The sequence below is a fragment of the Anopheles moucheti genome, chromosome 2, assembly GCF_943734755.1.
Source record: "Anopheles moucheti chromosome 2, idAnoMoucSN_F20_07, whole genome shotgun sequence".
NCBI lineage: Eukaryota > Metazoa > Arthropoda > Insecta > Diptera > Culicidae > Anopheles > Anopheles moucheti.
The window spans coordinates 95,285,042-95,387,732 of NC_069140.1; the positions used below are offsets into that span (position 1 = coordinate 95,285,042).

General features: G+C 42.9%; 11 protein-coding genes across 14 annotated transcripts; 4 read left to right on the plus strand and 7 right to left on the minus strand.

Moving 5' to 3' along the window:
• Nucleotides 1-1,212: 1,212 nt before the first annotated feature.
• LOC128299630 (calcium-transporting ATPase type 2C member 1) lies at nt 1,213-8,579 on the minus strand. Its single transcript, XM_053035644.1, has 8 exons — nt 8,320-8,579; nt 8,090-8,246; nt 7,756-8,023; nt 7,447-7,684; nt 6,080-6,895; nt 2,199-2,514; nt 1,675-2,125; nt 1,213-1,601 (listed from the first exon to the last, which is right to left on the minus strand). The coding sequence occupies exons 1-8, from the start codon at nt 8,528-8,530 to the stop codon at nt 1,356-1,358; spliced, it is 2,703 nt and encodes a 900-aa protein (XP_052891604.1). The 5' UTR covers nt 8,531-8,579; the 3' UTR covers nt 1,213-1,355.
• On the plus strand, nt 2,802-3,527 carry LOC128299632 (titin-like). Its single transcript, XM_053035646.1, has 2 exons — nt 2,802-2,810; nt 2,892-3,527. The coding sequence occupies exons 1-2, from the start codon at nt 2,802-2,804 to the stop codon at nt 3,525-3,527; spliced, it is 645 nt and encodes a 214-aa protein (XP_052891606.1).
• On the plus strand, nt 5,291-5,946 carry LOC128299633 (mantle protein-like). Its single transcript, XM_053035648.1, has 2 exons — nt 5,291-5,299; nt 5,380-5,946. Exons 1-2 carry the CDS (start codon nt 5,291-5,293, stop codon nt 5,944-5,946), a joined length of 576 nt encoding a protein of 191 aa, XP_052891608.1.
• A 19,445-nt stretch (nt 8,580-28,024) lies between the features above and the next one.
• On the minus strand, nt 28,025-29,393 carry LOC128299631 (carbohydrate sulfotransferase 11-like). Its single transcript, XM_053035645.1, has 2 exons — nt 28,746-29,393; nt 28,025-28,513 (listed from the first exon to the last, which is right to left on the minus strand). The coding sequence occupies exons 1-2, from the start codon at nt 29,391-29,393 to the stop codon at nt 28,079-28,081; spliced, it is 1,083 nt and encodes a 360-aa protein (XP_052891605.1). The 3' UTR covers nt 28,025-28,078.
• Nucleotides 29,394-53,700: 24,307 nt separating this feature from the next.
• LOC128309486 (uncharacterized) lies at nt 53,701-57,860 on the minus strand. 2 transcript variants are annotated; one of them, XM_053045889.1, is made up of 4 exons: nt 57,794-57,860; nt 55,386-57,358; nt 55,075-55,292; nt 53,701-55,007 (listed from the first exon to the last, which is right to left on the minus strand). In XM_053045889.1, exons 2-4 carry the CDS (start codon nt 57,303-57,305, stop codon nt 54,815-54,817), a joined length of 2,331 nt encoding a protein of 776 aa, XP_052901849.1. In that variant the 5' UTR covers nt 57,306-57,358; nt 57,794-57,860; the 3' UTR covers nt 53,701-54,814. The 2 variants fall into 2 exon arrangements, with proteins under 2 accessions (XP_052901849.1, XP_052901848.1); XM_053045888.1 differs by lacking the exon at nt 57,794-57,860 and adding an exon at nt 57,427-57,595.
• Nucleotides 57,861-58,059: 199 nt separating this feature from the next.
• On the plus strand, nt 58,060-60,894 carry LOC128310689 (FGFR1 oncogene partner 2 homolog). 2 transcript variants are annotated; one of them, XM_053047388.1, is made up of 2 exons: nt 58,060-58,601; nt 58,678-60,894. In XM_053047388.1, exon 2 carries the CDS (start codon nt 58,754-58,756, stop codon nt 59,714-59,716), a length of 963 nt encoding a protein of 320 aa, XP_052903348.1. In that variant the 5' UTR covers nt 58,060-58,601; nt 58,678-58,753; the 3' UTR covers nt 59,717-60,894. The 2 variants fall into 2 exon arrangements, with proteins under 2 accessions (XP_052903348.1, XP_052903349.1); XM_053047389.1 differs by having other exon boundaries at nt 58,060-58,556.
• Nucleotides 60,895-60,975: 81 nt separating this feature from the next.
• LOC128310688 (ubiquitin carboxyl-terminal hydrolase nonstop) lies at nt 60,976-63,511 on the minus strand. 2 transcript variants are annotated; one of them, XM_053047387.1, is made up of 5 exons: nt 62,355-63,511; nt 61,833-62,141; nt 61,695-61,768; nt 61,356-61,523; nt 60,976-61,297 (listed from the first exon to the last, which is right to left on the minus strand). In XM_053047387.1, the coding sequence occupies exons 1-5, from the start codon at nt 63,231-63,233 to the stop codon at nt 61,255-61,257; spliced, it is 1,473 nt and encodes a 490-aa protein (XP_052903347.1). In that variant the 5' UTR covers nt 63,234-63,511; the 3' UTR covers nt 60,976-61,254. The 2 variants fall into 2 exon arrangements, with proteins under 2 accessions (XP_052903347.1, XP_052903346.1); XM_053047386.1 differs by having other exon boundaries at nt 61,356-61,768; nt 61,833-63,511.
• Nucleotides 63,512-63,903: 392 nt separating this feature from the next.
• Nucleotides 63,904-65,479, minus strand: LOC128297589 (uncharacterized). Its single transcript, XM_053033261.1, has one exon. The coding sequence runs from the start codon at nt 65,434-65,436 to the stop codon at nt 64,282-64,284; it is 1,155 nt and encodes a 384-aa protein (XP_052889221.1). The 5' UTR covers nt 65,437-65,479; the 3' UTR covers nt 63,904-64,281.
• A 254-nt stretch (nt 65,480-65,733) lies between these two features.
• Nucleotides 65,734-67,569, minus strand: LOC128296852 (serine/threonine-protein kinase RIO1). Its single transcript, XM_053032357.1, has one exon. The coding sequence runs from the start codon at nt 67,488-67,490 to the stop codon at nt 65,790-65,792; it is 1,701 nt and encodes a 566-aa protein (XP_052888317.1). The 5' UTR covers nt 67,491-67,569; the 3' UTR covers nt 65,734-65,789.
• Nucleotides 67,570-67,719: 150 nt separating this feature from the next.
• On the plus strand, nt 67,720-69,129 carry LOC128296838 (DNA-directed RNA polymerase III subunit RPC8). Its single transcript, XM_053032339.1, has 2 exons — nt 67,720-67,934; nt 68,030-69,129. The coding sequence occupies exons 1-2, from the start codon at nt 67,824-67,826 to the stop codon at nt 68,648-68,650; spliced, it is 732 nt and encodes a 243-aa protein (XP_052888299.1). The 5' UTR covers nt 67,720-67,823; the 3' UTR covers nt 68,651-69,129.
• LOC128296837 (F-box/LRR-repeat protein 16) lies at nt 69,116-100,994 on the minus strand. Its single transcript, XM_053032337.1, has 5 exons — nt 100,065-100,994; nt 78,116-78,289; nt 77,922-78,039; nt 76,819-77,014; nt 69,116-72,040 (listed from the first exon to the last, which is right to left on the minus strand). The coding sequence occupies exons 1-5, from the start codon at nt 100,992-100,994 to the stop codon at nt 71,743-71,745; spliced, it is 1,716 nt and encodes a 571-aa protein (XP_052888297.1). The 3' UTR covers nt 69,116-71,742.
• Nucleotides 100,995-102,691: the final 1,697 nt, after the last annotated feature.

Sequence of the window (102,691 nt, forward strand, 5' to 3'; positions counted from 1 at the left end):
TGTTTTTTCTTTAAATACTTAGCTACTACGCAGTACCGTACCTAGGCCTTCTCTTAGTAATACTTAACTGAATAGTCGAATGATAATAAGCCTTGTGTACTTTGCTGTCTTTCTCTTCATGTTTTTTTATCTCCCTATTACCCTAAGAAGCCGTTCTGTTACAGAATAATAAAAAAACATTAATCTAAGATGAAGAGAAATCCCAAATTGCCACCCGGAGACCGGCAAACTGGCCACGGGTTGGTTTGGATGAAAAAGGAACGGGGTACAACGCTTTGAAGTTAGGCTAGTAACAGAAAGGCACAAAACAGTACTATAACATACGGCGAGATTGTGTTTGAGTTTGAGCATAAATATTTTTAGGTTCTTTACGTTTTGTTTTCTCTTACTTTCCTCCATAGTACATACAGCTAACTAATTCACTCAACAATAGATTTACGCGGGAATAAAACATAAAACATGATAAATCTTCTAAAAAAAAACAGCAGTGCATTATAATTCGTCCCTTTTAAGTGTCTTTAAATTGTTCTTGTTACACAGGAATTGTAGAGGAAAAGCGGTCCCTTACTGCAGTAATAGCTAATAGTTACACGGAAATCAATGTACTTTCTCGTAGCTTCACTTTTGCGATGCGTCTAGCTGTCTGTTATTCTCTCTCCGGGTATCCAAATGCAAGCCATATGTGTAATAGTGTACCAAGTTCCACTTTGTTCCCGTAGTGATTTATAGTTTTGCTGCATGAGTCGAAATAGTGTCCGAAATAGAGTGGAATTAGAGTACCGTGTTCGATCACGGTGCGTCAAATGCTTCCGGTTCAGCTTTTGTTGAGCACTATTAACAAAACCCCTTTTCCGTCGTTAATCGTTGAGACTCTTCGCCCTCTCTTTTCAATTTCATTAGATAATTCTGCTTAAAGGTCCAGAGTGCTTATCAGTATGGCATATGAGTAGTGGTAAAATGGGGGGGTTTATCTTGTTGTTACAACAGTAGTTTGTTCCGAAAAAAGGATTCGAAATAAAATGTCACAAACACTCCGTGTTGTTCTCTTTGTAGCCTTACGAAATTTGTTGTCGATCGTCGTCATTCGTCGTCGTTCCGTGTTTACTGTTGCTGTCGTCGTTTTGGTTACTATCTTCGGTGGTAGATGTTGTTGTTGTTGTTATTGTTGAAGTTGGTAGTAGCAGCCGCAATCGCAACCGAAATTTGTCGCCATTTCTTCGCTGACGTCCATCGGATGGTACTCCGCTTCCTCTCGCTTTTTTTTTGCTCGGTCGGGTTACAGTTTTTACTTTACCGGTTGGTTCTTTCACCGTTTAGTCCTTGTGCAATCTTCCAGCATCTTTGGGAGCCGTTTGTCATACGAAATCGAGTTCGGTTCGCTTGCGGTACATTCGTCGTTCCATGGTGCGTTCGAACCATTTCTTCAGCTCGGACACGATGAACACACTCGAGGTGAGCGAAACGAGAAAGAGCAGATCCATTGCCGAGAGGGCTTCCGTCTGGAAGACCATCTGGAGCGGCGGGAAGTAGATCACCAGCAGCTGACCGAGCAGCGAAAACCCAACCGCCAACAGGAACATCCGATTCGTAAAGAGCCCGATCTAAAATCGAAGAGCAGACATTTTAATATTTTTTCTTATCGATTAATCATCGATGAGCATCTGCGCAACCCACCTGAAACACACTCTTTGTCTGCGATCGGCAGCTAAGCGCGTTCCACATGTCGAACAGCACAAAGCAGGTAAAGGTCATGGTCGTGTCACGGCTCGTAACGCCCGTCCCGTCGGCCATCTCGCGCTGAAACACCCACAGCGTACCGAGAATGATAATGCCGGCCGACAGCAACACATTGATGATGAGCGATTTCGAAATCATCGGCTGCTTCACGTTGCGTGGCTTCTGCTTCAGCACGTCCTGATCCACCGGTTCCACGCCGAGCGACTGTGCCGGTGGCCCATCCATGATGATGTTGATCCACAGAATTTGCATCGCATTTAGCGGATTCGAGATGCCCATTAGCGTGGACAGCGCAATCAGTGAAAGGGCCGCAATCGAGGTACTCAGCTGAAAGCGGACAAAGTTGCGAATATTCCAGAAGATACCTTTGCCTTCCTCAATAGCAGCACTGTAAACAGGAAAGAAAGCCCGTTTTAATGGGATTATCGGTGGCATTTTTTCGCCGGTGGTTTAACACTTACATGATCGTGTGGAAATCGTCATCGACCAGGATCATGTCGGCAGCTTCCTTACAGACATCGGTACCGTTTTTGCCCATGGCAATACCAATGTCGGCGCGCTTGAGCGCCACACCATCGTTAACTCCATCACCCGTCATGCCCACAATGTGGCCATTCTGCTGGAGTGCTTTCACGATCGCCAGCTTGTGTTTGGGAGTCACTCGATAAAATACGCTGACTGTGTTGATGATCTTTTCCAGCTGCATCTCATTCATCTGGTCGATATCATGTCCAGACATTGCCTGCATGTGCACGATGTCTAATCCAATTTTAGAAGCTACGAGTAAAAGGAAACGATTTTATTAAAATATTTGTTGTTAGAAGGAAGACGTAAAAGAGAATCAATGGTTGTAGACAAATTTGGAAAAACACGAGAGACTGCGACGGACTGAGGGAAAACCCGCAGGGTGCACCCAGTTATTCCAGTTAATGAAAGGTCAGAAGGAAGGAGAGAAAGTTGGGTGCACATTCCACGAGGTCTCGAACCCATATTTCTATAAAAGCGAACGTTTGCTGAACGGTAGCACAACAATCGTATATCACCCATCGAACCGAACACACACGATGAAGCTTGTAAGCACAACACTCCTTCCACAGTCACAAAGTTGGAACAAGTCAAAGCTAATTCTGTAACTCCCACCCTTCCTCTTTCAGTTATTTGCACTCTGCGCGCTGGCAGCGCTACTCCAAGTGTCGATTGCCACCCACGACCTCAACGTACCGGTGCTGGTACCGGTGCCACATATCAAGAAGGTACCGATCGGCATCCCGAAGATTGAACGCACCAAGGGCGAGATCATCAAGCATGTACCGGAAGCGGTCATCAAGCGCGTCCCCGTCGAGAAGCACGTGGAGGTGGAAAAGGAGGTCGAGATCGTGAAGCACGTGCCCGTCACGAAGGAGATCGTCGTCGAGCGTCCGGTAGAGGTAATCCGCGAGGTTCCAATCGAGAAGGTGGTCATCGAAAAGGTGGAGGTACCGTACGAGGTGATCAAGCACGTGGAGAAGATCAAGCACATCCCGGTCGAGAAGCACATCGAGGTGATCAAGGAGGTGGAGGAGATCCGTGAGGTACCGTACAAGCGGTACGTGTTCAACAAGAAACCATTCCCGGTGCCGTACAACGAACCAGAAGAGGTGCAGGTACCGTACACCGTCCCAGCACCGGTAGCACCGGTTGTGGCTGTGGTAGAAGCGGAGGAACCCTCGCTGAAGGACAAGTTTCACAATTTGGCCGGTAACTATTTGCCCGATCCGGTAGGATTTTTCAAGAAGATTGTAAAACATTAAGAGCGATGGTTAATGGAGTGAAGTCTAAGAGTTGTGGTGCGGCAAGAAGCTTGAATAAAGATATTTATTGAACTCGATTAAAACAGTTGTATTATTTTTCTGCATAAAACTAACACAACATTTTAATTTTCTGCATTTTATATGATAAATTAAATTATAATAATTAAATTTATTTAATTATTATAAATTGCTATTGAATTATAATACGATTTTAATGTGAATATCTGTTGGGTAATGAATATCACTTTGAATCCTTGAGTGAATTGTATCTCTGGAGTGGTATGAGATAGCAGGAAAATTTTGTTGCTCAAATTGAATAATAAATATTTTAGTTCGAAATTGATGTTTTATTGTTCCAGTTTTGGGACACTTTGACACTTTTCTTACGATGTCTGCCACTAAATTTCGAAAGAAAAAAATCATTCCAGTAACGAACTTGTGCTAGCAAAAGATAACAATTCAAGTTTTTTTTGCATTATACGAATCATTTTAAACAGTTTGTATTACTTGGGTAGCATTAGGGTGTCCTCCTTCGTATCATTGGTAATGATGATTTAATGTAGAATTTGGAAGCGCAATATACGCTACTGAAGACAATTTCTTGAAATAATCTGTACTTTTGACATATTTGTGACAACTACAAATGAAACAATAGTAATATATATTCACATTTATATTGTGTGGCAAAAATGTTCTGTACTTAAGCGGTTCTCTAATTAAATGTAACCGAAATAAATGCAATATTTCTTACAACAGTGCTTTGTTTCATTTATGATAATTAAAATTGAATCTATTTCAAAATGTTTGCTTGATCCCCCTTTCTTTTAACTAAAGAAAGACAAAAACAAATTTTTAAAAGTACGTTAAGCGCCCAAAAGGCTGATCCTCTTGATCTTACTTGATCGTTCATTGAGAAATGTACTCGAAGATATGCAAAGAGAAAATAGAAAGAAATCGTCTGTAGACACATCGAACAATCAAGAATAAGGGAAACGATAAAGGAGAATTCCGCAAAAAATTGACAAAACTCTATCAGTCGAGGAACTGACTCTATCATAGCAAGGAGAATAGATACTACATAGGTTTTTGGTGGTGAGAACTCTGATAAAAGATCTTAACACTCGCGAGGTGTAGGTGTGATACATGTGGATCACTACTGAGCTGGAAAAGTTGCGAAACAAAATTTTAACGGATGTCCAAAATGAACAAAATCTTGAATAATATTTCCTAGAAGTGGTTTATAATTTTACTTATCCAGTTGCCTGTCTCCAATGTGAAGTTAAGGACGTAGAGAGGAGTATAATATTTTGACCTTTACATTTATGTTAAACTACTATCTCAATTGGGAGTAACGCTTTATCACGCGATATATATTAGCAACATGACTAAAACAGTAAACACTACAAGTGATTACAACAGGAATCTTTAATAATCAAATATGTTATTGTGAAAAAATCAGAATAAAAATAATCATTATGAACAAGAGACACAGAATGAATGACAAAACGAATTGAGCAATTCGGAAAGTTTGCATACCTTTGGTTAAGTAAGGTTGCTGGATTACATTCCTTTGCACATACCGATCACATAACACCCAGAGAGCGACCCTTGGGAACTGTACCCTTTGCCCTTCCCAAACGCTGGCAAAAGGACAGGTATAAAAGCGATTGTTCGAAGGTACTCTAACGTATTAACAGTTTAACTTCCGACGAAGGCACATCCCATAAGTAAGCAGCTAGCTAGAGAGATTCATAGCACACATCATGAAACTGGTATGTTAGCATCAGCACACTGTGCCTTGCAATAGAAGGCTTGCAGACATTTAAATAACTCGCTTGAATTACCTTTACAGGTTCTATTCCTCGCCACGGTGGCGGTTCTGAACGCGTCACTGTCCCAGGCAAAGTTGATCAAAGTGGAAGTACCAGTGGCGGTACCTATCCCGGTCCCGGAGATTCAGCACATCGAAAAGCGCGTGTCAACCATTAAAGAGGTGAAAGTGCCGTACATCCAGGAGGTACCGGAAGAGCATGTCGTTACCCACGTGAAGGAGGTGCCAGTCGTCAAAGAGGTACCGGTGGTGAACGAAATTACCGTGTACCGTGATGTGGAGGTCGTTAAAGAGGTACCGGTTGAGAAGATCGTGCACCGACGCGTTGAAGTGCCCGTCGAGGTAGTGCGCGAGGTGGAACTTATACGGGAGGTGCCAGTGATCAAGGAGATTCCACATGTCAAAGTCGTAAAGGTGATCAAGGAAGTTCCGGTCGAGGAGGTAATTGTAAAGGATCTTCCTGTGGCGGAACCATACCCCGTGAAGGTACCGATCCATGTGCCCGTACCGGTTCAAGCGCATGAGCTACACCTAACAAAGTTCAACAAGTTCTCCCATTTGCACGGTCTTAAAACACTGCTGGGTTAAGCCCAACAGGTGTCAGTCAAATCCACGAGAGGTTCGTCTCTTACTCCCCAAAATCCTTCGTTCCCTTCATGTACTCTGTTCATGTCAATAAAAAGAAAACCTAACTTATTCAACCTATAAAACAAATACTTACCGATTGCCATGGCCGTTTCCTGCGAGTCTCCCGTAACCATCTTCACCAGCACTCCACTCGAGCGCAGCATTTCGATCGATTCACGTACGAGCGGTCTCGGTGGATCAGTTATTCCCACCAGTCCTAGGTATACCAGATCCTGAAGCGATGTGCCCCGTGCAATGGCCAGTACCCGCAGTCCTTTTCGACCGATTTCGTACGCTTCCTGTAAGAATTCTGCCTCGTTCTGTTTGTTCAAAGCGATCGGCTGGCCACCGTACCAGAACTTTGTACACTGGGGCAACACCATCTCGATCGCACCCTTCACAAAGAAGATCTCCTCCTTCGTGTTAGCGTACTTTGGCACCGCCTTCACGGCCATCATTTTCTGTTCCGAGCTGAACGGGTACTCTTGAATGCGCAGGAAATTGTCCGCCGCCGAATACTGACCATTCTTCATAGCCGCCGCCAGCAGGGCACCTTCGGTCGGCTGTCCGAGCAGTGTGTCATTTTGGATGATCGCATTATTGCAAACGACGCCCGCTTCTAGCAGCTGGTTGATACTGGTTTTCGCATTATCCATACTGTTGCAATCACGGATGTGAATTTCACCATTGTCATTGTACCCAGCGCCGGTCACGTCGGCCATATAACCGTCGGACGTAATAATGACGGTGACCGTCATTTCGTTCTTCGTGATCGTACCGGTTTTGTCCGAGCAAATGACGGTAACGCAGCCGAGTGTTTCGACCGTTGGCAGTTTCTTGACGATGCAATGACGTTTGGCCATGCGCATGACTCCGAGTGCTAGCGTAACAGTCACCACAATTGGGAGACCTGAAATGAAGAGCGTAATTGAATAATCTATTGCATACATTTAGGCGATTTGGAAACTTCTTTTATTTGAATTGTTGAGCTGGCTTGTGCTCAGGCGATAAAAAAATGTCGAGCGAAAAAATCACTTGATGGCAAAAGAAAATTCGTAAGAAAATTTGTTTCTTCCATAAACACCCACGAAAGAAAACGGAACTTCAAGCCGTAATCTGGCAACTTGCCAAAATTATTCGATAATATTAAGCACACAAATAGTGTATGAGTCATCGACTTCACTTCGAGCGTAACATTGAAACTATTTCCCTTTTCCGGTTTGATTTATTGTAATGCCGGAAGCGGACTTGAGTAAAAGAAACACGACCATAACTAATGCGCTGCTCTACTACCCTTGACGCTAGTTGGCGAACGTCAGCAGTAATTCGTTTGCACCATTTATCACTTGCCAAAATAGCAGCGATATTGGTGTGGGATGTTAAGCGAACATTGTGATGCTTGTCGCGTGAGTGTACCACGATGCTGCAAGCAATCTCGTGCGCTCCACTTTCGGGACTTACCTTCCGGGATGGCGGCCACGGCTAAGCTGACGCTGATGGTGAACATTTCCACCAACGGTTTGGCCTGTATCCAGCCGAGCAGCATAATGGCGCCGATGATGCAAAAGGAGTAGAAGCTTAGCTGGGCACCGAGAATGTCCATCGATTTTTGCATTGGCGTTTTGGGCGCTTCCTCGGCTTGCATCATTTTAAAGACTTCGCCGAACTCGCTGTTTTCGGCGGTGCTAACTACGATACCCTGTGTGGAATGGAAACAGAAATGCTATTGATATCATCGGCGATATACTTTCCTTGATAAGCGCGACGTACCTTTCCATTACCGCACCTAACTAGCGTGCCCATGAAGGCAATGTTCTTCATGCTGGCATGATTCTTGGTGTTGTTGGCGTTCAGCACCACCTCGACGCTTTTGCGCGCCGGTTCCGTTTCGCCGGTGAAGCTCGACTCATCGATCGACAGATCGAACGCTTCGAAGATTCGAATATCGGCCGGTACGCGATCGCCTACGTTGAGATAGACGATATCACCTGGTACGAGATTTCTAGCCAGAAACGTTTCTAGTCGTCCTTCTCGTAAGCTAAGTAATTAAAGGGAAATGACATTGAGATTTTGCGCGCATTAACATGTGTTGCTGAATACTCACCAGTGACATTCGGGAGGGACCAGCTTTTTGAGCTCCTCCAGACTCTTCTCCGAGCGATACTCTTGGATGAACGCAACCGTTACGACGATAATGATCGCAATGGTGATACTGATTGCATCATCAAACTGTCTCATACAGGCACTCACGAGGGCGGAACCTGCAAAACAAATGGGACAACGAAAAATCATAAATAAACTCATTGTTTCCGTTCTGTGATGATTTCAGCTTACCCAGCAGAAGAAGGATCAGTGGATTTTTAAACTGCTGTACATACTTCATCCAGGGTGGCTCATCGTCCAGTGCGTTCAGTTCATTGTACCCGACGATCTTGGAGCGACTGTTCGCCTCCGACCATCGTAGCCCGGTTCGGACATCGACCCGTAGCCGGGCAGCAACCTCCTGTGCCGAGTAGGCCGATGATTCGGCCGTCGACAGGAGCATTTCCTTATCCGCGTCCGTGTCGTTTGTGTTATCTCCACCGCCTCCACCACCACCACCACCACCGCCTCCGGTGTCTATAGCACCGCTCTGTGAAGCAGAAAATGCAATGGCATAGAATTAGTAAATGGTGCGTTATGAGATTGATACTGCATTAGTAAAGGAATATTAAACATAAAAACCGTGCTGGACGGGAGAAGGCAAATTGGGGGAAAATAATGGAACGACCACAACAAACTGAGCGATTTCAACCATTCGTGGGTTAACAGGGATCTCTCACAGTGGAACAGCACTGTTAGGTGGAATGTTAAGAGCTTTAGTCAATCAATCCAGATCAAACAGCGGAGGACACACACGCAAATAGCAACAATCTACCAAATAATTTCTTTTTATTGGTTAGTATTGATTCGTTCAATTGCTTCATAATTTATCGAGGATAATATTTATTTATAATACACTAATTTCGGTCTTTTTGGGACTTCTTAGGATAAGTCGAAAACACAAAAGCAGCTGAAATTTTGTTTGTTTTAGCCATTGTTATCTGTTGCAGTTTGTGGTACAATAACACAAATCCTACCGGCATTTTGTAGCGTCGATCACTGCTTAACGAAACAGTTGCTGCTGTCACAAAGATACGCAAATATGTAAATATTTTAGCTGTGTAAATTTGAAATCGAAATCTACTGCTAAGCTGTTGATTTTAGGCTGCGGATTGCATACTTTAAGGCAACGATTTATTTTCGTAAGTTGCCCTCTTTTAACAGTTCAATGTAAATCTGTAATGTTTTAAATAATGTTTAGACATATTTCTTAAACTAAGACACACTCATCCTCAGCTAACTTGCCACGATGAATAAAAGCTTTGCAAGAATTCTTTTGATCAAAAGCAATTAAAAGTTCGTACTGGAACATTCAAGTCAGGGGAAGTGATTGGAAGGTAGCAAAAAAAGACCTGTGTTTCTATAAATAACACAGCTGTAGACTTCTTCATACGTTGTCAAGTTTGATAAGATTGTTGCCGTACACTTAGGCGAATTATGAACTCAACTTTCTAGCCATATGAGTTTCCACTCAACTCACCCTACGAACTTGCATGGGACGAAAAAAACTTTCTGCACAAAACTTTCACCACTATCTGCAGCGTACAATGTTACACATGGGAGGAAGATCATGAACCGACGACTTGTTTTGTCTCCCCATGGGTACCACACGTACACGTTTCTACTTGCTTCCACAGTTCTGTCACGGTAGTGATAAATTTTGCATATTTTCGTACCGGGCAGGAGCGGGCAAAACAATCTTTCGACGGTTTCAGCAGACGCTACCACCGTGTAAGCGCGTGCTGCGGAAAGAACTGTAGCTGCAGGGAAGGAAGTTAATAAAATACATTCCACAGTAAAAGGTGTGCGACAAATTTTGCCTCTTTTTCCCGTTCCTTATTCGATGTTGCTGAATGGTTTTCCTCAACTCATCTCCGCGGTGAAGGATATATATTACACTTAGCTGCACTGCAATTTGCTGTAAAATATGCATCCTAACGAACGCACTCACGGCGAAGCGAAGATGATGGATGAGTCAAATGCATGCGTTATGTTAGCACGATATGACGGGTTGTTATGCATCCATTATGAAAATTAGATACGTTTTTGTCAACGGGATGAAGTAAAATATAATAACTTCCTTCAAACAGTACCGTAGCCAAGTTTTGTCATATATTGGAAATTTAATTTAATATTTATTGCCCAAAAACAAATAGTTTCCTTTCGTATGTGGGGCCAAGCTTTATATGGCCGCTTGTGTGGCCGCTACACGAATGTTTGCTTTGTCTTTAATGAATGCCCGATACATTCGCTTCACCGTACCGGGTGTGCGTGAAGATACAAATGACGGCAACGATGAGCAGAAGCTGCTGTAACACAGTACGTCATTCGCACACGGCAGGAGCTTAAGGATTCAAAGAAAACATAAATTGGCCCACGTCGTTAAGGTGGTTGGTACACTCGGAGCTCGGGCTGCGTGCCCCGACTGTTGCTAATGAGAGGTACCATTCCTACGCAAGGAGTTTAATTCCTTTCGCAGTTGAGCAGGTTAAACATGGCGGTGGAGATAGAAATTATATAAATGTGTCCAATTACTACTGCCGTAAAGCAGCAGGATGTACCTTGCTTGATGGATTAAATGCTAAGCGCGTTGGAAGGGAACCCTTCCTTAATTAGAGAGCAGAAGACTTGCAACAAATGTGGGAGCATTGTTTTGTTCTTGAATTAAGTTTACTTTAAAAGTTTACTTTAAATAATTAGAAACAATAATTGATTTTCTTTCTTAACATATATCTGAACAACATGAAAAAAAGTTTCATTTTTGTTCCGTAAAGCGGTCAGCATGGTTTCGGTTCTTGATAGTTCAATCGAGTACCTCGTTCGAATAAGACGAATTAATTTGCATGCTTTCACACTTCACAAACGTTCTTTTGCCGCAATCGGTAATCGAATAATGGCGTTATGAAATCGTTTCCATCCATCACCCGTCGTCGCGTGTCGAACGCACGGGCCCAACTGTGACCCCCTTCCACAGGAGCCGTTCCACAAAGTAATGTTCAATTTGCATACCTGTTCCCAGGGGTACGGTAAGATTTCCCAAGTGGAAGCTTGAGCACCTAGATTGAAATAAAAACCCGAACGTTGAGGTGAGCCCTCTTGCCGCACGCTTTGTTTTAGTTTTGCACTTCGCTTTACATCTTTCGCCATGGACCACAGCGTAATGCGGATTGCGGATTTGTAAGCACACTAGCGCCACTGGTAGATGGATGCCCATTTTCCAATCACGATCGAACTACCAGGCGCCTCCATTGTCACAGCTTCAGTGGCAATTGCATCAACAGGCTTCCCTTTTGTGGCATATTTCACACTGGAAAAAAAATTATCAATTCTTCTTTCTGGCCATTCTTTAAGCGGACGCAAAAAAGCCACGATCTACCGTCAGGTTTCGTTGCCGCGGAATATTTGTGTGGGTTGTTTTTATTTTCTTTAATTTTTCAAACCGATAATCTTGTTTTTCCGCGGAAAATAAAAGCACACAACACTAACCACACTAGCCATGGGATCGGGCCTCGCAGGCTGAGGCCCACACTCACTCGGGGCTAGTGGTGGCTGAGGTAATGAAATTTTTATAATTTAATCCTCGCCATCATGCTTTTCATATCGTCGGGACTGCTCGCTTTTGGGGCGAGCACAACGGCGCGCGCGACCGTGCAGTTGTGTTGTGTACGTTTCCATAGATTTCCACAGTGCCCGCATAACGCTCACAACCTGTTCTCATGGCATCGGAAGCGATAACGATGCTTTTTCCACTACCGAGCAGAGGGAAGCTAATGAATTGCTAGAGCGGCCACACACAGAGTGGCGCCAGGACACAAAAGAATCCTTTGCATTATATGGGTGACGGAGAGGGAGAAGAGCCGGGAGGGATTAGAGATACGTACGGACCGGAGCAAAATTGAAGTTGAAAGAGTACTGAACTTTACCCACCAGTTTAATGCCGGTGCGAAGGAGACAAATAGCATCCGAAAGAGGTACACTCTTAGTTAGTGTGTAAGTGTACTAGCAAGGTTAGTAATAAAAGTAACCGGACCGACCTGAAAGCGGACTGGCGGCAATCGTGCCAATCGTGCCAGTGGCTTAGGAAGGAATGGAAATAGATTTCCTGGCAAGGAGAGCTATATTTTTGCGATGATGGAGAATAATTTTACCCGAAACCTAAAGCATAACTTTGCACAGGAAGTCGACCAAAGCGACCCGCTCGGCGACGTTACGCCACGGTGAGAAGTTCTTCATTTTCACCAAGTGCCCTCAGCTTTTCCAGCTGAACGAACACAACAGCATCCTTATTTTAAGAGGGTGAAACTTTTGAAACCAGTACCAGAAGGCGGTTGGCGAGCAAATGAATTAAAGCTGCTCCACTGCAGTGCTTTCTGGTGACGTGACCAGGATTCCATGATGAACTTTCCCCGTGGACGGTAATGGACGTGAGGGCGCATCCCCGAGTACGTCATGACCCGAAGGTGTTGGTGTGAAAATTTTGGCCTGATTGTTGTTGTGCTGCAGTTTCTTTCCATGCCATTCCATTCTTGTTAGTTCGTTTGCATAATTGATAAACTCAACTGTGTCCGCCCCGTGTGAGGTGAACAGTTTTCGGGCTGGACAAGTTTCTGCAAAACATCCCCGGAAGGCGGTACCGGGGTGGGCTATGAGATAAATTTTTCCCACCGGGTCGGCGCCGAGAAGTGGTCCGGTTCATATTTGCCCAGCAATTAGAAGAAAGGGAATTCATTGGGGCGAATCGCGATGGAACCGTGTGCTCCGTTGTAGCGGTGGGTAGAATTTTACTATTCACGTAAACATAAAAAATGTGAGAACGATGTGTTAAAGTTATTCTATAAATAAAACTTGTGCAGTGCTTCTTCAACAGGTGCAGATGCACTAAAATCCTCTGTAGAGACGACGCGCAATTTATGGCATCCATGGTTGCGCCTGACAACAAAAGAAGAGCGCATAAAAATCGTATAAACTTCAGGCGCACACTCACTCAGCAAATTTGAAAACAGCACACAAAACTAGCGGAATGATAAATGACAAATTACCAGTTACCAGTCGCATCCGGTCGCAGACGGGCACAGCTGAAGGGATCTGGTACGAAGAACTTCGCCGATCATGCCAATTGGACTAAGGATTCGTGACATTGCGGATTTGTTGGCGGGGGAGGTGGTTGTAAAATTAGCTTTAAATCCGATTTAATCGCACGGAAAATTAAATCCCTTCTCAATTGGATAAACTGTGCCAAGCTTGTTAGAGTATTCATTCATATTAATCTACAGAACAAATATGAATCCGCACAGAGTCTCTTGAATCCCCGTCGATTCGAGAATCTTTGATGATTCAACGAAGATAGGGATTCATGAATCTCCTGGATAAAAATTCTGACTAGCTCATTCAGATGCATGAATGTGAGCCAGATTTACTCAATACTAATTCAAGCCACTTTTATAGTTATTTTATTTTGTTTGGATTAATAATTCCATTGACTGTAGGTCGTAATAATAGTTGGTAATATTTTTAAATGCTTCAATCACAATAACATGTAATAAACAATAAGAATTATTCATTATTTTAACATTTTTAATCTGTCAAAATAAAGCATACAGCTCATAGTGGCGCCATCTGTTGGTAAACGGTCAGTTGGTATACTAACTAATTTAAAAATACGTTAAGCAATTATATTAACTTTAAGGTATTTATTACAATCAAGTATAAAAAAGCAGAGCGAAGAAACTGTTGATAACATTCTGCGCACGTTGTTGCTCCTGGAATCGGGCGTCATACATAAATCCGTTCGCACGTTTGCGGTCAAGGACTTATACTACCAGTCACACTATGGAACCGGGGTCGCAATGGGATTTGCAGATCGGAGCAAACGATACGTTCCTGCCCGGTGCACAGGGTGCAAAACTTCAACGACCGTCCAACCGAAACGGGTCCCTCTTTCCGCCACCCCCTTTAATTACGGCACAGGGCGACTCACGCAAACATCTTTCGCAAACACACGGTTTTTCTTGCTCTCCCCCAAAACCCGTTTTCCAGCGGGTTGTTTGCGTTCGCTTCCGAGTGTTTCCCTCATTTTTGGTTCACCCTACCACATCGACACTATTGCCACCGTTATCGTACGAGGAAGCTCGCAGAGGAGCGGTTTCGCTAGCTTAAGTGGTCACGGGAAAACAATTCTCACCCGTTAACGGTGTCGGTCCCGGATGGTTGGCGGACAATCTCTCGCACCGAAAAAGGACAAAGTTTTATCTTGCCGGCCGGTCGACAAAATAGGTGTGACCGCAGTTGTTTTCCCGTTCATTTTCAACCTCCTTTTTTTCACTGGCGTGTGGTTGTGTTGCGTTGCGTGGGACCTGTCTGGTGGGTTGGCGCTACTTTTCCGACTCATTTGTGTACCGGATGGATCCGCGGTATGCTTCGGTGTTCCGGTCGGTTTCGAGGACTGCTTTTCGCATCCTCTATTTGATTGTGGTCCTATGCAAACTTCACCATCGTGTTGAGAACATTTTTGCGAGTGGCACAACAACAGTGTTGCCTCCAACAGGAATGGAGAGACAAGATTAGATGATTTGAATGTAAATTCGGCCAGGCTTAAAATATGAACTGTCCGGGATGAAGCCGCTCTAGCATAAAATCAACATAAATTAATAACCTAAATTGAACTTTTTTTTAATAATCCTATCTTATTACTAAACAACGCAGTATAAATTATTTTCCTTTTTAAAGAGCCCTACTTTAGTAAGGACAAACTTTAAATGAAGTAACGACAGTTGTAAAGATAAAATTAAGTGAATCTTCCCTGAAACACGTCCGCTAGCAGACAGAATCGAAAACGCAAAAGTCACGCAATTATCATAAATTACCGACGCAGTAATACCGAGCAACAAGCAGCCTTGAAATTAATTTGTGTGATACATTATGTGTGCGCGTTTTGTTGCGAGCAGAGTAAGAAAATTAAATCCAGATCCGATGTAGTATAGAAAGGCTCAACTAGATGACAAAAAAAGGGAAGATGGACACAATTATGCTTTCCCGAGAAGGAGAGTAGAGTAGGCCCAAGCTATTTCCACACCACAACTCCCTTTATGCTGTTTAAACACGAAGAGATATTGGATTTTCGGTTGCATTTCCGATGTTGCAAAGCGAAAAAAGAGTGAAAAATAAGGAAAGCAAGCTTTTTGAATACCCGCCGACAACATTTTTCGGAAACTGGACATAGTGATGCTAAGCAGCTATGGAAAGGATTTGCAGATGAACAAACAATTGGTGAAGGTGATAAAGAAAACCAACACATTAAAGTCTGCAACCGTGCAACATCTTGTTTCAACCGTGTGTTGAAGAGAGTTACTTCCACTGACAACAACAAAAAAACAAGTACACAAAAAAAAAATACAACATGGATACATCCTTGTTAAAGGCGGAATTGCTTTCACCAAGGGTGGAAGAATTGTTTTAGCAACTTTTTGTTTTGCTTTTTTGGTTGTTAAGTTTACTTTCTTGTGTGTTTGGGTCTCGCTCTGTCTCACTTTCTCTCTCAAGTTTTCTCCCTTTCTCACACACCGAAACAGTGACATGAAAAAGCGCAAATCCAATTTATGTTTTCGATTCCGGGCTGCTTTGCTGTGCAGCTTTCCTGCAGCGGTTGGAAGTTTTTCTTTGCGACGTTTCCTGCGGGATGGATAGCTTTTCACGAGCAAATAAACATTGTTAATGCTACTGGCTTTTTTACTTGCTCGAAGATTTTTCCATCCTTGTTTGCTTCGTTTTCTCTTTTTTTTTTGCAACAATCAGTTCCACAGTAAGTTTTGCTACTTTTTTTTTTGCTGTTGGTTTGGTTTGTGTGAAAAATGATTTGAATGATATCGTACCACGGGATCCGTTTAATCATTCTGTCTGAGCACCAATAAACATTTCTGCCCCTTCCCCCTTTTGCCGCAACGTCACGTCCTGTTGCATATCTTCAGGCGCTTGTTTTCTGCCATTAGGGATGGCTTCTTTTGTTGTGGCCCGTCCATAATGGTACGGATGATGATTTTCTCCTATTACGCTTTGTCGGATACCAGAAACAATAGAGTTGCTGATGATGAGGTTAAATGTATTTAGAAAATATAAAATAAAATAGGACAAAACAACTTTCAGTGGAAAGTTTAACAAAGAAGTGGGTGTTTGTTGGGTGGGTAACAATTGAATCCTATTTTATACTTAGTTTTGATGATGTTGTTGTTTAAAGTGTAATTAAAATAATAAGATCAGATACTTCGGGGGCGCTAAAAGAGGGCAAAAATACATTCAAAACTGCCAAGACAAATTATTTATACACAAATTAAGCTTTAGCACCATTTATTTCCACACGTTTTGCGTTTCCATCCATCATTCAACGCTCACACTACATCTGCAAATGAAAAGCTGTCCTTGCGCAAATGCACCTTTCTCTCCCTTAACTCTTCTGATGCTGTGAACCAGCGCGGAAAGAAAATTTCCCCTAGCAGCTGATCCCAAGCTGATGGATGTCTTGCGCTTGTTTTTACATCGTTTGCAGACGGAAGACGTTTTTTTACGTGCTTCTACCATCACCACCCTGCATTGTTGGTGATGGTATTGTTTCATGGCAGTAAGGACTGTTTGCCAGCTCGTTAACCGCTGCTTGTGCTAATGGCGTCAAGGCACCGCGGGCAGAAAGCCACTAGCTTCAAGAAACGCGAGATAAAGGATTAAATTTGCCCGAAGTGAACAGAAACAACAACAGCACAAAAAAATACCCAAAAGCACAGAAAACTAAGCTTTAAATGGTACGTATAATGGATAAGGCGTAAAAAAATGAAAATGTAATAAAAACCAGTCTGAAGGGAACGAGCGGGAAAATGTAGCAAAAAAAAAATGGCAATATAGATTAAGCGAATGTTACCGACTTCCAGTTCCAGCAAACTTGATCTCACCCTGTAGCGACGAAGCGACAGTAATGAAAGTGTAGTAATTGCAGTTGTGGTTACTAAATTAAATGAAACTCTGCAAGGGTTCCTACAGGGGCAAGAAAATTGGTTGATGATTGCAAATGCACTTTTGTGAGTTCATTCCAGTTTAAGCAGCATGAATGCAAAATTCAAACGCGCAAATTGTAATGTCGTGAACTCTTCGACCCAGTTTAAACGGGTACGATTCCGAACTAAACCGAGCACTCTTAGTAATGGTTGATGGTAGTTAAAATATTTTTAATAAAGTAATACTAATCCTGGCAGTTATAATCATTATGATAAGAAAGTATCTTGCTTTAATGCTTTAAACACTTACTTTGGGTTTAATTTTGCATTCAACTCAATTTTGTGTAGTTGTCGAAATGGTTGTTTTAATTATCTATACAATATATTATTGTTTACATCATCATATTTGCTCACTTCGGTAACTCACTAGCATAGGCTTATCTTAAAGCATAGGCCCTCTATCGGATTGTTTGGCCATATTTGTCGGAAGTGTGTGAAATAAATGTTGAATATTTTCTTTGTCCAATTTAATCACGAAAACATTAGCACACATCTTGCACAACATAACAGAAAGTTTGCTGTATTTACTATAACATTTTTGTACTAAGATCGATAGGAAAAGATTGTCTTGCATCAGCGCCCTCTTTCGGATTTACTTAACAATTGCAAAGTGTTGCTTACATCAGGCTACAATTTAGTAATGTTGTATAACATGTTTTAAATCTCTTCTTCTCTAACTTTTTAAACTCGTTTAAGTAATCGTTAATACATAGCTAAAAAGCTTATAGCTGTATGTCTTCTGCACCATATCATGTGTCATAAACAACTTTAGGTTGAATGTTTAATTTACTCTACATGCACAAATTCTGCCCAGCTTTTCAGCATTACATTTTCATTGCTATCATAATTTCACACACGATTTACAACGCAAACGAAGCACGGTAAGTCGATAAAGGCACTCCACACTCGCGCAAAATTACGGCGCTTCGCGGCACCGTGGTGTGCTCCAAAGAGAATCCAACACAAGCGACACAGCGACAAAGAGCGGAAGGAAAACAGAGCGTGGCGACTTTCACTCGGATGGGTCGGTGGGGAAAAAAACTCCCGTGATGCTTTTTCCGCTAGATAATCTTGCCGAAATATGAGTGTACGACTTCCGCCGGCGCATTAGTTTGTAGTACCTAGGTCAGGAGCTGGAATTGTACTAAAGCTCCCGTAGGTGGGGATTGCCATAAGTATAGCGCACACAAAAAAAAAAAAGCCGGAATGCGAATGTCCCGAGGGTTTATTTTGCAATCCTACACATATCATGTGAACTATTCGCGAACAGTCGTCCACATTCGAGTCGCAAATGGAAATGGTACACGTATCTGAGAGTGGCATTTGAAACTTGTGTTGCAGAGTGAGTGTGCCTGGTAGTGTAGAATAGAAGCGTGAGGATGTTAGTGAAAAGATAATATCACAGGAAACCCGTACCGAATCGGAAGGATCCTCCACCGCTGGCCAGCCATCCGATGGCGGCCCCAAAAACGGTAGGCAAAAGATATTTTAATTAAAGTTCCGGTGGGTGAAAAATTTGCTTCCCTTTCTTCTCCCCTTTACCGCCCACCGTCTAAACGGCCAGAATGGTGCAGGTTTGCTTTTTGGGAAGGTTGAACATTTTCACATCGTCGCGGTTGAATTGTCCTTGCGAACCATTTTCACCATCGTTCCGAGACGGAACCGTAGTGCTGGAAGAAAATTTCGAACATTTCAAATTGTTGGCAAAATATCTCAATCAACTTTAGGTACTCCAGAGAGAGAGAGAGAGAGAGAGAGAGAGAGAGAGAGAGTACTCCAGTAGGGGTTTCTAAGTCTAAACCTCAATGTTAGGTTTGCAGCCGGGAAGCAGAGCGCCTGACCTGACAAGCTTTCGGGGTACCCCACAAAAACCTCTGTATTGAGTGTTTTACTACCGAGTTCTTTGGCGGTCTGGGACCAAAAACCCGATATAATCTGCAGCCTCGAGATTTATTGGCTGAATGATGATCTTTTGAAGTTGATGAAGAAATTTACCCATCGGGCAATCTTCAACGTCCGGTGACTCTTCAGTACACCGGCTCGAAGTAACATGATAGTTACGGAAAATGTACATAAAGCAAAGTTCTATAACGAAGGCCACACACATCCCGTGCCTGCCCCCGGGTAAGTCTATCGGCTTTGTAGAAGCTGGAGGTGCATTCTCTCAGCACCAGCAATCCACAACCAGAAGGCACTGGTAAAAGGGAATTTATCCATCGGTTAGCAACTCACTCCTTTCGTTCGTGGCATAACCAGGAGCAGGAGATTGATATCTTTCAACCATACGCTCTGCCGACGTCGTCAGTATCTTTAATGTTTTCCTTTTATCCCGTGTACGCTGCAGGGCTTTTAAAGGTGCGTCGTTAGCAGGTAATAGTGGATCGGAGTGACGCTGTCTTTACGGTGCCTTTCCAAATTCTGATGGATTACTGTGAGCGTATTTCCTCCTTCCTTCCACGCCTTTTCTTTTTCATGTTAGCAGCGGGACCACCAGAAAGATGGTTCACGACCCTAACCTCAAACATGAATTCTACCCCACACGAACTGCCGCCGGTTTTAGTGTACACGCGCTGGTTGGATTTTCGCAGATACCATCGTCAGCATAATTCGACGGCACCTTAACGAACTAAGCTGCCGGAAGGATCCTTTTTCATTCCATTGCTTCGTTTCGTACCAGCAATGGAGCAGCTTCCGAACGGTGTGTGGTAGTCAAACACCTGTTGGATTTTCGGTAGGACACATATTTCATTACCTCCAGCCAGAACAGATGTCAACGCACGGCGCAAAGCGCCTCCTTCCCGACGATGAGTTTGGGGATTCGCTCCCCAACTTTTACACTGACAGGACGATCCATTCTCCTTCCAGGGCACGTTCGGATTTCAAGCTGGAAATGAAGTTAACCCACGAACCCGAATGTTTTCACCATCAGCCACAAAAAATACACAACTCCCAGCGCAAAATCACACACTAGAAGAATAGAACTAGATAGAAGTAGAATTAGATGTAATTTTCTTTTCCTTACGTTAACTGTTCGGGTTTGAGCAGTGCCATTAGCATTACATCCCCATCCGGCAATTCCTCCCCGTAGGCGTCAATTTGTCATCACATTTTGGGTGAAACAGTGCAAAGGTACAGGGCGCAAAGGTACTCGATGTGCTAGACCTTTCCTAGCATGATTCGGGCTTTCCTAGAGAAGGGCATCCAATCGTGACGAGATAGGCCGAAACAGAAAGCACTCACAACTGACAAGGGCAACTGGAGAACCGGTTGCTAATTTGAATATTTTATTAGATTCACATAAACAGGAAGAAGTGCGAGATTTTTCACACTGTGTGTACATATGTGGAGAAAATTATATCAGCATAGAAGGAAAAGAAAAGAACCAAACACGGTTGGAAATAAATTTCTTCCAATCGAAGCAAGCGTTGAGACAAACATTTCTCTTGAATTCGCTTTCGGTAATATTACGCCTCAGGGTTCTTCTGTCAAAGTCGTACCTTTGGAAAATATTGCAATGTATTAATCATCGATGGATTTTTTTTTTCGATGAAAACCCAATATCGAAAACGGAAGATGATTGACGACATCTTTCATCGAACGGAGCAATTAATAGAAGACCTTCCATGAAGTGGCGATGAAGTGAAGCACCACATGCTGGGGGTCTCATAACAGATATAATCCCAGTATGATGAAAATCGTCCTTTTCACTAGAACTTTGAAGGCAACGAAAATATAAATGGAACTTGGAAAAAGTAACGTTTTCTTGCGTTACTTTGAAAATCTTGCTTGAAAATGTTATTGGTGTGTGGTAGTGCAGTTTATCGAGGCTCAAGCTTTCTCAAGCAGCTTTTGGTAAAATATCAGCTAAGATATTACAAGAATAAGATAAATCTGACATAAATTGTATAAACATTGGACTGGTTGTTTCCTTTTAGACTTGACAGGTTGACAAGTCATGGAAACGTCACTGTCCTGCAATGACACTCAAGATCGTCCACAAGAGTGGCTGATATCAGCTTGTTCAGTACCAATCATGCTGCCCTGGCCTATTTGAGTGAGCTGGGCAAGCGTTCAATGAACTGTGCGTTGAATCTAGCACAACACAAATGACATCTTCAGTGCCTGATAAAGCCTGATTAAGGAGTCAGGAGTCATATTTTTAATATGTTCCTACCCGGTACTGGTAGAGTTTATCTCTTCGCGATTGATACAGAAGGAATAAATCGATGTGTTTGTAGGCAGAAGTGCATAATCTTTATGCTCCATTTCCACCGAACATATCAACAAACAAACAAATAATAGAAAAATAAAAACATTGTGCAGCTACCGTTTTTGCAGAAACGATGCATTTCGTCGCAATCATCGCGCTTATCGTGTTGGTAGACAAACAAAGCCACATACAAGCGGAATTGACCCCCCACGGTCAGCTTCTAACTGACGGATCCCACAACAACAGCAATTGCAGTCGAACTTCGTGCCAATTTAATGCGCTAAAAAAAACATAATCAGTGACTAAATATGTTTCCGGGAGCGGTAAGATTTTAAGCCCAGGGCGACTTAACGACTTAACAGGGCGTTATCAAATTGCAATTGCCCAAACAGAACGGTTGTAAATCGTTTGTTTTGTGCCGTAAAACGTGCTAGTGTGACCGCATGGAGTGAAACGTTTATATAAGTTTCTTATTACTGCCAGGCAGGCAATTTCGAGCAGGTGCTGTGATTGTAACACGATATCATAACGAGCGTTTATAGAAACGGGGAAGTGTAATAATCGATAACTCTCGCTCGGTAGATGATTTTTCTTTTTTTGAGGATTACTTTGTTTGAATATCTATTCCAATATTGCAATTGGACCTAATGCCTGTTGGAACTTTTTATGGGCACAACTGTATAGCTGATTACAAAACAAAACTCAACGCACTGAGTGGAAAACAATTGCATAAGAACAAACATCCCATTCCCTGTGCTATTTGATCCCTTTGAAGTACTGGTGAGAACGGTTTGGCCCAAGATGGCATTAATACTTCGCTTTACACCTCATTAGGTAGCAAGCAAATGTTTGAACGTGTGCGCTAGAAATGAAGCACGCGTTGTACAGAGCCGCAACAACTTATCATCACCATTTTCTGGCTGCCAAAGATGATGATGATGATGATGATGAAGCAAAATGTGCACAGAAGGGTAGTCACATTGTTAATCCACGAGTAAGTACGGTGTAATCAATACCGTGCTTGTTTCTTAGATTACCAGCTGTAGCAGCGAAAGCTGGGTAGCGTTTTGAATGCATCATTACCTCCATAAAACCGTAATGGAGGACAGGGGAGGAAAAATAAATTAAATTAACTTACCAAACAAAGCCTTCCTAAGTGAATTTATAATAAAATGGAAAATTTATGTATCAATGTGGAATGGAAAATACTTGGAAATTTAATCCCCACACAATACAAACCCCTCCTTGCGATCTCCCCCTCGCGGTACTGTTTGAATGATCAATTCGATTAGAATCTCAACAAGGTAGACATTTTCGATCCACATCCTTGAAGGACATCGACTTGTTTTTAAATGTAAAGTGAATAATTAAAAAGGATGAAAGACGTCTGACATAATCGAGCGAACAGAAGGCTCTTTGCACTGTAGCGAAGCGTGGGAAATCGATTTTCGTTGTGAAGAAGTTCCACCTGAATAAGGCAACGGTATCCAATTGGTTGAACAACAATGATTGAACATGAATGTTTAATAAGTTGTACAAAGTAGTAAATGATTTTGTTTTTTTTCCTTTTTTAGTAAATGGAAATAATTGTTTTGGAGGTTTTTCTGACAGTTCTATTGGGAATTACTGGAAAATGGCAATTAAAGGAGCTGCCGTTGATCTATGCAAGCACTGACTTTCCTACTACTTGGTAAAATAAGTCTAGTAAGCCGGAAATGGTAAGCATGACCTGGAACGTTGCCATTGGTTGACGCCAAGAAGAGAAAGAGATAATTGAAGCTAGAAAGGTATTAATTGATTTGTTTTAATTAATACATAATTAACTATAATTAAAACCAAAAAAATTGTAACACATTACAGATTAACTTCCTACGCGTGGGCCATTTCGAGTCGATGTAATAGCCATGAATATAGTCTTTATTAATGTCATGTACATCAGTTTCGTTATTAGCAATCACGGCTGCTCATTAATCATTCATAACATTAAGTTACCAATCGGTATGCGCGCCCCAAGCGAAGTAGCTTCGCTATGCTTTTACGCTACCGCGGCAGCGACAACAGCTGTAACAAATTAGCACCATTTTTATTAGCATCGACCAGTTCATATTCTCAATCCAAGCTCAATCTATTTGCAGACCCAAAGCAACAGATTGTTGTGACACACAAAGCTATTACTCAGTGGTAAAGCTGACAACATTCGGTCCTTATTTTCTCACGCTGGTTTTGTTTCAAACGAGTTCAACACAAACCGTATGACACATTGATATCAACGAAACAGACCTGTCTAGCAACTGCCAGCAGTGAAGGTAGACAAAAAAGACACCCAACTGTTTCGACTTCCGTTCCGCAAGTTGTTCTGTATCCACTTGACTCTGAGCGGCGTGAAAGTTCGCGAATGAAATTGATAAGGAATAAAATACCACACACTTCTGTAAGGTATGTTCTATTTTTATTCATTTAAAAAAAGCACATTTTTATCAACGACGGGAAAATGCACACACAATACAAAGCGAAAGCTACACCTCCCCTTGTCGAACGATGAAATGGCGGTGAAGTGTGTACTTGAGATATGAACTGGTTCTTTGTTGCGGTAGAACGTATACTATCTTCTGTTAGACCGCACCTCACTTCACCAACATCGTGGCACCAACATTCGAATTGGTTCGGATGGCATTGCCAACGCTATGATTAGCCAGGCAAGTCGATATGGCAATCGTAATAATAGACCAAAGGGATCTAATTTCGGAACAGCATTTTTTGTGGTTTGTTATTGTTCTAGTTTGAACTCAAAATCGGCGGAATTTCTAGTAAAAGATGTGTTTCAATTTTTTGTACATTTTATAGTTAACCAAATTCAAACATTTGTTAAATGAACCACAACATGACATTTAGCCACAACATTCTATTACATTTATGGGTGCTAGATACTAGCGCCTGGTTGTATGCAATCTTTTTAACTTGTTTGTAGAAAGTGAAGATTTACATACTTTTAGGCGTTATTACACAATGCTGCAAAGTGTCTTAGAATGAAATGTATGTCAAATTTAAAATTGCAACAAATGAGAAATTGCTCACTGTGTATTTATCAAACTAAAATCTATTCACAGAATTACAAATTAGAACACCGTTCGATGGCGGTAGAAATTGATCTTACCACTCATCAAAGAGTTGATTCCAGTTTATTTTCTCATGCATTTCCGGTCAGTAGTTTTAATTTCACACCTGGTGCATCAGATGCACATCACGAAAAGAAAAGCCCATTGTGATATTCAAAAATAACTTCTAAACCTATGAAATTATTTCTTGAAGTATTTAAGGCTTTAAAACATACAACTACACAAACAAATGATCCAATTAGATCCGAATTAGTACAGACAAGCGCTTCACGGAAAGTCAACCGTTATGTGAAAAGCAATTTTCACACATGTCCAAAAACGCATGTCCAATTCATCATTTTCAAATGTTCTTCTGACACACGTTGATTGCATTTCATTTGTATCGACTTGTTTTTTTTTCCGGCAATGAAGAAAAACTGGCCAAGGCCAAGGTTTGTCAACTGTATTCATGGTTTGATTGTTTTTTTTTCATGTAACCAAAATTCAATAAATGAAACGAACTATTGACGAAATGAACGCCCGGCGTGATGTGCAGATCGTTTGAAGCCTCTTCAGTAACGGATGACCATCAACCGGGATCTGGATCTGAAATAGTGCAATAAAGGACAAACAGCAAAAAAGCTGAACAGGAACATGGACAAGTATGCCACATTTTTTTGCCCGATTCCCTGGTCAACGCTTGTCATTTCACCGTTGGCTTTGGATTCGGTTTATTCGGTTTGGTTTTATTTACTTTTGCACTCAACGATCACCTTCCCGTAAATTTGTTCCCTCTTCCGGAGCATGATGTGAAACTGTTTTCAATATTCGGCAAATAGAAAAAAAGGATCGATATAACGGCCAGGGAATGTTTCCGATTTCCTGCCCGTTCGCTTGCAAAACGGAAGCAAAGCAAGATGACGAAAAAGAGAGGGTTGTCATATGCGAACGTTGTAGTTTGAATTGAATTCCAACTATTTTTTTCTTCTTGAGGCTTGCGTAACAGAGCTGAAGCCAGTGCCGAATCGATACAGTGTCGAAATGGTTTATTGAAAACTTTCAAGGGAATTGTATACTGTTCGTAACGATACAACTTTTAGAATTAATTTTTCCCCGTTAAAAGAGGGCACAATTTTCCTGAATGTTGAACTTTTTAGATGAATTTATATTATTTCCAAAATAAAAGCAACACATAAAAGTAATATTGAGTATTTTACATTTTCCTACTAGAACCTGTCAGGGACCTTTCATATTCGCATATATGCATCAAGCAATATAATGTTCGTAATAGTCTTGCAAGTCCAGTGCGCAAGCACGTAATACACTACCTCTTCCACCGAAGCATGATGGATGAAGAATTTTCCCTTCGCAACTCATGCGCAAGAAGTTTGCCAAAATGGCTCTCCACATGTTTGCAACCAACATGACATGATAAAATCACATCGCAACGTTTGTACGTTGCGAACCGCAGACTCGCATTGTTCTCACTCGGGGACAGTTGTTTATTTTCTCGAGTGCAAACCGAACGAACGGAAACGGTTTCAATGCACGTGCAGTTTGTTGCACCATCCACCAGAGCCGTCGCACAGCATCCTGATAGGTATGAAAGTCATCAACGGCATCAACAACTGTTTTTGCGAAAGATGTGGTACGCGGGTCAGTAAATTACAGCCAGCCCAACCACCATAACAATGTTGCACACACGGGGGAATGTTTAACAAGCCACGACAATGGGGGTGCAAGTTTCCATCGTGCAGTGAATTTCCTTGTGAAAATTCCATCCATGCTCCAAACCAACTTCGCTGAATTTATCGTGGTTTAGACGAAACGTTATTGCATGGCGGTGAGCAAAGCTTTGCTTTGAAGATATGAATTAATCAAACTGGTAGCTTCACACTTTAAAAATAATAACAGAATACAACGATATTCATATCAAATCATCCAAAAGCAAATGAAGTTATTCAGCTTTATCGATAACCGCAAACTATATCATGGACTTGTTAGCGGTTTATCGTATCGTGAAGCTTTAAACTATCCCGGACCGGTTCATCATTAATCGTGTGTACATTTGCATAATCTGTGGATGGGAATTTGAGCCGCAGCTTCAAATGGTCGCAGACAGTCGTGTGCTGAATCGGTTTGTTTGGATGAGATTCATTAGGAAAGCACAAACAGATAATGAAACGGAGATTTAGAAGATTTGGCTGGTGGTGGAACGTTTCGAATGCCGCACCGAAAGCACTATAATTGATCACCGTCCAGTTACGCTATTTAAAATATTTGAAGGTAATCAAATAAAATGCTTTGTTTTGAACGAGTTCCATGGCGTGAAAAAGATTGTTATTTCAATTCAAGTCTTGTTCCATCGTTTTCCATTGTAAAAGAAGCAACAATATACGTATTATATATAAGTGGAATTTGTTCGTCACAAACAATTCTATTCGTTCCTCAACATATTCAAATGCATGTGAAAATGACAAGAGTTAAACGGAATGGCACACCGCGGTAGGCGACTAATCCGTCTTGCAAAATCTCTTCCATATTTGAATGAACTACCTACCGACTGCCACCGCTTATTCCTCGCTCGCACGGTACGAGCATAAATCCGATGGAACCGAGGCTTGGACAATTTTTCCGCACCAATTTGCATATCAAGGGATTTTGTGCAAATGCTCCCAGGGGCTGTGCCTGAAGTCTATTTCCTGCAAGGTAAGCGTTCTGCCAAGGACGCGGAAGTGTGTTCTGCCGACTGATCGTCATGCATGGAAACGATTCTAAGCCGTGTGGAACAATAGAAGCGAACTGTGAATGAGAGTGTTGGTGCGCACAAAAAGCGAAGCTAAACATCACCGTAATCGCTTACTTCAAGTGGGATGACAGTGAAAGGCATTTGTTTCCTTGCTTACTGTGTTTTGTTGTATTCAGTCTCAGCTCTGCTGTGTTTTAGGTTGAGAAACTCATATGCCGATTTATTACTGGGTGAGTATGCAACTTAAAAGTAGTAAATTAATAGCGAGTTCATTGAATTTAAATCCCATATTTATGTCATTTTACCTTCATTTGAAGGTCTTAATATTCAATTTAAAATCACCTTTGCAAAACTTTCAAAAAGAACTATAACCATTGCAGTTGTTAATTAAATAATCAACGATAAACGAACTGAAATTAATTCGAAATTAGTATCGAGAATTCATGTATTAAACCAGATCATTTCATCACCTAAAACTTGTTAGAAAAAGCTTTCTTGACTGGGTACTTTGCAGGACTATTTTGAGATTATTTTTTACAAATTTATTGAGCATATGATTATTCCCTCCATTTGTCCTTTAACTCTAACCGGTTTTAAGTTGCGCTCATTACACCTAAAATTATGCAAATAGAATGCATTGAGATTTTTAAGACACTGTCCGATTAAGATAGATGATTTAAAATTATATTGCATATCTTCAGGCGGTGCGCAGTGACCGATAAGCTACGGTAAAACACTAGTATCCTTTATTGCAAGCGACCCCGTTTGTGGATCACACATCACAACTTCTAACGAGATAAAGTTAACGGGCAAGCTACACTCTAACATCACAGTTAAAGTCCAACACGCGTGATGCTCGTTAATCTGTCTCGTACAGCGCAAAGTAGTGGCTCGCGTCGTAGTGAAACAACCGAAAATCCACCTCGTAGCGACGGTACAACCGTTCGAACTGTTCCTTCGTCAGCTCGGCCAACCGATCCAGCGTGGAGGCGTTTCGGTGTAAAGTGTCACCCGATGCCCGATGGTGATTAACATTCAACCGATGTCCCGCGAACCCATCAGAATCGCTCCGTGCATTATCATAATTATCCGCACCGGTGGTTACGTTCGCCAGCTGCATTAGGTGCGCCACGTCCCGATCGTACGTTTCCAGCTTGATGATCACGGTCGGCTGAAGGAAGCAGGGATCGCACAGATTGTAATAAGTGTTCCAGTGTGGATCCAGCACGTTGGTGCGACGTAGCACAAATTCGGTGAAATCGCTGAAGCTCGGTATCGGCAGCGAGGTACCATTCTGGCCACGTAATCGGTTCAAGCCACACATAGAATGAAAGACTTTGTCAGTACACTTTGTTGGAACAAACCTCTTCGGCGGTGTGGAGCCCACGGCTAGAAGAGTTGGGAAGTTGTAAAGCAATGGACATAGTCAGCATATTCGTGCCGGTCACCGCGAACGATAATGAGTCCATCGCATTCAACGAACCCTGAACAACTTTGCGTGAATTCAACAAAAAAATCAATCGTACCTTTGTACCTCCTACGGGTACGTCCACTCCGTACACCTCGCGAAAGATAAACCGCCTGAGGGTGCGATAGTTATCGCTCTGTGGTCGAACGATCAGATCTTCATACGCACTGACGAACCGATCCATTGGGTCACGCACCAACAGAAAACGGATCACTGGTGACGCCGAGTTCTGCTTCATCTGTTCCACGTCGGCACGTGTCGGTGTTGGGTAGTACATGCGCGCGAGTGCCTTCATGTCACGGGCGGCTCGTGCGATCTTTTCCCGTGGAACTCCTGCCCATCGGTTGAACTGGTACATCCAACTGCTGGACGCAACTTTGCTTATCGCACACCACAACATCTGGTACCGCGGTTGATAAAAGTAGTTGTAGTACAGATACTCGGGTTTAGACGTTCGTGCCCTTGAGGCTGAGAAATTCCCTAGCGTTTGAACTATTCCACACTGTTCCAGCAGATGGTTTGATCGATCTTCCATGATGTGCTCCATCGACTGTTCGTACGGTAGTGGCCAGGGTAGTATTAACACCAGAAATACACAAGTCACCAGAATGCCCAAAGCACTCCATCGCAAAACAGTGCCAACAGAGGCGCTGTTGTTGGGAACTGTAATACTGCTTGCACGACGCCGACCACTCGTTGTTCCCATCGGGCTTCACAGCGGTAGACTTCTTTAACTCCGCGACAGTTTCGATGCGGTCAGTAAGAGAGATGCGTCTTCATCACCTTCCGGAACACCACTGAGGACCGGTTCGGGTACGAGTTGTAACAGCCGAAAATGTAGCTGTCTCCACCGCCAAACAGCTGTGGATACAATGAAGATCCCTCATAACCTGTCGACCATGCGAACGAAAGAGCTTTCCTTCCCCGAAACGCACCCCCAACCACTCGAGCCACCACAGTTGAAAAAAGGGAGTTTAACACACAAAAAATCTATAAACAAACGCCTCTAGGCCATTACGATGCGTGTGTGTGAGCTAGCGAACGATCGTGTATAGGTGGGCAGTCGCGTGAGCTACGCAAAAGCTTTCGTTAACGTTATTCAAATCGCGCTAACGAACGCAAACGACCAGAAGACGATGAACGGAGGAGACAATCATAATAAAAAAATGGTTTCCCTTGTGCGGGAAAACTTTGTATGCGGTGCGATACCGATCGCGGGCGATAGGTTTACTTAGCTGGTTTTACTTTGGCTTGCTAGTTTTTTTGTATTGTTCAAACTGCAGAATGAGGAAAAAAATAGCAATATAAATTGATGAACTACACATGACAGCCACGCAAAGAAGATCGGGTGAAAAAACGTTACTACTAATCAAAAAGGCACGCTTTTTTATTGTAGTTGAAATCGTATGGAATAGTTAGATTTGTATCGTTTTTTTTACTATTGAATCGCTTAAAAACACATTTGCGAACAACCGAACATGGAATTGTAATGCATTCGTGTCAAATTTAATGCCATTACAAGGCAACTCCAATTAGCACTCAAATGTAAGCAATGATGTGCTGTGACTAATATTTACGGATGGCAATCATTGAAAGTCGTTACTATGTACACCGCAGTATGCCTTGAGATTGTACCGAAGACAACAAAGTTAGGCTGTGGGATGATAACCGTTTCATCGTTGGAATTTGAGTGCGAGATCGTCTGATCCAACTGATCGTCTTTGTGTATATTTACTGCTTGGGACGGTATTGTTGTTAAGTTTAATACCTATTGAACAAAGAGTCGATGTAGCGATGTCAATTGATGGAATAATAAAAGGAACGAACGATCACACAAATTTGTTGTAATTTCCCGGCAGATGGCGCTACGAAATGTCAAATATGAATTTTAAAATAAGGAATTAATACCATCTACCATTCCCCGGAGATAACTAAGCTAAACGTTATGAATTTTGGTTCATAAACCGGTAGCTGCAATAGAAAATTCACTTCCCTACATGGAAAGGACAACCTAAATGGCTTGTTGCAAGCCATCCAATTGCTGGTAAATTATTGGCCACAACAATTTAACGCGCAATACATTAAGAGAAACTCCCGCCTGCTAATGTGATTTTCGATTGCTGCTCTTTAGCAGCCGTCTCGGTTAGGGTTGTTAAATTGCTTTGGCAAAATTTTAGCCGCACCAACCAGCGAGAAGATGTAGAAAACAGTCTATAGCGTCCCCCCATCACCAACCGACACTGCGGGAAAAATGAAAACCATGTCACTCGACGATGCTTCCACGAATTTCACCCATTCTGAGGCCTACCCGAAGGTGGCCACGGTACGAGGATGGCTGTTTTCCCACGCTTGCTAACAGCACACCAGCACTGAAGGACCAAGTTTCTGGTTGCCAAGAAATGCCGTGGAAAGCATCGAATACCACAGCCACCGACACACACACTCACACCCAAGCTGCAAGGAAATAGTACCGCAAGACTTCGTTATTGTTTGCGTTTAAGAGCCCGGGTAGTTGCGTAGTGGTTCTGGTTGGATTCATCTTCGCCGAGCACTTGTAACTTCCTGTATTGTTGTGCCAAAGGCTCTGGTCGGGCACCAGGACGAACGGTCCCATTATAAAACGTCTATTGGTCGTGCGACGGCGATTGGGTTTGTGCATTTGCAGGTACCACCGTGGTACACGATGCCGTTCACTGATGCCATTTTCTGCCACCCCATGTGGGGCGAACGTAAATTCGATCGGAAAGGTTCTATTGTTTGTGCTCGCAAGCCTGCAGCTGTGTTTGCCCTCGGGGAATAGTTAGCGAATCTCCAGTGCATTAAGGAGGCTTCGAGCGATGCCACCGCTTACTGCCGGTGTGCAATAAATCTTTCACATGAGATTTTCTGGCCAATTTTCAGGCACGACATGTTGTGAAGAAGGTAGATAAGTTAAGACAGTTGTACGGTAAGTATAACACCAAGCATTCCGAGCACTTTGAATCAACTACTCCGAGCATGGGAAGGCTGTTGTACGCCTTTTGCAGTGTGGCATAGCTTAATGCAACTTGACGCACTCTTGTTGGTTTGAATAACAACGAACGTTAAAGAACGTGTTAGAGAGACAGCCGCAGTTGCAAAGAAACCCAGGGAAGAGCAAGAGTTCTCGGCGAGTTGAGGCTTAAATAACAAAGAAAAAAACAAACACACACAGCATTGGAGCTGTTGGATTGCTTACCAATAGAAAAGCTTCACTTGCTCTACGAGTATCGCTGGAACTTTACGAACATATAATTGATTTTAAAGCAATCCATTATTGATTTGTGTAAAGGATGGCAGTAACGTTCAGTGTTATCCCTTACCCATCCATATGTGTCTGCAAAAGCTTAGCAAAATTTGATAGAAAATTGCAGATGCTGTGGGAAAACGCTTGTGTAACACAACACCTGCATTGTGGAGTCATGTTTCCTGTACAGCACTGCAGCATTTCCAGTGGTTTAATTATGAAACCCAGCCGCTGTTGGAACTTCAATGCTTACACGTACTGCTTAAATTATGCTCCCACCGTCAAGCGATAGCAGCCGACTTCCCTTTCAGAATGGCTCTTTAATGGTAGCGGATCGTACGCTTCGCCATAAACGCTTTGTAGTGTAATGCGCTACTATGCAGTCCGGGGTACCGTCCCACCAGACCGAACACGTGCCATTTTCGGGCTGCCTCTAATGCTAACATTAGCAGCGCAAAACCTCTCTCCATTTATTTGCAAAAGCACCGCAGGGCTCTTATCTTCCTCAACTCAGGCACAACTTTTAAAGCATGTGACGTGTTTCGGGGGGGAGAGATATGTCAAACGGATGATCTCCAGTGTGAAAAGCTGTCGCACTGGTACCGGCAGCTGTCTCGGAAAGCCTACTTTGTATATGGGGGAGCTAAATGAAAATTCAATTTTCACAAGAGCACGCCGGCATGAACATGTGGCCAACGCCCGGTGGAAGAGTGGCGGGCGTTATTTGCTGTTTGACATCCACTGGGCAAAGTTTGTGTGACATTTTGGCATTACTGTGAGCAAGAGGCAGAACATCCGGAGAGATTGTGGCCAAATTCTGCCGAAGATGCACTTTTGTCGCCTTTTCTGGCAACTAATGAGAAAGACTGTTTGTAGCGATAATTTTGCATTATGAATTGGTGCTATTTAAATATGCATTAGCAAAGTCGTAAAGTACATTTGCATTTTTTAATTAGTTACTTCTATTGTTATCCGACAGATGGCACTGCAATAATGATGCTCCAAAGTGATAAATGTCATTCTGGTCTAAATTTACTTAAACATTCAACTTTAAACACTGATAACGCTACTAATGCTTTTAGTGATTGCCCATTTAATGCCAAAGGATACTTCAGCTTAAATGCCACACAGAAGCGAGCAATCAGAAAAGGGTAAAACGTTCAATTATCTCAATTATCACTTGATGGGAGGGAATGCTTACAAACGCTCTTACATCCACTAAATTGGCTACTAAATAAGTAGGAATGGAAAAAGAACTTAACAGACGATCCGTTCTTCCGCAATCTCTTCCTGGTTGATCATCAAGTTTCCAACCGTTCTGGTTAGTCACCGGACGTGAGTGATGTGTTACTGCACAATCGCTAGCACAATTTATCATTTCCAAACCAACCATGAACACGACAACGACATCGACGGGGCCAATTCCGATTACGATTGCACATAAATCACGTTCCATGACATGCATCAGAAAAATGGTACGAAGGAGAGAGGTACCGTTGAACAAAATTGGAGAAAAAGGACAAAGTAAATAAAATCAGAACACTCGCAAAGCAGAGAACATTTATTTCCATTCCTTTAAGGCTTTAACTTGGAAGATTTTGAAGATCAAAGAAAAAATGTTACAACTACTACGTCCATCGCTCTATGATCTGCTTAAATAGAATAAATAAATAGGAATTTAAAATCTCATCCGACTTTCCCGATAAACACCCCAAGGCAATCGATTTGTTATGATTATTTCTTAAACGTTGTTCGATGGTCTAAAAACCCTCTGTAACCTAAATTTTCCACTCATACCATGCCATCAAACCCATTCCCGCAGTCTCTCATCCATCGAAGAAGCAACACGTTCCATTACGTTGAAGGGCATTCAGGTAGAATTGGAAGCCCGGAAAAGCGCACATAATACACGCCAGGATACGATGGTGTTGAAATGTCCGAACAGGTCCGAATGGACGGAGCGGATGAGGAAATTGATGTTCTCATCCCTGCTACATTCGAATTCTCCAAATCCCGTTTGAAAATTAGATTGGAAGAGAAGCAAAGGAAAAACGCTCCTCGAGCGAACCCATTTACTAGATCCTAATGTTTCATCAATTCGTTCCATTTTTTTTGTTCAAACCCTAAAGAAAGCTCACTTGCCGCACAAAGCATACACCACTAGAAAGTTAACTCAAGAAGGCAAGAAAATAAAACCTTTACAACCTCACTTTAAGGAAAGTTTTATAAAAAAAAATAATAAAAGATTCGACGGCACGTTGTAAATCAAACGATTGTAAGAATTTCCTACACGGACAACGCTTCATTCACATCTTTTCGACTGCCTTTACTTACTTCGCCTGCGTTCTGCAGGCTAAAAGGCCAAAAGGGACAAACAGCAATTCTCTGCAGGGCGATAAATTTTACTCCCGTTGGTTTTCCATTAATTGGACGATTTATCGCCGTTCACCTGAGGATTCACACGCCGGCCTTGGATCGGTAAGGGCAGGAGGCGCAAAAGTTACCTACCGCACAAGATTTCCATGTCAAACCGTTGGTTGGTTTGCTTTGTGCAAAAAGGTTTGAACAATGGATTGGTTCTAGGGAAGAAGCCAACGGAAGGAGATGTCAATGAGTTGACGTAATTTGAAAACGAATAGACAGCTAATTGAAATTTAGTTGATCAATAACCCTAACGACATGCCGCATTGAACGATTGAATAGAAGAATTGGAATGGCACCGAACATTCTTTAAGAAGAAAAGCAATGTTCTGTCATTAAGATGTGCATGTACTGAAGAGAATAATGTTAAATATACACCTTATCTACTTTATCGATGATAGCGAATAACAAAAGTTTCACAAATGAGAAAACTTTTTTAAGCACCTAATACAAGCAAGCTCGTTAAATACACGGAAAATGAGAGCTTCAAGGCAGCACCAAAAATTGAAACGCTCGATTCCAAACGGGAAAGCGCACACTCAACCTGAGCCGGGTTCGTTCGCGAAAAGGCAAATGTGGAAACGTGGAAGTGAACGGACACGCTTATCGCTTATTCCGGCCGGAAAATCACCCCGACGCCGCACACTTCCACAAAACTTTTCACCTTCGTGCGCTGGAAAATCTACTTTGTTATACGCAAATAATACGCTTATCATGGGTAAATTATCGTGCCGTTGCGAATGGGCTATTATAACGTTACGAGAGCAAACCCCGTCCCAAAGCGACAATCGCGCTTGGTTGATGGTGTATGCTAATGCTTGGATGATAAATCCCGCTTTATTCGGGTAGCTTTTTTCTAGTCTCTGATCGATTGGGGATTATTTTTTCTTTGCTGTTGCTTTAAAAATCAATGTTTGTACATTGAATATGGGTCACAATTGTGTGAATAGTTCTTAGTACATTTTTGCGCCAGAGGTGCGATTGAACGGCATGAAGCAATCATTTGGAGGGACGTAATGTTCGCGTCTGATTTATCTTACACCAGGAACACATAATCCTATGATAATCCAATGATAATTAAATGGTGTAATTATGCTGTAATTTGCATACATTAAGCACCACAAACATCTGAAAATCCTTAAGTTTCGGTTTCTTCGCTTTGCAACAGATGGCACCAGTGGGCTTTTTGGGGCTCAAACACGATGTTGAGTAGCAGGAATTAATTTTCGTGACACGTAATTTCGTATCGTAATTTGAGATGCACAAGGAACAAAAATGGTTACATAACAATATTTAGCTTTGTAAAATTTGTGAAAAAAGAAGATAGTACTAAATATTGAAGATTGAGTGCTGAAGGCGTCTTGAACTGACCCATTAGTAAAACAAAAGAATATTCAAACGAAACGAAACCCAATAAATCAATCAACGCAACGTCTCATCAATATTGATTAGGACTTGAACGTAGATGAACGTTTGCCTCATTTCCAGAGCAGACTTTAAGCAGTTTTTTTGTTCAATCATTGCTCCAAACAAACAATCCACGACTTTGTGCTCATGAAACTCTGCTGAAATCGATATCGGGGAACGACAATTATCGGTTGCCATATTGCCAAACAAAACTAGCAACAATCTTCCGCGAAATGGCAATTAGAACCACCACCGAAGAGCGCGGAAGCCGAAAGAAGCCTTCAAGTTAGTCAGGACGCTTCAATTAAAAGATATAAACGTTCACTCCACTTATCGCCCGATTGGAAACGTCGATACGGCGGGCCATAAATAAGAGTTCGGTTTTGCGTCAGAGATTGGTCGGTTAAGCTGGGGCGGACGAGAAACCCATGGGAAAAATCACTGTGATGGGAGGCAGCGATGCGAGGCGAGAGCCGGGAAAAATCGATGCTGGACCAAAGGCAAACGTCAAAATAATGACCGGTTTGAGAAATATGACAGACAAATTTAATTAAAAACTGTGCGGTTTACCATCAAAGGAAAATGCTGCTTCGAATTCGTCTTCACGTTGTGATTTCTTATTACTCCACCCGGAATGGGGAATGGGGGGATGGAGGACAACACAAAATGAACGTCATTGATGCGTTGAATGTTGCCTTTTTGAGCTGCTTTCTGTTTTGGCTTTATAACTTCCATTGAAGTCATTATCCTGGTAGAGAATGGACGAAAGCTTTTTCGAAAATGATTGCTACAGAATCAAAGTTACTGCAAAACAGTAACATCAAATATCTTTTCAGTGTAAGACAACCGAATGAAGGAAGTTTTTAGAAGTTCAAATTATCAATACAACCATTTTCCTTTTCTAACCTAACATCTTCGCAAGAAGTTCTGTTCTACCTACGAAAGCGACGACATTCTACTTTCTTCACCGATCAATAGGACGACGTGATTCAGTTAATCAAAACATAATGATATCTCTATCCACAAAACCTTTCGCAAGGAGACAATGAAACATGCCCCAAAATGGCCAACATTGTTCCGGCACTCATCCAAAAACCTATTACCGGCGTGTTATCAATGTCTTTCTCAAGCGCGTTCTTGCGTCAACCAAAATGAAGTGTTCAACCGTACAGGCTAGCCTCAATCAATTACCACTTGAGTCTATCGTCTATCGGTTTCTGGCCCGTTTAGTCACTGTGCACGATACGACCGAGGTGAAAAGGAACGACTGTGACTAATCCGCCATCCTGCGAGAACTTGGTACGGCGTGCGTGAACCACGGGCAAATGAGATTGTGATGAAGTACTAAACGAGCGTCGTACGAGCCCGGTACAATCCAAATGACACATGTAGAACCTTTCCACCGATCGTACGTACTTGTCGCACAGAATCAAGGATAGGACAGATACTGTCAAGGGAGGACAAGGAAAAGAGCGGAATGATCCTTTTAGGCGAGTTTTGTGACAGTATGCGTCAATTAATGAATTGATTTGTTATATGTCTTGTTAAAGTCTTATTGTGATATATTAAAACACAAAATTTCTTATTTTTTATTAAAATTTTACACGAAATTGTTGTGTTTAATATACTTTTTCAATTGTTAAGAAATGTTTCAAAACTATTTATCATTAAGTGTTGCCAAAAAAGGTGCAGCACTGTCTCCCACTGGGCAGATTAAACGAAAAACTCAACACCTCCAGAACAGACGTACCAGAAAATCTTTCCCCTGCACCATTTCTGCCATTGTGAGAATCAACAGGACTCTAAAGAGTTACTGCCTTTTTCCTCCGCAGTAACCGAAGACCTTGTGCATGTGTGTGGACGGGACCATTTTACTTCCTCCGTGTGTCGCTGTAATTGAACGCATTTCGTGATCAACGGGAGTGTTTTGCATCCGATAATGTGCCGCATCGCATACCCACACGCAAAAGGGAGCGAGAGAATGGAAAAACTCCCCCGTTTGTGTGTATATGGGGAGGGAAAAAACGATGGAAAAGACCACCGGCAATGGTTAGAAAAGCCGGCTTAACGATAAGTGAAACGATTGTGTTTCTGCTTGTTGCACAAATGGCAAACAACTGATAATTTCTGATCCTATTAGTTACCATCGTATCAAGCAAAGGGTTGCAAAAATAGATTTTCTAGATGGGGTTGTGGTAGCATTAGGTACAAATTCCTATTCAATTATTTCGATACATTGCTTTATGCTTAAATACATTTTATAAATGCAAATGATAAACGTTTCTCTAAGACTAAATGATGCAGTTAAAAAAATAATGATAAGTACAGTTGTATAATCTCAAATAATGTAAAGAAATATAATAATGTTCATATATACGCAAGTGGAAGAAAGTATAGCCACGAGCGTCCTTTCCAATTTTCCAACAATCAGTTCAATCGTGTTTAGCATAATGTGATAAGCAGTATTATAAATATTGTGTTGCTTGAAAAATTTCAAATACCTTAAAAAGTAAACTTAATTATTAAATAATTTTCATAACATGTTGATAATAGAGAACTATACAAACTTATATCTAAATAATGAATCGTTTAGGTCAAATAAAGTGCGGCTTTTATATTTATTTCCACCAGTGTAGTATTCATGAAACTACTAATTAATATACTTATGATAATAATAATAAATAATGCACACCATTTGAGTCGTCACATTTGCACATGTTTGCAGCAATTTAATTTAGCAAATTCTACTACAATTTATTGTTCCACAATTAATCTCAGTGCAATGCAAAAGTGTAATTAAAATGAAAGTTTAATTTCAACGCTGCTTGGCACGTTGTGTCGTCTAAGTACATCAACACAAAAACCGCACGCAAATTCCGAACGACACAGAACGAGCACGCCCGAAAGCACACGCTCACACACAAATTATATGGAAAATCGATTAGAAAATCTCGCACAAACATTAGCCCCCGTTCCCAGGAGCGCATTCGCTTCCCCCGAGGGATGGGTCCAAATGAAAATGAAATGAAAACAAAACCCTTCCGCAGGTATCAACACTTTGTTGATGTTACACCCCTCCAGTGTATTAACGGTGGAATAACAAAAAAAAACCTCCCGCAATGGATTATTAGCCACCGGAAACACTCGCACATTGACATTGCATTACATCGCGACGCTACACGGGATTGTAGCGAAGCGCTGGGAAAGCAATCTGCTAAATAGAATTTACATCCAATCGCCACTGTGTGGAAATGGCCCATCCGTTCCGATGGTAACGTTTACACGGGCCCACAAAAAAAGGGCCATTACATCGCGAAAACTCATCTCCTCTTGAAACAAACAATGTCAACAGACATTATACACATCCGGCCGAAGGTGAAGCAAAGTCGCTCGGGATTGCGGCAGCTTGTCGTTTAACGCTTCACTCATTTCCCTTTGCCAAACCGGCGAACCTTTCCCAACTTTCCTCGCCAGGATTTACCAAAAGCACGTGTTTTGCCTTTTTTTGGGTGGGACCATATCCGGGTACTTTTTGCACGCTTCAAACAAGCCCCCCCGTGCTGCCTTTTCAAAACCGATTTTCCGATTTTGATAACATTCTATTTCCACCAAAGCTATTTCCCCGCCCGCAAACAATGCTCATTTTGTGAGGGAAGAAGAGAAAAAAAACCCACACCGGACGTGTGCCATATCCTGCTGAAGGTCTTTTAGGGTCTCAACTCAAGGTTAGCGGAATTCTTTTGGAGCAATCTCAGAAACAAAACGAAGAAAAAAACTACAAGGCATAATAAATATTGTGAACAGTTTGTTTTTTTCTTTCGACGACAATATCGTACGCTTGCCCCGCTTGCTGTCAAATACCAGAAAAGATAATAGGGGTATAACGGGGGAGGCTAGTGCGACAATTTCGACCCGGACGACATACATTTGTGACATTTTTTGGGGATTTTTGGGCAATCACCCTGCCAACATGCAATGCTAATATTTGACAATGAGCAGAACGAACTTGATTCGATACGGTACACTCGAATTACGGTGGAAAATGTATGCCAGTGCACGTTCCTATGATTTCCTTTTGTGTGCGTTAGTTGTTTGTGAATGTAAAATTGCTACTTTCGGTAACGTTGGCATGAGTTTTATTGCAATCCCACAAAAAGGTTCACATCTTCATACCCAGCCCCCACCCTGACACAGCAGGACACGATTGCCGTTTCCTGTTGAAGATGAAAAGTAGTGGAAGAATTCGTACCCAAACCATAACTAAATCTATTTTTATCTCTATTTTGTTCATGTAACAAACACCCCTGCACATAAGTTTGCAAAAGAAGATTGAAAAGGAAGGAATTTCCCGACAGATGGCGCTTGCGAAAGTTGGTTGACAGGTCCAGTACGATGGTGGAGACGGATGGTGCTTTGTAGTGACAGGTTGGTACACTTCACTACTAAACCGTGTCCACACACGGACACGGTTTGCGTGCCATTGCTCTTTCCCATTCAAGGGATGCTTCCCATTGGGTTTGAGGCTTCCGATGAAATGGAATAAGTACGCTGTCATGCCATGTCAACGGTATGTGCAGTGTCATTCGATTTGACGTGCAGGTATAATAGCCCAAAGTAATGGCCGAAACTGGGAGCCAAACAAACCAAACAAACGACCAAACGAAAAATTTCGAAACTTCGATACACCGCACAGGTGAAAGCAGAATAAGTTTGTGGATATTGTTTATACTAAGTAAAACAGATGCAAAGAAATGGTAGGTTATGTATAATTATTCTACAAATAGTGAAATACTTTAATTTAATTGCAACAAACTTCATAAACTGCACACGAAAACTATTTCACTAACAATGATTGTCATTTTAATGCTTCTCGAATATAAAAACATATTATGTGCAAACAAAACAGCTGGAAGCTTCCCACACAACTGGTCGATTAAAATCCAACAAAAGAGGTTCATAGATCTCAAAAACTAGAATCCTTTCATTTCAATCTGCGTACAGTGCGGGGAAATCAGAGTGCTTCGTACATTTCTGCCATAAACAAAGGACAAACAGTGCGGAATCCGATGTTGGTTGAAACAGAATAAAAAGGGCGAGCACCATCGAACTCACGTTGCTACCTTCAGCTTGCTGCTGAAATATTTTATCTCAAACCCTGCTACCACACAAAGATGGAAAATTTGGCCTGCGGACAAAAGGGTGGCTGCTGGCCGATAGAGAGAGAGAGAAATTAAAATGTCGTAATAAAATTTTTTTACTACCGTTTCCGCCCGCCAGAACCTGTGGCAAATAACACCGGAAGCTTAAATGGAAAATGCAGGCAGGGAAAATAGAGGAAAAGAAAATACCGACAAACCTTTGAGATGAACCATCCGATCGGAAAATGGGTTCTTCATACCGTTGCCGTTCGTTTTGTTTTCCGGTTTGTTTGTGTTTTTTTGTTATTTTCCATTTTTAATCCCCAAATTTCAACGAAACCCCAAAAACCGCTAATAGAATTTTTAACATACAATACATGATAGGTAGTCGGATTCCAAAAAGTTCGAACGAAATTCAGCATGTCCTTATTGGAGATTTTCCAATTTTTCTGCATTTCGTTTTTCAACGAATAAATATTTATGCAAAGAGCGTTTAATTTTCACTCTTTTAAAGTGGCCTGTTGGAGTGGTTGGTGTTGGTTCGGCGACGAACCTGCGCCTGTTATCAAAAGGCTTAACACGGTTCCGCTCTGGTTTCAATGTTCGTTTCAAGAGGCAAATTTTCAACTACCCTGCGATGGGTGGCGGTGGGATAATGAACTTTTGATAGGTTTGTTGCTTGAAGCACAGCAGGAGTTGTGCTGCTGTGTGAAATCTAAAAATAATAGTCGAAAAACTGCTGCGCTGAAGTCAGTAGCAAAAAAACATGGTTAACACAAAGGAAAAATTATCAAACCGGTAATGGTAATGCGAGAAACAGATGAAACCTATCGCACAGCGAATTATGCAACACACATGATGACGTGGCACCGATGTACTGGTGAAGATAAAAGGATGTAGCTTGTCAGCAAGGCGATACAATACTGTATCCCCCTGTACTACTACCACCGAGGAAAAAAAGCTCAAGGATTAACGCTCGCTTTTTCGCTGAATCTTGCCCAACCCGGTGAAAGAAGAGTTTACAGCAGTAAACCGAACAACCGGAAATCTGAATCGGAAATACCTCCACAACCAAAACTACCGGAGGTTCATTAAGCATACTCTCAAACCCAAACAACCGTACGACTAGTTGACTACAATGTGAGGTTCGGGCTGCGAGGAAGACTTTTCTCCATTTGTCCTTACCGCGCCTTTAGGTTTTTAGTCAGCCGCATCCCTCTTTTTATTACACTAATGGGTATGTACTCGCTTGCTTGTGTGCGAATGTCTTACCAGCGAGACAGTTTATTCACCCGAGGAGCTTATAACCACAACAACCCACCCCCAAAGGGTTTCCCAACCAACTCCTTCCCTCAATGCTTTTGTAGCAAAAACATCAAAGTCAGGGGTTTTTCCTGCAGCCCCGAAATTCACAACCCCGTCGTCTGGTCTAGGTTTAGTATTTCGGAATCGGGGTAAAAACTTTTTCGTTTCAAAGATTCCTCACCGGAGGTCGAAGGGTAGAGGGTGGGAGCGAGAGACCATCACCTTGCCGCAGCACACAAAATATCCGTTTTTTTTTGTTAAATATTTTTGAAGGATATCAAATTCCGCTCAGACGAAGGCAGGAAATTTTATTAGCATTTCAATTCTCTTTGTATTTTGGGCTATTTGTTTATTCAATGAAAATTGTATCCGGTTGATCAAGAAGGGTTGTCGTTTCTACTGCTAACCAATTGCTTATATTTGCTTGAAAGGCAACAATTTACAATAAATAAACCATAAGCTGCAGAAGCGCTAGAAGAAGAATATTTTTTGCATATTTATTGTAAAACTCTCAACTTAAACAATATCTATTTCAGAGCAAAACCTTCAGGATGTACCGTATCACAATGTTATTATCTTTAGTAAAGTCTTAACAAGAAAGACAGTTTCTCTTTAACGTTAGCCCACACTAAGCCCCGTCAAAATAGCAACCTACTCCTCCTCCCTTCCACCTCCACCGTCTCTTCACCAGTCTCTAATGGTCTGTGAAAAATGGCCACATTCCACGAACGGAACGAAAGTTTCTCCTTAGCAGCCGTATCCTTTTACGCTCAGTCGACTTCCGCCAGAACCGACATTTTGCAGCGAACGAGACACACGCGAACGGATGGATGAGTTTTACACTTAAAACATCGATGAATAAAAAGGTATAAAAAGAACACATCCGGTTAATCCGTTCGGGGTCCGGAACCGGAAGAGTGAATTCACCCAAGTGCGACTAAATCAGACGTATGGTGCGAACCCTGTAGTACCTGTATCGATCCATACTGATGGAGATCGGGTCGAGGTCTTTGCGAGTTTACTTGAAATATTGTCTTCTAATGCTTTTAAAAACAAATTGACGAAAATGTTCAATAATTTTACTATTTCTTGACAAATTTAATGGAATTGAGTAATAGCAAAGAAAGTAAAATGATACAAGGAAAAATTTAAAAACATAAAGAAACGAAAGTGTAAATAAGTGTACAGCATAAATTTAACACAGTTCTATCGATTGGAAGGGAAAACTAAAGTAAAAGCATCAAACTGGATGTAAATTGTGCAGACAGTATGATAATGTGCATGCAAATTCAAAAACATTACATATTCGCAAACCCCTACGAGGTGAGGTGAGACGGATGCAAATCAAGAACCGAAGAAATATCCTTTAACCTGCCCTTCGCCACGTAGTATAAAAGCATGGGCTTTCAATATGCAAAAGAAAGAAATTACTACAAAAAAGCCCCATTCACTTGCTTTATCTAAAACTATCTGTCTCCTGTATGTAACATGGTCGGCAGCGATTACTTTTACCGATAGTTGGAAAAAATTGCCCCATCTTCCACACACTATCGTGCGAGGGAAAAAGTAAAGTAAACCATTTTTTTTAACTATTAAACCTTTTTTCTGCCGCTTAAATGCGCTATAGAAAAGTGTAAAACATCGATGAATCTCTTCTATCGGCCAGACATGGTTACTCTGTTACATTTACCGTTGCCATGGGAATAAAAAATCGTTCGTTGCTCAAACACCGGTACACACAGTGTAAAGGGAATCGTACCACCGCTGCAAGGACGATTAATGGAAGTGCATCGATTTTTATCGTGTATCTGTTGTTTAATACACACTCTCTCCCAACCCGACTGTGCCTCCATATTGAAGCCGAACGAACGCGTGGCGTGTCTGTGAGTGGAAACCTTCGATGCTCCGTCATGTTTAAGTAATGAACAGCTACAAAACAATGTATGACGAATTCGATCGATACTAACGACTAACGATGTAGAGACGAAAGAAACAAAATAGCAGGTTGCATTCGTTGTACGCGTGTTGGCGTAGCTTTATGAAGGAAATCGGTGGTGGAAGGAATCAAATTCATAGAAAGATTTCGAAAAGCAATCAAATGCTCCACTGGATTGTAACGTGAAGGAAGCAGAAACGTTGGAACTGTTCAAGACTACAGGACGAGATTTTACAGGAGCTTAAAATAGATTGAAATGGTTGATGGATTTGATGCAAGAAGAATGTTACATCCACTTGTTGCATTTTTAATATTAAATATGTATTCTAAACTATCTCTTAAGAAGAGACAAGTCCAGAGTTTGCTTTCAGTAGTCTTTATAATTTTACAGGGTTTGCCAACTACGAGTTATCACATGGAGATCACATGGAGATCGGCATCGGATTTCGATCTGTTGCACAACAACTTACATCCACTCTCATCTAGACCGACATCCCGCAGGAGATTTAATTAAACGATAAAACAATTCTTGATAATATGATAACTACTTATAAGATGTTTTTAACAGATATTAACAGACATTTCAATTAGGCCACAAATTGGGAGTAAAATTGAGAACCGTTATTGTTGTAAATTTTTTTCTGTACATGTATGTAAATATTTCTCTAACAAAACGTCATAATATTTTAATACGTTAGCATAAAGTTAGCATCTCAGTTAACAAACAAAATTTTTGAAACAAGCGATCATTTACGGCCCAAGCACACAGACGATAAGTAGCCCTTTTACGATTCGAGGAAGGAAATGCCTCCCAACCAAAGTAAATTGAATGTAAATAATGAAATCCTTGCGCATAAGCAATACAATCCGACTGTTCTACACGAAACTTGAAAACAATACTTATACATCTTATTTTTTTTGTACCATTATACAAATGTTCTAAATCTTATCATAAACTTGTCATTGCTAATCGATTTCCTTCCGTTTTTTTACCATCTTCCAAAACTGTACGCTGACGACCTAATAAACTATCAAATTATCGAAACAATTTGCAAATCTGTTCAAAGCGCATATCAGCTATCAAGCGAAGCAGCAGACAAAAAACCTCCACCATCGAATACAAATGAATGCGGTGCACGCCATTTCGCATTGACTGTGACTTTTTTTTGCATGTGCCTAACTGCTTCGAGATAGCAAAAGTCATTCGAACCCGCACCAAACAACCCTGCTGCCACCGAGAGCTCTAATTCACTTTAATTGAATCCAGTCACGCACCTTGCCTAACCAAAAAGACGAAAATGATTTGGTGAAATTTGAAATCAAACGTAGCTTCGGCCACACGGGCAACACCACGGGCAGCGAAGCATAACGAATCGTTGATTTAACGAAATGCAAGGGTAGCAAAGATAAGCGTCTGAAAATGAAGCGTGTCTCGGAAATGATTGTCACGGGGCAGTGCCAATGAACCTGACGGTCTTCGGGGGTTGACAGTCGGTTGACAAAAATTTCTCGTCAAACTTTCTAGAAATTGTTAAAGAGCTTGTACCATGTTTACTGCAATGATGGACGGCGAAAAGAAAGAGATGTACATAATTTTACATAATTATAATACATTTCCAGTCGACTTCACCAAAAAGGAATATTCTAAACACACTCAATAACCATGAAAGCTTCTACAGCGGTAAACACAGCAGTAATTTACCTTCATTACTAAACGCAACAGGCCAACGGCATGACAACCAATACCGGCAAGTAAATTGTGTTGAAATCTCTTGCCGATCTTTCCACTGATAATAATAGCGCTTCAAACCCGACCGACCCATGACAGCATTAGACGTCGCCTGCAGTAATACTGATAATGATCGCAAAGTGAACGTTGCCTGCGGGTGATCTTAAACGATCTTACGACACAACAACACCACGTAAGTAGGGTTGAGGCGTAGAATTCGTTGGTGAAAGAATACAACAACTGGCCAAATGCCTTTAACCCATGGTAATGTCAACGTTCGATAATTCACCTAGTGTAATTACATGCATCTAACATTAAATTGAAATAACTCAAAGGGACTTCGAGAAACTTATGAATCAACCCATGGCTTTCGCATCACGTAAGCAAAACGAATACTGCTTATATCTGATCGAAAATAATGCTTCAAGCGTGGAATGGGTGCTATCCCATGCATGATTAAATACTGCTGAAAACGACCGGAAATTAAAATTCTCACACTAACCGTCAACTGCTAGCAAATGAAGCGGCTTCAGACAGAGCGGTACATCCCTTCTGACGAATCGTTAAAAAAAATATCATCTATTGTATCCAGCAAACAGCAAGGGTAGCACACTTTTCAAAGTTCCAAAAACATGTTGTTCTCTGACTTAAGAAGTGCTTTGGAATGTGCACCTTACCGTAAACATAATCCAACGGTCATGAGACACTCTGTTCTAGATTTGCCGAGGTTGAAAAGTGAAGCAGTGCCATAGCGCTCCAAGTCTGGACTTAAAACTTCGAGCGCGATTTTCTTGCAATCGTGTTTTCAAAGTTGGTGGACATCGTCGACTTGGAAACGGTTTTTGCGATTTGAACGCTGTTTAAGTGTTTGAATACTTCACATTTTTTGTACACGATCTTAAACACATTTTTCGCGTTTAAAACTCGCCGAACAGCTCTGGTTGCCATCAGAATTACCCTATAAGTGTTCGGAAAATAACCTTTTTCGCAGGCCTCCAGAATGTACCACCCCCTTAAGACACACTGTTTAATGTGTTATTCCATTTATAAGTACAGTTTCTTTTTTATACATCATTGCACAGATGAAGTAGTTAAGAAAAAATAACGTTAGCAACGTAAGATCTTTCCTTCGCTTGTGCGCCAGCAAGGAAAACTCACCCAGACAACAAAGACCTTTGTGTGTACATCTTACACGAAACGATGGCGCACATTGTCGATGGCGTCAATGATATAATGGTGGGCATGGTTTTTTTTGCATTATCGTTTAGTTCCACAACATTTATTAATGGTACATTTTCATCTTATCTAATATATTATTAGTTATTTACCCTCCATTGCCAAAAATATTATTTTTTCGTAATCTCTCTCGACACGAGAAAGACAGAACAAACAGGATGCAATTAATGGAGTGGCATGTATGTGGTATATAGTGGTGTGTATATGTGTACAAACAGATCAAACATCAAACATGCACGTGACATGGAAAGCAAGCGAAAAGGTAGAATGCAACTGCGTAACTACCGGTTTGACCCCGCAAGTCATACACGGGGAATAACTGATAACAAAGCCCGATTTAAAATTGCAACAACACACAAAAATCCAAATTGCCATTCGCTTGACGTATATTCTAGATAACGGTTTCAAATTTTTGATAACAATTTTTACTAGCATTGCTACAAAAGCCACACAAAAGTGGCAAATTAATTAAAAACTCATAAAAGGGACGTTTTAAAACATCTTCTCTCGTTCAAATACCGCACCATATTATTCCCACAACTTTAAGCTGTGTATATATATAGTCGGTGAGCAGAGGTGCATCACGAGAGTCAGCAAGAAAGAATTGGGAAACCTTTTTTTTTTGCTGCACCGTAACAGACACATACGTAGCCGTCAAAAACATAAGTTACCAGACACTATCTCCATCGACAGCTTGTTAAAAGTTAGTTCACTTTCACAAAGCGCTTTTGTGACACAAAGCACCGAAGAGAAGAACTCCGTACCAACTGATTCTGAACGACGTTAAAAAAGTATGGAAAATGTCAGCACCATACGACCAGGGGAAAGGTTAACGTACAGATTTCCCCAGGAGCAGCAATAAGTTTTTCATTGAAAATCCCTCAATGCGGAAAGTACATTACATTTTTTTCCATTCGAGAAACAAAAATATGTCTTTTGAAATATGTAATAATTGTTTCAATTAACACATCTTTTAACAACGGCAATAAATGAAACAAAATTTTAGCATTGAAGGAAACTTGTTGAATAAAACCACAGTGCATGTTGTGATTGTTATAGTACGCTGCCAAAAGTTCCCCAATCTTCGATGAGAATTATTATTATCAACTATAAGTATTAATTATTATTTATTTCAGTTCATTATGCAAAATTAAATCATGTTGTTGAAACTATTTCAAATAAAACTATTCATGTTGTATCTAGTTTAGCATATTATTAGCAGCTTTTAAAATACATTAATGTTACTTAAATATTTCAAATAATAAAATTAACAGTTTGCTAGTATCATAACACTTTTTCATGAACTTTGAAAACCACCGGCAACCGCAAACGTGCGTGTAAACGCCATGGCAAAGCCAACGAGAGTGGACGAGAGTGTGTGTCACGAACATACAACCATCATGAGGGAGTAGAACTGAACGTCCAGGGGTAGGATCTAGATACTCGGAAGTAATTAAAAGTTGACCCAAAAAGCACTAGTGGACAGGTCGCTGTAGGGGAACAAATGGAAAATCAAACAACCGCGACACGTACACGGTGGAACAACATCAAAACGACAGAGCAGATAACGAACGGATAACGAATAGATATTGCGGGAATTGTGCAACGGTCAACGGTAACTATTGGTGATATACGGTAGCAAGGATACTTTACTTTTTCTTTCACCTTTTCAGGCATGTTGTTGGTTGGGCAGTACACGGCCCGCTTCTCTCGCTAGTCGCTCAACAGATTAAGTCAAACTTGTGTAATATTTTTCGTTCACTTTGTAAGCGTAAGGAGACTAATTTCACACTGATTCCACGCGTCGGAGGACTGTGCCTTGCAAACAATTTCACTCACTAAACATTCACGTGATCGTAATTATACGCGCACTCACACACGCAAACACAGCGACCCACAGAGCACATGAAAGGGATGATAACCCACAATCGGATGTGCCGAAGGATACTTGTTCCCCACCAAAAACAAAATAAAAAAGGGAAACTCCGCTAAATCCTTGACACTGTTGCACCAACTGCAATGTTGCATCCACCAACGGTAGCGGAAATTATGTCACTTTTTCCGGATTCGACGTTTCACCTTCACGTGAAAGGAAGAAGGTTCCTTCTCACGGCAAAACCGCAACTAAAACGCAAGAAAACACACGCACTACGCACTGACCGAATTCAGAGTGGCTTTTTGTCACGAGGGGTGTTTCTCCTTCTCCCCTGTTTCCCTCCCCTAGCTTTGCCTCCGGGAAGGAAAGCGTAGGGAAAAGCTGGGGCCGGAAAAAAAACAAAGTGACAAATTTTCCACTGACCACCGACCTTCACAGTACGGTGAAGCGAAAGCTAGTGCGCTTAGCACGATACACATTTTCCCATTGAACCCACCAATTTCGCTCTTTTGGGTAAGGGTGGTTGAAAAAGCTCGCTCTCACCAGAAGTGTTTTCCGGTTTGTACGCACTCAATCTATCTCGCTCTCGTCGTGAACCATGGTAACGGTGAGAAGGTCCTTCGATGGGGCTGAGTTGAACGCATCCTTTTCTACTGTGGCCAGCAACAGCTTGCGAATTTTCCCGCATTGATTCGTTGTCCTTTTCTGGCACACGCCATACTGTCCACTGAATTCGCACACTGTGCAACAATGAAACCACATAGCAATAGAGAGAAAAATCTACTCAACCTTCCAAACAGAGAGAGAGAGAGAGAATGGGAGCGAGAATAAATGGGGAAAATTGCTCGGTAAGCTTTGCTTCGGTTGGAAAAGAGCAATCACCACTGCAAGCTTTCACCCTTCAAATAGGGGAAGGAAAAATGACACACAGCAGAAAGGATTATGCGCAAAACAGAAAGGGAACACTCTCGTAGGTTACGTGGGAAAATGGGTAATGGATGGAGCATGTTTTGACAAACACACACACACACATCGAACAATGTAACGCCAGTACACAACACAGCGAAACGCCTGATCGGAAAGGATGACGTGTGCTTTTGTTGGGTGAGTACATACAGTGCGTGAGGGTATCTCTACACTTCACTACAGCGTATCGCCGTACGATAAGAGGGCCAATAAATAACAATACAAATACATACACACACTAACGGAAAGGGTCAAGTGATAGTTTAGATATCACACAGCAATGTTTTTCTTTGGCATTGAATTGATTGTGTGTAATTGGGTAGCAATGGAAGCAGTACAATTTTACACAATTTAAGGTGAACAAAATAATGTTTCGTGTACTAAAACATAAAATGTTTGTTGTAAGTTTCTATTCATTAAACTTATTTTTTCTGTTTCTGTTATTAACTTTCTGTTTAAATTTCCAACGTAGTTCCATGATAAATACTAACAATTAGGAATTGGATCATACCAACCTCTAAGACTCCGGGATTGAATCAAGGATCGCCATAGAAATACGATCGCGGTACATTTGATCCCATATTATTGGAATGGATCAGTTTTAGATCTTGGATCAGATCAGATCATTCAATTCACTTCCAAATTCTCATCACTTCTAAAAATCACTTTAGGAGAGATTTTCAGATGCTTCAGATGAGAACAATGACTAATACTGTTGTATTAAATGCTTAAATATTGTTGACTAATGTTCTCAACTTAGAAGAAGCTTTCTCTAATCGTCGGGGACACACAATTCTGTGAGAATTCATGAATCTTTGGAGAGTCAGAGCGATTCAAAGTCATTCATTTTGATCAAATATTCATTCAGATTCAGATTCAAATCAAATTAATTAGAGATTAATTACATTTACGCACATCATAGTAGAACGAACGAAGAATTTGAAACGAAAGAAAACTACGGTGACAAGACACTCTCAAAACAAAACAAAAAACCACAACTACCGGCCGGAAAACACGCCGAAGATCACAAAGAAAAACAGGAAATAATAGTGACTCCAAGACGCACCAAGGTCACGAAAAAGGGTCCAAAAAAGAATGAACGAATAAACGCATGTGAAGCCCCAGCAAGACACGTTAATGTCAAATTTTGTGGTTTTAGCTTGCGTGAAGAGCAAGCCAACGTATATACGCAATGCAAATGGGGAAAATATTTGTGTGTTTTTCAGTGACGCTTGATGTTTTGCTTGGTGTGTTTTATGTTAAGGTGTAGATAATAGAACATAATGTAAGAATTGACTACTATGTATGTTGGACGCTCACCGGTAGATCAAAAACTTTCCCGAAACTGGTCAATAGCGGGGCAAAGAGTCGACGAAGGTACCCCACGTCGCCGTTGTCGCTGGAACGCCGGTAACCGTGGCCCGAGCCGAACTCGCTGTCAACACCATCACGAACATCTTCATCGGTTTGGGACAACGATTCATACCCCGGCACGGATCTCCGTTCCATCCCAAGCATTCGCCCAAGGGAGTTACCAACAACACTGGACATAAGATGCTCCGCCATAATTTGTATCGACACAACAAGCACGCGCACACAAACACACACGAGCACGCACCGAAAGGAAGGGCCGAAATATGATCGAAAGTACACAAACTCCCAAGGTTTCACAGTGGATGACACATGGAGAAACAGGAAAATGATCGACGCCACGATTCCCGTTAGCCCATTGAAACTTGTACCAAACTGAGGCAAATCCGGAACAAAGCTGCGCCTACTGCCGTCACGATCGCGGTGAATTGCTGCACGTAACTGTGGCAATTACGCGCACCAGGCTAACCGTTTCGCTTAGAATCTTGGACCCAGGCCGTGCCCAAGCTCTCCTGCCAGCAAAACGCGCGTTTTGCTCGCTCGCGCTCTCTCTCTTGGCAGGGCGCTAATTAAATACGATCTTCACGTGCGTTCCGCGAGGATCATCGCACGCGGAAAGGGATCCATAAGGGAGCGCGTAGCGAGAGAATGGGCAATACGCGACCGTGAGCGATGTGATAGGGAAAAACGCCAAGAAGATCGCACGTTGATGATGCTTCTTGCAATCAATTCGGCGAACGCGCGATGCGTCCGCGGCTACGGCGAATGCGACTGTGAAGAAAATTTTATAAACAACCCATCACGTATGCTGTGGCTTTGCATGCTGTCATCGTGTGCGTGTGGCGTGGTGGAATAATTGGTAAACCAGCAGCATTGTCATTCCTACATCGTCTGGAATATCGCACCGGGAATAGATATGGGAGAGACACGAAGATGACGCAGAAAGTGGACAAAACGGGATAAGGGAGCCGATCGGGGTGGAAAAGGTTGTTGAGCTTTGCAATCAACCGCTGACCTAGAGAAAGATAATGGAATCCCATCGCCTCGAAACGATAATCGATTACAGGATGTCTATGCGGCATCCTAAGCCCTCTTGCTGTCTGCTGCATGATTTGTCATCAGTTTCAGGTTAAGCTCACAACGTTGTTCGTACGTCAGCGCAAGATATGATAACGCGCTGCGGGATATGTAATACGTATATGCAAAATAATCGCTTTCGAATACTCACCAGTGCTGGAACTGGTGCCTCCTTGGGAGATGCTACAGGACTATTCCCCGTTCCTCACAGCTTCTGCCAGAGATGCGTTTTTCCTTTGTTGCCGGATTGGATGCAAAACGTGGACAACACGAATTACACGCATTTATCACTGTGCACAGGTTGGAAACACTTCACTCACTCTCGGTATCACAAATCACTCACCGTGCCCATTCGTACACTAAAAAGCAATCCTAAACACGAGCATTCTTTTTCAGATCCTTTGCGAAAATTGCGAAACAAGCTGTGACTCCTGTTCTGCCACGGTACACAAAAACACACTACGCCAGAAGAACAGGCACGTCCTCTTCCCACACCGCCCGGCAAGCAGCGGGTTGTGCGTGGATGTATGTAACGAAAAACACCCTTTTCCGTGTTCGTATGCTGCCTGCGTGGTATGTATCACTCCGTACGTTTTCCGGTGGTACTTTTTCACTAAACGTTCGCTCGCCAGGATGTGTGTTTTTTCTGCTTTCACCCCAGTAGGGCAGCTAGTTCCCCGTGCGTATGTATTGTTTCATGCGTTTTCCAAACAACACGGCAAAATATTGTTGTGGAACAACAGCATTGGGCAGTACAGGGTGGATGCGCAACTGTCAAAGTGCCCTTTCTTCCACATTTCGCCTGCAATAGGTTTCGCCCCTGATCGGGGCGACTTTTGGTTCAACAATTTTTGTCACCGCAACGGGAAACCGTTGTAAATGAAACACTTTTTATGATTTAAAAACATATCCACGACGAACGAAGCTGGAACTATATAGGAGGCATATAATTTCGGTATTCACATACGCCTCTGACACTTGGACTTTTCATAAAACTGACAAAACCCTCGAAAGCCGCGTTCGCGACGAAGATTCTTTAGAAGAATTTTTGGCCCCGTAGGTGTGAAAGCTGTACGGCCAACTCACTCTCGTACAGCCGATTAGACTCGTGTGTCATTAGCATAGCATCGAACAATTCATTCCATAAAGTCCTTTTAAATTGTCCACATGGACAGAGTAAACGTTTTAGGTCCAATTTGAGACGCAAATGATGCGTTCTCGAGCGTGGTCGGGATATTCGATTGATAAACGAGGGCGCTAGGTAAGTTTTAAATATTGTTATAGCCTTTATTCGTCAAGTTGTTTTCCATCCAACCGCTATTTGCATTGGGTATTTGGAAAATCCCGATATATATCTCACCATGTATGTTATACGGCTTCTTTTACATTTCTCGTTGCATATGCACGCTGTACGTTTTGATTTCATCCGTAGCGTTCTGAACCCTCTATCAAATCCAGCTTTTGATTACGCCTGCACAGAAACTACACCTATAAAACAATCGCAAAAACCTCCTGTACCGATCCTCCATTTACCATCACAAATCGCGCTGCATGACGAAGCATTCCTGCTGGCGGAGAAGTTTCCCTCGAACACCTGTATTGCTTTGTCGTAGAACCTCAACCGCTCTACTGTACCTTTCTTGCCACACACGCTCGCTTGATCGGTTTTGTGCTGCTTGACGAGGAGTATTTAACGCGAGATATGAACCATGCCCACCTGTTATCGTTTCATCCGGCCTTCGGTACAAAAAAGCATTTAAAGCAATCTAGATCCATAGTTCCACCCGATTTTGGCTTTGGTTTCTAACTAAAGCTTGTTTTTCGTATTACTATTTACGCTATTGGATGGTCCTTCTTCGATCCTAGTAGGGATCGTTAGTGTTTTCGAACAGTCACTCGCAACCTATCACTAGAGTGTGCCACATAGTAGCGTTTAAATGCAGCCACCTTCAGCACACGGGGCATACAAATACGCACGTGTGATACGCTCCCTAAAAAACCTGTTCGTGTCCTTTCCTGCCAAAGCGGTTTGCATAAGCGTACGTGGTAGATGATGCTAGCTAACGAAATGTTTTACAACGTGTAATATTCACACCAATGTGCACACCACTGCTACGTATGTTGGAAGCTATATTCAGTGAGAGTGTGTGGGTACCGTGTTCGATTGCTGTACTGTACGATGAATTTGATTCTTCAAACAAACGCCACAAGGTTGGTGCGTATATGTGCGAAAAACGGATCTATTAAGCCTTTCCGTACGGTATGTGGGTGTATGTATATATATATTCTTTTCTTAAATACATGCAAGATGCACTGTATCTGCCCGGTTTACTTCTGCCGCCTAACTTCCCCTTCGCCAGAGAGCGCTCGGTATATCCTTTCCTTCCCATCCTGTTTTATCTACAACGCGGGACCAAACGGCACATCGGCATCATCGTCGTCGTCGCCCTCATTACTGCTTATGTCGCTGTCGTGCAAATAATCCTCTAGGGGAGGTGAATCGGCCTCGGGCTTAACGTCGTCCTGTGTGTTTCTGTACGCTTCTATCTGATTCGCCATCGTTCGTAGATTTTCCACACCGCTTAGCAATTGCCTGTGAAACAGTTTTACGTTAATTTTTGAGCTGTATCGTGGACGACGACCTACGTGTGCGTACTTACCTCAGATTGCTTTCCGCTGTGGATGCTGCCTGTCGCAGGGCGACCGTTTGTGCACGCAAGAATGCGGAAGACTGTTCCCGCCTTGGCCGGTTACCACGGTCTCCGTCGTCCTGCCGCACTCTAGCACTGGCGCCCGCACCTGTGCTACCTCCAATTGCGCCTCCGCAGGCTTCCACCTTAAGCGTTTCGTTTTCCCTTTGCAGTGCCTCCATTTCGACCTAAAATAGGAAAGGAAATTTTACACACGTATTAAGCACGTTTTGCCGAGGACAAGCTTCAAGCTAGCGGTCAAACCACAGTCCAGAACTCACAGTCATGCTGCTTAACTTCTGGCGCAATTGTTTCATCTCGGCCTCTGCTGTGGCGGCACGCGTTTTCGCCTGCAAGAAACTGCTCGCGTTCGATTGCGTCGTTCCATTGCCACCGTCACGCGGCATGGAACCCCCGGGTCTTGCGAGCGTAACCATCGTTTCAAGATCACGTTCCAACTCGCGAATGCGGCGCGATTGCTCACTAACTGTTCGCCGGCTAGCTTCCAGTTCTCGCCTTAACCGCTCATTCTCCATCAACTCCGCACCGAGACGATTCTGGTACTGAATTTCCCGTTGTCGTTGCTGCATCCGTTGACGTCGGTCCGATGCAGCAGCGGCAGCTGCTGCCGTTTCCGATGCGTGCGGTGTGTCGTGCGTAACGTCGGCTAACCGTCCAGACGAATGGATTGGACCATCGGACAGGAAGTCCGGTAGACGATGAATTTTATCCGCCGTTGTCCCGCTAGAAACCGATCCCAGTCCTGATATCCCGGAAAAGTAGAAGATTCGGGGTCTTCCCCCTTGACCTCCAGGACCACCAGATTCACCAACGCCTCCCGCGTTACCTTCGGTTAGGTCCGGTGGTAATTCCGAGGACGAAGCAGTCGGAGATCGGGGTGGAAGATCAAACTCAAGCTCCGGTCCGGCTGGGTTCGCTCCACCACGTGATGGAAAATCGAGCCGAACGCCTAATGAATGTCGGTGTCCAGCACCTGCTGCATTCTGATCGCGGTTGGCCCGACTGCTGCTGGTAGTACTGCTCGCGGTCAAATCGAACGGTATATCATTACATGAAGAGAGTGGTGCACCTCCGCCACCGCCGCTCCCGGCCGAAACGTTAGCCGAAACTCCGGTCAGATCTAGCACATCTTCAAAATCGGCCGATCCCGATGAACCGCTTCCCGTACCCTTTGGCAGTGTGTTGTACCACTGTTCCATCACGAGGTGATCCTGCACAAAGTCGGGTAGAGCTGCGGAAAATTCGGCCGCACCTACTAGTCCTCTGCTGGATTGTTCGTTATGCGGTTCCAGGTCGTTCCGCCGATCCGCTCCAACCGCGGACGAACCAGGGCTGTCGAGATCATAATTCGAATAGGATCGTTGCACATACCCACGTAGCAATTCCACCTGCTCGCCTAGCTGCTCTATTCCGTTGGCATCTTCACGCATACCACTGTTCCCGCCACTACCACCTGCAGGGTAATCAGAGTTAAAGGAACCATTGCTACGACTCTGATAAATCGGACCGAACCGATCATCCGCAAAATCGGACAAACTGGATTGGGAATCGAACGAGGGAAAACGGGGCGATCGTTTCATCTTCGACTCACTGCTAAGCGTGTTGACCGACTGGAATTGTGGAATTTTTGGCCGGGCACCCGTCGTTGAGCTTACCACATTCAGTGAGCTCGTTGTGGCCGATTTCGATGGTGAGCCAGTGCTGGTGGTAGCGGTGGTTACCGTCGCTAAATTACTCCCCATATGGGTACCGTTCGGACCAGACACAATTCCGCTCGCTTTAACATCGAATGTTCCATTCGTGCCGTTACTGCAACCAGTACCAGTACCATCCGCAAGCGAACTGCTTCCGTGTCCATTTATGCTCGATGCACTACGGCTGTGATTTATGCTGCTGGAAGGGATTGTCCCCGTACCGCCCGAGCTGGCCCCATTCGCCGCATGGTTGCCGTCCCATTTGAGAAAATGTTTGAAGGAAAAAGGGTTTTCTTCTCTTCGTGGCACTTCTGCGCTGCTGGTTGCTGGTGGTAGTGATGGCGAAGTGGACTGTGCTTCAACCGTATTCGGACCGTTTTCACCTTCCGTTGTGGTGGATGAGGACGCCGGGGTCGATTTCACAGACGAAGATGGAGTTGCACCGGTGAGATCATCCGTGTTAATATTGTTGTTATCCTTTGCCATTGCCAGAGGGTAGTGTTACCTGCGGGCGAACTCTGGTGGCCCACTTGTTGCCACTGAAAACAGGAGAAGAACAGTTGATTAAATCGCTGTTGATTTGCCGTACTTCGTACGGAAAAAGTACCCCTTTTAAGAACACCGTTTGAGTGTGCGTTTTTGCGTGGTGCGTGGCGTAGTTAAATGACGAACTGGGCAAATGAGTAACAGTTCGATTCCTATGCAGATATTCCAATCCGAAGCACTATCACTTTCACAAACTTCGATTTTGATTTGGCTCAGAACCGAAGTTTTTAAGCAGGAACTTCAACTTTGGCGACCACAAGAAATGGGTCCATCCGCAAAGGTTCTGCCTATTCCTATGGTATTATTTTCGACACGACATAAGGACGTCGTCCAAAGGGAATAACAATGAAAAGTTTCTCTCGTTGTTGCAAAGTATTACAGGATTGGTTTTAGTCTAATCCGTGCCAGTTGTACGAACAGAAACCGACCTTCCAGCGATGCTGTTCTTTTAACACCTTTGCTGTATTGTTTCACAAAGAAATAAATGAATATTTCTTTGCGTCCGAGAGCCTTTTGCAGCAAGAAGTTGCGTTTTTTCTTTGCCCTTTTGGCAGCCCTTTTTTTGTTAAACAATCTGTCAAATGACAACACCGTGTTGACAGTAACAATGGCACGGTTACTATATACGCAGGTGTCTATCTGTACACCTTGTGCTCAGCATGCGAGGAAGTTGTCAGAAAGCAAAGTGAAAAAAGTTAATTTCTACATCGCCGTCGTCGTCGTCGTCGTCGTCGCAGGCACTTGACTGTGCTAATGGGCGAAAGGGAAAAAGTGAGGCCTGCATAAATTGTTTCACCATCGCCAACATAATGCGAATGGCACAATAACTTTCGTGTGTGCGTCGAAGGAAACGGTATCAAATTTGGGTGCGTTAACTATTCCCCTGCGTGAAAGCAGACTGCACAGTGGTGAAAAGTTATCCGAGAACAGTTCTGCTCCGTTCTATTGTTTTGTGTCTATCCACCAGTTCCTTTTTTCCATTCGGGGTGTGTAATTTCCGTGTGTGTTCAGCTGTGAAACAAACCTGCGCTCGACGTAACTTTACAACGCGTTACGCGGTGGGTTACACTTGTGCCACTCACATCATCCCTTCCAGTTCAGTTTGTTTTGTGGGCCAAAGTATGTGATTGTTTTGTTCCTAGCGGGTTTAGATACGGTTCAGTGGCGAAGGGTTGGAGAACCTACATACACGTATGTACAATTCGTGCAGCGTAGCTCTGATTTAGTCCGCATTCGGTAACTATTTAGGGAATGCGGAAGCTTATTTTTAACAAGGTATTAAACTCTCCGCCCTGCAATTGCCTCATTTCAGATTACTTCCATTGGTTGGTGCTTGGAAAAGAAAGCTGGCCGCCGTTCAGAGGAAAGGAGCATAAAAACCCTTCAGAATGTCTGTAACATTTGAGCAGATTATACTCGACGCTAAGCGCATTGCCAATCGGCTCAAAGACCGAGAGGCCCTAGGAGATGCACTGCTGCTGGAATCGGAATCAGTAAACAAGCACATCGAATCGATGCGTCAGTTCCAGGATGATATCGACATACTGAACAAATTGGCACGTGATCGCTCCAACAACCAGCTGATAACGATCATCCACCAGGAGAATCCACAGATCCGCGAGATACAGCAAGAGAACCGTCTGTTGAAGGCAGCGCTGGAAGACCATCAGCACGCACTAGAGCACATCATGTCCAAATACCGAGAGCACACGCAAGCGAAAATTCTCAACACGAAGGTCAACTTTGTGGAAGCATTCACACGCCACCACCGGTCGGCCGACATCGAGCGACGCGACGAGCTGATCCGGCAGCAGACGGCCAAGATACAGGAAATGGCCGCTGTTATGCAGCGCGTCTCGCAGATGGATGAGGAAAAGGTCAACCAAGAGCAGGAGGTGTTGAGTAAGTTGATGACCGAAAATAAGGGACTGCGGGAGCTGTTGGAAATATCGCGCAAGTACGGTTCTGGCGGCCAGAAGATGCTGGTCGACGATAAATCAACCCAAACCGATAGCTATCTTTTGGATGGTTTGATTGAAGCGGCCGTTACGGCAAGGGCAAACGTATCGAAGCAAACACCAGCACCGGTATCATCGTCACCACCATCACCACCACAGTCTGCAACCGTACCTACGTCCGGGCCCGCAACCGTACAGTCTGGAGCGCCATCCCCGAATGCAAGCTCAACGAAACCGACCGTCGATGATCCTGCACGTTCACCAAACAGCAAGAGCTCCGTTGCAAGTCCATCAACAGTCAGTAATGGGGTGGCAACGACTTCCCCGAGCGCACCATCTGCGGCGGCAGCCCCAGCTAGCACTACTACCGTGGCAACCTCTTCAACTTCGTGACGTGATTCGGGTGAATGTCAGGTATCGGTTTTGTTCTGCTGCCAATCGGCCCTACTGTAGGATGCGTCGATGATCGAGTTGCGTTTCATGCGATTAACGGTACGACTCACAAAGAAATAGACACACGGCGAGAATTATTAAAACAATCTTTCGAACAAAAAGGGCTAGCATTGGGTGACCATATCTCGAAACTGGGGGAAGGTTTACAGAACACACCATTTGCACATCCATTGCACGATCATTCGATCACCCATATGCGATTTTGTTTGTTGTTGTTTGCCTATGTTTGTGTCGTATTTATATGTACGCATTGATTCGCTCCACTGTCTGACGCACGCAATGGAATGCGCAAACAAAACAAAAATAATATACTGCACTCTTTCACTATCGGCAAATTCCTTTTTAGTCATCATTTTAGAGAGGAAATGTAGGAAAAAATTTAAAAAAAATCATCGAGTTGTGGAAAAAACTGTCGAACATAATGCATTTTTCGTACGACAAGCAGTTTTCATAAGCATTACGTATGCAATTTAGACTGTTACACTGAGGGCTCAACAAAAAAACATTACCGACATTGAGTTCTGGGTCTTGTGGGGTAAGAGTAGAAATGCAGAGTGCAATAGTCGCTTTGTAATTTGTTTTTCTTTTGCATAAATGTTTGTTTTTGTTTATTATTAGCACCTTAAGCACCATTGAAAGAGGAGCTTGACTCGCAAATGAATGTTCGAACCTGTTGAACGGAGAACATCGTCGCTCCACACAATGTGCAACCAAGAGATCGAGGCTTTTCCTTAATCGCGTGTTTAGTTTAGTAAATTGTCGTTGAATGTTGACAAGAGAGAAAAAAACAAACCCCCTAAAGGAGAAAAGAATGCAAAGTGTACGTATCATTTTCGTGTATTTTGTATTTTTTGTCCTTTAAGAAGCGCTCATCGACAGTTCCATTTAGTTTCCTGCTTCGTCCTCACAAATCTGAGTGCAGTGTCACTCTATTCTCGTCAATCGCCAAATAAATACGGAAAATTAAAACGCACACTCTCGCCTACGGAAATGAGGCCGGCGACAAAAGAGTTTAAAAGAAATCACTTGAATAAATACTACTAAACATTAACACATACAACGCTTGCTGTTCCCTTTTCCTGTTCGTCGTCCATGCGTATCGTACCATGCGCGGGGTTTATTTGTCTATTCTATTAAACGATAAAATAAAAGTAACGAGGAAAGAAATTGCTAACCCTTGTTTTGATCGATTTCATCCAGATTTTCTCCTGTCGTTCCAGGGTATCCCTCACTCTCGCGACAATGAGGCTAAAAGGCTTAGTGCTTACGATTAAGTAACGTTCGAATAAAACAATCCAAAACGTTGTCCCTACGGTACGATCCTTTCGCGCATTTATCTACTATGTATTACGGGTGCCTTTTAACCAGTCTTAATGTGTTCCGTCAGTCACTACGGTAATGTTATCCACCCGTTTTGCTCTTGCATTCGAATTATCCCGTCGGATCGTTGTTTCTCGCTTCCCGCATACCGTGATCGTTCACTCGTACTCCAGCACTTTCTTGTGGTAGAAAAGAAGATATCTAAAAGCAAGCGAAACACGTTAGATGACGAACCTGCAATCGCGCTTCGGCTATTTACCCTTCGCTGTCCAAGACCTGCTTGAGTGTGGCAGTGGTTATAATGTGGTCATCGCACTTGACCCAAATGTCTTTCTGGTGTCGCACGTACGCCGTGTAGTGACCCGCATCGAGCGTGCCGACGTGATTGATGACAGCGTACAGCGAATATCGAAAGTCGGCCGTATCGCTATCCTCGTGCTGGTACGGCTGGTTCCGGATGTCGTCGTTATGTAAGCACGAAGACGTCGTTACGACGCCGGTTGTGCCAGTCATGGAGGAGCCGGAAGAACCATTAGCTCCACTGCCCGCAAAATTCGGTGAGGACGGTGATAGATGTGATTGCTGCTGCTGATCAGACTTTTTCTGCGACATAAACGGTGTCATGTCCAGCTCCGCAGGGAATGAGATGAAGGTGGAAATTTTCTTATCGATCTAGAACGCAGAATGAGAGGGAATGAAATGTTTGGTGCATGGAATTAAATAAACTTGTGCATACCAGACTAGAGTGTTCGAAGCGCTTCAGGTGGAAACTTGCCACTATTGGTAGCGTGCGCATGGACAGTTGCTTGGTCGATTCCTGATAGCTGTTGCATGTGTTACACTTGATCTTTGCACTCGAACCAAGATGTTCCGCCCGGGTGAACCGCTCCAGACAGTCGATCAGGGACTGCCCGTTCGAGGATTCGCCTAGATCGAGCGATATGTCCCAGAATGGGTCGATTGTGGTGGAAACGCCTTTGCATGCCTGGCACACTACATCGCTCTGCAAGCCACCGGTAAAAATCTGATCAATAATACAATTACACTGAGTCGGATTGGGATCGGAAGGTTGGGTTTGGCCGCTGTTTGTCGTGTTGGTGGCAATGGTTGTGCCCGCTGTTGCAGCAGGAGAAGCAGCCGTCGACATCGCTAGCGAATTCGGACCGGACTGCGACAACAGCTGCAGTGGTTCCTGCTGGGAAGCCTGCTGTGCCAGATAGTTCGTACCAATGTGTGCATTTTGGGACGGTTGGTGAGCGTTTGCCTGTGATGATTTCGATTTATCGTTTGCCGCCGCAGCCGCTGCAGCAGCAGCCGCAGCGGCCGCATTGGCAGCCAGTTCCGTCATCGATATTTTGCAGTGCCGGTGCAACACGTCCAGCGTAGCGATAAAGAACTCGTGTGCGTCTTGCTGCTCGTACCCGGCCAAATGCCGTGCGTGATTCCATATCAGATGCAGTAACCGGTGCAACGATAGCGGACCACGGGCCCCGGAGTAAAATTCCTGAAACAATCGGGATACTTCGCACACCAAACATTTGGCGGCCGTTTTCGCCGTGCACTCGTGTAGCTCGGCGAGGAAATAATCGCGCAACAGCGGCGTATGGATCAGTGCCTGCACGATACAGTTCATGAAACAGGTCGAACCTAGATTTAGCAAACCGCGTAATCCGATGCTTGTGAGAGCCGTCACGTGCCTTCGCTTGGGATTCTTCAGCAGCAGCTCGATTTCCAGCCTCGATGGGCTCCAGGGCCGCCAGGAAAGGCTTTTGTCAAGGCTACGAGCCTCCCGCCGTAGGTGCCGTTCGGCGATGGCCTGGCATTTGCTGTGGTAGATAAAATCCCGACACTGGTAGCAGTACAGCATCCCGTAGCACAGCTCCAGCGCCATGAAGTGTTTCGTGTGCTTGTAGTGCTCGTTAATGTGCGCACCTTTGCAAGCGAAGTAAATACAGTGCAGACAGGAGTACAGCTGAGGGCCGGAACTTCCACACTTGTAACAGAGACAAGACAGGGCCTTCCGACGACGTGCCTCCTTGCTGATGCAGGCGCTGAAGTATGCGTGCACCACACTGTACGAATCGTACCCGTACTCTTTCACGTAGGATGCAAAGTGTACGCAGCCCGCGTCACCCATGCTTTCTTTGTTCGTTGTATTTCCTTGTTGGAAGAGTTGCACGGATGGTGACCAAACTTAGCCAATTCCGAAACAATGATCACACACAGTTAGCACCGAATGCCGGTCTGTGCAGGCTGGGTATCCGAAGGCCGTGCTTACATGCGATCCATACCGTAAAACGAAACCGCTCAACCAAGCAAAAACTGCCACTAGGAACTTGTTTGATTCGAGTATGATTGAGCCTTGTAAGCGTTAATTACCCATGTTGGGCCCACTTTTCCGGTAAACTAGGTGGATTAATTCTCACAAATCGCTCATCCTATGCTTCGCTGTATTGAAATTAGTTGTTTTTTATGCTGCTGCTGCTGTTGGATTGGTCACGATTGACAGTTCGTGCTGACAGTTGAATGACAATTGGAGGCCGACCCACGTAGAAATTTATTTGTAATTTGAAATCATACAATTTTAAAATTACCAAAAGGACTCAACAAAGCTTTTCGGTTGAGATCCATATCCCCGTGGATTATTTTGCTCTTCGAGGAAGAATAATTGTATTTTCGGTTGAAACCAATTTGTACGCAGGCGAAGCCAATACATATTTCAGATAAACGGTTGTTGGCGTTAAGGTAAATTCGGTTTATTCGATCGTTTGATTTGGGTTGATAAAGTTCGAAAGTTAAGATAATGATTAAGGAAATTGATTTATTTTGAAGCTTAATATCCATCATAGCATAACATAGCTCGTCCAATTTAATCCAAAACCCAACAATCCTTTTTCAAGTTGCGCTACAGAACGAACGATTTTTGTGCGAGTAGCTTTGGCAGCCCAATTAATTATCGTTTAATTATAACAAGCTGCTGCTCATATGTTTGATTCTCTTCGTACTCATCATGCAGTCTTGAATGTTCATAATGACATACTGCACTTCAGTATTTACCACAAATTCTATTAGTTCCTATTTGCTAAAACGAGATTTCATCACAATTTATCCTTTAAGAACATGCAATAGTACAACTAGAACTCAAATCTCCTGTAGTTGCGATCTTCATCGTGGTTCTCCTTATATCATGATGCTTGCGTGTGGACGGTTGTGTGATCATCGATCGAATCCGCAATATCGTTCAGAAAATTAGTTCCTCTCAGTAGGTGAAAATCGTTTGCCATAGTTTCCGGGACCTGGGTGTGTTTGCTGTTAGCAGAATCCGGTTTGTCACCGATGCTGTTACTGGCACAATCGAAGCTATCGATGTCAAAATTGGTTTGCGTTTCCGTCGACACAAGATAGTCACCGAATGTTTCCGTTTCCTCGTTCCAGCTCGTTTGTGTTTCAGTCGTAGACAATCCCAGATCCGCAAACAGTCCCGGCTCGTCGGATGTCTGCGTGTACATGTGGGCATAGGATAGCAGCGGATCATGACGGTTTTCCGTGTTTGCAAACATTACATCGATGAAGTCGGTTTGCGTTTCGGTACAAACGACGGGGATCAGAGGTTCTACGGCTTCGATCGCCTGAGAAACATTGTTAGTTTGTACAGTCGTACCAGCATCAACGGGGAGCCCCAGGACATCTTCTCGTCGTTCAACGATGATCCTAGATAAATCAATCGTTTGTGTCGTTCTGCTTTCCGACCGCTCCGATAAGGTTTGTGTTCCGGTGCTCACACAATTAGTTGCAGATGGTTTCGCAGGTTTTACACGATTTGGCTTCTTTGCCGAAAGTAATTCTTCGTAACCGTGTTGCTTCCGCTTGGCGTGTGTCAGCAATGCTTCCCTGGAACCGTACGAGTATGTACAATGCGCGCAATTAAACTTCTGACCACATGATAACCGGTGATGACGGAGGTAGCTCTCGGTAGCGAATGATTTTCCGCATGGCTCACAACGGTGCTTTCGCTCACCGTGCACCTTCAGGTAGTGTTGCTTCAGTGAGCGTAGAGAACTGAAATGGCGCGCACCGTTGCTACTTTCTTCGGCAGTCTGATGGTACGGACAGCTTACGCTGGGGCAGTAGAAAAGTTTGTGCTCAGATACAGCAGCATTACTCAACGACTGCAGATTCAATGCGGGTGCTTTGTGATGTCGTGTGAGATGCATCTGCAAATTGGCCAAGTTGTGCAACATCGTATAGCAGTTGTCGAACGAGCAGATATAAATCTTTTCTGCCAAAATTTCCTCGACCGTTAGATATATCCTTCGCGTATTTGTTGATTGGTCGCTCATGATTATTAACTAATGCACAGAGAACGTATCTTCGCGGCTCGCTTTCTACAGCAAGAAAAACTTAGCGTTGGCCAGTCACAACACACAGCTTCCATCAGCTGAACGTCAAAAGTGGTATTGTTTACAAACAAATATTTCCACCACTCCGGGGGCCGTCAATTTAAAAAAAATCCATGGTTTACTTCGTTTTCCTTCCCGCAGAGGAAATCTTTGCCCAATATCATCTGGGCACATTTTCCAGCATTCTCAATTGCGGTTGATAATATGAAACACTGAAACATTCCACTTGATTCAACGATTAAATACATTTGTATTTTATATAGAATAGTTGAGTGACTCTCTTGCGTTTATTTCTATTTTCTAGCGCATATTTTTTCCTTTCGCTTTTTAATGTGTTTTTTCACCTTTGTTTTTCGCTTTTCCGCCTTTTCATCCTTCACCGCCTTTTTGCGTGCTTTACGTTCCTCGGGTGTTTCGTCTTTCGATCGCACCACTATCACACCGCCGTTCGATGATTGTTTACCACCTTCCCCATCGTCCGACAGTTCCGAAGCTGTATCCGTTTCAGTATCCGAATCTCCATTTTCTGACCCTTTGTGCTGATTGGGCAGCTTCCGACCCTCTTCCAACGTCTCCAGTCCGGTGATCGTTTTGTAGACCAACTCATCTGGACGCTTATCGAACACATCCCGCTCGGCATCGTACACTTCGTGTAGTGTTTTCGGGATGAAAATTTGCTTAAAAACCGCTTCGTCCAATTTCTGCTGTTCGGTAAATTCGTCGAAGCTGCGATTCGATATCCGTTCAGATATTTCCTCCAAACGTTGCTCTACTCTGTCCTCGGTGATGGCCGCATCGGTGATGAAATCGAACAGCTCTTTCACGGTCATCGTTGATACCTCGCGTTTGCGGAAAAAGTCCGTCACATTGGTGCAATCTTTGCGCAAAAATTCCAGCGCATGTGGATGCTCATGTTCGACCGATTGTGACACATCGATGATGACTATCTTGCCTTCGTGGTAGAGCAGATTAAACTCGGACAGATCGGCATGCACTAGCTTGCAGCGATTGTACATCGTCCACATCATCTCCACTGTGTCCCGGTACAGTTCACGCGCCTTCAAACCGCTCAGCTCAACGTCTTTGAGCTTTGGGGCCGGCCAACCGTCGTGCCCGATAAACTCCATCACCAACACGTGGCTACGCAACAGAATCGGCTCGGGAACGGGCAGATCACACTTCTTCATGCGTACCAAATTACGCATCTCCTTCTCTGCCCAGGTGCGAACCATTTTACGTGGATTGTGCTTGCTGTAACCGTGCCGGAATCGATACTCTCCAGTAACGTATTTATCACGATCCTTGAACGTTAGGATGGATGTTTTGAAGATTTTTATCGCGTAGTCCCGTCCGCTGCTGGACGTGGCGTGATACACGTTCGCTTCTTTTCCGGTGGAAATGCATCCGTTGATTTCGGTTATCATGGAACGATTGAGAAGCTTGAAAAGAATCATACGTGTCCGCGGATCCATCACCTGTTCGGCCGTCGCACGATCTTGCTTGTCCTTGCTGCGCAATCGATCGCTGTCCACCTTGCGTTGCGTCTCGATGAGTGTATTCTTGGCATGGTTTGGCAGCGATGCCGGTCCTTCGTACTTCTCCACGTTGATGCGGTTGGTAAACTTTTTGAACAAAACATCCGCTGGTTGAAAGTGCGATACTTTCTGGCTTGCATGTTGAGCGTTCGTGTGCGATTGATTTAGATTTAGCTGCTGATTTCGCTTCAGTTCTCCTCCTTCGTAGCAATAGAAATCATCATCATCGTCATCATCGCTTTCCTCGTCCTCGTAATACTCTTCCCATTGCGCGTCGGACGACGGGTTTTCTTTGAGCCGTGAGCCGCCAAACAGTGCATCTTGTAGTTCAATTTCGGTCTTCCTTGTAACAGCACCATTCGCTTTGTTGGCAGGAACTGGTGGTTTATCCTGCAGTTGGAAGAAATCCAACCTTTGTGTTGCATCATCCAGCGCATCATCAAACTGTCCACAACTCATTTCTTCACTTCGTTTCGGCACTGGACTTAATTATTGTAAATTTATTGCGATTTTCCTGCGCTTGCAAACACGCGGTCACTGTGTTTTGTTTAGATTCGCTGTTGTCATTTTGACATTTACAGATTCCCTCTAGAAACGGTTCCATAATGATCAATGACAATTTGTAAACAAACAGTGCGACAATTGCGGCAAATTTTACATTACGATAGATTTTTACTAATTGAAGAAAGTTGTTTGGTGTTTTATCTTACTCTAACTGGATTATTCTGGGCTGTCCAAGGCGTACGAATGGGAGTTCAATGAAGAAAAAGTATACTTTACATAATAAATGAAATGTTTGTTTTGGCGGAGTTGAAAGACAACGTGAGGATAGCGCCGGAATTGTTTGGTTTAAAGCTTCCAGAGGCTATAAAGGATGAAATAAACCGAAAGTTGGCAAATAAGGTAACATGCACAACCAGCTGCAGTTGTAGGACCAGTTGTAGGACGTTCTGCAGAATGAAATAATCTCATTCCTTTCTTCACCCCTCACATTCTAGGTTCTATTGAACGTGGGTCTTTGCATCGCACTCAAAGACATTATAAAGTTGGGCGATTCTATCATACTTCCCGGCGATGGTGCCTCGCACACGGAGGTCAACTTCCGGTACATAGTGTTCCGACCGATCATTGGCGATGTGATAACGGGCAAGATAAGAAGCTGCAGCCGGGAAGGTGTACACATAACGCTCGGCTTTTTCGACGATATACTCATACCGCCGTCCGCTCTGCAGCATCCCTCGCGCTACGAGGAAGCGGAACAGGCGTGGGTATGGGAATATCCACTCGAGGATGGTAACACACACGATCTGTACATGGACATTGGGGAAAGCATAAAGTTTCGCGTATCGGGAGAAGTGTTTGAAGAAAGTTCACCTATTGGCCCACCGGACCAGGAAGTGCCGTCGAGTGGGACCGGTACGAGTGCGGGTGGTGCTGGACCCAGCAGCGTAACGGAAGGCAACAAGACACCGTACCGCATCGTGGCGGCCATTAACGAATCCGGGCTCGGTTTGCTGTCTTGGTGGGTTCAACAAAACCAGGAAGAGGACGAAGAAGGCGAAGACGAAGAGCAGGAGGAGGAGGAACAGGAACAGGATTCTGGTGGGGAGAATGAATAAAGTATACATACCTTGTTAAGCCGAAGCAAACACGTCGCAGCGAACATACAAAACAACCGAACAGGTTCTGCTTTTTGATCGGTTCCTTTCTTTCCCAACGAGAAACTTACAGTTTGCCATAGCTTTAGGTTTTAACTTTATATACACATGGGCCGTTTTATGTATCGTAAAGTTTTTCGTTACTGAAAGTATCGCCGCCTGCGCAACCTTCTTTTCAGCGCTAATTATGTCGCTTGTGTTTACGCACTAATCGAGCACACTACTCGCTTGCGGTTGAGTTGCAGTGTAGAAGAGCCAGCCAGAAAAAAAGGAAAAACGTTCGCCTGTTCTCTATTTGCATCGCCTCCTGTTCGATTTCAGCGAATAAAAATGGAGCGTTTTATGTGTGAGGAGTGATAACCTAGCAACGGTAGCATTATGTAGCGCATTCAGAGTACTAGATCGGTTCAGGAATAGTGTTCCTACTTGACTAATCTACACAGAACCTAGCTGGACCGGTTGGGCATCATAAACCAGCAAAAAGGGATCGCCAAAGCTACTACGCGCGCAGCTTAAACAGGGTTACTCGAATACATTTGCGTTTCCGTGATAAATGTAACAGAACGGATTCCAATTTCCAACTACTTTACTGCGTTGTATCCATCGTATCAAACTCGACCGGCTGTTTCCTGTTCCCCCTGCTTTAGAAAGTGGCCGAAAAATTGACGCCTTAAAACGATTGGAAAGTATGCTGCTCCCTGTTCTTCTGCGGCGGGCCACCCTTGCCACGCATCGTTACTGTTAAGATGCACTACACTAGTTAGCTTATTTGCGGTTGATTCACTTTCAATTTTTCTTGTTTAGAGCTCGAATATTATCAGTCATGACATGGGCGGTCTTTTTTTCCTTTGTTTAGGGAGGGGTTTTACAATTCTTAGGTTTTCGGTTTAGATTCACTATTCTCTCTGCTGCCAATTTTTGGGCACAAGGATACGAATCAAACCATTCTTTTCAGCTTTTTTACCGCGTGGACCACACTGTATCGCTATCAGTCAGTAAGTCACACGTTTAGACAAATTAAAACCCGAAATCAGACACCAGATTTCGATCTGCAAACACTCTCGTACATGGTTAACACGGCTGGCGCAATGGCGCATTTGCTTCCATCATTAGCTAAAGCTCACGGTATTATTTATCTTGTTGTCAAAGGGTGTACGTCCTTTTGCTTTTACTATTATGCAAAGTTTGTTCTTTTTTGTCATTTATTTGTATCTAATTTTTGTTTGCTTTTGTTATTTGGGTTTGTTAATGTGTGTTTCTCTCTCTCTCTTTCCCTTTGAAAGGAATTTCAGCGGGAAAAAAGATCTCATTGAAGGTAAGCTTTTCATAAACTTTTATCTTTATTCCTTCTGCTTCGTATGCTTAATGTAATGCTTTTCTCGACTTTTTAAACAAAGCTAGCTTCTACTTAATGTCACTTTACGCACTTCAACACGAACGCAATCAGTAATGGCGGGTTCCCGCCCACACAACCGGGACCCACACTACGTCAAGTCTTGTCAGGTTTGTTAAAAAAAATCATATATACAATGAATACTAATTATCCTTCGCCTTCCGCTCATACATTAACTTGTACCAATTGTGTGTTTCAACCATTTCTAGAATATTAGCATAATACCGCCCGGGTTTGGGATTTTGTTGTTTGTTATAATGAGTGTGAGAGTGAGAGTGAGTGTTTGTGTTAATTAATATTTTTTCTTACGCTTTTTTTATATGCTTCAATCACAAGACAAACGGTTTCGTTCACTCACTTCTTCTACACTGGCTATATTTTGTAACGCATCTCGCTTTATACGTCTGTAACAAATGTGTACGATTCTCCTTGTGTACCGTTTCTACTTCTTTCCTCTGCTAACACATTATTTATAATTGGTTTCCATCAAACATCCATTTTCTTTTTTTGTTTAAACACTTCCATCATACACACCTCTCTACTGGTTTTGGGTTTTCATTTCTAATTATTTTATAACACTCGCAAACCAATCTCTTTGTTCGCTTTTCTATGCGTATTTTCCTCCTTTGCCTTTTTTGTTTTAGTTTGTATGCGTGTAGTGTAATATCTTTTTGTCTTTGTATTGGTTTTTTTGTCAACTGTTTGCATTTCATTCTATTTTCTCGTCGTTTTTATACACGTTTATCTACACAGCCATTTAACATTTCGACAAAAGGTGATGGATTTGTTTATGGGTTTTGCAAACAATTGTTTCTTTGTTTTTCTCGCTTTGCCAACATATCTAGTTTTGTTTTGATTCGTTTAATGTTCCACTTCTGTTGCTGCCATCTTTTAGGAAAGTAAATTTTAATCTTTTGGGCGTCCGTTTTGGCGCTTGTTTCCCTCGCCTTCCGCCACATTATACAAACTTCTGGAGCACCACAGTCAAAAACAATGGATTAACATTACCGTTACGTTGTATCGCTGCCCTTGCTTTGGCGATCAGTTAACAATTTACCATAAAAATTGGATTGTGAGTTCCACGCTCAAATAATCACCAGCTCCTGTTCACCGGCCATTTAAATATCGATCGTTTATGTGTGAGTTTGTGTAGTGTGCGGTTGGATAGGAATTGTTTCGACTACGGTTAGTACAGATAGCGGTGTGTAAAGTTTTTAAGTGTATAAAAGAGCATTATAAAATAAAAACCGGAAGCGTTTGCTGCGTAAGAAAAGTAAAAACAAGGACGCAACTGATTCGTGGCCAAAATGCCATTTTTGGTATATAATAGGCGTGTTAGAATCATTAAAAAGCACCTTCGATCGTGCAGTAAAATGGCTAGGGATATAGTGCTGTTTTTCGCTTAGGCCAACCAATTTTGCTCCGTCCAAGGAAAAAAAACCCCCGCATCGCTGCCCGCACGGAACTCCTTAAAACAACTTAGACTAACAATAAAGGATTTCACGGAGAGGTGAACCATTGCCTGGGAATGGTCGTCTCGGTGAGGAGAGATTTCGTTTCCAGTTCATTTAGTAGCGTCGGTGTTTGTCTGTGTTGACCGTTTGCTACTCCACCGTCATCGAACGTGCACGAACGGGCGAGCACCGGTACCGGAATGGGATTATTCGATCAGCAGACAGCGGGGCAAATGTTCGCGAAGGTAACCGAACAGCTCCTGTGACGCGCCCGGACAGTTGGTGAGCTCCAGCTCCTGCAGGTGGCGCAGCTGGATGAGGCTGGACAGACCGGACGAGGTAAGCAGTGGGCAGCCGGCCAGCGACAGCACCTGCAGGTTGCGCATTGAGCAAAGGTGCTGCAGACCGAAGTCGCGGATCTGTGTGCACCAGCGCAGGAACAGTGCAGACAGCGAGAGCATGGTTGAGATGTAACCGACACCGATGTCAGTGATGTGTACGCAGCTGAAATGAACAGGGAGAGAGAGAGAGAGAAATGAAATGTGTTGAAGTGGGTCAAAAATCGAATGTAATACAAATTGAATACACTTGATGGTAGATGAAATCGTTTTGAAGAGATATTATGGAAAGGTCTTTTGTTATCTTCGATTCATTGTTTGTTATGGATCGTTTTAATAGACGATGAAAATTAAATTTGTACTCGAGTTTGAATGTTCTTTTTCGAGCTCCAGTGCATTCCCAATGCATGCTCTTTTGCAACCGTAGAAATAAACAGAACATAGTGGAAGACAACTCGGGACTGTTAAGAGACTGTGGATCGGATAGACCGAGTTGAATATATGAGAGGTAGTCAAACACCATGCGCCTCCATTACGCCTAATTACGATTGTTTCAGGAAAATTCGCCCCTATCGATCTGAGAGCTTTGATTCGACAGATCCGACAAGTAGAATTTTGTATGTGAAGGGAAATTGAAATCTTTATTAGTTATAAAATGACCCCAACAATCTCCTATTACACTCGTCAAGTCCTGGAAGGATAGCTACGTAAAGCGAATGATTCCGGACAATTCAACCTGAGAACTGCTTTTCTAAACATAAACAGTGAACTGTTCAGGCTGTCTGTTTTATAAGTAATTCAATATGTTAGCGATTTTTTTTGCCATTAACACTTCACTTCCAACATCAACATCAATCACTTCTACGTCTAAACTTTTCTTCTTATTCGGCCTCTACAGCCGCTTCACGGTCTTGGCTAGCAACGCTCACGGTCGACCGTTTCCAAACCAACATCCCGGCTATTCTGACAGACGTATCATCATCTCGATTTGGAGATGATACTCCTCCATAGTACGTCGCCCTAAAAGGACTTTAAGGGGTGGGTCGACGCCATTCTACTGGCATGATCAGTCCACTGGAGCCTGACGAGTCTAATTGGTATTATTAATTGGCCTAATTAATGAAAATTCAAGAAATTCTGAGAACTATTTATTTACGAACTTAATGATAAACATTCATTAACGATACTTATTCAGAACAATAAATTAATTTAATTTCATACACTATAAAGCAATTGTACTGTTTTTCCTTTTTCTTTAAAAAAAATCATCCCAAAATGTGCTCGTAGAACTGTCAGACAGTGCAGAGACAGAAACAATTTGCCCAAAGCGCCCAAACAATGGGGGACGGTTAATCTTCCAGTGCAAAAGTGCTGCCATCAAAAACATTGTGCGAAACTCGTCCGTTAACGGAACGTTCGGAATTGTTTTATCCCTTTGAGATTTACCAAAGTGTTCACTCTTGGACTTGAAACGCAAAAGTAAATAACTGAAAGCTCACAAGCATGGTAAGGATTAGGTTGAAATGAATATGTTTACGTTTCGTGTGTGTTGAGGTACATTATTATTTCAGAGCATTGATGAGTGGTTTTCTAGCTAGATGGTTCGTTGTTTCCAACAGCTGTGCAAACAAACTGGTACCCCTTAAACCTTTAAAGAATAGAGTAAATAATATGTTTATTATGCAGCCTATAAAGTGGTTCTAGTTAAAAGGATATTTTCTTTGGTTGGTTATTCCTGGTAGCAGAAAAGAAATCATTTGGCACAAAACCGTGAGGTGGAAAAACAGGTTTTAAATTTCAAATTAACCTCATTTCCACGGAAAGTGTTTCGATTCAACGTTTTTCCCCGCGTATTAGCGTCCTTAAATGCTGGGAAGCATTAAACAAGCGGTGTAAAATTTTAATGTATTTATCCATCCCTTTTCCCCATTTCCAGTCCGGGGTAGAATTAATTAAAATGTTAAACTGTTTTACCTTACCGCATCTTTGTCGCTTTCCTGAAGCAATCCTTCTGAATATTCGCATGAATTGTAAACAAAAGAAGGAACACTTGGAAGCCATCTGCCCATAATCCATCATTCAAATCAATCCTTTGCCGTACCCTGCCCCGAAAGGTAACAGGATGGCAAACCGAAACGGTACAATACTGATTGAGTTGCGCTAAATGTAAATCAAAACATCCCAACCCGCGCCATTTTCTGTCCGTTTCTTAAGCAGCATTAAATTGGTGCCTGCAGCCACAGAAAAGTCCGTACCCTTCGAGCGGCGGTGTCTTGCGAACGAACGATGCAAATGGCAGTGGCTGAAGCTGGAGTGATTATGTTTCAAATTAAAATTAATTGTTTCACGTCCGTCGCTGTAGCATTTTTCTCCGACACTTGGGGCGCTAAAACGGAAGAAATAAGGGAGAAAGAAACGAGAATGCTTCGTTTCCTGGCGGGAAGGAATGATGATGGCCCGCAGTAAAGTGAATATGGCATCGGAAGGTTTGCTCATGTCGCAGGGAATTTTCCATCGCTCTGTACAGCCTTCACCCGAGGTTTGCTGGGCGAGGCTGATGCGCCGAGGTCGGCAGAGGGCGAAGAAGCTTTTAAGGCTAAAGATAGATGGACATAATGGTTAAATATCTAATTATGTCGATACTGCTTTGCTGTGACTGTGCTAATGATTTGGTAGCAGAAAAGAAAATGATACTTCTATTGTTAAAAACAACGGAATGATAATGAATTACAGAAAAGGGACATGTTCAATCTGCTTGCTTTAAAATAGTTAATCCAAAGATAGAATATTTCCTTTTTTAATTTAGTAATTTTTTAATTGTTTAGTCTATAGTAAATTTCTCTTCGTTTTTTTTCAATACGTACCGTATTCAAATCGAACGTTCCGTTTTAGAGTTATAATGCCCACCAACTTATTAAAGCATGGCTCGTGTTGAAAGTGTTGAGCCCTGACACTTTGAAGCGTAATTGCTAATAAACTTTAGGTATTGTTTACGACACTCCAAAGAATGTATTAAACCACAGTGTACCACCCCCTTGTCATCCAAGTAGACAATGGATTTTAAATTTAACGACTGTTATCGAACTGTCGTTAACTTTTTAAGCACGGAGAGTGATTTAATTTAGCCGTCGGTACTGATATGATGATTTGTCGCTTGCCGTTAAAATCATCCCACTCGAAGTAAGCTTATCAGACGTTCAGACGTATAAAATTCTTCAATCTCGTGTGAAGGGTTTCTGTGCGGGCAGTGTGTGTGTGTGTTGCAGTATAATTAATATCATAAATGAAATTCAATAACCTGTCACATCAATATCAATAATGCTTACTGATACGGGGACATAAAGCTGTCGTTATCCCGGTCTTTCCCTTTTCGCCGTTGCCGGGCGTTGTTTTATCAAATAAATCAATGGCAACACACTGCCACCATGGTTATCTGCTCGATTGGTGTTTGTTTGCTTGTTCTTTATTTTTTGCTAATAAAGAGACATATAGAATCTCATCAAGCAGTGTCGTACCGTAACCTAGGAACGATGTAAAACGAATCTGGCAGTGAAACAATCTCCATCGGTTTTGTAGAGGAAGAGCTCAACTGTACCGGATCGCATGCACCTCCATCCATCCATCCATCTATCAATCAATCCAAACGACCCTTTGAAGTAGCATCGTAGGTGGAAAGCTCGGTTGCTACGAAATGGATTTTCATCTTCCACTTATTACGTTTCCGGCACCGGTTCATAAATCTGATTCCACCCACCGGGGTCGGTCGGGAGGTGATTGCATTTTCATGAACAACAGGAACATGCACCGGCCGTGCATCGCGGCTGTGCACCAATCGTTCCCATTCGGGCGAAGCAAATGTGGCGTCACGGGATGCATTCGTGCCTGGGCGTCTGGTGTTTCGCTTCGCTCGCTTAGAAAATGACCATTTAAGTGATTAGCGTACGGCTAGAAAGGATGCTGGACATGAAAAAATGTCGGATTCAATGAACAAAGGCAACAGTTTTATCCGCAAACCGCCATTTTACCACCGCGTTTGTCATGCCATGTGCATACAGCTACGTACCGAACAAGTGTGAGCTTTCAATGCAAAAAAGGTCCTGAAAGGTCAGCATATTTTAAACTTTAACCGTTTATTTTTATGTTTCTTCTTTCGACTGTTGTATTCCCGCCTTGTTCCTTGTGTGTTCGTGGAAGGACTTCTTCTTTGGCGTGGTGCAATGCTCAGTGTTTCCCAATATTTGGCAATTCAACTAAGTGATTGGATCAATTTTGTGCACACGTGTCGAAATAATGTTGCCATCGGGACATTGTGGGCTTTGACAAAAACTTTCGAAGAATGTAGAAGGGACTAGGGAAATGAAAATAAAAATAAATGTACATAAAGAAGGGTGGAGACGTGCTGGAGATGAGAAGCATATCGAAGGTGAAGAAGATTTACTTTTCCGAGAAGGTAAAATGTATGTGTTCTACTATTTTCTATTTTTCAGGAGCTCCGTTTGTCATGAAATTGGCATATGTTGAGGATAAAAGTGTGGTTATATAATTCCATTTATGCTAGTACTAGAATATTTTGACCTACTGTGATTCATTACTCATTTTAAGGAACATATCACGATCGAAAATGTTAATGGAGAACATCTTTAGGCAATCTTTTAGAGCTTTTTAGACGAGTGATAAGATTCTATCATTACACAATATTGCTACATTTCGCGTATATCATATTCATGGTGGTTGATCTTCAAGCTAAACCCCCGCAAGCGATACCATGCTTATGTTGCAAAACTTTTCCATCCATGACCGGGCGCCTCCATCAACGTAATGGAGACGCCTGGTACGTTTCAGGCACATGGCCCAAAACGAGCGAACAAAAAAAAAACAAAAGAAACGACGGCAAACACGCAAATGAGCGAAGAAAACAAACATTAAGCGAAAGCCTTTACTCACCGATCAAGCGTTAGCTCCTCCAGCTGGTTCAGATCACAGGCAATGTACTCGAGGGCGGCATCCGTTATCCGTGGGCACCAGGACAGATCGAGCGCTCTTAGCTTCTGGAGGTTTTCCGCAATCAGCTCCACACCGTCATCCGTCACCTTGCTGCAGCCCGACAGCGATAACACGGTCAAATGTGGCAGCGAGTGTACTGTAGAAGAAAGCACGAAAAACACATATAAAGACAAACCCATTACGAACGAAAGAGCGTGGGAGAGAAACTGTCCATCAAAAAAAAAAAAAAAAGGCCGCGGCAACAATGTCCCACTGTGCATGGCGGGGCGCCAGATTGCGGTACCGTACTGGCAAAGCAGGTTCAAAGAGGACCCGGCATTAATGTCGGGTAAATGTTTGCTAACGACAGTAATTGAAGGGTCGGTTGGTATATTTGGGACGAGACTAGCGTGAATATGAATGAGGAGAAGCCTTTTTATTTTTCCCTTCGCTGGACCAGTACCAGTGACACATTGGTGTATCGTTATCGATTTGCTTAAAGATGGTTCGTAGAAAAATCATTACTCACGCTATGGGATAATGGTACGGGACCGAAAATGTCTTCATTATTTCAGATTCCCTCTCAGCACATTGGGCCGAATGCAAAATTTGTGATTGAGCAAAAAAAACAAGCTATTCCAATGCGTCGCACGGTTCATGTGAGTATTTCATCAAAATGTCGTTTACTCTGTATTACCATTATTACCGTTTTCTCGGTATGAATGGGTTCGCACTGGAATATATTTAGAATTGTAGGGTTCAAATGGCAAATTTAGAGAAAAATCTGGATTCTGTTGAAGTTCAACTAGAGAATGTCGAGGCAGATATCGAATCTAAAATCGAAAAATGAGTGATTAAAGGAACCTTTTACCAGATTCGATCTCGAGGGTTCCAGGGACAAGTTCTAGACACATTATAATTCAACTTAAATAAAATCAACATGTGACTTCAATTTGACCTCAAAATTGAATTAAATTTGAGAACCCCATTCTAATCATTATCCACCGTTTAGAAATGTTTTTCCGCGCTCGTACAAACCACCAGATCGGACACAATATACATACCTATATTGACGACACCATGGTTCGTAAGCTCCCAGCAGGACTGCAACCGAAGAATGCTAAGACTGTGGCTCTGTTTGGGTGAAAAGTAACCTAACGCTGCGTCTGTCACATGGTAGGCCTGGGGACAAATACGAAAAAGCAAGGACAAAATAAATACCTTCTGCGTGAAACTGCGATGGTGGTCACGGACTTACCTGCAGCGAAAATTCGTACAGTGAAGGCAACAGTTGTGCGACGGCTCCGACCGCTTCGTCGGCCACATTGATGCAGTCCGCCAGCGAAAGCGACACTATCCTTGGCGTCAGGCATGCCCACAGACCGGCCTCGGTAATCTCATTACATCCAGCCAGCTCCAGCTCGAACAGCGACTGCAAGGGAAGAAAGCAATGCAAAGCGCACTCAGTCAAACGGTCAACGGCTGTAAGTAAAACTATTTCCATGCCAAAACCCACGGTCCCCATGTCCCTAGCGTGTGATTGTGTTGTCCCGTTTTGGGGTTGGCTTTCGAAATCGAAGCAAATGTCCAAAACATTACCATCCCGTGACCGGTGACGACAAACGGAAAAGGTCAGCCAAAGATTAGGGCAAATTGAAATTGGATATCGTGAAGCGTGTGGGTTGAACGTACACGAGGCAATCGTGGGCTTCGAATAGGGGTAGCTTACACTAAATTTAATTTGTGTTGATTTCGCTTCCAACAAGCACTGTCGGCGGTTAAGAAAATTGTAACAATACAAACGGGTTAAGCTCTCTGCCAGTGGGAACGAATCTTTTTGAGACTCAATTTCACTTAAATGAATGGGACGGCTTTTCGACTTAAACCTTTCGCAGACCCTTAAATCGCTTTCGCAAGCGTAAATTCCAAGCTCAATATTTAATGTTGTGTAATTAAGCTACTCAAGTGGTTTAACAGCAAAAGGAATATCGCAAATCGATCATTCAAACTGCCTCAATTCAGCTGTAGATTCAAACTCCAATCGTGCCAATTTCGTGTGAAATCCGTTCAAAAACGATTCTCAAATTTAACGCATCCTAATACCGTTTGTATATTCAAACTCTGTTCATATCACCGTGCCCAGATGCATTTAGCAGCCCGATCACCATTCGTAACGCGCCGGGAAAATTATGCCCACCTGTATGTTGTTACTAATTTCCATTTTTTACACCGTGCCTTCGCCATCAGATGATTGTTAATGGTTTGCTAATGCTTTATGATTATTAATGCTGCAGCATCCGTTGGTGCTGCCGGTGCGAAAGTTATTCTCTGCCGACACACCAGACACCGTGTATCGTGTACCTTGCCCAAAATGCCATCCCAATCACTGGATCCCCTGTTTCCCGTTCGCCACCGGAATAATTTGTATCAACGCGAAAGAACTGCTGGAACACGCTCCAGCCATGAAGGAAGAAAAAACACATACACACCCAGAGTCGATGCGAATGAATATTAAACATACCGCAAATTGTTAACTAACGCATTCGGGTATGATAAAAGGTTATCCCGGTCGACATAAATTCAACCACTTCAGGTCCGTTTTCAGGTCGGGGGAAAATTTTTTTTGTTTGCTCCATGTTTTCCTTTGTTCGGCGAATCCACATTAATGCCCCGACAAAACATGCCGAGATGCCACCGTTGTGTCGTTGGATTTGCGGCGGATGAAGTAAAAGAAACCAAAACAACAACAAAAAAAACAACTGCAAACATCGTGGAAAAAGGGATAAAAAATACGTATCATTCGTGTGCCGGGCGTGGAGTACAAACGCTCGTTAATCGAGCCTTCACTCACAGTTTCATTATGAATGTTTGCCAGCCTTGGCTGCCTTTCGCTCCTTTACCTGTTACCAGTATTTGATACTTGTGATAACAGTAACTTGACGTCAAAATGGCACACTCTTTCATTACCATTTATCTTCAAAGGGTTGTTTTTTTGTTGTTGGAGGTTTACAATGAGCGATGAACTAAGTAAATAAAGCTTTCCTTGTTTGCTTGATTTGAAATGCTTTTAATGAACAAAGCGAAATACATTTCAAAATTGGCATGGTGTTGATTGTAGAGTTAGGCAAAATTGGTGGTTCCAGGGGGTTTCGAAAATTTTTCGAAATTCGAATCAGGTTCTGGATTACAGTCGGAATCATGGGAACAGACGCTTGAAATGGTCGCAATTGAAGTAGGCCAGTATCTGCTATAATTATGGCATCTTCTTTTTCGTGTTGTTGTTTTAGCTGATACCAAGTAATATTCCAGATGGTTGTGGTCGGTTCCAACGTTTCTGAACTGTTCCGGATGATTCCAAACAGGATAAGCCATTCAATTTTCACACACCACACCAGTCGAATCCTTACCATAACCATGTGCTCTAAAAATCTCTTTCTCGTTTCATGGTGTAACGACCTACTAGATCATGCCTGCCATTTCTGGCTTACTAGACTTATTTTACCACGTAGCGGGATAGTCACAGTCCAAGGTCTGTGTAGGATGGAGGTCAAGTAATATAGAGCGATTTGACAAGTAGCCAAAAGTTCGTTACACGTGATTTGACGTTTGGACGCCCTTTTCGGACGTTTGGACGTCCATTCAAATGTCTTGTGTGTAGTTGTGTTGATTAAACGGGCCAGTCTTAGCACCAAGATTTTTATTGTTTTAGATTTGGTTGGAAATTTGTGTCGCTGTTTTTCGATTTTAGTCCGGAATAAGAGCTGCAGATCTTATTGGCGATTGGTGTTCAAGGCAGGTGAAAAGGCAGAGAATCGGATTTTGTAAAGCGATCATTTGGCTTCACATATGAGGATGAGGTTCATCATATCTCCCGGTTCACAGTACGGTGTGAAAGTCCGGTACCGTGCGATCAACCCTTGGATCAACCAAGAAGCCACCAGGTCGCCTCTAAAGATCACTTTATTTACAGTAAACGGTTGAAAGATATTTACGTACCCAGGACTAGCTATATAAAGTCAAAGAAAGACATAATTCTTGTTCAAATTTTATGAATATTCCAGATCTTTCGAGTATGTGGATGATAATAACATTGTAATTTGAGCTTGTTCTCCAATCGGGAGGTTAGTATCGATATTCAATAACAGTTACTAGCTTTCCCGTCATGAGTTTGTGAGTAGGGGTATCTCTTCATACACCTATTAGCAACAACACTAAACAAGTTGTCAACTGAACTAATCTAGACAGCGATCTGAAGTATCACAGCACCATCCTATACATGGCGTTGAGCTTCTGTTTTCGCTTGAGCTTCGTTTTTCTGTTTTCGGTCACTTGTGCCACCGCCTAGCATCGTTGGCAAAACCCCCCAATTGCAATAAATCAAATCAAACGATTGTCTAATCTGACTTTGTACTACATTTAAAACGCGTTTGTTCGGCATGAAACGATTCAATAATCGTTGGAAACATTCCGTACGTCGTACGCTATCGCCATTTTGTCTTCCTGCCGCAGCACACACGAACAGTATATCATTTCATTTAATGCCACTCGAAGTGTTTTTTTTTGGTTCTGCACAGGTGGCACGATAGCGTTAGCGGAGCGAACGGGTGTGTTGGAAAAGCAATTAAATGTCAACATGATGTGAACAGGCGGAAAGCAAGCCATCTCGTCCGAGTACTGCCCGTTTTTTTTTGTTTGTGGACGAATGGAAGCCTGCACATGCACGATCGATTCGTATTTTCCCGCTCCGCTAAGCTAAACATCATAAACGTCCGCCATTGTGCTGACAGGAATGGGTAAGCTGGTGCTGACTGTGCCAACGCTGTGGACGCTGGCTACCGTTGTTCCGGAGTAAATGCACAACCGGCCGACAATTCGTAAATAAACCGGGAAGCCGACACATGGACAGCAAGCTTCACTGCGCTAGCTGCAAATGATGTTTCAAGGTTATCGGCACACGGTAGGTTAGTGGGAAGCACCGCCGAAGGAGGAAAACTCGCAATCAGAAAATGCCGAACAGATGTGAACACGGATTGAGAGTTAAGGCATGGCTTTCATGGTTCACCAAGATTCACACTTTACCATCTCAGCGGGTGTGCTCACTAACATCACCGAATGTATCATGTGACAGCCGGTTGGGGGTCATTTCCCCCAAGTAGGTGAGTGTGTGAAAAGCAAATACAAAATACCCCCCCTGTGTAACACAACAATCGTCATTTAGAGGCGGTTGAGACACGATGTTTATTATCTAACGGATTGGCCACACTCAGCACACTTCCTGCTCGATTAGATTGCAACCCACACACACACACGAAGTGCACATCGAAGTGAAATTCTTCACATACCAACCGTTCGGCAATTTGTCTCACTGGCGTCGGCTTAAGTCTCCCCCCCCCGGTTCGGGTTGAACTACTTTAATGCTGTTGATTACTCGGGTGCTCGGGAGGGCTCTTGGGGATGTGTTTGTGGTGCCATGAAGCGGCTTAAAAATAGCACCAATACTAGATCCGATCAGCTGATTCTCAAGTCAACGGAACGGGAACGGAAAAGAAATTATCGCGATTTAACACATTCTCGAATGACCCGTACGAGACGAGTGTGGTGCTCAATGAATCATCTGAAAAGAGTCATTCGTTTGAATCTTTAGTGGGGAGTCATTCAAATCTAGAACCGATTCTCATAAGATCCATGATTTCTCTGAGCAGTCATGCTCCTCGGAGACCTAAAGAGGAAAGGTAGATGGAGGCAGCGGATGATCAATGGTGGAAGAAGAATGTTGTTCCAAGATTCATTCTGAATCAAGAATCGGAATCAGATTCATCCAACAGTGCTTCCTATTGGAGCAATTTAATAACATTAATTTAATAAAAAGACACTTAACACACCAAATTCCCGGAGTGTTACTTTGAAATACATTGCAAATAAATTAAAAAAACACAGTTCTACCGTAGGATGGGACTTTTCTCAAAAGTTCCAAACATCAATGTTGATTTGTCAAAATTCCAAGCACATCCAAACCGACGAACAAAGTCCAACTTTGTCAATTAGCAAACTTCACTGTGGAAACACACAAATGTGACGACGAGCAGCAGTAATCTGGCGGGGCAAAGTTAAATAAATCGTGCATCGATGAATATTTTCGCTGGTGCATAAATCACGCATCAGTTGGCTTGATGAAACACAAAATTCATACACACACCCACACGCACAGCAACCGACCACGACCAAAGTTGGTGGTTTCGATAAATTCATTAGCGCACTGCAGCATCTAATTAACGCGCTACCAAGCTCAACGGTCGGGAGGCAAAACCATACTGCAAAGTACCATCATTATTAATCAGATTACTTTTTCCCACACACAGTAGAGGGGGAGATCCATTTTCTTGCCAGCTGATTCGGAACGTGTCCGTGTTGGGAGGTTGGACGATGGGGATATAACTTTACCCCGGGTAGTCTTCCCATGTCACGCTCACCCGTCGGAAGGTTCGAGGCAAACGTACTGCAAACGTTAAATCAATCTACACCTTCTAGCGGCTGATGCGAATTTGTTCACTGCTCACTCCGATTTTCCGCGTACTTCAACAAACTCACGCTGGAAGTCTAGGAAACGTACCGCACAATTTATGGCGATAGCTATCAACGGCCATTTCCAGGTAGCTGGGAAGTTTCGCGATTGCCAATTTTAGCCGAGTGCCCTCAGAACTAAAGCGCAGATAAAGCGAGCTCAAAATACCAACGATCATAAATGACTTAAATGTATTGATAATCGCAAACGTTTGAGCCTTTTCCCGGGAACTTTACAAAAAGTTCAATTAGAAAGTTGGAACTACCATTAGAAATGCTATTGTATGTACGTAAACTGTTGGAGATCCTTCCACTCGACATTAAGCAAACCGTGGACAGGTGGAAAATTGCCGAAACGATTCGAAACGGACGCCTGTAGACACGCAATGGGTGGTTTGTACATTCGTCACTTCCGTCACTAGCGCAGCTCCAGCACCATGAAGCAATTACACCCAATGGAATGACATGCTGAAGGAAGGTTCGAAATAACAGTGTGCCATTTTGTGACCATTTTGGCCAGAGCATGCGTTAACCATAAAACCTAACCAGCTACACGGAATGGTCAGTAGCATGCAAATGTTACCGTCACCGTGATATGGCATTACCCTTCCCAAATACTCCTCAGAGCGCATGAGTGGTTGAGTGGTTAAAGTATTTTCTTTTATGGCAACTCAAATATGCATCAAATATAATATATCAAAGCTAAAATGTCCCCAATGACTAAGGCTGAGCGCGAGAGCCTTGCTTGAGAAACTTGATGATTTCTTATAAGCATATCTAACTGCAAAGACTAATCATTTGCTAAAAACTTCCTATACCTGATCGGAGTTCTAAAATGGAAGAACTCTCCATTGGGTTTTTCGAACAAGACTTCCACCACATTATATCTGCCTCTGGATCAGAGCCAATTCCGTATTCAGCTGGAACAATGCAAGCACGGCCGGGATGTGACCGGACAGTGCTGTGTATCCAATTTAGTCTCCCTTTCTTTTGAACGCTGTCTCGACCACACCGTGCCCTACGATAAGAGTGTCGCTGTTTCCGTCCGGTATCTCGGTGCACTCGGTGCTTCGTTTCCGTTTCCTGGTGGAGCAATTTCATAAAACTTGCAGCACAAACTGCAGTGTGCCGTGTAATGTTCCACTTTGTCGCATTCCGCAGCAGGGTCTTTGGTGCCGGGAGGTTCTCGGTTCGGTTCGGTTCGGTTCGGTACCACCATCCACAGATGGTTACCAAGATGGATGGTAAAAACGATAGTACGAAGCGTGCCGTGTGACCAAAGCATCCCTCTGTTCTTCAGCCATTTAATTTCAGCATGTAACGGTGTGCTACCTACGCCGAGTGCCCGGTGGTATTTATCCTACGGCCAGTGTTCCGGCGGATTGTAGGAAAGGAGTGCAGTAGTGCCCTTGTTTTTTTTGCAACACGCTTCACCATCGCAATCTGGCGGGTAAGTAGTTAAACAGTGAAATAATTGCCAGCAAAGTGCTTCGGTAACGAACCTTCATATTTAAAGCAATTAATGCGATGAAATAATGTAGCCGGTGTGATTTTGTTGCTGTTGCTTCATTTCCATATTGCCTTCACGTGGCAAAGAATTTGAGTGCACAGCTTCGAATGCCCAACAATTTTTGTGCAGATTAGTAAATAATGCAAAACTATGATGCCGGTTGCCAGTAGAAATAGCTCCCTCAGCTGTCAAAAGGTATTACAGTCGGTCAAAGACAAATCTGTACACGAAACAAGGCAGCGCAGTGACGAGATATTTAAATCCAGTACAAGAAAATGAACAGTTAAAAATTGATTTGGTTGCCTTTCAAACTTTGCTATAAAAACGTTCGACAATTGATAACATAACTCACAAATGGAGACATCGGTCAAATAGCAGAGTGTACAGGGAGTTTGCCTTTTGCTGGTTTGTATTTACTTTGCGCATGCCTGAAAATTTTGACAGTACGAAATCAAGTAGACTTTTCCGTTCGTTGCAGCGTGTGTCACTATTTTTCGCGTTGTGCCTCGATTTTTGAAGAATATTAAGGGTATACTGTTACTATAATTTGAGTCTAGATCTTTATATTGTACTAACAAATTGTGTGGAAATGTCTAAAAAGTATGCAAAATGCAAGGTTTTCCTCATAACAGCTTTTCCCTATAACAGTGAACCTATAGAACTAGTGTTGTGAGCCTACCGAGTAAGAATCAATGAGTGAGTTGAATCTTACTAGTGAGTGAGTCGCTACTTCACAAAGGAGGCTCATTACACATTAGCAAGGCATATTATAGCACATAAAACATCATTATATAAGTAGTCCTTCGACTTGTCTTCTCTTAAGCAACTCACTCATGGATGAGTTAAAAGAGTCAGTTAAAGAGTTTGCTCTTTTGAATGACTCACTCCCTCTATTTTAATCAACCTTAGTAAGTGATTATACAACGCCATCTGGCGGAAAGCTGGCTAGATGATTAAGTGGTACTACAAGAGCGGACCGTCCCGTACGTCAAATGTCCTCCTGTGCCAATCGTAGCTCAAGTCGTTCTCAACCGAACTCTTTATTCATGCCAAAATGATAAGGAACAAGGAAACAAGTAGGACGTTGCAGTACCGGATGATAAACCCTGGTATGAGACATGGTTGTTCCTTTTTGATGAAATGGACTATGAAAAAGACAAAACATCATCGTGGATGTCACGATTAGATCTTACTCTTTACAAAAGTTCTTGATAATTATTTGTTTCGCAACGCATCGACCCCCATTTTTGGATACCGCAGATCCAAATTCATTAGTGTCTCTACACTACTCATCAGTTTGCGAAAGACTGAAGATTTTACAGAATGCGGTTTTAGTTCATTTCCTACCCTGTATAAGTGCTTTCGGCTCTACCAAAACAACACCATTCTTTGGCTACATTTGTTATTAATGAACGCATTCCTCTAAACTCATCTCCGGTAAACGGAGATGTGCGGTTTAGGCGGGTAAAGTGCGACCAAAAGGCCATCGTCAACCGGATCCGGCGAAGGGCTTTAAGCTGTTTCCGTCATTTTCATTAGCGTGCGGCAATGTCGGAAAGGCTAACATGCCCGGTACACTAGCTTTTCCTGTTTGTTGGTGAAGCGACAACGTTGGTCGCTTGTTTAAGACCTCTGCAGGATTTACCAGGCCAGCTAGGGGGGGATGGATATGCGGGAGCGGATGCGGTTATTCTTCCACTGAGCAAACATTGGTGAAACGTTGACTAACCAAATGGTACCACGGTTAGGCGTTTCACCACCTTGTTTAGGTCATTGTGTGCATAGGGGAAATGAAACGCACCGTGTCGTATTTGAACAGGTGAGAACGATGGGGGTCCCGGTGCGAAATGGGACATGGTACGGTCAGCCCAGAATATATCAACAATCACACCAAAAAGAATGGTGCACGCAAAAAAAAACATAACCGGGTCTATGGTTGCGCCGTGTAAGACACCTTTTACAACATGCCTCCCTATTGTGCGGTTACGGTTTTATAGAACGTGCTCAGGATATTGTTTGCTTTGTTAAGAAGATTCACCATCCCAGCAGCTCCCGCACTATGTTGACACGTGGTTAGTGGTAGTGTCTTATTTTTTAAAACTTTTTTTTATTATTGTGTTATGCATCCGCTGCAAGAGACCGAGCCTCGAAACAAAAGGACGTCCTACTCGAGCACGGCTCCAACGGGAGGCTTGTCTACACACGTGAAGTGGGCACATCCTTCAGGTGCATCGGCTACGACAAAAGCTGCCTGAAATTAGAAATACACACATACACGCACGCGTTGCATCACATCCTTTCCTGGCGGCCTCCATTGGTGGCTTGTGCAACGACGGCGGAGGATCATTAAAATGCAGTAAGAAGTTGGTAACAACAGGCACACGGGATACACGGGAAGGTGATGCGGGATGAAGGAGAACAATGAACACACTGCCGCATGTTGATTGCATGTTTCTTTTCGGAACAAAACAATCAAACTGTCGATCGATACAGTGGAGCTGGCAGAGGGATATTGTGTGGCATGCGTTATCGCACACTTGTTGTTGAGACAAATTTCGATCGATCGATGGTGAAAGAAAGTTTTGAAAGTGTGGTAAGTAGGAGTACAGTTTGTATTACTATTTGTATAACTGTTTCCGAATAAACTCCAAGAAGTTCTTCATTAGATTATCCAAATATAACTCCACATTGCTACTAGTTCTGGTTTCGCTAAAGTTGGACTCTTCCATTTCTCTGTGTGACATGCTCAGACATTTCTGACAAGTCCACGAGAACCTCGGTCCTCGGGGAAGACTTCATGTAATGTACAATTTAATCTTCTCAATAGCCAGAGCTATAATCGTTAATAGCAACATTGTTGAATATGAACTGCATTACTTAAAAACTGTTTAAAAGAAATTCAAACAACTCATCAAACTGCAGAGGTTTATTGTAGCCTTTCTGCCATCATCCAAAGTTCCAACGTTTATATCTTCCTTCACAAGGCAGCCTTTACTGAGCACGTAATTTTTGAAAGTTGTATGCGCCATAACTCACCTTAAATTACTTTCTTTTTGCACCTTTGCACCACCGTTTGACGGTGCACTTTCCAACACCTTTAAGATGCGCATTATAAATCCCTTCTGTACGGCACTTCATTACACAAATGGGCAAAATTTCGCTCATTAACTGCAAATTGAAAACAAAGAAACTCTTTCGGCAGGTAAAACCATTATTTTTACTAAAAAAAACGGGTTCTGAGAAAACTTTTCGCCCCCGAAAACTGTTCGGTCTTTAAGTCTTTAATGTTACCGCTACACCTCTCGAAGGGACTCGAAGTGCTTCAGTGGCCTAATCAGTTCGCCGGTGAATTTAATGCTCGTCCACTCGCACAGCGCACAGAGCATCCTGTCCGCTTTGCTTCATAATTTAAACTGTGACTGACAGCAATGTCAGCGAGCATTTGCTTACGGCCGTTCGTCCGGGGCTGGATCGTTGTCGCATTAAGTATCTTACACGCCGGCGTTTACGTTGGGTCGGAGTGGAGAAAAGAAGTTAAGCACTAAAAATAGCTATCATTAGCTGGATCGATTAAATTACGGCCAGCAAGGTTCACAGGCGTTGCATCGTCGTTGCGCGACCGTGTGGTGTTCCTTTGGCAGTTGCTTTGGTTGTGCACCAGTTCAGTTTGATGATGGAATATTCATAGATAGAGTGAAGTGCTATCGGGTTTCAATACAACCTTTATCTTTTGCTGTTGATGAAGAAGTGTATTCTGATTTATCGATAAACTGCAGGGAAACATAAATATTTCATGATGCGTGGCGTAACAAAAAACCCGTTTGCCGGGAATTAAATTAGTTTCATTACTTTTGCATAATGTGCCCCACTATATCTATAATTAATAGACCTTGGAATCGCATTATGCTGCGAAATGGGTGGAAGGCTGGGCTTGGATAAATCTTCGATGCCTAAGTTACATAAAGTACGGCATCCAATTGCTTGCTGTATTATTAAACCGTCTACGGCTATTGAACTAAAGCAATGGGTTTCATGTCAAACAGCTCTCTTTCTTCAGGCTCAACCTCATTACTAAGGACCAGAGGATGGCTTCTTCCTTTTACGCATGTTACCTTCGCATTACGGTGTAACGCTTTTTCCAGAAATGCTCCACTCCAGGCCCGCAGAAAATGCAGGCCAGTCTCATGTCAGCCATGCTGATTAAATATTCATCGTTCAGTGCACCCGGGAATAGCTGGGTAGTGTTACGCCAACCGTTTGCAGGAAGGAACACAACAAGCAAAACAAGCAGTTGAGGGGCATTTTTTCCCGGAATGAAACGAATCAATTGATTCCTGTAAAATGATACGGTAAATAATGTAGGTTTTTCATATTGAGCTTTTAATGATAGAGCGAAGAATATTAGTAATCCTTCAAATAAGCAACAAGGCTAATATAAAACTTTAACAACATTATTTTTAGGGAATTTATGTGAAGGATCTCGGCAACTGGTCAGCTTAGTAGTAAAACATGAAGTGCTAATTGCATACTTTTAGGCGTTATGAGCTCATCGTTCAGAGTTCACATCTTCTAGAACATTATAAAATACACTGAATGGGCAGCTCTTTTCACACACTTTAGCATTAGCAAGCTAGTGTTTACTGTCCCGGCTTGTGTTTGATGATGAGTATATGACTTTGACGTCCTTCTTTCGTTGCGTATGGTCACAGTCACGCAATCGCAAGCGGACAGTAGTAGAGATTCCGTTGCAAACAGGCATCATCAATCATCTTGTCGTAAGCGTCACATGTGGCGTAAAGCAATGGTGTTTGTGTTCGTACGAGCTTTGATAGACAACGTTAAATTGTTTGGAATAATAAAAGAAGGTAAAGATGACATACATCTTTCGGATGGCATGTGGGCAGTTAAAATGTGTTTTCATAATAACCATTTGCAACCATCATCACGGTCGATGATGAAATCAAATTTCCTTGGCTACGAAAAGGGCTTTCCGCTAACGAAACATCACAAGAATGTTGTACGGCAACAATCATAAAAGCTTATTTCCGCAGAGTGAATGAACGTTCGTTTCGAGCTTGATTTGATGACGGGGAGTAAATTTGGACGGTGTGTATTATTTCCCGGAAGCTCTGCAAATACCAATACGTGCGTCTTCAGAATGTTCGGCATCGAGTTTAGCGGAACGGTTTGAAAGCTAATATATCCGGAGATTGCAGGCACAGTTTACAGCAATCAGAATGTGAAAAGCTTAATTCCAGGGGTTGGTAAAGCGTACATCGAGCATATTTATGAGGTGAGTACTAAAAGGAAAGTTGTTGTAATTAAGTTCACAAACTTCTAACAGTATGTTACAGGAGAACGTCGATTATCCAGCACCTGATTAACCGGGGGCCGGATTATCCGTGTATTATAAAATGACAACTAGTAGAATAGTTTTGAACTTTTAACCATTGGCTCGGTTTAACCGGTTGGCCCAAGAGAAACGTGAGAATTTTCTATAAACAGTTTACCAAGTTAAACTTCCTGGAAAATGTTCCATATTGTTAATAAAGTATAACTTATGATACTAAATACATACAGATTCTTTTATTGCTGACCTGTCATCTTCATCTTCATTTATTGCACGTACAAAGCTGAGGTGCCTATCATCCGTGGAATTCGATAAACCGGCATGCGGCGAACCATTGCCCGGATAATCGACGTTCTACTGAATGTTGTAGCTATCCTACTGTATCTATCCTTTCTTTTATGGGCAACACCTGAATGTATGCAAAGCGACACTATTATGAGGCACTAGAGTTTTAGAACAATAAGAAGATTTAGTACAAAAATGCACGTGCTTCACGTATAGTATTTAGTTGTTGTGGCATGTCCAAATTAATCCCTCTCCTTTATTCTCCACTGTCCTATTCTCTTCATTTTCTATCATAAACATATGTTAAATTACTTACGCTTACGATTCCGTTCAATAATAAAGTTTGCCGACCTCTGGTAGATGCGGGCAAGCAATGTGAAAATAGATCCAGCCCCAAGCACGCTGGAGGCAATCGACATTATTGTGTGCCTAGCAGGAAATCAATACTGCCCAGGGTGATGAACAGCAGTGGCAAGCGAATGCACTCCCAGTGGTGGTACAGGAATCCGTATACCGACGTATTGCAATCAAATAAAGCCACTGTCATCGATTTGTGCCCGCGTTGAGCAACGAACACGCGTCGACTGTTTTTTTGTCGAATGAACCGATTGGTTCATTTTCAAACTCCGCACAAAGCAAAATGGGAAGCTGAGCGGTTAAAGAACGTAAAACTGGCGATGGGGAAAAAAGACAAACCCTAGGCGCCATTCAGTCTCCAGCGCAAGGAGGATGCTTTGCGTTTCAGTCGTACAAGTATTGCAAAAGCTTCCACAGTTCCATCATTCTCCGTTCGGACTCACATTTCGCAGAAGTTCCGAAGCCCCGACGGTGCGTATCTTGTTCCTTCGGTTTCGGCCATTTCATTGCGTCTGTCTGTTTTGTCTGTCTGCCAGACAGTCTGACTGTCGGATCGCTGCCCAATTATGGCGCATCCAAAGCGATGGGGATAAAAAGATCTCTCAAATATTCAGCGCTAAGCAACATATCTTAGCGGTAGGTTAGGCATGAGAGCATCAAAGCGTGAGAAATGTTTGTCTTTCAACAAAAATCTTAGCTATGTTTCACGCTAGGGACTTGCCTTCCATCACAGCCCCTGTCTGCAGGGGAATAGAAGTTGATAGTGAAATTAATGTTTATCTTCTGAAGTGATTTCCCACAGGGCGTTGACATAATGCTGACGTTTCAATCCAAAGGTGGCAGGATGAGTTTCATTTCGAGATTGCTCAGCCCATTCCTTTGATGTCGCTTGTGGACGTTACAAACATTCGGCTTGTCTAGACGGCGATGTGTTTCCTTCAATGTTTTCCGAACACAACCGGGTTTGTCCTCATCGCATCGGAAACTGTTTCCGTTCGCATTTGAACATTGTTTCAAAATGCTCCAACACTATTTTATCGATACTATCGAACGACAATAATCAAACGCTGCCTGCTTCGATTGTCAGTTTATCTGACAGTTTGGGCACTATCAAAGTTCAACATTACGTTATGTATGCTCAAGATGTTCCATTTTTTATGCAGATTAGGTCTGAAACGAAATGCAAAAAAGTAGCTGTAGCCCACAACAACGATGCAGAAGGCTTTTTTCCCCCGTATTCAACCTTGCGCTCAGATTTACCCAACTCCAGTGCTTCGAGCAAACTCTCCTTCGAGTGTAAGACACACTTCAAAAACAAACAACTCCCCGATTCGTAGCGACGAAAAACCAAAAAACAACTCCGTACTCTTTGGCCCTACGATCGAAAGACAATAGTACTACCGACCGCCAAACGTATCGAACTGTTGTACGGTGTTCATATTTGTGTTTCACCGCTGACGTGCGCGTTGGAAATCGATTTTACGGATCAGGAGCTTTGAAGCGAACCGTGAATATTCGTTTCGGTTCTACTGGGGCGCACCCGACAGTGCCGGCAGGAAAATAAAAACCATGTCGCTGCCATTCCTATGCTCTGCGCTGCAAGGAATCTAATCGACATTAGAGCACCTGTGTATTATCCTTTTGATGTCCTGTTAATGGGAATTTTAGCTGCAGTGTGGGATTGTTACCAGCAAACGGGACTGATGTTGTTCTTACATCCATTGCCTTCTCAGTTTTGAGTTAGAAATGGTTGTAATAATTGTAACAACTTTATCCTAACGTAAGTGATGTTTAAATCATGTAAAGTAAGCTGAAAAATGTTGACTCTATCATATGAATTTAAAATTTTGCTCGGGTGGATATAAGCCCCAATGATGACTGCAAATAAACCAATATAAGTAAAACCCTGAGCAATTCTGAGCGATTCATTTTCAAGCTAAGCAAACTGCTTGACAATTTCTTGTAGATAAATTTAACACAGCTTGTCATTTATTTTCCTTTTCTGCTTAAAATTGTTAAACTTAACATATTTGCTTTTATTTAATGTAGCAAGAGACGGTTCATGAATGAAGTGATGTTCAGCTCAGCGAATAAAAACAAATGGTTTAAACTCAACCACACACTAGCATTAAACTCGCTCTCAATCTAGTCCAGTAATCAGGCAAATGAAACGTTTCCGCATAATTTTGTCATCGATTCGGAATGTGTTTCTATCGGCGCTTTACCATTATGCGGTCTCGAGCGTTGAAGATTACCAAACACCGAACCCATACCCAGAAACCATCCCCGGTGCCGAAGGCTCTCATTCAAAATATCGCAATATGCAAATTGAAGCGTAACCATTGGCGTTGATGTTAAATTCATGAAACAATAGTTGACAAGAAATCCGTGCCGTGCGTACTGCAGCAGAATTCGAAATCAGAGAATTTCGCATTCTTGTCAAAACGGTTCATTCGAGCTCGCTTCGGGGTGATTGAGTGGTGTGTGTGTGTGTTACTATTCTTTTTCCTTTTATACATTCTCAAGCACTCTGTATCAATTCAGCTGTAAGTGGTGGTGTTTTGCAGACCGTCGTCAATAGCTTCTGGTTCTTAAGATCGTTATAAAATATTTTCCACGGCTAGTGGCAGTGCAAGGGGAAATGAAAGTGTAAGTAAATTGCGAAAAGGCCCGAAACGGAAGGAATCGGTTTTATTGCCCATCGTGCACCGAAAAAACAACCATAGCAAGATAAATGAAGATTGTTTCGTTCTCGAAGATTGTGCCTTTCCTTCCTTCAATCAACTAAATGAGTGTCCAATGACAAATGATAGCTCGAAGCACCGCTGTGCAAGATTTATGGTTGTTACCGCTTCGGGCAGTCAGGCTTAGTGTTAACTTTTTTTTAAAGAAACAAATATGTTTCTAACGAAAGCTGATAATTGAGCAAACATAAATAAAATTTCTATTAGAATTAAAAATAAAACATCTATATGTTATAATATTTTGAGTAGCCTGAAAGTATGCAATACTATGCAATACAGTCAGTGACCTAAGAACGTACACATGCGTAGGACACAATAATGAAGTGTTCAAAACATTGCATACATCAGGGCGTTTGCATAAAGGACCTAAGCTCAACAATAACATATTTATGTTGGTTAAGTTAATTAAAATTTGAAGAAAAAAATCAGGCGCTGCAAAAATACAGAAAGTACAGAATGTATTGAATTGGACCATTTTCCCAGTACGTGATGAAATGGAAATAGGATGAAACCCATCAAGAATTTTATTTTTAACATAATATTTTTAAAAAACGTGAAATTTGTCATCAAAAAACTCCAATCAAAACAGTTTCGTGCGTGGGAAAGGTGTGAAAATGTTGCCTGTTAACGTTTAAACGCGGCAGCATGTCATTTGTGAAATGAAACCGTAGAAAGAGCCGCGAAAGAAAACAAACTCACATAACACAAAAAAATGAAACGGAACGGAAACGGATTTAAATGTGGAAAGGAAATCTAATTTACGCTTTCCAAATTCGTACAGTCGCACAAACATTTGTAAAAACAAAACAAAACCACAACACACAGGCGTCATCTTGTTGCACAAACGGAACCAGGTGAGTAGTGGGAACGGAAGGAACGGGAACACAAAAATGTCGCCTACAGAAAATATACGCCCGGAGCAAATTGGATACGGTAAATTGGGGCAGGTATTTTTGGTCGGGAGTGAAAATTCGGTGACGGATATTTCGAACGGAAATTATTAGCGATGCCAGCGCGCTGGAGCGGCGCGTGCGTTGGTGTAGGCTAATGTACTTTGTAGAAAGGAAAATTGGTTTGTTTTCATGGGGAAAAAATGGTGTTACAAATCAAACAACCACTTAATTAGTTTATATTAAAAAAGGATTTTTAAAGAAAATACCTGAAAATAACATTCAAAAACAGCACAAATTTAAAACAAGCCAAACAACGGCCAGTCCGGTGACTCAACCAGCCGTCAACGCAAGTACCACTAATGAAGCGTTTGATGCGTTCCGTTTTGCGCAATCAAAGCGAAGCAGTCGCAGGCGCAATCTAATTATAGCCAAACAAAGTGCTCGCAATTTCAAAACAGGCTATATTGGGATGTGCAGCACGACGGGTGAACGGGGTTCGGGGTGAAGTCGCTAGAACCGGTGGAATTGAGTTTCGAAAAATTGTAATTCAATGACAGTTATTGCCTCGCAGGTAATGCTTCAATTTATGTTTTTTTGTGTGTTTTCTTCAGCATTGTGCAGGATGAAAAACAAGGAAAACAGATCCCTCTTTTGTGTTACCATAATTTTGTTACTTGTTTAGTTGCCATAAAGATAATACGTTAAAATGTTGCTTTTACCAAAAAAATTCATAACGGCATGGCAAATTGTACTGGAGTGTGTCTAGTAAATTAAATGAAAAATTCAAGGCCCCTGTGTCCCAACGAGGGTGAGACGAAATGCTGCCCCAAAATGAAAGGATAATCTTCCGTGCATTATCCAAAAGAAAGTATGAGAGAAGGGAAAAAACCTTCCCAGCCATAAAGCCGTGCTCGATCTGGCACAAATGTGACCTACTTTTCGGTTTTGCAGGAACGGCTGATAAGGCTCTTATTTGCTCGGTTCACATTCATTCGTGGCTTTTCCCTCGAGTCCTATACCGGTGTACGGTGGCGCAGACCGGCGAACGTATCCAGACTGCCTGCTGTTGCCATCGGCAGTGAGTTCTGATTTGGTATCGGTTGGCATAAAATATTAATAGAGTCCGAAAAATGTACAAATAATTGTACCAGCCAAAGCCACGTGCGGTACAACGATGTGTACCGAGTAGCCTTTTTCCCGTGATATCAGATAACAACGGCCATGACCGGTTTGGGCAAGCATCATGAAAACAGATTGTGCTATCGGTTACGGTAATTGTACACAAAATGAAAGATGGTGTGTGTCGAGCGTTTTAATAGAATGCCCCTGTTTTAATGAAATGGTATTGAAAAAGGTTTTCTTTATATTAAAACACCCGTTGGCAAAACTTCCGTTCCTCCTGTACTAAAATACCAGGCGCCTCCACCAGAACTACTATTTGACTATTTAATAGTTTATTAATCTATTTTTTTCATTTTCGATAATAGTATGTTTAAGGTTAAAAAAACACCGAAATAGTACAGAAAAATATGCTGCAGAGTTCAAACTCACGGTACCGTGATACTTTCCAGCATAGGGCAAAAATTCCCATAAAGCAAACACATGAAAGAACCGAACAGATTTATTGTGCTGGTAAAGCGGGGCCAGGTTCATCAGGAGCAGCAACGAAAAAAAAAACAAAATAACCCGTCGAAGTATATTCAAATAAACCGTCCAAACAACCAACTGTACGGTACGCGCACAAACATGAATTTCTCACGATGAATTCCAGAGCTCGCAGCCCTGCAGCGAACCGTGAATCGCATCATCAAACGAATGCGTAATACATAGCGGCACTATAAAAAAAAGTGGCAGCCATGGCAGCATGAAACAGGCATTCTTGCACAAGGCAAAACATCAACTTTGATGGAATTTATACGAAATGAAATCATTCGGGAAAAATACCATTGCGTAGCTAGCGGAAGCTTCACTAAATCCATCGCAGGAGCTATGCAATTGTGTGTCTAGTTTTATATTAATGTTTTCTGATTGACGAGGTCGCTTAAATTAAATTGCATGGTTTTTGTGCAATCATTTACTTAGAACTTTAATGAAATGGATTCTGTAGATGTAAGTAACAATTCAATTTAAATAATTAGTTCGGGCATCAGACTGCGAAAGAGCAACGGATATGGAATTCAAATGGCAGTTTTTCGCCCCCATTCGCTTCCTTTTCAGGCAGACTGGCGTCAAGTATTGTCTTGAATGGCAAGACAGTTCCCAGACGGTGCTGTGAAGCGGCCCAAACTTGTGCAAAAGTTCCACAAAAGCAATCTACTGTTGGTGGCCGCTTTGATATTTGCTATTCTTCTCCTGCATTGCATTACTTCGTCGAAATAAAGCAATCCATTGCGAGTAGCGGTTTACAACAGACTTTTAGTAACAATAGGAGTAAAACTCAACAGAAATTGGTGCAATACGAAAATGGAAAAAAATGACTGCAACCACCACAACGAAATCGTTTATCGTAATTGAACGGCGGCAGTTTGAGTGATGCAATTTTGCAATTCGCTTTTGCTGCACTTTACCGTTGTTGGGTGGGGGAGTGGGGAATAAATCTTCATTTCAGCAATGCACCGAAGATAGTAATGAATATTGATTTTCGATTATGGACACTGGATTAAGAAAGGTTTTCCGAAGATGAAACTTTTACGAAGTTTCAACAATTTGTTGATCCTAACCCAAAAAAAAAATGTTCTCGAAAAACACCAGGCGCCTCCACCCGAACTACTATTAATCCTATTTTCCTCATCATAATATTCCCTTCAATATTGTAATATATTATTTCATAAAATGTCAAAGTTACAATCTACCTTATCCAACTCAAAATAAACTCAAACTCAATCATTAGCAACACTGTTTTTTTTGGTCGACATTTCTGTCATAATTACCCGCAACCTGTCGCTCACGGTGTCAACCAAACTGTCGATCATTCTAATCTGACGGTATAAACAGCCGTTGTCAGCTGCTTGACAAAAGCAAACGCTACCACAACCGAGTTTGTACCGAATGGCTTTATTTTGTTTTTGTCTTTTTCTTCGCGCTCTGTCACTTGCTTTGTTGAAAAACGACCCTGGCTGGTCCCTTGCTGGATTTGGCTGGGAACGTTTTCCAATCAACAGATTATTTGTTTCGTGTGCTACTATTGACCGGAGCGGATCACAGCTCGGGATGAGAAAAAAGCACACAAATTGCATGTTCTTAAAGCATGTAGTTCGCTGCCGTACCGTCTTTATGGACGTTCGTTGGCTCGAATGTTCATTTGTTTACCAATTTGATGGTTTGCCAAGAAGCATGATACATTTCTGTCGTGCCCGAAACAGAAGACCGGCTCGACGACGGCCACAATAAAGCTGAAGGTTTTATTTGCATGATGCTTTCCTTGCTTTGCGCTGGAGGGAAATGACAGGAGATAGGTTTTGCTTCTTTTAAATAATAAATGCTTCTGCGCATATGAATTCTCAATCATCAGGTATCTTTTTATATGGTTTTCTGATGGATTGATAAACAATTGCAATCATGCTTTATTATTGCTTTAATTATTTATAGAATGCAACGATATAAACTATGTACGGCCCAGTTCATCAATCTTAAACAACAAGCGAACAAGTTACAGCATAAATCATGATCAGAAAAGCCACCGCCTTCTTAGCCACTTGTTCAAGCGAGATTATGTAACACTGACCTGTGTAGAACACTTTTCGGCTACATGCCCGGAAAACCCGCTTTTCCCAATGCCACAACCAACTCACAAGGACACCGATCAACTGAAGACACTTCGCAAGCGTTTGACCTTACAGTTTTCCTATCCGGTGTGGCACCCCGGAAGCCTCAAGACGGCCATAAATTCAGTCTCGCACCATTAAACGAATGGCAAACGAATGGAACGGAAGGAAAACTGTGGTGAGAGGCCGTGGCCTGGCCGCATCTCTGCCAAAACAAGACACATTCGCCAATGTTCTGCATTGCGAAAAATTGGGTCATCGTACGATATTACTTCTAAGCGTTCGCTACCCGATGCCAACAAGTCTGGTGAGTGAGCGATATCGGCGAGCGAGTGAAATACTGTACCACGAAGGTGGTCGAACGGGTAAGTGTTGTTTTCCCGTGTACAGTTGGTGATATCATCGTAAATCCGTTTTCCCGCTCGGTTCGGTTCAGTTGTGTTCGGTAAGTGTTGGTCTGTTTATTGATGACAAAAAAAAGGCAAACAAACAAAACCTTTGAACTGGAAGCCGGGACAATGGGAGTGCAACATAAAAATAAAGGAAACGAAACGTAGAAGAAATAACTTGTGAAACGTGTGAAAGCTTTTGGCATCGAAAATGGTGTCCTTTGGAATGGTTTCTTGGGAAAATCCTGAAACAGAGATGGAACGTATTTTTTTTTCGGGGCCGAACGGTATGCACACACGCATATAAAATTCCTAAATTGAGGATGCATAGCGACAAAGCTGTGTCTGCAGGCGTTACAGTTGGGTGATCTTTACACTTCAACTACCAGGCGTCTCCATCGGCGAAGGGCTCAGTCATGGGGTTTTTTGGAAGAATTATGCTCACATTTTTTTAACCGTGGCTGGTTGTTATTATCCGAAAGATATTTGTCTGAAGACCTCCTTGGCAAGCCCGCGGGTGAAGGTGAAATGAAGCAACACATTCCACAGCATTATGGGAGTCATGAAAAACTTGAGGACACTTGCCGCCTGCTGTGTGGGAAAATGTTTTACGGACCACCCACACGTGAACCCCCACCCCCTGGAGGAGTGGAATTCTTTCACGCGCAAGTGTGGGTAGCAAACGTCTGTTACAACAAGATCGTTTTAACCGTATCGTAAACCAACTTCGTTTACGTCACACGTCATGCTTAAAATGTCACCCGAAGGCGGGAGATACATATTTTAGCATTACTGCTTTTGAATATAAATGCAGTTTTAATTTCGTAGTAATTGATTTCTTGATTTGCGTGAAACCATCAACTGTAGCAAACCGCTTATCCAAATGCCTTTTGACAGGAGGGCAGTTTATCCGTGCTGCTCGTGAACATGTCACCTGAAATGCTCGTAATAATCGACTCTATGATCCACAAGTATAAACGATATACTCGTATATTTCGCCCTTTAGGAAACTGGAATTGGAAACATAAGTACACAGGGAATTTTACATGCAATTGGCACTTCAATCCGCTTTGGACATCTCTAACTTTGTCGTGGGAAAGGAATTTGGTCCTTCATAAAATAAAACCTGTCAACAACGGGTCTTCGGCTGTCAACTTCCGATGAGTACGGCTAAACGGCTGTTTTCTTTAATGAGCTTTTCTCACCCTGTCGGGCGCTGTTGAACACACTTTACCATCTTTTATGATTCCAAAACCAGGAGGTACGTCGATAAGCTTAGTTCTAGCCCACGGAATAAGACATCGGACATCTCCCCTCCTTGCAGTTTAATTACTTCTAGATATGTTCCACTTACCTGTAAATGATCTAACAATGCCTCGAGACCTCGATCACTGATGGAGGAGCATCGCAGGCTGAGCGAATGGACGTGTTTCGAAGCAAGTGGGAAGGAGTGTACCAGATCCAGCGCATCTTCGTCGGTCGCACCCATCAGACAGACGGCATGGAAGCTGCGCCGGATGAGCGAATTGTACAGCTTCACCCGGTCCTGGTTGGTCGTCTGGCGCAGTTCACGACACTGCAGTACCGGCACGAGCCCGCTCCAGTAGCGCGGACTTCGGTACAGCAAGTCGCGCCACTTCTGGCAGACCTGTGCCAGTGTGCAGCGCTCGTACGACGTGAAGTACAGGAAGAACCGGGCCAAGAATCGTTCGTCCTGCAGCAGCTGCTCCATCGTGAGTATCTGCGGCAGGGCCAGCTGGGACTGGCCCATCTTACCCGTGCCGCCCAGATGGTGATGGTTGAGCCCTCCGCCGTGCTGATGGTGTTGGCCAATCTTTCTCAGCGACTGAGGTGTGTTGGACTGTGATTTGCCACCGCCAGCTCCCGAACCCATGCCCAACATCGAGCCTCCACCTTTACCGCCCCCCGTGTTCGTACCTCCCGAGGTGTTGGACACACGGGACGGCTTCTCGGGTGCATGGCCACCTCCTCCTACTCCGCCACCTCCACCACCAACACCACCACCGCCGCCGCCGGACTGTGATTGGCCAGCGGTTTGTATGGTGAGGTTTCCGGCAGAGTTGCTGGAGTTGCTAGAGCTACTGGAACCCCCGCACAGCACGTTCGTGACGCGCTCCATCACGCTAGCCTTCTCGCCGGATTTGCCACCACCGCTGCCATGATGGTGCTTCGACCGCAGCCCAAGGCCGTTGATGCGTTTCGATAGTTCGGCCGAGGCACGCTCAACCACTCCCTGGGCGGATATGGAGGACATCTTCAGCATTCAACACAAACACAACCACACATACACGTAAGTGCCTACCCGAGCAGGCCACTTTTACGTAGACACACACACACACGCACACACACGGAGAGGGAACTACACAAACACTTGGAGTTGTGCTACTTCGGGTCACTCGGTCACAACACGATAGGTGGCCACTATTTCGTACGGCAGATTAGCAGTACCACTTTCACACGCTGCAAATACCGCCACATGGAACGTTCCGAACGCTAACCACCGGGAGGTTTCCACTCGGTTCACCAGCCAAAAACACAACGCTGCTAGTCGATGATTGTGCTGTGTGGAGAGTAGAAAAAAGGGAAGCTAGTTTGATGAAGTGGAACGAAATGCAATTTGGCAAAGCACTCGCCCATAGGTGTGGATAGCGAAATGAGGCAGGGAACAAAGGGAAGGCGATTCTCAACACAACAGGCCACAACACAACCACACGTACACATTTTGACAGTTTTCCGTCACGCGATGAAAGGATCAAAAATCCTGTCCAGGAATCGAAGTAGCTAATTTATCTTGTACATGTTTTTGTTTTGTTTTTGTGTTTCCTTGCTTTCACAATCAAAAAGTTCTAATTTCTAGGGTTTTCCAAACGAAATTGATAAAATTTAAGACGAACTTCTTCGTTGCCTATCAATTTTTTTTTTGTTCATTGTTGGTCTTTTTTCTTTGATTTGTTCATACGTGTTGGTAAAATGGGTGAATGAACCGCCTTCACACTGCGAGCCAATGCTTATCGAACGAAAGGCAATGCTTTTCCCTTTATGGGTTCCAAGTTCGCATTCGGCCACCGTCGCAATTTTCCATCGATTTTTGAACACGTTTTGTAACACATACCCACACACACACACACACACATAGTTATACATGTGAGCAGGGAAAATTCCTTTTTCCTATGAACGCTGACTGCACTGGATTATTTGTGAGGTTTCCATGGGCTCAAAGATTCGCTCAAAGAGGGGTAGGCGAATAACATAAAGTTTTAATTTAATCTTTTTAAAGGTTTGAAGACGTGCAGTAATACAAAGAGAGAATTTTAATTGTGTTTTCGATCAGAATTATTTAGATAAAGTGTTCTAATGTTATTATTTTAGTGATTAAAACTAAAGATTACTTGAACAACTTGGAATCCCTGGACAAAATTATCCTTTTTTATTATTCTCTAATCCTTTCATGTTGTGCAATTGTAACTACAATAAAGAAATAACTCCACAGTCCCAGTATTTTGGGGAAAAACATAATCCCAGTTCGTGGAAAACCGTCCAATGAATACGAAAAATCACACACACACTCACACACTTATTTCCCGCAGTGGAAACAGATAGCAGTAGTAGGTGGTAAACACTGATGCGGCAAGAAAAAAAACAGTCGCCCACTAGGCGCACACCTGAGACGGCGACCCGTACCGCACGAATAGCTGCACACGAGTGGTATATGAAAAATTCGACCACCGATGCGATGACTTTTCCTGTGCCCGACAGTGCCCGACCGTTAGGTTGCTGTCTCCCGTAAAGAGTTGCTCGTTAGCGAATGAGTCGCTCTCGCCATTAACGTTTTTGTGTGTGGCAAGGTTCGGAACGGTGGGCTTTCCCTTCATAACCAACACTAGGAAGTGGATGACACTAACACACAGGCTGGGAAGGCTTTAGCAGGATGTGTTGTGTAGCAGTTCTCATTAAACAAAC

Coding starts and splice junctions, on each gene's coding strand:
- LOC128296837 (XM_053032337.1), bottom strand. CDS start 100,994: ATGCTGAAGATGTCCTCCATATCCGCCCAGGGAGTGGTTGAGCGTGCC. Junction 78,290..100,064: donor CATTGTTAGATCATTTACAG/GTAAGTGGAACA, acceptor CTTCCCTTGCAG/TCGCTGTTCGAGCTGGAGCT. Junction 72,041..76,818: donor GAGGAGCTAACGCTTGATCG/GTGAGTAAAGGC, acceptor TGTTCATTTCAG/CTGCGTACACATCACTGACA.
- LOC128296852 (XM_053032357.1), bottom strand. CDS start 67,490: ATGAGTTGTGGACAGTTTGATGATGCGCTGGATGATGCAACACAAAGG.
- LOC128309486 (XM_053045889.1), bottom strand. CDS start 57,305: ATGGCAAAGGATAACAACAATATTAACACGGATGATCTCACCGGTGCA. Junction 55,293..55,385: donor AGAAGTTAAGCAGCATGACT/GTGAGTTCTGGA, acceptor TTCCTATTTTAG/GTCGAAATGGAGGCACTGCA. Junction 55,008..55,074: donor ACAGCGGAAAGCAATCTGAG/GTAAGTACGCAC, acceptor ACTGTTTCACAG/GCAATTGCTAAGCGGTGTGG.
- LOC128299631 (XM_053035645.1), bottom strand. CDS start 29,393: ATGGGAACAACGAGTGGTCGGCGTCGTGCAAGCAGTATTACAGTTCCC. Junction 28,514..28,745: donor TACCCGTAGGAGGTACAAAG/GTACGATTGATT, acceptor TTACGTGGCCAG/AATGGTACCTCGCTGCCGAT.
- LOC128310688 (XM_053047386.1), bottom strand. CDS start 63,233: ATGGGTGACGCGGGCTGCGTACACTTTGCATCCTACGTGAAAGAGTAC. Junction 61,769..61,832: donor GCTTCGAACACTCTAGTCTG/GTATGCACAAGT, acceptor TCTGCGTTCTAG/ATCGATAAGAAAATTTCCAC. Junction 61,298..61,355: donor CAGGTCTTGGACAGCGAAGG/GTAAATAGCCGA, acceptor GCTTGCTTTTAG/ATATCTTCTTTTCTACCACA.
- LOC128310689 (XM_053047388.1), top strand. CDS start 58,754: ATGTCTGTAACATTTGAGCAGATTATACTCGACGCTAAGCGCATTGCC.
- LOC128296838 (XM_053032339.1), top strand. CDS start 67,824: ATGTTTGTTTTGGCGGAGTTGAAAGACAACGTGAGGATAGCGCCGGAA. Junction 67,935..68,029: donor ACCGAAAGTTGGCAAATAAG/GTAACATGCACA, acceptor CTCACATTCTAG/GTTCTATTGAACGTGGGTCT.
- LOC128299630 (XM_053035644.1), bottom strand. CDS start 8,530: ATGCTCCTGTCGACGGCCGAATCATCGGCCTACTCGGCACAGGAGGTT. Junction 8,024..8,089: donor GTCCCTCCCGAATGTCACTG/GTGAGTATTCAG, acceptor TTAATTACTTAG/CTTACGAGAAGGACGACTAG. Junction 2,126..2,198: donor GACGATTTCCACACGATCAT/GTAAGTGTTAAA, acceptor TCCTGTTTACAG/TGCTGCTATTGAGGAAGGCA.
- LOC128297589 (XM_053033261.1), bottom strand. CDS start 65,436: ATGAGCGACCAATCAACAAATACGCGAAGGATATATCTAACGGTCGAG.